The following is a 139,030-nucleotide window of genomic DNA, read 5'->3' as shown; positions in this document are numbered from 1 at the left end:
CAGTGAGCCTCACCCGTGAGCCAGCCAGGCTGGCGGTGAGAAGCCAAGTCCTCCAAGCCAGCCATGTGACATGGGCTGCCCAACAGCTGAGCCTGGCTCCAAGGACCCCAGGCCTGTGCCAGGCTGGATGAGTGACCAAGCAGCCTGTGCCCACCACACACTCAGAGCCCTGGTCACCCGCGTGGGGCATAGGGATGGACAGCTCTGGGAGGGCCATGGCTGCAGGGTTCAGACCCTGGGAGGTGCCTTCGGAAGAGGATTCGCTTGAGGAAAAGAATAAGGCAGAAGTGTGGTGGAGTGTGGAGTTGGCCACTGGCAGGGGGTGGGATGGCATTCTGACCCGGAAGAGAGGGAATGGAGGTGCCACGGGCGCCCCCCAGAGGCCAATGGTGGGACTGCACCTGCTCCCTGGGGCCAGCCCCAGTTGGGAGTGGAAGAGGAAGGTGACAAGGGGCGGGGTGGGGAGAGGCAACAACATCCCCCGGATCAGGACCAGAGAGGGCTGGGCGGCCCCCTGGACCTCCACCCTGCCCCCATCCACAACAAGAGGGGAGGGCTCCCCACAAATAAGGCAACTCCACAGAGGACGCCATTGTGGGGTCACCCGGAGACGGCACCCGCGGGGGAATGACACTGTTGGGGGGTGAGCTACTTTGAAGATAGAGTTACCACGGTTCTCATTCAGTTACCTCTTCTCTAAGGTGAAGAAGAGGAGGCGGGGGGGGCGGGGGGGTGTGGACGGTGATAAGCAGGTAGGCAGAGATGATCGATGAATGACAGGTAAGAAGAGAGGATAGGGGAGTAGGTGGGCAGCTAGAGAGGTGGACGAACGGGTACAGACAGCGATGTCTCTGTGTGTTCATTTGCAAACACGCCCACACGCGGTTCTGTGGGAACAGACAATCTGCAACACAACCTGAGTGGACACGTCTGGCTAGTCACCAACCAGCTCAAGGCAAAGAAACAGCTCAGGAGCTGGTGCCAAATGAAACCCGAGCGCCAGAGGCCGGATCTCAGAGGGAACCCTCCGAACTCCCCGGACGCCGCTGCGGGCGGGGACGTGGCACCCCCGGACGCAGCTCTTCCAGCCAAGCCAGCGTGGGAACACAGCCGCCCGGTCTACAGGCCAAGCGGCCATTACAATCTAGTCCCAAGCCTGACCCAGCAGCTCAGCTGACTGGCCTGTTCTTTTCGCAGGATGAAAGTCCACTGGGCAAGGTTCCCATCGGAGATTTAACTGGTCCTTCCGGACTGCGGGCTGGGACCTGGAGGACTCAGATGGCACTGGGCCCCCTGCCTGGGTCCTTGCACTCGGGCTGAAGCTGGCCACCTGACATGGATTCCCACGAGGGCACCTCCTCCTCCAGCTGGCGCAGGGCACTGAATGGGGAGCGGTGTCTCTCTTTTATCTGCCCCTCCCCTGCTGCCTCCGTGGTCCAGGCCTCAACTCGGACCACCTGGAGGCTGGGTCTTGAGTCTTGCTGCCCTTTAACTTCCAGCCAAGGATGAGGGGACAGTCTCCTGCTTCCTGGTCCTCAGTAATTAAGAGCTATTTTTGTAAGGCAGTTTGTGAAAAAGTTGGCGCTCCCCAAAACATTGGTCTGAGTACCCCAACTGGGGCTGCTGGCAGGACTGTCCCCAGTTCCACCCTCCAACCAACTACTGAAGGGTTGGGTCCAAAACCACCTGGTTCACTTCCTTCCCAGCACACCTCCCACCTCCCTGCCCCTTTCCCCTAATGAGACCTCTCTCTCATGTAGCCGGGGTCCAGCTGCTCCCTGTGGAATCAAAGTGGTCAGCCTGGCTCCAGACCGGAGTCTAGATGGGCCTGAGCTTCTTACCCTAATAAAAGCAAGGAATGCTCAGGGTTTACAGAGAACAGAGCCAGCCTGAAGTCTCCCATGGCCAAACTGGTACAACTTGAGTAATCAAGTAGTGACAGTAATGGATTGTAACCCAATGAATAAACAAGAAATCGCAGCCATGATGTAGGTCAATGACTAAATGAAAAGCTGATGAGAAACTACCCTAAACCACCACTCAACCACTTCCCCAAGACCCTCTGCAGGACACAGCCCAGGCAGGACACGGGGCCCTCATCACTTTGTGGTGCTCCTGGCCAAGAGGAGTCCTTGAGTGCAGACAAGGGTACCTTCAGAGGCCCACAGCAGGGGGTGCTGCCTCATGGCCTGAGATGTAACCGCTATCTGGTCTCAAATGTCAAAGACAGAGGAACTGGTCCAGATGGCAGGGGACTAAAGACAGGAGACCCACTCCAGGAGAGAAACAATTGGCCGAAAAGGGCCCCTGAACAGGCCTGTGGGTGAAGCGTCAGGAGGGGCCTGTGCTATTCTGACTTGATGGCTGTTTTGTGGTTAACAATATGTCATTGATGTAGGAAACACCCTAACATCTTTGGGGTGATGCACATCAAGGAAGGACACACTCTCAAACAGTTGGGGGAGGGGTGGGAAGCTCTCTGTACTTGCAACTTTCCTGTGAGTTTGAGATAGTTTCAAAATGAAAAGCAACTCAACCCTCATCACAGCCCCATTACTCCCGTTCTGCTGGTAAGTGAAGACTCAGAGTGGCTGCAGCCCAAGGTCCACACTTGGTTGGGCCAAGTCTCCTGAGAAGATCACCTCGTGGGGTCCTAAGAGGGACCAGGTTGGGGGAGAGATGGGAGGAGCCAGCGGTGGGCCTCCTCAGTGTGCATCCCTACACAGGGGTGATCCCTGCGGGTGAGCAGAGGGCTCTGCTGGACCAGGGCTCTGGCCAGCTGTGTCCTGTGGCGGCCACACCACAGGCTTACAGGTTAAGGGGCACCAGCAAGTGCTCTCCTGAGGCTGCGCCCATGAGCAGGTCACACCTGGAGAGGGATCCCCAACCCCAGGGTGGGAACATAAACTGGTGTGGCCATGTGACGGTCTGGCATTTCTTCACACTAAACATGGTCACCTCCTACCTCCTGGCCCAGCAACTCCACTCCTAGATACATAGCGAGACACGCAGCAAGGCCACGCAGAAACCTGTGTGCGAGCGCCCGCAGTGGCGTTATTCCCAGTAACCAGGGGCAGGGAAAGGACGAGGGGCAATCCCTGTGGCCAAATGAATAAACGCGTGGCCCATCTCCACAACGGAATGTCATCCAGCCACTGGGGAAGTGAGATCTGACATATACAACGTGGACGAACGCTGAAAACGTGCCGAGTGAAGGAAGCCAAACACAGAATACCACACTGTACAACCCCAATTATTTCAAAGTCCAATCGGGGAATCTGTAGACAGAAAGCTCAGTGGTCGCCAGGGACTGGGAGGGTGACAGCTACAGATGTCCTTTGGGGGTGAAAATGTCCTAAAATTGACTGTAGTGACTCTGAATACACTGAAAATCACTGCCCTGTCCACTGCGGGTGGGGGAACTGCATGGTATGTAACTGATTTCCCAAGAAGGCATTTTTAAAAGAACAGGAAATAAAATCAATGCCAACTTCTGAACACAAGCTTTCCTGGGGGACAGTGGTTGGTGGTCACATTCAACTTCCTCTCGGGGTTTCACCACTTTGCCCAATGAGAACGTTTCCTGACGGGGACAAGGGCCCATTGTCCATCAGCAGCCGCTGGCACTAACAGGGATGCCATTATGTCAGGATCACAGTGTTGTAAGTTCTCGGGGGGACAGTAACAAACCATGGTGATGATGCAGCAAGGTAGCACCGGCAATCAGATATACCCCCAGAAATCTCTATAGTATGGCTGGTTCTCTTACTTTTTTCTTTTTTTAATGTTTTTATTGATTTCTAGAGAGAGAGGGAGAGGGAGAAGGGAGGTAGAAACATCAATGATAGAGAAACAGAACAGCTGCCTCCTGCACGCCCCCTACTAGGGATCAAGCCTGCAACCTGGGCATGTGCCCTGCCCGGAAATCCTCTTGGTGCCAGGGTGGACACTCAACCCTGAGCAACTCCAGCTGCACTGTTCCTTTACTTTGACCAAAGGAATTTCAACAGAAACAACAAAATTGTGAGTCTCTTTGGGGAAAGGGAACTGTGAACTGATGACTGCCTCGGCTGCCTCTTCCTGTCCCCTAAACCTGTTCCCCTAGCCAGCCTCAGCGGGCCAGCAGCTAGAATGGAAGGGGATCCACATGGCCTTGGCTCCCCCTGGGTGGACGATGTGCTCATGCAGCAGGGCTTTGGAAATTGGGGTTCAGTTCAAGCCTTGGTGGGTCTTCCCCAAGGCGGTCCTCTTGCTGGGCTCACTCACATGCCTTGGCCCAGCAGTGGCCCAATTGGCCTGGATGCCAGTGGAACGCAGGATGAGTAACCCAGGAGAGTGCCCACTGCCACGTCTGCGGCCATGGCTGTAGCACTGCCCGAGGCCACCGGGAGCCACGCAGCACTATTTCACATCCTTATTTCCCCTCTAATTGGTATTCAGGAGCCAGGTTTGTCAAAGCACAAACCATCCCAGTAGGTTCCCCTCACGGTACTCTGGTCAGGATCCAGCAAACACAGCCGCTCAGACCTCCTGGATGGCCCTCTGGGACAATCTGAAGGCGCTGAAGGGAAGTATGGGGAACGGCTCTGGCCAGTGTGTCTGTTGGTTGAGTGTTGTCCCACGCACCCAGAGGTTATCAGCTAGATTCCGGGTCAGGGCACATGCCTGGGTTGTGGACTCAATCCCCAATAGAGGGTGTGCAGGAGGCAGGTGATGGATGGTTCTTTCTCATCGATGTTTCTCTCTCCCTCTACCTTCCCCTCTCTCAAATCAATAAAAAAAAAAAAAAAAAAAGAATGAAGGAAAGAAGGAAAAGGAGGAAAAGGAAGGAAGGGAGGGAGGGAGGAAGGGGAAAGAAGAAAGGAAGGAAAGAAGGAAGGAAGGAAGGAAGGAAGGAAGGAAGGAAGGAAGGAAGGAAGGAGTATGGGGAACAGGCAGGTCTGCCCACTGGCTGCCAGATCAGGTTCTACCTCCGAGTCACAGAGACAAAGGCGGGCAGAGGAACTGCTCTTCCTGCCTCAGGCACATCAACCCCAAGCACCAAACACAAGTCTGTAACGTGGAGAGTAACAGCGTGTCCAGAAACCCACTGCCAGCACTTGGCATCCTCTTGCAGATTTTGAGAAATGTATAAATCGTCTTACCCACAAACATGGGTATCTAGATATATAAAAGCCTAGGCGACCAAACAACCGAATGACGGGTTGGGTCGCTGTGATGCGCACTGACTACCAGGGGACAGACGCTCAACGCGGGAGCTGCCCCCTGGTGGTCAGTGCACTCCCACAGTGGGAGCGCCACTCAGCTGACCAACGGATGGCAGACACAGGGCTCACGGCTGGCTGCTGCAGCCCGGAGACCTCAGCAGTGCAGCAGCAAGCCTACTGAGCAATGGCGGTGGCAGGCCTAGCGGGGCCAAGATGAGCAGGAGCGCAGGCAGGAGTGGCAGGCGGCATTGGACTGCCGGTTTCGGCCCGATCCCCTGACCCCCCACAGGCTACGCCGAGGGACCCCACGGTTCACGAATCTGTGCACTGGGCCTCTAGTAAAACATAAACACTATTCAAGAGCCAGCCCCTGTCATTTCACCCCACCAGAAACCTTCCAGCGTGAGCACACAGGGCAGGACTCCCATTTCTAAGAATGTGTAGCATTTTATTTACAGCCGCCCGCTGCGTGGCTAGTCCCCTGCCCTGCCAGGGAGGGGTGTTTGCGGGTCCTGCCTGACCGGGGTCAGCACAGCAGCAGCGCTCCCTGGGGCATGGCTGAGTGAGAGCCAACCTCAGCCAGTGCTGACCTTTGGACCGTGACCTGAGTCTTGGGACCATGGCCCACCTGTCCTGTTCGTTCATTAAACACAGCGCAGACCGGGAGGAGTGGCGGAGACAGGGCTGTCCTGCCAGGGCTGGGCCTGGCCTCGTCATTTCTTGCTCTTCCGTGTCCACTTCTTTTTCACGTCTGGCTCCTGGCACCCAGGGACCTTTGCTCTGGCCCCTGCCTGAGGCTGCCGCCGCCTCTTGCGCGCTCCTCTCCTGCCATGGCCTCTGGGCTGTTCCGGGGGCGCAGTGGGGTCCACCCCTGGGCCGTGACGCCGCCTCTTTCTCTCTAATCTGGATCTCAGGTCTGCACGTGGGTCCTCCTGTTCATTTCTCCCTGAAACAGCAAGGCCACATAATGAGGTGCGTGAAGGCCTGGGCTACCTCACTTCAAGGCTGGCCAAAGGTGCCAGCCCAGGGCAGCAGAGGACACGAGAGCACCTGACACAGAAGCACCAACAGCCTCAGGAGCAGACACGCACCAGCAGCTGGGGCCCCGCACAAGTGCCGACATGCTGGCTCCTGATACCAGAGAGGCAGCCTCAGAAAGAGCAGTGAGCACAGGATCAAGGCAAAGACATGACAGAAGGGGCGGGCGGGCCCAGGCTCAGTGCACTGGGGCTGGAGGTGATGCTGGTGAGAAGGGACAGGCTCGGAGGCAGGGCCGGGAGCAGGGAACAGCCTGGTGCACCAGAGCCATGAGATGGCATTTGGGGGCCACTGGAGTAGGTTAGGTGCTGGAGTGGGCCCTGTGCCTGCCGCACGGCCCAGATGTGAAACATATGAACGGCGGGGCCCTGGGCAGAGCAGTGGTGAATCGAGAAACGCTTCAAAGGGCACAGCCCATGTCACTGCAGCAGGCAGCCCCATGCCTGGTGGTCTGCAGTGGGCACGGGGCCTGGGTGACAGTACAGAGTCGTCCTTAGTGAGGCTGTCGCATTCTCACCACAATTGTGTGGACAGCTGAGGAGGAGGGAGGAGGCAGGGGAAGGAAAGCCTCTAGAACAGGGGTGGGCAAACTTTTTGACTCGAGGGCCACAGTGGGTTCTTACACTGGACCGGAGGGCCGGAACAAAAGCATGGATGGAGTGTTTGTGTGAACTAATATAGATTCAAAGTAAACATCATTACATAAAAGGGTACGGTCTTTTTTTTTTTTTTAGTTTTATTCATTTCAAATGGGCCGGATCCGGCCCGCGGGCCGTAGTTTGCCCACAGCTCCTCTAGAATCAAGGAGAGCGGTGAGGCGAACTGGTCTCGGGCGGACACTGAGGCTGAGGAGTGGATGGGTCAGAACCCACAGATGCACACAGATCAAAGATGAAGAAGGACCAGGAAGCAGCAGCACAGACTGAAACTGCAGACAAGGAGAGCGGGGAAGATGGCAAGTGTCCCGGAAGCCAGACAAGCCGAGTCCTGGCTGCACCGGGGAGCCTGCTGCTGCAGGGCATCTGGTCCAGGGCACTCATGGTGCTGGGGCAGCCGGGGCAGGCAGGAGGCGTCACGCCTGGAGGCCTCACCCAGGAGACATGGCAGGTGTGTTCCCATTACAACAGGTGGGGAGGCCCCCCCACCGTCCGCGGGCATAGTCCTACCTGTCTCGTTCTGCGGCTGGGATTTGGGCAAACGCTTCTTGGCCTTCCTCCCCCTCCTCCCTTCTTGCAGTCCCCTGTAGGCTTCTTCTGGGACGTCCTCCTCTGGGAAGAGGCCTGAGGACCAAGGCAGAGGTCAGGGCTGAGGGCAGGCCTGTTCAGTCTGCTCCATATGGCCCAGCAAGCAGCCCCTCCCCAAGCTTGTGCCAGGAGGCCCTGCTCCACGCCCACCACAGCTCCGCCGGCCCGAAACCCTAGTTGGCACCATGGGAAAGAGCCCGTTCTTGGAGCACGTAGGATGCCAGGCCTACTTCTTTAAAACGCTTATGCCGGGAGGGGCTCGGGAGAGCTTCCTGGGCAATGATGTTCCACAGCGGGATGAAAGGCTCTGCACCAGTCAAAGCCCACAGGTGCACAGTCTCCATGCTTTCACTGGATGTAAATCTCACCTAAGAAACACTGGACTTTAATTCATAACGGGCATGAGGTATTTAACGGTGAGGGAGGGAGGGCTCAGTGGGCAGATTCGTGATAGGACAAGGACAGTGAAATGATGATGACAGAATCCAGGTGGTGGATATGCAGGCCTTTACGATAAAATCCTTTCAACTCTGCTATGTGTGTAAATATTTTTATAATGAAATGTTGGCGGGGAAAATGCTACATCTCCAATCATAAACCTTCCAGAGAACTGTCCGCAGAATAAACCATACCAGTTCCATCAGCCACACACCAGGATGTGGAGAGGTCTGCTGCAGACCAGCAGCCTTAGCATGCTGGGAACTTACTAGAAATGCAGGTTCCTGGGCCCCACGCTGCCCCAGGCCCAGCACTGACCTAAGACGAGCTGCAGAACCCCAGACCCCTCTGTGCAGACTATTCATGCTGCGAGGGTGAACCTACGAGCTCCCACGCTCTCCCGAGAGAAGGGGACAGATGCCTTCTCCCCGGGGCCGGTCTTGGTGCTCACCTTCAGCGAGGTCCTGCAGCCTGCAAGAACAAGAGACAGTCACTCCCCGTGGCTGTGGCTCCCGGAGGAGGAAGGAGGCGGGACAGAGAAGGCACCTCACAACCTCCAGCCTCCTGCCTCCTGTGCGGGCAGCATGGTGGCCCTCGGTGAGCCCCTCGCTACCTGCACTCTGAAGGGGAGTCCTGCCCCCTTGCCCGCTAGCTGAGGCTGCCCGAGAGGGAAGGGGCAACCCCAGGGCAGCGGGAAGAACAGAAACACTTACTTGCGGATCACTTTGTAGAGACGCTTCCTGTTCTGAGAAGGGGTGCTCTGGTGACTGGCCATTTCAAACAGCTTGTTAGCAACAGCCTCGTAGTCAAACTGTTTCACAAAGAGACACCATGGAGACAAAGGGTCGGTCACTGCCAGGTGCTGCCAGAATGTGAGCAAGTAGAGAGAAGCACCTGGCCCACAGGACACACCTGCTGTCCCCTCAGCAAAGGTGACTGTGTACAGCTCACTCCAGGACAGTGCCCCCCAAAAAAGAGGGGAGCCTCTCTATAAATTTAAATCCTCTGGTAGCCACATGAAAACAAGGAAAATTAATTTTGATAAATTTTATTTAAATCAAGGTATCTTAAATCTGACTAATTTCTCAAGTAATCAATACTGAAAAGTTGTAAGTATTCCACATTCCCAATGTGCCTGGAATCATAGGTCCTCACTGGCCCCAGCGCCCCAGGAGGCAGTGGGCAGTTCTGGGGCTGGGCAGCTGATGAACGGTGAAGCCTCTGAACCCCGTCTCCAGGTGCCCGGCCTCCAACCCCATTTTCAAGGACTTGTGCTCTGGTAGACGCAGGGCTCCCCAAGTCTCAGCCAACGGCTGCCCTCCCCGTCCCTGACGCCTCCCCCCCTCCAGCTCTGCCAGCTTCCAGAGTCGGCTATAAAGCCGAGGAGAGAGGCTGAGCTCAGCCCACGAGCCCAGGCCACCCACCTGAAGGACGGCGCCCGTGCTGTCCTCATCGTCCTCGCCCTGCTCCTCACCCAGGCCCGGGTGAGCCCCACAGGAGCCTAGGATGAAAGAGCTGCATCAACTCAAACTACTTGAACCAGCCCTCTCTGCCCAGAGTGCAAGGTGTAGGCTGTGGGAGCCCACAGCACGAGACGGGGGGACCCCGACAGCCTCACGCTGAGGGAAGTGGGGCCACTGCAGCCTGGAAATAAGGGAGACGCCCCAGAGGACGTGAAGGCCTGACCGGTCCTCGAGGAGGGAAATGAAGAGGGAATTATGAGTGGCGTCTTAGGTACATGTGGTGCCAGAGCTCTGGGCGCCAGGGAGAAGGGCAGCTGGTCCAGCCACGGGCGGGCCTGTGGAGACGATGCTTCAGTCATTTGGGGCTTTCACGTCACTGCCTACAGAGAACACTGCTGGACCACAGGTGGCCATGAGGGCAGGTGTGTGTGGCAGGTGAGGACAGCGAGGCGGCAAGCAGGCACAGGTGGGCAGGGGCAGGCCTGTCAGGAGACTCCTGGGTCTGCCTGGGCCAGGGCCACTCAGGTGCTTAGAGTGAGAGAGAAAGGGAGGGACAGGTGAGACGCAGGATGCCAGAGAACATGCTGGGGGCGGAGAGGGGGTTGCCGACTAACAAGAAAGCCAAAGGGGAGGGAGACGTTAACCCCTAATCTATGGTCAAATGACCTTCCACAAGGGCGCCAGGACCCGTCAGTGGGGAAGGACAGTCCCTTCAGGGAACAGTGCCAGAAAGTTGGCCATCACAAGCGAAAGAGAGAAGCCGGGTCTTCCCTAACACCACATACAAAAATTAGCTCTAATGACCCACGACCTGCATATAAACCTAAACTAAAAACTCCTAGAAAAAAACAGGACAAAAGCTTCACAGCATTAGATGTGGCACTGAGTTCTTGGATGTTACACAAAAGGCACAGGTAACAAGAGAAAATACAGGCAAAATGGACTTAATGAAAATGTTTAAATGTTGTGCATCAAAAGAGACTATCGATAGAGTAAAAACAACTCAGAATGGGAGAAGCTACCTCCAAATCACACATCTCGTAAGGGGCTAGTATCCTGAATATAACGAGGACTCCTAAAATTCAACGAAACAATCCAGTGAAGAGTGGACAAAGGACTTGAATAGACTCTTCTCCAAAGACATACAAATGGCCAACTAGCACATAAAAGGATGCTCAACATCACTCATCATTAGGGAAATGCAACTCAAACCACAACCAGATACACCTCACACCCATGAGGACGGCTATCAAAAAAAAACACACCAGAAAATGACAAGTGTTGGCGAGGATGTGGAGAAATGTGAACCCGTGTGCACTGTTGGTGGGAATGTAAAATGGTGCAGCAACTGTGGAAAAAGTACAGTGGTTTCTCAAAAAATTAAAAGTAGAATTAGCATATGATCCAGTGATCCCACTTTTGGGTATAAACCCAAAATAATTGAAAGCAGGGTCTGAAGGAAACACACTGTAGGCCCCACCCCAATCTGATGCTGGTGGGTGAATTCAGAGAAACGTGAATGGATAACGACAGAAAAGGGTACGGACACAGTGGGAAACAGCCATTTTGTACGGGAAGCTTTGGGAAATGTTGGTTACTGCAGTCTGCCTGAAGTCAGGACAAAACTGAACAAGCAAGATGAGTTTGTTCCTGGCCGGGGGCTCAGTTGGTTAGAGCATCGTCCCGATAAGGTTGAGGGTTTGATCCCCAGTCAGGACACATACAAGAATCAACCAATGAATGTATACAAAATGAAACAACAAATCCATGTTTCTCTCACTCCCTTTCGCCGCCCCCGACCCCCCCCCCCAAATCAATAATTTATTTTAAAAATAAAGAAAATAAAAAGACGAGTGTGGTGCTTTGGAAAGTGTGAAAGCTGCTAGTGACCTCTATTCTCCTCCATCAGAAGTAACTGAAATTAAAGAAGCTCTTGCAGAAAATCCAGGACTTGTCAACAAATCTTGTTATGAAGATGGTTGGGTGATCAAGATGACACTGAGTAAGCCTTCAGAACTAGAGAACGAATGAGTGAAGAAGCATATGAGAAATGGCTACATCTACTGAGGATGAAAATGGAAAGCCCGCTAAATGCTAACTAAAGTAGCATGAAACAACTTCAATTGGTATAGTTGTCTTAAGTTAATGGTAGACAGAAGATTTTTAATAGCAACTTTTAGTAATACCATGACAAAAGAAACTACAGCAATACTATTGGAAGAAAATACCCCTAACTTTCTAATGCTTGCAGATAAACACAATGTGCATCCTTTCCCAGCACCCTATGATTTTTAGACTAGGCTACAATTAAAATATCAAAAATAAACTTTAGTAACAAAACATTCAACTTCATTAGAAAAAAAAAGCTACACTGTACACCCATGTTCACACAACAGATAAAACCTGGAAGGAATCAGTGTCCATCTACAGATGACTGGATAAGCAACATGTGGTGCATGCACACAATGGAACACCATTCGGCCTTAAAAAGGACCAAATCCTGGCACAGGCTACTACATCCATGATCAACAGAGCTCCCTATCCTGGTGGAGTCGACATCAGTGGGAAAGATGGGCCGGGACAATGAACAGTGATTTATGTAACTAGAAGCGGGTTATGCCAGGAAGTGACAGCAAGGGAGGCAGGCGAGGGCTGGGAGGCTTCGCTTCAAGCAGGGTGGTGAGGGGAGGGCCCCTGGAGTGACAGAGGGTGGACACCGGTGGGAGAGAGAGGGCCGGGGAGTCAGGACGGCGCACAGTGAGCGAGGGCCAGGGGAGTGAGTGACATGGTGCCTGTTTTTCAAGGACACGTTGACCATCAGGCCAATAACAGACTTTGGGGGCAAAGGCAGAAACGAGGAGACCAGACAGGCCGAGGGCAGGTGGCACAGAGGGGACAGACATGTCATACTGAATGCACAGTAAGCCTCACCTTCAGGTGGCTTCTTGGACGCCACGCCCTGTTCCTGCCCATCATCCTCTGACATCTCCTCCTCCTCCTCCTCCTCCTCCTCCTCCTCCTCCTCCATTTCATTCATTAGGTCTTCAATGGCGAGCGGGGCCTGTTCCACAATCGTTTCAAAGATGCCTCGGTTGATGTTATGTAGAACCAGGGAGCTGAATGGGAGGCAGGCACGAAGGCAGGCGTTAGGCGGGACCCGCAAGGAAAAGACCTGCTGACTCCTGTGACCATCTCTCTAAACCGCCGGCCACCAGCCCCTCTGGTGAATTTGTCATGTGGACACAACGCGTACCCTCTTCCCCAAAGGGAACAGCAATCCCCAGACAGCACCCAGAAGAACTCAGTGCGAAAGAAGAGCCGGCAGGAGGGAGCCCCTGCCACTTACTCCTTAGTCTGGGCAGCGATTCTGCAGAAGGGCTCGATGAACCTGAGGTTCTGGTCTGCCGTCAGCTGCAGGGGAAGTGAAGCGGAAGCTGCCTCAGAGCCTCGTTCACCAACACCCAGCTCAGCTGCCCACCCTGCCCAGCCCCCGCCCCCTCACCTCGCTGGCGCCCACTTTGGCCAGCTCCTCCAGGAAGATCTCGATGAAGTGACTCTTCACCCCGTTGGGGGCCTGGCTATCGGGGAGCAGGATCTCCGTCGTCAGCAGCTCCAACAGCTGCTCAGTCTGTCTGAAGAAGGAAAGGGGCACGTACAGCAGCAGCCAGGCAGGCACCGGGCACGGCGTTCTCTCCCTCTGTCACGCAGACACCTGCCCTCCAGCACGCCAACCTGCAGCCCCACGCGGTCCTCCGGGACAAAGGCCCTGTCAATCACTGATTCGTGTGACCTTCGCAGCATCACAACGTGTGGCCTGACTGAACTCAGCTACAAAGTGCAAGATGTGTGAGCACTCACAGGCCCGCCCTGTCCCGAGTGCAGGGAGAGGCTTGGGGCGACAGGAGGCGAGCACCACCTGCTGTCTCGCACCCCTCCCCGGGAACTGCTCAGGAAGGCACACCAGGACACAGCAAATGCCAAGGAAGGAGATGGAGGCCACACAGACGGGGATGAGCTTGCTCCTAGGTGCTGCTTCACCAAGTACAGGGCCCGTAAGGTCACGACAGACCACTCCCTGGCACGTTGGTTTCAGTGACCAGAGGCCTGGGCTCCCAGGTCAGAGAGCTCGGAGACCCATCTTCAGGGTCTACAGGCGTCTGAAATCCGGGGCACCTGATGACACACAGATCTCTACACCTGAGCTGGAAATGGGCATTCTTTAAGGGGCTGCCCGGATGACCTGGTTGTGTGGCAACAGGAGGGATTCACCAGTTGGGGAAGGAAACGTGGGAAAAAGGGGTCGAAGCCAGAGCAGGTGCAGGAGCCCTCCTGCCAGGGCTGCTGATGATGCTAACGAACACTTACCCAAAACAAACTGGTCACAGACACTGTGTCAGGACAGGGAAGGGTAGAGGTCACACCAGCACTGGTCACCCAGGCAACGGGAGGCCAAGTGCTTCAGCGTGACCCCTGCACTGAACCACTAGTGACAGTGAGGACGAAACCACCTCCAATTGTTTGTTATTGGTAATAACAAACCAATAAGAAGTTAACTGAAGTCAACCGTCCCTCTAACACTGGATTCCGCTTCAGTCACTAGCTACTTCGGGGGAACCCACAGCCCAAGGTCCTGAAATGAGTGAGACCCCAGACCTCAAGGTCCTCATGGGGACTTAGGGATGACACCACTCAAAACCAAAGGACTCTTACCCCAACGTAAAGTCACCCACAAGGATGCTAACAAAAAAATATCAGCTAACTATAGTCCAACTCCTACTGACCTTTTTTTACATGAGGAATAAGTGGGCAGGGCCAAGGTTTTGCTAACTGCTTTCCAAAGGTAAAAAGTCCTAGCATAGCTGGGGCTGTAAGCTGAAGGCGCTGGTTCAGTAGCTATTCTAACATCTGGGGACTGGTTTTAGTATCCACCTACTTGAAATTAACTCCTTTAATGTACACTTTTTAATTATAAATCAATTCAAAATCCATTGTTTCTAAGCCCCTTTCCTCCTGTCTTCCCCCGCCCCTGCCCTAAAATCGTGCAGGATGTTTCTGGTGCATCCTCAGTAAAATAAAAAGCAGTCTGCAAATGTCATGTGTGAATACCACTTCCGTACCATGTGCACAAAACAATGCAGCAACTTAAAAAGTGTCTGTTGGAGTTAAAATCGTTTTAATGCCTTATAAATTCTGAGTTCCTTATACTGAACATGTATCACTCTCAAAATTAGAAAACAATTATAAAGAAACCAAATTTTACATTAATTTTAAAAGATTTTAAAGTGAACATTCAGAAACCCACTTTGCGTGGTGGCTCTGTCTGCCCCCCCACCCCCGAGGTTAGAAACCAGCTCCCCATCAGCTGGACGCACAGCTCCAGGCCAGGTGGCGGGAACCACCCTGCCTGGTCCCAGGAGGGGCTGGGAAGAGCTGAGCCCCAGCAGAGCCCAGGCCGCCCACTGCAGCAGAGCAGCTCTGCCCGTGCCTGCAGGAATGGAAGCCCCTTGCAGGTTAGAGGACACAGACTACCCCTCCACAGCGCTCCTGGCAAAGGGAGAAGTCTGGACAAATTAAGTATTTCCAGAACCCGTGCAATGGTCATTGACAAAAGAGCTAAACACAAACAGACAATATTTTTTATGTGAGAACTCAATTCTAATTCACAACTTACCATCAAGGTTGAAAACATTTACATGAACACACGCAAACTATAATTTTTAAAACACTTCACTGTAAGTGCCATCAGGTCACTCTCTAATGTGAAAGCTGACGTCTCCTTTACGGCAAATAATTAAAAGAACCCGTGAACCCAATCCCCCAGGGGCAGGAATCGGGACTGGCCCGCCAGCAGCAGACGCGGGACGTGCTGTGAGTACTGACCTTTCCTCCCATCCCCGCATTTTCAGGGCCGTCAAGGATTCCTTCAGGACCATCCGCATGAGCTGTGGCACACAAGGAGGCCGTTAGTGGTGGCGCAACCCAGACTTCCCGAGACAGCCCCTCTGCCCGTGGTCGTCTGCGAGTCCCAAACACACAGCAGGCCCCGGAGCTGTAGGCGGACAGAACACCAAGCCCGCAGAGCCCGGGGGAGGTGTTGCTGCCCAGGGCTGAGGTGCCCCAACTTCCCAAGCGCACCAGGTGTCAGGCTCCTAGAGGAGACCTGGGCAGCAACTGAGGCACCATGAACAACAGCGGAGGTGGAGGGGCCCCGCTGCAGGAGTGAGAACGGGAGTGAGGCGCAGGTGCCGAGGCGGCAGAGGCCCTGTGAACACTGGGTCCGACAACTGAGCACATCCCCCCCAGCAGAGCGAAGGGTTACTGCCTTTCTGATCTCCACGCAGGAAACGCTCCCCTTAAACCTCGTCATTTAATCGAGCCCCATGCCTGCCCCCAGCCCCGTTCCCCAGTGCACTGCTCACAGCATTTCTGGCCCAGTTTCCCTGCCTCCCGCATACTGACCCCACATCCCGCAGAGGGTCCAGTCGTGGTCAGAGGTGAGAGGACAGTATAGGGCACTCCCAGCACTAGGACGCCTGTCCCCAGGACAGTGGAGACCTGTCCTACCTCATTTCCAACCTGCAGTGCCATCAAAAGGGGGCTGTGCTGCTGGACATGGTCACCGGGGACCTGGGAAATGGGCCTCAACAAGCAACCGAGTCCATCCTAGCGAAGCGACTGCACCTCAGGCCCCGTGTGCTGATCACACAGAGCTCCTCCGCCTGATAAACCTGTATTTTGTAAAAGTGCAAAGCCTGGCCCCGCCCTGCTCCTCTGCCCGTTGCCTTCGTGTCCATCCTCTCCCTCCTCAGCTCTCTGCCGGGCCCACACTTCAGTGTCTGCCATGCGGCGTCCACAGGACCCTGAGCCCATCAGAGCTGATCTGAGTGACAGAATCACACGTGACCTGCTGCCCTGAGGGGACGCGTCCTCAGTGAGGCTCGGCCACTGCCCTGTACACTGTGCCCAGTGGGTCACCCGCTCTCAGACAGCAACACTGTCCCCTCATCTGGGGACTGTCCCAAGTCCCAGTGAACACCACTTAGTAACAACATAGTTCAACACGGGAGGGGGGTGGCGAGCTATTTCTAAAGGCAAATCAGTAACCTAAATTCACAGGAGGGGAAAGGGGATCCTGCACACAACTGTATCGCTGCCCCCGGCTGGAAGAAGCCAACTTCAGTGCTGGCACCCAGGCTCCCAAGGGCATCCCCTGAGGGCACGAGCCCCACAGCTCTGCTGGCATTCACGGCTCTGCCGGCATTCACAGCTTCCCCACAACCCTCCGGAGGGCAACTGTGACCCTCGTCCTCTGAACTGAAAGCCTGTACGGTGTTTCAAGGACTGAATTCTGTGCCTACTTGCGAACCTTCAGAGACTGGTCAAGTACTGCACAATCCTAGGCATGTGCACCCCGAACAAGACCTAGGCTCCTGAGCGACCACCAGGCTTATGGGTCAGTGGTCAGGGTGGCCGCACTGACCAGAAGCCTTTAGCTCTGCCCTGTTAGGGTGGGAGGCTCAAAGGCCAGACCACTCCATGCTGCTCCCCCGGCCACTCTGGCACCGCAGGGGACCTGGCCGAGCGGCGCGCGCTGCTTCCTCACCATGTAGAACTTATCCAGGCGCAGTCTGTCTATGCCCGTCCACTCGCGACTCATGGTCTGCCAGAAGGTCTGAAGGAACAGGTGCTCTGGGGAGGAAAACAGGCCACAGGAGAATCATGGAGAAACATGGAAGCCACTCTGGGAAGTAAAGTGACAGAATATGAAGACACCGTTGTGTGCAACCAGCCTCTGCCATTCTCAGTCTGAGTTTGCTGAGCTGTGAATCTGGCTTACAAATGGAGCTGTGAGGAACCTCAGAAAGAAAAGCAGAGCCGTAACTGGTTTGGCTCAGTGGATAGAGCGTCGGCCTGCGGAATGAAAGGTCCCGGATTCGATTCCAGTCAAGGGCATGTACCTGGGTTGCGGGCACATCCCCAGTAGGGGGTGTGCAGGAGGCAGCTGATCGATGTTTCTCTTTCATCGATGTTTCTGGCTTTCTATCCCTCTCCCTTCCTCTCTGTAAAAAATCAATAAAATATATTTTTTTAAAAAAACAACAAAAACAAAAGAAAAGCAGAGCTTACCCACAACTCTGAGCGGCAGCGACATTCTCCGAAGAACAGGTGCAAAGAGCACGCAAAGCCACCAGCAAGAAAGAAGGCTGCTCAGGCCACTTCCTCCCCAGGTCCTCGGCCTCCCTTTGGCTGGGCTGAGGCTCTGCCTGACCCTTTGCAGGACCTTGCCACGTGCCCACTAGCCACACTAACCAATCAAACGCAAAACCCTGCTGATAATGGCTACGCCAGAGTGCTAGGGGCTGGCCTGTACCCTTCAGACACCTGTGTTGAAGCTCTAACCCCATACCTAGAAACAGGACTTTATTTGAATACTAAAGGCCCAGTGCATAAAATTCGTGCAAGAGTAGGTCTTCCTTCCCCTGGCTGCTGGCACCGAATTCTCTTTGGCACCCAGGACCTGGGCTTCTCTCTGGCCGATGGCAGGCACCTGGGACCTGGGCTTCCCTGGCAGCCCTGGCTTGCTCGGGACATCTGGTCTAATTAGCACATTACATTTGTATTATTATAGATATGGTCTTTAAAGAGGTAGTTAAGACAAAATGAGGTCACTGTGTGGGACTTCATCCAATCAGACTGTCTCCTTACAACATGCGATCAGGACACAGACACGGAGGGGCAATCACGTGAGGACACAGGGAGAAGACAGCATCTTCATGCCGAAGAAAGAGGCCCCAGGAGAAACCAGCCCTGCCCACACCCTGACATCAGGACACAAAGGGCATCTCTTCTATCCCGTTAAGGCTTCCCCAACAGCAAAGAGCTGATCAGATGGCTCAGCACTGGACGGGCCTGCGTTCACTGACTCCTTCCTGTGTCACTAGGTGAACACTCTATACTTTGCCTTTTGCTGAGCAGACTCTTCTGCAGGTTCTGAGATGGTAAAAGTACAGAAGGTAGATATTCTCCTCCACTAATGACTCCAATGCAGTGAGACTCTGCCAAGTTGGGAAAGTAGTTTCTATGATTTCTGTGCACGCCCGGCCCCTCCCCTCCCCCCCCGCCCAGCATATTTTGATCCTTTGCCTATTTAAGTCTGAACGAAACCACCAGCAATGGTCCTAGTGCCTATGCCAGTGATGCTGCCCAGCCCTGGCCACCCTTAGGGCAGCAGAGAGAGGCACAATGCTGGTGCCTAGGTCCCTCCCTTAGAACCCTACTTAAGGACAGCAGGATCTGGTCATCAAGACTCTAAAGATGCCGAAACCGGTTTGGCTCAGTGGATAGAGCATCAGCCTGCGGACTGAGGGGTCCCGGGTTCGATTCCGGTCAAGGGCATGTACCTGGATTGCGGGCACATCCCCAGTGGGAGATGTGCAGGAGGCAGCTGATCGATGTTTCTCTTTCATCGATGTTTCTAACTCTCTATCTCTCTCCCTTCCTCTCTGTAAAAAATCAATAAAATATATTAAAAAAAAAAAAAAAGACTCTAAAGACCCCCAGTGACCCCATGGGCTAGCAGCAGTGTTGAGAACTGCTGATCGTGGTCAGAAGAGGAAAAGCTCACTGAGGAACTTCACAACCATCAGACCTGAGTCAGTCCAGCAGCTTGGTAGCACCACACCAGCTTGCAACTTTAATTTTAAAATGTAGGGTATTAGCCCTTTGGACTTTTGAGCTGAGTGTATTTTAGGTAAAAGTGTTAATACGTGTTGAAGCGTTTCACACATAAGCACGAGCAGACACCAGCTACCATGGGGACTTCTCTCTTGCTCTAGATCTTAGAACCCAGGCTTCTGTGTGTGGAAGCTACTGACACAGTGGTTCTGGCCTCCCCAAGGGGTAAGGATACTCACGTGCCTCTGTGGTTTGAAAAGCATGGACGAGCTGGGAGATGGTCCTTCCTAGTTCCTCCTGTGCAGGAAACAGTAAAAAAACTCCTTCAGCCCCTGAAGAAAGGCGGCCTCACAACAACAAGCAACACACTCAGCGGTCCACCCGGCATGAGACAGGCTTCACTGGCTGCTGCAGCCCAGTGTGCGTGAGGCCTGCAAGCTGCATCCCTGCTGCGAAGGGCTTCCCTCTACAGCTGGGGCCCGCAGAACCTTGCAACAGGGAGTCACTGCCCTCATGATCCGCTGAGCCCTGAGCACAGAGGTTGGCCATCGAAGGAGAGAATAAGAGAGGGCAGGCCAGAGCAGAGGGCCGCAGGACATGCAGCCACCTGACCAGCACAAAGCGGGAGCCAACCAGACCCCTGCAACTTACTCACTGCCTGCCTGTGTCACTGGCCAAGAAGCACTCCGTGCACTTGGTAAATGGGTAATTCCAGAGCCTTCCCTGAGACTCTAGTTTAGAGGCATGGAATACAGTGCAGGATTCTGCACTTTCAATACTGCCCCACCACCCAGGGGATCCTAAAGAAGAGTAAGCAGTTCATATTCTAATAGACACTGTTTTACAAAGGCTAGCATTTTAGGGCACTGACACTACTCTGTAAGACACCATCGTGATGAATACATGTCATTATACATTTGTCCAAACCACAGACCATACACCAGGGGTGAACCCTCAGGTGAATTATGGACTGAGGATAACGATGATGTGGCAAGTGTTAGTTCATCGATTATAACAAATGTACCATCTGGTGGGCGATGTTGGTAACAAAAGCAGCTGTGCAGGTGAGGGGGGGCGGGCAGGAGATAATGGGAAACTCCTGTACCTTCCTCTCAGGTTTTCTGTAAATTAAAACTGCTCTAAAAATAGTTTTCATTTTAAGGAAAGGCAAGTTAAAAAGGCTGCAGGAGAAATCTGTGTCTCAGAGAACTTAGACCCTTTCCCTTGATTTCCATCATTTAGGGCTGTTGGTGATCTCTCACAAACACCAGACAGATAACCCAGGCTTCACCCGGGCGCTGATGTGCACTGATGAGCACCTGTGTGGCTATGGTGCTCAACTCAACAAATATAAGACCCTCTCTGAACAAAGGCCCTCACCTTCCTGCTATTAATAAATCTATATATAGAAAAGCCTAAGTGACTCTTATGTGGGGATGATTGGCCGGTAGCTATGATGGGCACTAACCACCAGGGGGGGTGGTCAGTGCACTCCCAAAGCCAACTTCCCTGGGCTGGCCAACCGCCCCCTCCCCCCCACCCCCCCCCCCTCACCTCCCTGGCCTGATCTGGACTGGGAGAGAAGGTCCTGATCACCAGCCAGGCTGAGGGACCCCACTTGTGCAAAAATTCCTGCACTGGGCCTCTAGTAAATAAATAAATAAATAAATAAATAAATAAAGCCCAAAGAAAAAATAAAAAAAGCTGTAAACTTCGCCCAGAGTCAACCACACGCCCATCTGGCCTCCTACTGACACACTGCTGCTCCAGCTCCTTCTAGCGTCCCATAAGCTCACCTGGAGGAGCGGCTTGTCCTGCATCCACATGCAATAAAACAGTCCTTTCCACACCTTCAGCAGCTCGTCATGAGTGAAACCACCTGCATCAAAACAGCAACACTCAGACTACGTGGCCCCCAGCCTGTCAGTACCAGGAACAAAGGGGCCTTCCCTCTCCTCTCCAGACATCCTCCTAACCCAGAACCTACTGGGCCTGGGCCCGCAGGGACTCCCCCAGGCAACTGCCATTTCATCCTTTCAATAAAAACTGAGACTCCAAGTAGCAGCCACTGTACGATTTTGGAGATTCAAAACTGAGTGAGTCACTATCTCCTGAGTTGGATGGTGGCTGGCTATCTTAGGGGGATAATTCATCCAGCGTCACATCTGGGGTTTGTGCACTTTTCTGCATTAAACTTCAAATTTCAAAAGAAAAGGTTAATTCATCAGGCCAGTACACGACGTAGACACATAAAATCACTCAAAATATTGACTGAGTTCCTGTGTCTGGCACTGTGTTCAGTGAGCAGTGGTTCTCAGACCTGAGCACCAGTGTTAGAATCACTTGGGGGCTTGTAACACGGATCGCGGACCCTACGGCCAGTTTCTGATCCATCAAGGCTGGGATGAGACCAAGAAACTGCCTTTCCAACAAACATCCCGGTGATGCTGCAGTTGCCGATGGGGTGCCACACTTTGAGAACCACGATTACACAGACCAGTTAACAAGCATGTTCTCTGCTCTCGCAGAGCATACGCTACAGTGAAACTCAAATGACAACCCAACAATTACACAAGGACCATTACTGACGAGTGATAAATGGCGCGGGGAGGGGCAGTGTAAATACCCCCGTAGGCGCGCCGGACCACGTGGTTCGGAGGCCACCCAGCCAGGATGGTCCCCGTACCCACTCCCCCCCCGCCCCGCAACCCCCCTCTCCCGGTCCCGCCGGGCCACGCCGCGCCCAGACCCGGCAGTCCCAGTCCCCCAGGCGGCCCCGCAGGCCACGCGCCAACCTGCAGCCCGCTGAGTCCTGGCCACGATGTATTTCCGGAGCTTCCTCACCGCCCGGTCCCGGGTCACCTGCTCGTTCCCCGCCAGGCGCTGCGCCAGCTGGATCTCAGGGGAGAGCTGCACCCGCGAAACCATGGCGATCGCCTCTGAGACCCAGGTACCAGCAACCGCGCCACAGCGCTTCGCCGGGTCGCGCGGTGTGACGTCACACGACCGCGCCGGCCTGGCCCGGGCGCCCTCTCTGACGACCGGCGACTGGGAGGGCATCCACCCCGGCCGCACGCCATCGCCCCGTAGTGGCCGAACACCGCAATGACAGCACTAGACAGTTGTAATTAAAAGGTCACTAAACCTGTGCCCGCCTTTCAGGGGGGCGGTAGTTGAACCTGGTTGAGGACAGAAGGTTCTTTAGCAAAGAAAGCCAGCGAGCACAGACAGAAGGAATGGAAGGATTGGAGAAAACTCTGTGCGGCCCCCAGTGAATCTTTGATTCAGGGTGATAGTCATCAGGAAATGGCACAAAGCTAAAGAAAGGTGGTCCAAGCTATCAGTCCCCGCCGCAAATGGCCGGCCACTGTGGGCGGGGAGGAACGGGGGGAGCCTCCCACGCAGCAGTAGCACCTCTGGGCAGTCAAACCTGACCCTCATCCAGCCTTCAGGGCTGCACCCCAGCTGTCAGGACACAGGAAGGCTGAGCAGGGTGCACAGAAGACAGTCACCACCCTAGTCTGGGACAGTTCGCAAGACAACCGTCCTGATATCTTCACAGACTTAAAGTCATGGATGAAGGAAGGAATGAACGCCTGTATAAAGGAGGGGATGTACTCCTTCACATATTTGCACATACAAATCTTGATTGGATACTGGTTCAAAGAAAAAGCTCTATGTAATTTGTCAACTAGGAAAGTTTGCATATAGACTAGGTGTTTGATTATACTGCAGAATAATTATTTATTTTCTTAGGTGTGACAATGTAGTGCTTATGTTCATGCAGAATGGACTTAGCAGATTTTTTCTGTGAAGGGCCAAGTGTCAGGGAACCCCAAGCCTGTGGATCTACTAGGCTACGAGGATGGGACGGCTATGATATATTATGGCAAAGGGACAGTAAGCAAATTAGCACAGGAAAAGGTCATAGAGAGGGAGTCCAGGAGACACCGGGAGGAGGCTTCCAGAATCCTCTCCAGGTAGAGACACACAGGCCACACTTACCTCCCCAGCAAGGAGCTGTGACAACACGTGTACGATGTCGACTACCAGGAAGCAAAATGGAGAAGCACCCACTTCCTTTACATTAGTGAGTACAGGATAGTTAACACTTGCAGTAAGTAGAGATGGTATGTGGGCAGCAGCATAACTGGTGCCAATGTGGTTATGCCTCCAAGGGGTTTGGAAAAGAAATTCACCCTGACTTATCGAAGGTATCTGATCCTAGATGCATAAGAACAATGGGCAGGACTGCTTACGGGAAAGATTGGCCTTTCACTAAGGAAGCTATAGGCCTAGGACAGGGGTGGCAACCTTTTTGTGAGTGCGTGCCAAAACCAGCAAAATCTCTGACTCAAAATTCTTCTGCGTGCCAACCCTAATTTTTTAAGAACATGTTACGCCTACTTGATATCTCTTAAGCTGTACATATGTGAAGAACCTTGAAGAAATAATAAAATTCATTCGAGAGACAAAAACACAGTATATGATGATGAAAAATACATTTATTTTTATGTATACATGTACACTGATAGTTCGACAGAAAACTTTATGACTCTGTTTGATATTATCAGTGGGACTTTTACTGCTGCATCATTGATGACAGAGATTTTACATCAGGTTTATATTTTGTGACCTTCAGAGATATGCATGAGCTACTCCTTTCATCTGTCAGGCTACTCCTATTACGAGACTTAAAGAAATTCATCACTGAGAACAAAGATTCACAAGCGTATGTGGATGAAACCAAAACTCTGGTCAGATCTAGGAAGGCAGGGAGAGTTAAGGCAGAGGCATAGAAATTACTCTTCCCCTCTCTCGTCAATCCATGTCTATAGTCTTTAAGATAACTTGTTATGTAAAATTATTTATTTATCTAAGATGCACCTACACTAAATTTATCTGAAAAATAAAAAAGTCTATATTAAGAAAAATAATGTAAATGGAAGATTATAAGAGAGGGTTTCGCCTGCCAGCAAAAATTACTGGCGTGCCAGGGGTTGCCCACCCCTGCTATAGGCCTAGGATGTGATTACCTGCATGACCTGCCCAGCTATGAATTTATGGTCAAAGACCTTTGTGGTTACTTTTAGGCTCACCAAGGAGCGCCCAGAGCTTGTCAGGTCTGCTATATAGCCCCTTTTCACTCATTCAGTCATTCAATCATGACTGAATTGTAGGGGTCTCTCCTTCCCTTCCAGACTTGGCCTCCCACCCTTCCTTGAATTACAAACCAGGCTCTTCCCTGGCAGGTACCAGAAAAGCGGTCCTCTCCACTTACCTGCTCATGGGCCACTCCCATTAGGGTTCTGCACGGAGCCTACAAAAGGCAAGGCTGGGCCTGCTCCTGCAGTCACCACCCAGTGGTGGGAGAGGTCCAGCAGCCCCTGAGGTGCAGCCCTAGATGGGGGAGGGGTGCAGCTGGAATGCCACTCCCAACCCAACCTGAAACCTTGGGAGGCATCTCATCACTGGACTCCTTTGTGCCTCCTCTGCTCAAACACGTCAGTCCTTTACTATGTCCCTGGGTCACACACTGGTGCAAGGTGGGTGCAGGACCAGGTCTTGCAGATGAGAAGTGCAAAGCAGTCCCATGCACTGGGGAGTGAGGCCAGGCAGGCCTGGTCCTGGACTCCAAGATGCCCTGGCAGTCTCTGTCCCCAGCTCCTTCTGGAGCCCAATGGGCACACACTTCTCTCCCTACTGCTCTTGGGGACTCTCAGATTCAGTTCCCACTCATCTCTGGGTCTCTCCCACCTGGAACCTGCCCTGCAGGCGGTGTGGCAGCGGAGGTCCTGGATTCCAGAGCTATGGCCTGGGATGTGGGTTTGCAGCTTCACAGGGAGGAGGACAAGTCACAGGAAGATGGGAAGAGCAGATGTTTGGTAACCAGCTGTCTGCCCAGCCATGCAGGTGAGTCTCAGATTTAAAAAAAGGTATCTCTGATGTTTGCTCTCTTTCTGGACCAGGCTCCCCACCTATATGATTTAATATAATCATTTTATTTTTGTTCCCCCCTTTAGTTTAGAGAGAGGAGGGGAGAGGGAGAGCAAGAGAGAAACATCAACGTGAGAGAGAAACATTGATCAGTTGTCTCCAGTTTAGGGCCCCGGGGGATATGGAAGCCGAAGTTGAACCCAGGACCCTTGGTGCACAGGAGAAAGCTGCAAAGGACTGACCACCCCAGCCAGGGCCTCCCCTGCATGCCATGAGGGAGAGGTGGGAGTCCTCCCCACCCCGTGGCTGGGTCTGGATCGCCCTCCGCTCAACATAATCAACAAGCGGAAGTGGCACCTTTTGGAGGCGCGCAGAGCCGGATACCTCCCCCGCGTGTCTCTGGGGCCAATAAGACCAACACCAAACCGGGCACACGCACTGCAGCGCACGCCAGCGGTCCCCAGGCGGCGCCCTCTGGGGGACCAGGTTGTGCAAGACGCCCCGGACTCGCCCAGTTCCCCCCGCCCTACATCACTCCTATGCCCCACCCCACCCCACCCCGAACCGGCGTTGGTGTCCCGCCCCTCCCGCCGGACCGCCCTCCCCGCCCCCGCGTGATCCCGCCCCGCGTCACCTGACCTAGGACTTAGAACAGAGAACTGAGCTCGCAGTCAAAACCCCTCGCTCTGCCTTCGCTGCTAATCTCACTTGCAGGCCATTGCTCTGTACCCACTGCTCTTCCCTTCTGTGTCCGCTGCTCCCTGCTCGTGGTCCGCCATGAGCGCTAGACTGATTGGTGGGCCCTCCGAAACCCGGCCCGCCACGGCCGAGATCCAGGCCATCGCCGACAAGGTAGGCGGCTGGTCCCCCAGAGCCCTAGACGGGTCCCGCCCTGTCCGCACAGGGGCATTGCCCGCTGGGACGCGGACGGTATTGAGCTGGGACAGGGACCCTGGGCCTCGGCTTCTAGAGGGAAGGGCCTGGTGTGCTTGTCCTCGGGCGGTTCCGGTCAGTGAAGCTGGGACAGGGTCTGCAGGGGTCCTAACTTCTGCCCTGCCTTATTCCAGTGCTCCTTGTGCAAGTAAAACAAAAACGGAAACCAGGCTGGGATGCAGAGGCAGAGCCTGGTTCAGACCTGGGCAGCGCTTGACTTCTGTGCCTCAGTTTCCTCGTCTGTAAAGTGGGCATCACTGGGGGGCCTTCACCGAAGGTTCTGGGGAAGGTGGGATGGTGGGGCCACAGGAAGGCTCAGGTTCTGAGAAGACACAGAGTTCAACAAACCTGCTGCTTCCCTAACCCCGTGGTCAGCAAACTGCGGCTTGTGAGCCACATTCGGCTCTTTGGCCCCTTGAGTGTGGCTCTTACTAAGCCTTAGGAGAACCCTAATTAAATTATTAACAATGTACCTACCTATATAGTTTAAGGTTAAAACATTTGGCTCTCAAAAGAAATTTCAATCTTGATATTTGGCTCTGATGACTAATGAGTTCGCCCACCACTGCCCTAACCCCATAGAACCCCACCCCCAACTCCACCCCCTGTGCTCGGGTGGTTTAGAGTCTAAACTTTAGACCATCTGACCACAGTAAAGGATGGTGACTCAGTCCCATGAGACTTTGAAAATGAGGAATCTGTAGGGACTGGGTGGTGAGCCAGTTGGGCGAGGTTCCTCTCCCACGCGGCTCCGGAGCCCAGCCTCTCCTGAGGTTCCCGGGTCCCAGGCCTAAGGAATTCCTCACTTGCTGTGTGAACTGTGAATGGGCATCAGCTCAGGAGAGAGGAGTGGCTGTCTCGGGGCTCCCTGATGTGGTGCTGTCACTTGAAAGTGACAAGTAAGAGGGCGGTCACCATTGCCTCTGGGAGGCAGTTCTTCAGGGCGGGGCTTGCCTGTGGCTCCTAGAGGACAGGGCAGGGACACCCTCTTGCTGCTGCAGGTACTGATCCTCCCCCAGCTCTCCAGGCTGCAGGTGTGGAGAACAGAGGCCAGAGAGGGAGCCCTGGCCAGAGGATGTCAAAGTCCCCAATTCTGGCTCAGCTTCCTCAAGTAGTGCCCACCAGTCCCGACCTTGGCCTTCCCTGGCCCTCTGCAGTCTCCTGGCCCCTTGAGGGTGGTAACTGGCAACTTCCTCACCATCCCCAGGCCTTTCCTGCTCCCCTTGGCTCTAGTTCAGCCCGTCTTTCTCCCGGTCCACAGTACGATCAGTGAACTGTCACCACGGGCAGGGCCTGGAGGCTGCCACATGCCCAGTCCCATCGCCTGCATTTGGGTCTTCTCACCATTCCTGCTTTCCTGCCTCCACTCCTGAAACAGGCCAAGAGGGAGGTCATTCCTTCCCAGAATCTAGTGTGCGTTTGTGTGTGTCACTCATCCCCGTAGGCTTGTCCACCGTCTGCAGGGTCAGATCCCTGTGGACCAGACATGGCACCTTGCACGACAGGTGAGCACTGAGACACAGGTAGGCCTGCAGTGCGAACCCTGCCGGCCGCATGCAGAGGGCACAGGAGCGGCAGGAGGGACCTGCCTTCTCCCTTCCTGACCCTCCCTCCTGTCAGCTGCCGACTCCATTCTCCCTCCATTCTGATCCCTGGTTAGGGCCCCTCCCTGAAGGCGCGGGCAGGCCACAGGCCTCCTGCCGGCCACGGGTTTGACAGGCTTGGTCCTGATTGTGAGGAATAATCTGTAAAGGGGGGGCCTTAGGGGTCAGCTTGTAACATCTGACATGAGGCCGCAGCTCCCGTGTCAGTCGCTCTTGCAGGAAGGAGACACTGAGTTCCCCTCTCTCCTGCCCCTTAGGTGAAGTCCCAGCTGGAGGAGAAGGAAAACAAGAAGTACCCCACTTTCAAGGCCATGGAGTACAAGAGCCAGGTGGTCGCGGGGACTAACTACTTCATCAAGGTGGAGTGTCCGCTACTGGGGTGCTCATGCAGATGTGGGGAGATGGGGGACTTACAGGGGCCAGGACAGGGGTGCTAAGGGGGTTCCTGTAGCCCTGGCTGGTGTGACTCAACAGATAGAGCGTCAGCCTGCACACCAAAGGGCCTCGGGTTTGATTCCCGGTCAAGGGCGAGTACCTGGGTTGCAGTTTGGATCCCTGGCCTCAGTTGGGGCGCATGCAGAAGGCAATCAGTCGATGTATGTCTCCCTCTCTCTTTCTCTCTAAAAAATCAATATAAATGTTTTTAAAATAATAAAATAAAATGAGTGTGCATGCACTCCTGCAGGCCTCCATGGAGGAGAGGACTGAGCCATTCGGGCAACTAAGGGCTCTGAGGAGCGGATGTAGCGTGCCAGGGGTGCTGGCTGGGGTGATGGGCATCTGCTACGCCCGAAAGAGGAAGACGGGAATGTCACACCCTAGTGGCTGATGCCCTGAGGCAGTGGTTCTCGACCTTCTGGCCCTTTAAATACAGTTCCTCATGTTGTGCCCCAACCATAAAATTATATTCGTTGCTACCTCATAACTGTAATGTTGCTACTGTTATGAATCATAATGTAAATATCTGATATGCAGGATGGTCTAGGCAACCCCTGTGAAAGGGTCGTTTGACTGCCAAAGGGGTCGCGACCCACAGGTTGAGAACCACTGCCCTGAAGGGACTGGGCCTCCCGGCTCTCAGGGCCTTTCTCACACAGTCCACCAGGCACAGGGACTTGGGGTCAGAGGCAGCACCTGCCCCCCTCACTCGACTCTCTTTGCAGGTTCAAGTTGAAGATGATGACTTCGTGCACCTTCGCGTGTTTCAAAGTCTCCCTCATGAAAACAAGGCCCTGGCCTTGCACAATTATCAGACCAACAAGACAAAGCAGGACGAGCTGGCCTATTTCTAGTTCTGGGTTTTGAACTGAACCTTCGCCACGTGGTTCTCTGTCACGTGTTCCCGTGCCGGGTCATAAATGAATGCCGTCTCTATGCTGTGCCATTTTCGCTGGAGGGGCTGCTCTGCACCAATCTGGTGTCTCTGCCTCTGACTTTAACAGCGTGATTTTCCTCCCAATCAATGATCTTAACTAAATTGCTTTCCAAGAGGGCTGAAGTGATCTCTAAATAAATACATTTTTAAGGTTTTGCAAATTTCCTCCTTTGCTGTGCGTTTTCTTCTTCATATGAAACCATAACCACCATATAGACGTGTTTACAAAGGTCTTTCAAGGCCACATGCCGGGCTTGAGACCCTCCACCTGAGGAAGAGAGCCCAGCGGGGTTGCCCCAGGTCCCAGCAAGTGGGTGGTCGACCCAGGGCCCCAGGAGCCGCTCCAACAACAGCTCTGGACTCTGCATCCTGTCTCCAGGCCTCGGTTGCCCCCGTAAGTAAAAGGACTAAAGTAAACCCGGGTCTAGACCATGGGTTCCAGATGTGCTCAGTCACACTGTTTCCGTAGCAGCAATGACACGGCAGGGACCAAAGTGTTGCGCAAACCTGCTGCACAGCTGCTCAGAACCGGCGGCCTGGGAGGCCGTGCCGCTCATCCCCTGGGCTGCGGCACCTGCTCAAAGCCTGAGCCTCTGGAAGGGCCTGTTTCAACAGGGTCCTGCCCGTCAGTGCGGTCAGTGCCTGGTTGGTTTGCCCCATGTTTGTGTGAAATAGATTGAAAAGAGTGCCCCTGACATCATAGGAGTAATGACTATTTGGTGAAATTTCTATCTGTGTGGCCCAGGGTCAAGGTAGAATATGTGTTCCTGAGGGTTAATGTAGGTTTCACATTCCTGAACCCGACTCGGCCCCTCTGGGGCGTGTGGCATTTTGTCGGTGTCCTGAGGTCATAGGGAGCGTGGAGGGCGGGACCGTGAGCATGCGGAGCCTGGAGAGCGGCAGTGAGAAATCTCTGCACAGTGAGCTGTGTGCGTCCCCGTCCCTCCATGAACTGGAAGAATAAAACTTTCATAACACCCTCTTAGAGTCAAGCAACTTTGCACTGAATAGAAGACCGATCACAGTTCCCACCTGGGGACTTTCAGGGACCCGCAGAGGGAGACGGCATTGAGGGCTCTAAGCAGAGCTGACAGCCATGCCCTGCTCCGCCTGGTTAGTAATGAGTGATTGTTTAACGGGTGTGGGTTGTGCCCAGGGTGATGAGGCACCTGTGACAGGAAAGGGGAGACAGTTACACATGGCTGGGAGGTACAAATGCCCTGGGCTGTGCAATTGAAGTGACTTAGGTGTACTTCCTTCCTGTGAATTTCACCTCACTAAAAACTTAGCACAAGACAGTCAACCACAGCCAGTCAGGGGGACCCCTTGGCAGAGGATTTGGGGAACAAATGCTGGGCTTGCGCTCTTCCATCTGCCCAGCCTCTCATCTGCCCACCCTGGACTCTGGGTGCTGACCTGTGGGTTCGCTCTCACCATTCGTTCTCCAGCACTTGCTGCAGGGACCACCTCGGGGTCTCCTGGCAGCGACCTCTCTTCTACAGGATGCTTTTTGGGTCCTGGTACTTGGCCTGCCAGTGAGCCCTTCAGGCTAAGCTGGTAATGGCACCCCTCCCTCCGTGTCCCTGTGGGGGTGCTGACCACCCACCCCTTTTACTAAGCACTCAAGTCACTGGTCAGTGCCATCTGTTTCCCCAGCACCAAGAAGACAGCGACAAAGGGATCCGCCCACCCTTGAGAGTCACAGGCCCTAACTCTCCAGCTGTCCAGGCAGGGACAGCTAAGCAGCACAGGGCAGTCAGAGTGGGTTTGAGAGGCAGAGTCAGGTGCTTCCGACACAAAGCAGATTCTGCGGCCTCCCGCCCTCTCCTTGCCTTTCTCACAAAACCTGTTACTGGGAGATGACCTGAGGATTTATCTACAAAAATGTGGGAGGGTGTATAGTACCTGCTGGGCTAGGAGGACCAGAGCTGTCACCACCCTGGTGTGAAGGAATTAGAACCCAGAAGGGGCAGTGACACCTGATCAATGACCAGAGCTTGTCCTCACAATCCAGCAGGGATGGGCCAGGAAAGGGAACCCCACCCTTCTGATCCCAGGTAGGGTTTTGCAGGAACCCTGAGTGGGTAGGGAACCAGAGTGGCTAGGTGGGGAGGGGACTTGGGCCACGATGAGCAGGGCAGGGCACGGCAGGGCAGGGAAGGGCAGGCCCTTTCTTTAAGAGGGAGATATTTGTCCGGCCAGCATGGTTCAATGGTTGAGCATCGACCTATGAACCAGGAGGTCAGTTTGATTTTCAGTCAGTGCACATGCCCAGGTTGCAGGCTGCATCCCCAGTGGGGGGACGTGGAGGAGGCAGCCAATCGATGATTCTCATCATTGATGTATCTGTCTCACTAAAATCAATTATATATATATATATATATATATATATATATATATATCCTATTTAATAAAAGAGAAACATGGTAATTAGCATACGACTGCTACCCTTCTCATTGGCTAATCAGGGAGATATGCAAATTAACTGTCAGCCAATATGGCGGCCGGCAGCCAGGCAGCTTAAAGCGAACATGAGGCTTGCTTGCTTCAGTGACAGAGGACTCCAATGTTCCCCGCCTGCCGGTGCCAGCCTCTGAGCTGCAACTCTAAGCAACTATGTTACAAATATAGAAGCTAAACAAAACCCCAGAAACCTGCTTTTGTTGGCCAGGCTTCAGCCAGCAGGATCGCAACATTGTTTCAAATACAGAAGGTAAACAAAGGCCAGAAACCTGCTTTCAGCAGCAGAGGCCTAAGAGCTGGAGCCAAGCCTCAGTGATAAAGCTGGCCCAGAATAAAAAAAAAAGAAAAAAAGGACAGGTTGGGAGCTTCAGTCACCCGCCAGCCTGAAAACGACCCTCAGCCCCTCACCCAGACTGGCCAGGCACCCCCGTGCGGACCCCCACCCTGAAGGGTGTGAGACCAGCTGCAAACAGCCATCAGCCCCTCACCCAGGCTGGCCAGGCAACCCAGTGGGGACCCCCACCCTGATCCAGGACATCCTTCAGGGCAAACCAGCCGGCCCCAACCCGTGCACCAGGCCTCTATCCTATATAGTAAAAGGGTAATAATATGCCTCCCAGCACCGGGATCAGCGGAGCCGCGAGGCCTCCCGGCACCGGGATCAGTGTGACAGGGGGCAGCTCCCAAACCCCCAGATTGCCCTGCGGCTCTGTGTGTGACAGGGGGCGGGGGCCACAACCTCCCTATCTGTTCCTGATAGAGGAAGGCACCCTAACCTCCTGATCAGCCCTGCTCTGTGCCTAATGGGGGGAGCTCCCCAACCCCCTGATCACCCTGTGGCTCTGTGTGTGACAGGGTGCGGCACCCCAACCCCTCCCCCCCCCATGGGCCCTGCTCTGTGTGTGATGGGGTAGAGCCATTACCTCCCCATCGGCCCTGCCCTGAGTGTGACAGTGGCGGCGCCCCAACCCCCTGATCGGCCCTGATCTGTGTGTGACAGGGGGCGGTGCCCCAACTCCCCTATCGGCCCTACTCTGCGAGTGACAGGGGGGAGATCCCCAACCCCCTGATGGGCCCTGTTCTGTGAGTGACAGGGTGTAGCTCCCCAACCCCCTGATCGACCCTGCTCTGTGCATGACAGGGTACGGAGCCCCAACCCCCCTGATGGGCCCTGCTCTATGAGTGACAGGGAGGAGCTCCCCAACCCCCTGATTGGCCCTGCTCTGTGCGTGACAGGGGGTGGCGCCGCAACCTGCCCATTGACCCTGCCTTGAGTGTAACAGGAGGCGGTGCCCCAACCCCCCAATCGGCCCTACCCTGAGCGTGACTGAGGGTGGCATCGCAACCTCCTGATCCGCCCTGCTCTGTGCATGACAGGGGCGGCGCCCCAACTCCCCAATCGGCCCTGCTCTGAGCCCAACCAGGGGCTGCACCTAGGGATTGGGCCTGCCCTCTGCCACCCGGGAGCAGGCCTAAGCCAGCAGGTTGTTATCTCCCGAGGGGTCCCAGACTATGAGAGGGCACAGGCCGGACTGAGGGACCCCTCTTCCCCCTGAGTGCACAAATTTTTGTGCACCGGGCCTCTAGTATATATATATGTATGTAATGTATACTAGAGGCCCAATGCATGAAAATTCGTGTAAGAGTGGGCCTTCTTTGCCCTGGCTGCCGGCTCTGGCTTCCCTCTGGCACCCAGGACCTGGGCTTCCCTGGCAGCACTGGCTTCATCCGGACGTCTGGTCTAATTAGCATATTATGTTTTTATTATTATAGATTATTATTATAGATATGGTCTTTAAAGAGGTAGTTAAGATAAAATGAGGTCACTGTGTGGGACTTCATCCAATCAGACTGTCTCCTTACAACATGCGATCAGGACACAGACACGGAGGGGCAATCACCTAGGACACAGGGAGAAGACAGCATCTTCATGCTGAAGAAAGAGGCCTCCGGAGAAACCAGCCCTGCCCACACCCTGACATCAGGACACAAAGGGCATCTCTTATCTCCATTACAGGCTTCTCCAAAAGCAAAGAGCTGATCAGATGGTTCAGCAATGGACGGGCCTGCGTTCACTGACTCCTTCCTGTGTCACTAGGTGAACACTCTAACTTTGCCTTTTGCTGAGCAGACTCTTCTGCAGGTTCTGAGAAGGTAAAAGTACAGAAGGTAGATATTCTCCTCCACTAATGACTCCAATGCAGTGAGACTCTGCCAAGTTGAGAAAGTAGGTTCTGGGATTTCTGTGCACGCCCCCCCCCCCCCCCAGCATATTTTGATCCTTTGCCTATTTCAGTCTGAACTAAACCACTAGCAATGGTCCTAGTGCCTATGCCAGTGATGCTCCCCGGCCCTGGCCACCTTAGGGCAGCAGAGGGAGGCAAAATGCTGGTGCCTAGGCCCCGCCCTCAGAGCTCCACTTAGGACAGCAGGGTCTGGACATCAAGACTCTAAAGACCCCAGTGACCCCATGGGCAAGCAGCAGTGTTGAGAACTGCTGATCGTGCTCAGAAGAGAAAAAGCTCACTGAGGAACATCACAACCATCACACCTGATTCAGTCCAGCAGCTTGATAGCACCACACCAGCTTGCCGCTTTAATTTTAAAATGTAGGGTATTGCCCTAGCTGGTTTGGCTCAGTGGATAGAGCATCGGCCTGTGGAATGAAGGGTCCCGGGTTCGATTCCGGCAAGGGCACATGTCCGGGTTGCGGGCTCGATCACCAGTAGGGGGCGTGCTGGAGGCAGCTGATCAGTGATTCTCTCTCATCATTGATGTTTCTCTCTCTCTCTTTCCCTCTCCCTTCCTCTCTGAAATCAATAAAAATATATTTTAAATAAATAAATAAATAAATAAAAATGTAGGGTATTAGCCCTTTAGACTTTTGAGCTGAGTGTACTTTAGGTAAAAGAGTTAATACAAGTTGAAGTGTTTCACACATAAGCACCAGCAGACTGAAGGGTCCCAGGATCAATTCTGATAAAGGGCACATGCCTGGGTTGCAGGCTTGACCCCCCCCCCCAGTAGGGGGCGCGCAGGAGGCAGCTGATTAATGATTCTCTCTGATCATTAATGTTTCTATTTCTCTTCCTCTGTGGAATCAATAAAAATATTTTAAAAATAATAATAATAAAAAGAGGGAGCCAACCAGACCCCTGTAACTTACTCACTTCCTGCCCGTGTCACTGGCCAAGCAGCACTCCATGCACTTGGTAACTGGGTAATTCCAGAGCCTTCCCTGAGACTGTAGTTTAGAGGCATGGAATACAGTGCAGGATTCTGCACTTTCAGTACTGCCTCGCCACCCAGAGGATCCTGAAGAAGAGTAAGCAGTTCATATTCTAGTAAACACTGTTTTACAAAGGCTAGCATTTTAGGGCAATGACACTACTCTGTAAGACACCATCGTGATGAATACGTATCATTATACATTTGTCCAAACCACAGACCATACACCAGGGGTGAACCCTCAGGTGAATTATGGACTGAGGATAACGATGATGTGTCAAGTGTTAGTTCATCGATTATAACAAATGTACCATCTGGTGGGGGATGTTGGTAACAAAGGCAGCTGTGCATATGAGGGGGGTGGGGGGCAGGAGATAATGGGAAACTCCTGTACCTTCCTCTCAGTTTTTCTGTAAATTAAAACTTCTCCAAAAAATAGTTTTCTTTTTAAGGAAAGACAAGTTGAAAAGGCTGCAGGAGAAATCTGTGTCTCAGAGAACTTAGACCCTCTCCCTTGGTTTCCATCATTTAGGGCTGTTGGTGATCTCTCACAAACACCAGACAGAAAACCCAGGCTTCACCCGGGCGCTGATGTGCACTGATGAGCACCTGTGTGGCTATGGTGCTCAACTCAACAAATATAAGACCCTCTCTGAACAAAGGCCCTCACCTTCCTGCTATTAATAAATCTATATATAGAAAAGCCTAAGTGACTGTTATGTACAGACGACTGGCCGGTAGCTATGATGCGCACTGACCACCAGGGGGGCAGTAAGTGCCCTCCCAAAGCCAACTTCCCGTGGCTGGCCATCCTCCCACAGTCCCTCCCCGTGTCAGCCGGCCTGATTGGGACTGGGAGAGGTGGCCCTAATCGCTAGCCAGGCTGAGGCACCCCCTCACACCCGTGCACAAATTCGTGCACCTAGTAAATAAGTAAATAAGTACATAAGGCCTCTAGTAAATAAGTAAATAAATAAAGCCCAAAGAAAAATTTAAAAAAGTTGTAAACCTCGCCCAGAAGCAATCACACGCCCATCTGGCCTCCCACTGACACTGCTGCTCCAGTTTCCTCTTCCTTCCCGTAGGCTCACCTGGAGGAGCAGCTTGTCCTGCATCCACATGTCCTTTCCACACCTTCAGCAGCTCGTCATGAGTGAAACCACCTGCATCAAAACAGCAACACTCAGACTAAGTGGGCCCCAGCCTGTCAGTACCAGGAGCAAAGATACCTTCCCTCTCCTCTCAAGACATCCTTCTAACCCGGAACACACTGGACCGGGGCCCGCAGGGACTCCCCCAAGCAACTGCCATTTCATCCTTTCAATAAAATCTGAGCATCTCCAAGAATCAGGCACTGTACATTTTTGGAGATTCAAAACTGAGTGAGTCACTATCTCCTGAGTTGGATGGTGGCTGGCTATCTTAGGGGGATAATTCACCCAACGTCACACTTGGGGTTTGTGCACTTTTCTGCATTATACTTCAAATTTCAAAAAAAAAAAAAAGTTTAAGTCATCAGGCAAGTACAGGACGAAGCCACATAAAATCACTCAAAATATTTAGAGTTCCTGTGTCTTGCACTGTATTCAGTGAGCAGTGGTTCTCAGACCTGAGCTCCAGTGTTAGAATCACTTGGGGGCTTGTAACACACGGATCTCGGACCCTATGGCCAGTTTCTGATCCATCAAGGCTGGGAAGAGACCAAGAAACTGCCTTTCCAACAAACGTCCGGTGATGCTGCAGTTGCCGATGGGGTGCCACACTTTGAGAACCTCTGTTACACAGCCCAGTTAACAAGCATGTTCTCTGCTCTCGCGGAGCGTACGCTACAGTGAAACTCAGATGACAACGCAACAATTACACAAGGCGCATTACTGAAAATGACCAAAGCCGCGGGGAGGGGCCGTGGAAATGCCCCCGCAGGGGCGCCGGACCACGTGGTTCGGAGGCCACCCAGCCGGGACCGCCGCCTCTCCGCCCCTCTGTTCCGCCCGGCCGCGCTGCTCCACGACCCGGCAGGTCCAGTCCCCCAGGCGGCCCCGCAGGCCACGCGCCAACCTGCAGCCCGCTGAGTCCTGGCCACGATGTATTTCCGGAGCTTCCTCACCGCCCGGTCCCGGGTCACCTGCTCGTTCCCCGCCAGGCGCTGCGCCAGCTGGATCTCAGTGGGTGCTGCACCCGCGGAACCATGGCGATCGCCACTGAGAGACCCTGGTACCAGGGACAGCGCCGCTGCCCTTCACAGAGTCGCGCGGTGTGACGTCACACGACCGCGCCGGCCTGGCCCCGGCGAGCTCTCTGAGGACCGGCGCCTGGAGGACCTCTCCCCGGCCGCACGCCATCGCCCCGTAGTGGCCGGACACCGCAATCACAGCACTAGACAGTTGTATTTAAAAGGTCACTAATCCTGTGCCCGCCTTTTAGGGGGGCGGTAGTTTAACCTGGTTGAGGACAGAAGGTTCTTTAGCAAAGAAAGCCAGCGAGCACAGACAGAAGGAAATGGAAAGATTGGAGAAAACTCTGTGCCGCCCCCAGTGAATCTTTGATTCAGGGTGAAAGTCATCAGAAAATGGCACAAGGGCTAAAGAAAGGTGGTCCAAGCTATCAGTCCCCGCCGCAAATGGCCGGCCACTGTGGGCGGGAGGATGGGGGGTGGGGGAAGCCTTCCACGCAGCAGCCGCACCTGTGGGCAGTCAAACCTGACCCTCATCCAGCCTTCAGGGCTGCACCCCAGCTGTCAGGACATAGGGTGCACAAGAAGACAGTCACGACCCTAGTCTGGGACAGTTCGCAAGACAACCGTCCTGATATCTTCACAGAGTTAAAGTCATGGATGAAGGAAGGAATGAACGCCTGGATAAAGGAGGGGATGTACTCCTTTAATATTTGCACATACACATCTTGATTGAATACTGGTTCAAAGAAAAAGCTCTATGTCATTTGGGGGTCAATTGGGAAAGCTTGCATATGGACTCGATGTTGGATTATAGTGCAGAATAATTGTTTATTTTCTTAGATGTGACAATGTTGTGCTTATGTTCATGCAGAATGGACTCAGCAATTTTTTTCTGTAATGGGCCTTGTGTCAGGAACCCCAAGCCTGTTGATCTAGGAGGCTACCAGCTTGGAGGGCTATGATCTATTATGGCAAAGAAACAAAGCAAATCAGCACAGGAAAAGGTCATACAGAGGGAGTGCAGGAGACACTGGGAGGAGGCTTCCAGAATCCTCTCCAGGTGGAGTCACACAGGCCACACTTACCGCCCCAGCAAGGAGCTGTGACAACACATGTGAGAGGTCGACTACCAGGAAGCAAAATGGAGAAGCACCCACTTCCTTTACATTAGTGAGTACAGGATAGTTAACATTTACAGTAAGTAGAGATGGTATGTGGGCAGCAGCATATGTGGTGCCAATGTGGTTATGCCTCCAAGGGGTTTGGAAAAGAAATGGACCCGGACTTGTCAAAGGTATCTGATCCTAAAAGCATAAGAATAATGGGCAGGGCTGCATACGGGAAAGATTGGCCTTTCACTAAGGAAGCTATAGGCCTAGGACGGGGGTGGGCAACCATTTTGTGAGTGGGTGCCAAAACCGGCAAAATCTCTGACTCAAATTCTCCTGCGTGCCAACCCTAATTTTTTGAGGACATGTTACACCTATTTGATTTCTCTTAAGGTGTTCATATGTGAAGAACCTTAAGAAATAATAAAATTCATTTGAGTGATAAAAACACAGTATATGATGATGAAAAATACATTTATTTTTTAATGTATACAATGACACTGATAGTTCGACAGAAAACTTTATGACTCCATTTGATATTATCAGTGGGACTTTTGCTGCTGCATCATTGATGACAGAGATTTTACATCAGGTTTATATTTCGTGACCTTCAGAGATATGCACGAGCTACTACTTTCATCCGTCTGGCTACTCCTATTATGAGACTTAACACAATTCATCACTGATAACAAAGATTCACAAGCATATGTTGATGAAAACATGGAGAGTGATGCTGTTGCAAACTTTTTTAAACAGAAAAAATTTTCTGGAATCGCATTCCAAGTCCTCAGTAGTTCGTTTTCGCACTTCTCTCTGGTACTCCTGTCTCTAATCGCATTTTTCAATGTTTTCCAAGTCAACTCTAAGGTCAATAAATTTCTTCTTCCAAATTGAGCTACTCTGAAATTCAACCAATTGCATTTCAAAGTCAGCCATATCTATCCATGAAAACCTTTGTAAGTTTAGTTCCTCCAGTTCCATGCTATCCGGAAACCTCATGAATTTTGCTGTCTCTTCCAATTCTCTGAATTTCACAAATCTTGAGAAGAACTGCTCAATAGTTGACTCGATGATGTTTAAAAACAGCTTTTGGAGACTTTGACAGTCTGTTCTGTCATCTTTTGGGAGGTCTTTGATGTGTCTCTTGAGGTTTGGGAAATATCTAAATCTCTCACCATCCACATCCCTCTGAAAGACTTCCAGTTTCTTTTCAAAAGCCTTTTTGTAACCAAACATAACATCAACTGTCTTGCCAGTTCTTTGTAATTGAACATTTAAGTCATTCAAATGTTCACAAAAATTGTAAATGGGAGATTATAAGAGAGGGTTTTGTGTGCCAGCAAAAGTTACTGGTGTGCCATGTTTGGCACAGGTGCGCCATGTTTGGCACAGGTGCCAGGGGTTGCCCACCCCTGGCCTAAGATGTGATTACCGGTAAGACCTGCCCAGCTAGGAATTTATGAAGGAATCGCCTTTGTGGTTACTTTCAGGCTCACCAACCAGCGCCCAGAGCTTGTCCGGTGTGCAAATCATTCTGCTGATATTTTAGAACTGATATCAGCTTTTGCCAGGCAATTAAAAAATCCAAATGTGAAAATTTCACAATAAACTCCACCCCAACTAATTAATGGTGGTTAAAAATAATAGGTCCTAGCAAAACCTCTCATGTTACATGGTCACAACTCACAATTCTGTAAAAAAGTTCGCGTTATAAAGCTCTGATGTAAAAATCAAATCATCAAGCAGCAATATTTTAAGTGCAGCACAGGGTCTTTCCTATCATTATTCACAAGGCTTGAATCGCTTTACATTATAACAAAATTTAATAAAACGGATGACTTAGTAATTAAGTCAATTTTTAAAATCTGTTCTTCTACACAGTGACAGATTTCACTTTTTGGTCGTCTTTCTCCTCCTCCTTCTCCTTCTCCTTCTCTTTGCTCTTCTTTGATTTCTTTTTCTTGTGTTTGTGTTTCTGGCTTTTTTCCAATTCTGCCTCAGGGCCTGCATGTTCCTTATGCTTCTTATGTTTTTTATGTTTCTTGTGCTTTTTCTTTTCCTTCTTCTTCTTGCTGTCCTGACTTTCTGCCGAGCTGGCACGGTGACTGTGGCTTCGAGTTTGGCTTCCAGAAGGGCTGTGACTTCTACTTGGACTAACACTGGGACTGCTCTGCCTCTGGCTCCTGGTGACACCTATCTGGCTGACGGCGGCTGTGTCCGTGCTCTCTTTTACTTTCTCTGTGACTTTATCTTTCAGTTCCTTAGAAATTTTCCCCGAAGTATCTTCCTCTTTTATTACTGATGCATTGCTTTCACTGTCACTTTCATTATAATCTGGTTCAAAAGCAGCTCCATCAGTTTCTCTCATTAAGTCGGAGCAAAGTCGAGAGGAGTGACTTAACTGGGGTTTAGGCTTGGAAGCACTCTTATCAATTTGCCCAGCAACCTGCTCTTTTTCAGCCTGTGGGTCTGGTGGATTAAGTATATAAAGTAATTTATTGCCACTTGACTCTTTACTGTTCCTTGTTTCTAACATATGCTTCTCACGATCCCTACAAGGATTTTTATCTACGGATTTTGTCTCTTCACTTAAGCGTTTGGTATCAGAAGTGGCTTTATGATCATGCGGGTTTTTATCTCTTGAGGGGCTAGAATTACTTTTCTTGGAATCTCCTGTTCCTTTTCCAGGCAAATCTCTCTCCGCCCTGGGCGTAGTTTTCTGTCCAGATGCAGAATCTCTGCTCCGAGAAGGACAGTCTTCTCTTCCCGTTAATTCTTTCCGTTCATCTCTACGTTTGGAACTTGAATATTCTCTGCTGTCATAGTCCGTTTTTTGGTCTCTACTGGGAGTAAAGTCTCTCTTTGAGGAACCGCTAGTGGAATCATGCGTATCTGAAGTTCTAGTCTCTTTGGAAGATTGAGACAAACTTTTAAAATTACCTTGTTCATTGAGACGGTCCAAATTACTATCCTTCTCTGGCTGAGTGCTGCTCTTCCTCTTTCCAGGATTTTCCTTCTCCAACACTGAATGATCCATCTCTCTCTCTCTGGTTTTCCCTTTTTCACTAGATGTAGAGTTTTTTGAACCTTTGACCTCATGTTGTATGACTTCATGGCTCCCTTCCTTGGTGAGTTTTGGAAGTTTCTCTGCTGGCTCGCTCTCTTTTTCAGTATACTTGACTGTATTTGCTGGTTTAGTGCTAACATTTTTTATAACACTGGCTGGTTTTCCTACACTTGATACAGGCTGTGTGGCTTCAACATCTTCTTCCTCCGATTCAAAGTCATCTTTATCCCATTTGGACTGAGGGACCTGAATCATAATAATGACATCTTCAGCAGGAGCTGTATTATCATTATTATATTCTTCCATCGTTTTGATGACAGTTCGCTTCGTATCTGTTTTTTCTTCAGATTTTCTCGCAGGACTGCCTCCAGTTGAACGCGTACTGGTATAGTCCACAAGAGTAGAGCTGGATCCTCCAGTTCCAGTTACTTTTCGTCTGACCTTTCCTTTGACTTTTTCTTGTTTAACTTTGCTAGATGTTGACTCCAATTTTTCAGAGGTTTCTTTTGTATTAGATATATTTTCTGTACTTCCAGTTTTTTTACCAGTTTCTCTGTTGCGCTTAATTTTTTTGGCTGGGGCTGTTGATGGCGAAGTTTTGTCCTTTTCAGGGGTCCCGTCCATCTCTTCAGTATCAGGTTCCATTTTGCGTTTTGGCGATGGCCTCCCTATTTCAGTTACTTTGAGTTTAGAGACTTTCATTGAAGATGACTCCAAGCCGTTCTCTACACCTTTCTCTTCAGTCTTTCTTTTTCTTTTTTCTCCTTTGCTGTCAGGAGGCTCACTGTTCTCAGTAGGCTTCTTGGCCTTGTCTTCCTCACTAGTTAGTTTTTCTGATTTGACGTCTTTGGAAGAGTCTTCCTTCACTGTTTCCTCTCTGATAGGTGTTGCCTCTTGGTGTTCTTTTGCTGACTTAGAGTGAGCTTTTCTGGGGGTGCCGATGGCCTTCTCATCTCTTTGAGAGGAAGATGATGACTTAGCACTGTCAGTCTTTGGAGTCTCCTCTTTGGCATTTTTAAGTGGAGGTTCAGATGGAGATTTTTCACCCTCTCCCTCTGGTTTTTCTTGGGATCCCTTAGCAGGTTTGACGTTTTCCTTTTTGGACACAGAAGATCCATCATTTTTTCGTTTGGTCTTGTCTCCTTTTGCTTTGGGCTTATCTTTTGCTCTCCTGTATTTTTCAGACACTGATTTAAAAGGGATGGATTCTGCGTCCATTGGTTCATCTCTACTCGGAAGAACAGATAATGAGTCTGTTTTATTTTCCTCGCCACTTGTGGGTGCTCTTGATTTTCTAGAAGGTTCTAACAACTCTGGGTTTAGAACGCCGTCACTTTCTTCCCCCTTTCTCCACCTTCGATGTTTCTTGTGTTTGCTTCCTTTACCGTCTCCTGCAGCACTGCCGCTCTCCTTCTCTTTTGACTTTGTGCTATCCTTTTGATTGCGGCTGTCTCTTGTTGAAAGCTTTTCTGAATAGTTGCTACCACTTATGTTTCGACTTCTATGACTTTGTCCGCCCAAATAATCTTCTCTGCGGCCCCTTGTAAAGGGAGAATTCCTGATATTAAGTGGTAAAAACCTCTCTGGAGTAAAGTTCTCTCTATTTGCTGATGGTCGAGGCTGTGCTCCAGCAGCGTAACCTTTGTAGTATTTTTCATACCACTCTCTGTATTTTCTCTCCCATTCTCGGTATTGCTCTTTTTCCAATGGGTCTCTAAAGTCAACACCTCTCCCATAATAAGCTTTTCTGTCATATGGTGGTGGAACTTCTCTGTATCTATTAAAATATTCACGTTCTGTTTCCCCTTGTGATACAGTACATTTATTTGGAGACTGTCCCCTAAATGCTTGAGGGGACCTTGATTGTGAATGATATCGTCTATATAGTGGTGACCTTGACCTAGACCGATGATATGCATGAGATCTAGACATTGAGCGGTAATTTCGACTCTTGGCTCTGCCTCTTCTGGGGTATGGAGGTGATCGCGAACAGGAGCGAGAGTGCGAGCGGCTAAATGATCGAGAATAAGAACGTGACCGCGTTGAACCAGATCTTGATTTAGAGTAAGTACAAGAACTTCTGGAGTATGAGGAACCACTATAGGGAGATTTAGACTCTTCTCTTAGCCATCGCTGCACTCTATAGAATTCTTCCCTGGACAGTGGTGGTGCTTGTGTTGTTGGGATGGTATTTGGATGAGCAGTCTGCACTCCTGATGATACCCAAGGTGTTGATAAATTGGCTGGCGCTGGAGGGAACTCGGGGGGACGGACGCTATACCCAGCAGGTGTTGGCAGGCCAGGAGGAAACTGAGGAAAAAACTGTGGTGGAGGAGCACCTGGAGGGAGAGGCAGTGTATGTAGAGGAGGTGGGTACAGAGGAGGGGGTGGAACAGGCACAACAACGGGAGTTGCTGGTAGTGACGGGCCTGGAGTTCTCTGTGATCTTTCCCTGTGGTGTCGTCCACGGTTTATACTTCTGTAGCCACTCCTCTCTCCCTTCCTAATTTGCTGTGGCAGAGAAACCAGATAACCAGGCTTGTTGGAAAGCTCCCAACCTGGTTGACCACCACGTGGACGAGCAGCCTTTATTCTTACTGGACCAGTTGTAGGGATCAACTGTCCATGCAATAATGGCTGTCCAAGCAAAGATGGGGTTCCAAGCACAGGCACCTGGTAATGTTTCTCCTCCATAAGGGTAGTCATTGCTATTGAAGAGGTCCCCTTTGAATGTTCTGAGGCAAGGGCTGCAGCTGGCAATATTTTATGATCAGAATCCTGGAAAGGCCCATCTGATTTTTCTGAGTGGACTGATACGGAGACCTTTACAGTTACATCAGGTACAGGCTCTGGGGTAGATGAACTTTCAGACACAGCAGGGGCTAAGGAAGACTGATTAGAAGTCAATGAAGATATACAGGGAGCCGGGTGGCTTGATGAAGATGTCACTGGAATCATCAGAGGATCCTGTTGTCTTGATGTTGGAGATCTCGTCAGAGGTTGTAGATTCCGCTGAATGAGTGGTCTCGGAGGTGGTATTGGGGGTGCTTTTGGGGGCAACTTTTTCCGTAGTCTTTTTGTATATCCAGTTTCATTTTTGAAGTTATTAACAGCCTGTCGCAAGAATATATTGGCAATTAAAGCATCCGGAGAGACATCATTTTTATGACACGTTGGGCATGTATGGTCCTCTGATTCCAAGAGTGCTGTTCTTACACACTCATCACAGTAGCTGTTTCCACAGCAGGGAATGACAGCGGCATCGGTCATGATGTCTTTGCAGATGAGACACAGCAACTCATCTGGGGTAGGGTCATCCTCTTCAGAAGACAAAGAGGGCTCCTCTGGTAAGAAAGGTGGCTTTTCTTTCTTCCCAAGTGCATATGCTTCTGCATCTATAGTTGGTATTGCGTATGCTCCAGTGTTGGTGAGCTTTGCACCTTTCCTGTTAGGATCCTTCACTTCCATCATGAAACTTCTGGGGATTCCAGTGCTCTTTTTAATCCTAGGACCAGATTCTACGTTTTTATTCCCGTTTGTTGGGCAATTCTTAATAAAATGGCCAGCTTGACCACAGCGGAAACAGGTATAAGATGGAGATAGTGGACCTAGAGGCTTCTTCATGTAATTGATGGGGTCGTATTCATGGCCAGATTGCGACATCATTGCTTTAATTTTATCATCTTCAGAAGCATTGGCTTCAGCAAGATTGGCAGTCTTTGTGAGCCGGGCCAGAGAAATAGATGCAGAAGAGTCATCAATTACTTTTGAAGTTCCCATCACTAGTTCAGTTCGATGGATAAGGTTCATCTTGCTTGTAGATTTCACACCTCCAATAGGAATTCTTCTAACAATTACAGATGAATTCTTAGGAATCAGAGCACTATCATCAGTATATTCTTCCTCGGTCTGTGCGTTGGTGATCTGCAGGTCGCACTTGGCAGCTTTCAGCTTCTCTCTCCCCATAATCTGCTCCTTTAGGTCGCAGAGGGAGATGTGCAGCCCATCAAAGGTGACGGTGGCATAGTTGAGCTTGGAAGCGAATTTATAATGCACACAGGACATGGTGCCAAAGGACTCCTAAGGTTCGGCGAGGAGACGTGGACACGCTCAATATATGTCTATTTATCAACTTAAGAGCAGAATATGCGCATACACAGAACACTCCCAAGACACCTAAGGACGAAGGCCTCGGGTTAAACACCCGCTCCCCACAGCAGGGGCATGAGAACCGCAATCCAGACCCCGACCGCGGGATCACTTCACGCGCAGAAGGCGGCCGAGGGCGGGAGGGCCAGGGGCTCCGCGATCGGGCACCGCGTCACCCAGCCGGGTCCCCCTCGCTCCTGCTAAGGGCCGGCAGGCAGTGCAGTCAGTCGCGGGGAGCCCACACGTTACAAGTCCGAGTGACCCGGCGGGGTCAGGGCTCCGATGCGCGGCCGCTAGGCTCACAGCCCGCCAGCAGCCTCTTGCCTCCTCCCGGCTTGCGGACGACCAGACGACGCTCCCCGGAGGCCTCCGCTCTGGGCACGGCCTCACCACTGGGCCCCAGAAGGGCCTTGGTGACCTGGCGCCTCCGAGGCTCCCGGATGCCTCCCCACCCGAGTGCTCCGCGCTTCTCTCACCTTCCACTCTGGTCACCTCTAGGCCCAGGACAGCGAGAACACGCACGAAAACTGCCAGGCAACCACAAGGGCTTCCTTTCTGTTCTGTCCCGTGGGGCTCCGGAGATGCTGGGGTCCAGCCCCAGCAGGTCCAGGGGTTCCCAAAGGTGTGGATGGAGTCAGCGAAGAAGGAATGACACGGAGGCAGCGTTCAGATCATCAGCATAGCCAGGTTCTCCAGCTAGGTTCTGCCTCTAGTCTCCTGTTACATCTGTATTTATACCAGTTGATTTTAATCCTATCCATTCTATTCAAAGGTTAGGGCATTTGTTATCTCCATTCCAAGGTCACTACTCTATTGTTCTGTTAAGCTACAAGGAAGTAACAGAAGGAGATTATCCTGAGTAAAGATTATGTAGCTTAAGCACGATCGTTGTTCGTAGTTAAGGTGATTAACTACCCACCTGGCACTTAAGAGGTTTTACTGATTTATTCCCTTCCTTAGTCCTGTTCATTCCTAACTCCAGAGAAAAATCCCAACCTGGGGAAACAACCTTTATCGGGGAGGTGACCCTGGTAAAACACATAGCGATAAGAAGGGGAGCAAACATATTAAGAACAGTATGCCATATACGCCAGGTCCCTTGAAACATATGCTGTGCAGATGTTTCTTCCCTGCAGCGACTGTGTCAAGCAGCAAGGATGAACAGGCTTCCGGCACCAACTCACACTCATCTCTGGGTCTCTCCCACCTGGAACCTGCCCTGTAGGTGGTCTGGCAGTGGAGGACATAGCTTCCAGAGCTAAGGCCTGGGATGTGGGTTTGCAGCCTCAAAGGGGATGAGGACAATCACAGGAAGATAGAAAGAGCAGATGTTTGGTAACCAGTTGTCTGCCCTGCCATGCAGGTGAGTCTCAGATTTAAAAAAAAGTTATCTCTTGCCCTAGCCAGTTTGGCTCAGTGGATAGAGCATCAGCCTTCGGACTGAAGGGTCCCAGGTTCGATTCTGGCCAAGGGCACATACCTGGGTTGTGGGCTCAATCCCCAGTAGGGGGTGTGCAGGAGGCAGCCAATCAATGATTCTCTCTCATCATTGATGTTTTTATCTCTTTATCCCTCTCCCTTCCTCTCTAAAATCAATATAAAAAAAATGTATAAAAAATGTTATCTCCGATCTTTGCTCTCTTTCTGGACCAGGCTTCCTACCTAAATGATTTGATATAATCATTTTATTTTTTGTTCCCCCCTTTAATTTAGACTCAGCGGTGGCAAACTTTTTGACTGGAGGGCCACAATGGGTTCTTAAACTGGACTCAGAAGAAGGAGCTGCAGCAGTGTTTCCCGACGTTGCCATGTTAACACTGCTGCTGGTGAAGGAGCGGAGGGGAGAGCAAGAGAACCCTCCGCTCTTTCAGCTCCCCGGGCCGGATAGAACAGTCGAACAGGCTGGATCCGGCCCGCGGGCTGTAGTTTGCCCACGGCTGCTTAGAGAGAGGAGGGGAGAGGGAGAGCAAGAGAGAAACATAATGTGAGAGAGAAACATTGATCAGTTGTCTCCAGTTTAGGGCCCCAGGGGGATATGGAACCCAAAGTTGAACCCACCACCCTTTGGTGCACAGGAGAAAGCTGCAAAGGACTGAGCCACCCCGGCCAGGGCCTTCCTGAATGCCAGGAGGGGAGAGGTGGAAGTTCTCCCCACCCCGTGGCTGGGTCTTGATCGCCCTCCACTCAACAAAATCCACAAGCGAAAGTGGTACATTTTGGAGGCGCGCAGAGCTGGATACCTCCCCCGCGTGTCTCCGCGGCCAATAAGACCAAGACCAAACAGGGCACACGCACTGCAGCGCACGCCAATGGTCCCCAGGCGGCGCCCTCCAGGAGACCAGGCTGTGCAAGACTCCGGTACCTCGTCCAGCGCCCCCCCCCTTTCTTTGCCCCACCCACCCCACCCCACCCCTAAACAGCGTTGGCACACCTCCCACCGGACCACCCTCCTCCCCGCCCTGCATGGTTCCCTCCTCCCCCCCGAAACAACTGAGCCCAGGACTTAACCACAGAGGGAGGGCCCTGCTCGCAGTAAAAACCCTCTCTCTGAGCTGAGAACCAGATGGCGGCATAGGTTAACGCCGGAGATTGCTGCCTTGAACAACCAGATCAAAACACACCTAAAAGACGGAACGGACATCATCCAGAACCACAGGAAGGCTGGCTGAGTGGAAATTCTACAACTAGGAGGAAAGAGAATATCATACCAAGACTCAGAGGAGGCGCAGTGCTGAAGTGAAATACTCAGGTGTGGAGTGCGCGCGGAGCAGGCTGGCAGCGGAGGGCATGGTTGGTGCTTTCAATCGGGAGGGAGTCTCAGATTCTGAGCTCCAGAGCCGGGCGAGTCTCTAGGGACCCAGACTCAAATGGGAGAAGCGGGACTGTCTGGCTTCGGTCGGAACTCGAAGGCAGCTTTCTCTCTGAGGTTTGCAGCGGTTGCTGGGACTCTGTGAGGCAGAGCCCCTAGGGACGGAACTGAGAGCCGCCATAACTGCTCTCTCTGGCCCACCCTGTTGGTCCCCGAGCCCAAGCGACCCACCCGCCCCACCCAAGCCCTGCACAGAGCCATTTGCCGAATAGCCTCAGGCAAAGGCTAGATTAGCACCTCCCTAGAGGACAGAAGTGTTCCCACTGCAGACACAGCTGACTCTCACAGCCAGCTGGCCTGGAGGTCAAATCCCCCTAGTATTAACTACAACAATCAAGGCTGAACTACAGGAGGACTGCACACAAAGACCATTAGGGGGTGCACCAAGAAAGGATAAAAAAATGCGGAGACAAAGAAACAGGACAAAACTGTCAATGGAGGATATTCAGTTCAGAACCACACTTTTAAGGTCTCTCAAGAACTGTCTAGAAGCCGCTGATAAACTTAATGAGATCCTCAACAAATCTAATGAGACCCTCGATGTTATGATAAAGAACCAACTAGAAATTAAACATACACGGACTGAAATAACGAATATTATACAGACTCCCAACAGCAGACCAGAGGACCGCAAGAATCAAGGCAAAGATTTGAAATGCGAAGAAGCAAAAAACACCCAACCGGAAAAGCAAAATGAAAAAAGAATCCGAAAATACGAAGATAGTGTAAGGAGCCTCTGGGACAGCTTCAAACGTACCAACATCAGAATTATAGGGGTGCCAGAAGATGAGAGAGAGCAAGATATTGAAAACCTATTTGAAGAAATAATGACAGAAAACTTCCCCTACCTGGTGAAAGAAATAGACTTACAAGTCCAGGAAGCATGGAGAACCCCAAACAAAAGGAATCCAAAGAGGACTACACCAAGACACATCATAATTAAAATGCCAAGAGCAAAAGACAAAGAGAGACTCTTAAGAGCAGCAAGAGAAAGAAACTCAGTTACCTACAAGGGAATACCCATACGACTGTTAGCTGACTTCTCAACAGAAACTTTGCAGGCCAGAAGGGAAAGGCAAGAAATATTCAAAGTGATGAATACCAAGAACCTACAACCAAGATTACTTTATCCAGCAAAGCTATCATTCAGAACTGAAGGTCAGATAAAGAGCTTCACAGATAAGGAAAAGCTAAAGGACTTCATCACCACCAAACCAGGATTATATGAAATGCGGAAAGGTATCCTTTAAGAAGAGGAAGAAGAAGAAAAAGGTAAAGATACAAATTATGAACAACAAACATGCATCTATCAACAAGTGAATCTAAGAATCAAGTGAATAAATAATCTGGTGATCATAATAGAATCAGGGACATAGAAAGGGAAAGGACTGACTATTCTTGGGGGGGAAAGGGGTGTGGGAGATGCGGGAAGAGACTGGACAAAAATCGTGCACCTATGGATGAGGACAGTGGGTGGGGAATGAGGGCGGAGGGTGGGGCGGGAACTTGGAGGAGGGGAGTTATGGGGGGAAAAAAGAGGAACAAATGTAATAATCTGAACAATAAAGATTTAATTAAGAAAAAAAAAACCCTCTCTCTGCCTTCGCTGCTAATCTCACTCGCAGGCCATTGCTCTGTGTCCACTGCTCTTCCCTTCTGTGCCCGCTGCGCAGAGCCCACTTCTCCGCCATGAGCTCTTCCGAGGAGGATGTGGCTGGTGCGCCCTCCGAAATCCGGCCTGCCAAGGCCAGGATCCAGGCCATCGCCGACAAGGTAGGCGGCCAAGTCCTTCGGAGCCCGAGTCAGGTCCCGCCCTGTCCTCAGAGGGGCAGCGCCCGCCGGGACGCGGAGGGTATTGATGCTGGGACAGGGACCCTGGGCCTCGCCTTCTAGAGGGAAGGGCCTGGTGTGCTTGTCCTCGGGCGGTTCCAGTCAGTGAACCTGGGAAAGGGTCTGCAGGGGTCCTAACTTCTGCCCTGCCTTATTCTAGTGCTCCTTGGGCAAGTAAAACAAAAACGGAAACCAGGCTGGGATGCAGAAGCTGAGTCTGGTTCAGATCTGGGCAGTGCTTGATTTCTGTGCCTCAGTTTCCTCGTCTGTAAAGTGGGCATCACTGGGGTGCCTTCAACAAAGGTTCTGGGGAAGGTGGGATGGTGGGGTCACAGGAAGGCTCAGGTTCTGAGAAGACACAAAGTCCAACAAACCTGCTGCTTCCCTAACCCGATAGGAGCCCAGCCTCTCCTGAGGTTCCCGGGTCCCAGGCCTAAGAAATTCCTCACTTGCTGCGTGAACTGTGAATGCGCCATCAGCTCAGGAGAGAGAAGTGGCTGTCTCAGGGCTCCCTGATGTGGTGCTGGTCACTTGAAAGTGACAAGTAAGAGGGCGGTCACCATGGCCGCTGGGAGGCAGTTCTGAGGGCGGGGCTTGCCTGTGGCTCCTAGAGGACAGGGCAGGGACACCCTCTTGCTGCCTCGAGTACTGATCCTCCCCCCGCTCTCTGGGCTGCAGGTGTGGAGAACAGAGGCCAGAGGGGGAGCCCTGGCCAGAGGATGTCAAAGTCCCCAATTCTGGCTCAGCCTCCTCAGGTAGTGCCCACCAGTCCGACCTGGGCCTTCCCTGGCCCTCTGCAGTCTCCTGGCCCCTTGAGGGTGGTAACTGGCAACTTCCTCACCATCCCCAGGCCTTTCCTGCTCCCCTTGGCTCTAGTGCAGCCCGTCTTTCTCCCGGTCCACAGTACGATCAGTGAACTGTCACCACGGGCAGTGCCTGGAGGCTGCCACATGCCCAGTCCCATCGCCTGCATTTGGGTCTTCTCACCATTCCTGCTTTCCTGCCTCCACTCCTGAAACAGGCCAAGAGGGAGGCCATTCCTTCCCAGACTCCAGTGTGTGTTTGTGTGTGTCATTCATCCCCGTAGGCTTGTCCACCGTGTGCAGGGTCAGATCCCTGCGGACCAAACATGGCACCTTGCATGACAGGTGAGCACTGAGACACAGGTAGGCCTGCAGTGAGAACCCTGCCAGCCGCATGCCGAGGGCAGCAGAGGGGGAGGAGGGACCTGCCTTCTCCCTTCCTGACCCTCCCTCCTGTCAGCTGCTGACTCCATTCTCCCTCCATGCTTATCCCTGGTTAGGGCCCCTCCCTGAAGGCGCGGGCAGGCCACAGGCCTCGTGCCGGCCACGGGTCTGACAGGCTTGGTCCTGATTGCGAGGAATAATCTGTAAAGGGGGGGCCTTATGGGTCAGTGTGTAACATCTGACATGAGGCCGCAGCTCCCGTGCCGGTCACTCTTGCAGGAAGGAAGACACTGAGCTCCCCTCAGTGCCTGCCCCCTAGGTGAAGTCCCAGCTGGAGGAGAAGGAAAAGAAGAAGTACCCACTTTCAAGGCCACGGAGTTCAGGAGCCAGGTGGTCCAGGGGACTAACTACTTCATCAAGTTGGAGTGTCCGCTACAGGGGTACCTATGCAGATGTGGGGAGGTGGGGGGCTTACAGGGACCAGCACAGGGGTGCTTAAGGGGGTTCCTGTAGTCCTGGCTGATGTTGCTCAATGGATAGAGCGTCAGCCAGCACACCAAAGGGCCTCGGGTTTGATTCCTGGTCAAGGGCAGGTACCTGGGTTGCAGGTTGGATCTCTGGCCTCAGTTGGGGCGCATTCAGTCGATGTACCTCTCCCTCTCTCTTTCTCTCTAAAAAATCAATAAAAGTTTTAAAAATAATAAATGAGTGTGCATGCACTCCTGCAGGCCTCCATGGAGGAGAGGACTTAGCCTTGCAGGCAACTAAGGGCTCTGAGGAGCGGATGTAGCGTGCCAGGGGTGCTGGCTGGGGTGCTGGGCACCTGCTACTCCTGAAAGAGGAAGATGGGAATGTCACCACCCTAGTGGCTGATGCCCTGAAGCAGTGGTTCTCAACCTTCTGACCCTTTAATTACAGTTCCTCGTGTTGTGATCCAACCATAAAATTATTTTCGTTGCTACTTCATAACTGTAATGTTGCTACTGTTATGAATCATAATGTAAACATCTGATATGCAGGATGGTCTTAGGGCGACCCCTCTGAAAGGGTCGTTCGACCACCAAAGGGGTTGCGACCCACAGGTTGAGAACCGCTGCCCTGAAGGGACTGGGCCTCCAGGCTCTCAGGGCCTTTCTCACACAGTCCACCAGGCACAGGGACTTGGGCTCAGAGGCAGCACCTGCCCCCCTCACTCGACTCTCTTTGCAGGTTCAAGTTGCAGATGATGACTTCGTGCACCTTCGAGTGTTTGAAAGTCTCCCTCATGAAAACAAGGCCCTGGCCTTGCACAATTATCAGACCAACAAGACCAAGCAGGATGAGCTGGACTATTTCTAGTTCTGGATTTTGAACTGAACCTTCACCATGTGGTTTTCTGTCACGTGTTCGTGTGTTGGGGTCAGAAATGAACGCCGTCTCTATGCTGTGCCACGTTCGCTGGAGGGGCTGCTCTGCACCAATCTGGTGTCTCTGCTTCTGACTTTAACAGCGTGATTTTTCTCCCAATCAATGATCTTAACTAAATTGCTTTCCAAGAGGGCTTAGATGATCCCTAAATAAATACATTTTTAAGTTTCTGCAAATTTCCTCCTTTGCTGTGGGATTTGTTCTTCATCTGAAACCATAACCACCGTATAGACATGTTTACAAAGGTCTCTCACGGCCACACGCCGGGCCTGAGACCCCCCACCTGAGGAGGAGAGCCCCGCGGAGCTGCCCCAGGTCCCAGCCAGTGGGTGGTCGACCCAGGGCCCAAGGAGTCGCTCCAACTACAGCTCTGGACTCTGTGTCCTGTCTCCAGGCCTCGGGTGCCCCCGTAAGTAAAAGGATTCGAGTAAACCCGGTTCTAGACCATGCGTTCCAGGTGTGCTCAGTCACACTGTTTCCGTAGCAGCAATGACAGGGCAGGGACCAAAGTGTTGCGCAATCCTGCTGCACAGCTGCTCAGAACCGGCGGCCTGGGAGGCGATGCCACTCGTCCCCTGGGCTGCGGGCACCTGCTCAAAGCCTGAGCCTCTGGAAGGGCCTGTTTCAACAGGGTCCTGCCCGCCAGTGCGGTCAGTGCCTGGTTGGTTTGCCCCATGTTTGTGTGAAATAGCTTGAAAAGAGTGTCCTTGACATCATAGGAGTAATGACTGTTGGGTGCAATTTCTATCTGTGTGGCTCAGGGACAAGGTAGAATATGTGTTTCTGAGGGTTAATGTCGGTCTGACATTCCTGAACCCCACTCGGCTTCACTGGGGCGTGTGGCGTTTTTTCTGTGACCTGAGGTCATGAGGAGCGTGGAAGGGCCGGGCAGTGAGCATGAGGAGCCTGGAGAATGGCAGTGAGAAATCTCTGCACAGTGAGTTGTGTGCGTCCCCGTCCCTCCATGAGCCCCTCACCCGGGCTGCCCAGGCACCACAGTGGGGACCCCCACCCTGAAGGGGGTGTGACCAGCTACAAACACCCATCAGACCCTCACCCAAGCTGGCCAGGCACCCCAGTGGGACCCTTCCCTGTTCTGGGACACCCTTAAGGGCAAACCAGCCTCCGCTCCGCTCTCCCCCCCCCCCCCCCCGCGCCCCCATGCACCAGGTCTCTATCTTATATAATAAAAGGGTAATATGCAAACTGACCCTAACTGCAGAACGATTGGGAATGACTGGTAACTATGACACACACTGACCACCAGGGGGCAGACGCTCAATGCAGGAGATGCCTCCTGGTGGTCAGTGCGCTCCCACAGGGGGAGATCTGCGTAGCCACAAGCCAGGCTGATGGCTGCCAGTATTGCGGTGGTGGTGGGAGCCTCTCCCGACTCCTCAGCAGTGCTAAGGATGTCCGACTGCAGCTTAGGCCTGCTCCCCACTGGCAAGTGGACATCCCCGAGGGCTGCTGGGCTGCCAGAGGGATGTCTTACTGCCAGCTTGGCCCCGATCCCCCAGGGAGCATGCCTAAGCCATCAGGTGGACATCACCCGAGGGGTCCCAGCCTGAGAGAGGGCACAGGCTGGGCTGAGGGACCCCCCACCAAGTGCACGAATTTTTGTGCACTGGGCCTCTAGTCTATATATATAAAAGCCTAAGCAACCAAACAACCGAATGACCTTTTGCTGTGATGCGCACTACCAGGGGACAGATGGTCAATGCAGGAGCTGTCCCTGGTGGTCAGTGCACTCCCACAGTGGGAGCGCCACTCAGCTGACCAACGGATGGCAGACACAGGGCTCACGGCTGGCTGCTGCAGCCCGGAGACCTCAGCAGAGCAGCAGCAAGCCTACCAAGCAATGGTGGTGGCAGGCCTAGTGGGGCCAAGATGAGCAGGAGCGCAGGCAGGAGTGGCAGGCGGCATTGAACTGCCGGTTTCCACCCGATCCCCCGATCCACCACAGGCTACGCCGAGGGACCCCACGGTTCACGAATCTGTGCACTGGGCCTCAAGTAAAATATAAACACTATTCAAGAGCCAGCACCTGTCATTTCACCCCACCAGAAACCTTCCAGCGTGAGCACACAGGGCAGGACTCCCATTTCTAAGAATGTGTAGCATTTTATTTACAGCCACCCGCTGCGTGGCTAGTCCCCTGCCCTGACAGGGAGGGTTGTCTGCGGGTCCTGCCTGACCGGGGTCAGCACAGCAGCAGCGCTCTCTGGGGCATGGCTGAGTGAGAGCCAACCTCAGCTAGTGCTGAACTTCAGACCATGTCCGGAGTCTTGGGACCATGGCCCACCTGTCCTGTTCGCTCATTAAACACAGCACAGACCGGGAGGAGTGGCGGAGACAGGGCTGTCCTGCCAGGGCTGGGCCTGGCCACGTCATTTCTTGCTCTTCCGTGTCCACTTCTTTTTCACATCTGGCTCCTGGCACCCAGGCACCTTTGCTCTGGCCCCTGCCTGAGGCTGCCGCCGCCTCTTGCGCGCTCCTCTCCTGCCATGGCCTCTGGGCTGTTCCGGGGGCGCAGTGGGGTCCGCCCCTGGACCCTGACGCCGCCTCTTTCTCTCTAATCTGGAACTCAGGTCTGCACGTGGGTCCTCCTGTTCATTTCTCCCTGAAACAGCAAGGCCACATAATGAGGTGCGTGAAGGCCTGGGCTACCTCACTTCAAGGCTGACCGAAGGTGCCAGCCCAGGGCAGCAGAGGGCACGAGAGCACCTGGCACAGAAGCACCGACAGCCTCAGGAGCAGACACGCACCAGCAGCCGGGGCCCCGCACAAGTGCGGACATGCTGGCTCCTGATACCAGAGAGGCAGCCTCAGAAAGAGCAGTGAGCACAGGATCAAGGCAAAGACATGACAGAGGGGCGGGCGGGCCCAGGCTCAGTGCACTGGGGCTGGCGGTGACGCTGGTGAGAAGGGACAGGCTCGGAGGCAGGGCTGGGAGCAGGGAACAGCCTGGTGCACCAGAGCCATGAGATGGCATTTGGGGTCCACTGGAGTAGGTTAGGTGCTGGAGTGGGCCCTGTGCCTGCCGCAAGGCCCAGATGTGAAACATATGAACGGCAGGGCCCTGGGCAGAGCAGTGGTGAATCGAGAGACGCTTCAAAGGGCACAGCCCATGTCACTGCAGCAGGCAGCCCCATGCCTGCTGGTCTGCAGTGGGCGCGGGGTCTGGGTGACAGTAGGAGAGTCGTCCTTAGTGAGGCTGTCGCATTCTCACCACAATTGTGTGGACAGCTGAGGAGGAGGGAGGAGGCAGGGGAAGGAAAGCCTCTAGAACAGCGGTTCTCAACCTGTGGGTCGCGACCGCTTTGTCGGCCGAACGACCCTTTCACAGGGGTCGCCTAAGACCATCCTGCATATCAGATATTTACATTACGATTCATAACAGTAGCAACATTACAGTTATGAAGCAGCAACGAAAATAATTTTATGGTTGGGTCACAGCATGAGGAACTGTATTGAAAGGGCAAGAAGGTTGAAAACGCCTGTTTAGAATCAAGGAGAGCGGTGAGGCGAACTGGTCTCACGGAGACACAGAGGATGAGGAGTGGATGGGTCAGAACCCACAATGCACACAGATGCACACAGGTTGGCCATCGAAGGAGAGAATAAGAGAGGGCCGGCCAGAGCAGGGAGCTTCCTCACCGCCCGGGCCCGGGTCACCTGCTCCTTCCCCGCCAGGCGCTGCGCCAGCTGGATCTCAGGGGGGAGCTGCACCCGCGGAACCATGGCGATCGCCACTGAGAAATCCAGGTACCAGGGACAGCGCCGCTGAACTTCGCCTGGTCGCGCGGTGTGACGTCACACGGCCGCGCCGGCCTGGCCCGGGCGCAATCTCTGACCACCAGCGCCTGGGAGGACCTCTCCTCGGCCGCACGCCATCGCCCCGTAGTAGCCGGACACCGCAATGACAGCTCTAGACAGTTGTAATTAAAAGGTCACTAAACCTGTGCCCGCCTTTCAGGGGGGCGGTAGTTTAACCTGGTTGAGGACAGAAGGTTCTTTAGCAAAGAAAGCCAGCGAGCACAGACAGAAGGAAATGGAAGGATTGGAGAAAACTCTGTGCCGCCCCCAGTGAATCTTTGATTCAGGGCGAAAGTCATCAGAAAATGGCACAAGGGCATAAGAAAGGTGGTCCAAGCTATCAGTCCCCACCCCAAGAGACGGCCACTATGGGCGGGCGGGGGCGTGTGGCCTCCCACGCAGCAGCCGCACCTGTGGGCAGTCAAACCTGACCCTCATCCAGCCTTCAGGGCTGCACCCAGCTGTCAGGACACAGGAAGGCTGAGCAGGGTGCACAGAAGACAGTCACCACCCTAGTCTGGGACAGTTCGCAAGACAATCGTCCTGATATCTTCACAGAGTTAAAGTCATGGATGAAGGAAGGAAAGAAAGCCTATATAAAGGAGGGGATGTATCCCTGTACATATTTGCATATACAAATCTTGACTGGATCCTGGTTCAAAGAAAAAGCTCTATGTCATTTGGGGGTCAACTGGGAAAGCTTGCATATGGACTGGATGTTGGATTATAGTGCAGAATAATTGTTTTCTTAGGTGTGACAATGTAGTGCTTATGTTCATGCAGAATGGACTCAGCAGATTTTTTCCTGTGAAGGGCCACGTGTCAGAGAACCCCAAACCTGTTGATCTAGGAGGCTACCAGGATGGAGCGCTATGATCTATTATGGCAAAGAAACAAAGCAAATCAGCACAGGAAAAGGCCATACAGAGGGACTCCAGGAGACACCGGGAGGAGGCTTCCAGAATCCTCTCCAGGTGGAGTCACACAGGGCACACTTACCGCCCCAGCAAGGAGCTGTGACAACACCTGTGAGATGTCGACTAGCAGGAAGCAAAATGGAGAAGCACCCACTTCCTTCACATTAGTGACTACAGGATAGTTAACATTTACAGTAAGTAAAGATGGTATGTGGGCAGCAGCATATGTGGTGCCAATGTGGCTATGCCTCCAAGGGGTTTGGAAAAGAAATTCACCCTGACTTGTCAAAGGTATCTGATCCTAGATGCATAAGAACAATGAGCAGGGCTGCTTACGGGAAAGATTGGCCTTTCACTAAGGAAGCTATAGGCCAGGGGTGGGTACACTTTTTGTGAGAGCGTGCCAAAACCGGCAAAATCTCTGACTCAAAATTTTTCTGCGTGCCAACCCTAATTTTTTGAGAACATGTAACACCTACTTCATATCTCTTAAGGTGTATGTATATGAAGAACCTTGAAGAAATAATAAAATTCATTCGAGCGACAAAAACACAGTATATGATGATGAAAAATGCATTTATTTTTTAATGTATACATGTACACGATAGTCCGACAGAAGACTTTATGACTCCATTTGATATTATCAGTGGGACTTTTGCTGCTGCATCACTGATGACAGAGATTTTACATCAGGTTTATATTTCGTGACCTGCAGAGATATGCACGAGCTACTACTTTCATCCGTCAGGCTACTCCTATTATGAGACTTAACAAAATTCATCACTGAGAATAAAGATTCACAAGCATATCTGGATGAAACGAAAACACTGGTCAGATCTAGAAAGGCAGGGAGAGTTAAGGCAGAGACATAAAAATTACTCTTCCCCTCTCTCGGCAATCCATGTCTATGGTCTTTAAGATAACTTGTTATGTAAAATTATTTATTTATCTAAGATGCACCTACACTGAATTTATCTGAAAAATAAAAAAGTCTGTATTAAGGAAGAAATTGTAAATGGAAGATTTTAAGAGATGGTTTCACGTGCCAGCAAAAGTTACTTGCTGGGGTCCAACCCCAGCAGGTCCAGGGGTTCCCAAAGGTGTAGACAGAGTCGGCGAAGAAGGAATGACACGGAGACAGCATTCAGTTCATCAGCAGCCTAGCCAGGATCTCCAGCCAGGATCTCCAGTCAAGTTCTGGTCTGGATCTCCAGAGAGGTTCTGCTTAGGATCTCCAGCCAGGTTCTGTGTCCATGTTCTCTTGCTAGGTTCTCCAGGTTCTCCAGCCAGATTCTGTAGCCATGTTCCCTTGCTAGGTTCTCCAACCAGGTTCTGTCCAGGTTCACTCACCAGGTTCTAGTCAGGTTCTCTTGCCAATTTCTGTAGTCAGGCTCACTCCAGGATCTTTTGCCATGTTCTCTCGCTAGGTTCTGTCTCTAGGTTCTGAGGTCAGTTTCTGTCCAGGATCTTTTGCCATGTTCTCTCCAGTGAAGTTCTTCTGTCTCTAGAGAACGTTCTGTGTAGGTTCTGTGCCTAGGTTCTGTCTCCTTCTTTCTGTCTTCTTACATCTGTATTTATACCAGTTGATTCCAATCCTATCAATCTCTATTTCAAAGGTTAGGGCGTTTCTTATCTCCATTCCAGGGAGTAAAGATTATGTAGTTTAAGCATGATTGTTCGTAGTTAAAGTGATTAATTACCCACCTGGCACTTAGTTAAGAGGTTTTATTCCCTCCCTAACTTCAGGGGAAAATCCCTACCTGGGGAAACAACCTTTCTCAGAGACCTTGGTTAAAACACATAGTGCCAAGAAGGTGAGCAAACATATTAAGAACAGTATGCCATATATGCCAGGTCCCTTGAAACAGCAAGCATGGACCGGCTCCCGGCAGTTACTGGCGTGCCATGTTTGGCACGCGTGTCTGCGGTTGCCCACCTCTGCTATAGGTCTAGGATGTGATTACCTGCATGACCTGCCCAGCTAGGAATTTATTTATTTATTTATTTATTTATTTATTTATTTATTTATTTTATTGCTTAAAGTATTACAAAGAGTATTACATATGTCTCCTTTTTTTCCCCCCCGCCCTTGACAATCCCCTGGCCTCCCCTACCCCCCAGTGTCTTATGTCCATTGGTTATGCTTATATGCATCCATACAAGTCCTTTGGTTGATCTCTTACCCACCCCCCTCCTCCCCTCCCACCCTCCCCGGGCTTCCTGCTGTAGTTTGACAGTCTGTTCGAGGCAGCTCTGCCTCTGTATCTATTTTTGTTCATAAGTTTATAATGGTCTTTATTATCCAGAAATGAGTGACATCATGTGGTATTTTTCCTTCATTGACTGGCTTATTTCACTTAGCATAATGCTCTCCAGTTCCATCCATGACGTTGCAAATGGTAAGAGTTCCTTCTTTTTTATAGCAGCATAGTATTCCATCGTGTAGATGTACCAGAGTTTTCTAATCCATTCATCTACAGATGGGCACTTAGGCTGTTTCCAGATCTTAGCTATGGTGAATTGTGCTGCTATGAACATAGGGGTGCATATATCCTTTCTGATTGGTGTTTCTGGTTTCCTGGGATATATTCCTAGGAGTGGGATCACAGGGTCAAATGGGAGTTCCATTTGTAGTTTTTTGAGGAAACTCCATACTGTCTTCCATAGTGGCTGCACCAGTCTGCATTCCCACCAGCAGTGCACAAATGTTCCTTTTTCTCCACATCCTCTCCAGCACTTGTCGTTTGTTGATTTGTTGATGATAGCCAGTCTGACAGATGTGAGATGGTACCTCATTGTTGTTTTGATTTGCATCTCTCGGATGATTAGTGACTTTGAGCATGTTTTCATATGTCTCTTGGCTTTCTGAATGTCCTCTTTTGAAAGGTGTCTATTTAGATCCTTTGCCCATTTTTTGATTGGATTGTTTATCTTCCTTTTGTTAAGTTGTTTGAGTTCCCTATAAATTTTGGAGATTAGGCCCTTATCAGATATGACATTGGCAAATATGTTTTCCCACGCAATGGGTTTTTTTGTTGTTTTGTTGATGGTTTCTTTTGCTGTGCAGAAGCTTTTTATTTTGATGTAGTCCCATATGTTTGTTTTCTCTTTAGTTTCCAATGCCCTAGGAGCTGTATCGGTGAAGAAATTGCTTCGGCATATGTCTGAGATTTTGTTGCCTTTGGATTCTTCTAGTATTTGTATGGTTTCCTGTCGTATATTTAAGTCCTTTATCCATTTTGAGTTTATTTTTGTGTATGGTGTAAGTTGGTGGTCTAGTTTCATTTTCTTGCATATATCTGTTCAATTTTCCCAACACCATTTATTGAAGAGACTATCTTGGCTCCATTGTATGTTCTTGCCTCCTTTGTCAAATATTAATTGAGCGTATTGGTTGGGGCTGATTTCTGGGCTCTCTATTCTATTCCATTGATCTATATGTCTGTTCTTGTGCCAGTACCAGGCAGTTTTGAGAACAGTGGCTTTGTAATACAGCTTGATATCTGGTATTGAGATCCCACCTACTTTGTTCTTTCTCAGGATCGCTGCAGCTATTCGGGGTCGTTTTTTATTCCAGATGAATTTTTGGAGAGTACGTTCTAGGTCTGTGAAATATGCCATTGGTATTTTAATGGGAAGTGCATTGAATTTATAGATTGCTTCGGGAAGTATGGACATTTTAATGATGTTGATTCTACCAATCCAAGAACATGGTATGTTCTTCCATCTCTTTATGTCTTCCTCTATCTCTTTTTTCAACGTCCTGTAGTTTTCTGAGAAGAGGTCTTTTACCTCTTTAGTTAAGTTTATTCCTAGGTAGCTTAATTTTTTTGGTGCAATGGTAAATGGGATTGCTTTTTTAGTCTCTCTTTCTGCACATTCACTATTGGTGTATAGAAATGCCATAGATTTCTTGGCGTTAATTTTGTATCCTGCTACATTGCCGAATTCTTTTATTAAGTCTAATAGTTTATTGATGGAGTCTTTAGGGTTTTTTAAGTATAATATGTCATCTGCAAATAAGGACAGTTTTACTTCTTCTTTTCCAATTTGGATGCCTTTTATTTCTTCTTCTTGTCTAATTGCAATGGCTAATACTTCCAGTAGTATGTCGAACAGGAGTGGTGTCTTGTTTCTGTTCTTAGGGGAAATGGTGTTAGTTTTTGTCCATTGAGTATGATGTTGACTGTGGGTTTGTCATATATGGCTTTTATTATGTTGAGGTATGATCCTTCTATTCCCACCTTGCTGAGAGTTTTTATCAAAAATGGATGTTGAATTTTGTCAAACGCTTTTTCTGCATCAATTGATATGACCATGTAGTTTTTTCCTTTCAATTTGTTTATGTGATGTATCACGTTTATTGATTTGCGGATATTGTACCATCCTTGCATCCCTGGGATAAACCCTACTTGGTTGTGGAGTATGATCTTTCTGATGTACTGCTGGATCCGATTTGCTAAGATTTTGTTGAGGATTTTGGCATCTATGTTCATGAGGGATATTGGCCTGTAATTCTCTTTCATTGTGTTGTCTTTACCTGGTTTTGGTATTAGGGTGATGCTGGCTTCATAGAATGAGCTTGGAAGTGTTCCTTCCTCTTGGATTTTTTGTAGTAGTCTGAGGAGGATAGGTTTTACTGCTTCCTTGAATGTTTGGTAAAACTCCCCTGTGAAGCCGTCTGGTCCTGGGCTTTTGTTTGCTGGAAGCTTTTTGATGACTGCTTCAATTTCTTCCATAGTTATTGGCCTGTTGAGATTTTTAGATTCTTCCTGATCTAGTTTTGGAATGTTGTATTTTTCTAGGAATATGTCCATTTCCTCCAGGTTGTCTAGTTTGTTGGAGTAGAGTTGTCCATAGTATTTTTTAACAATCATTTGTATTTCTGTGGGATCTGTTGTTATTTCGCCTCTATCATTTCTGATTTTGTTGATTTGGGTCCTTTCTCTTTGCTTCTTGGTGAGCCTGGCTAGAGGCTTGTCAATCTTGTTTATCCTTTCAAAGAACCAGCTCTTGGTTTCATTGATTTTCTGTATTGTTTTTTTTGGTCTCTATGTCATTTATTTCTGCTCTAATCTTTATTATCTCCTTCCTTCTGCTCACTCTGGGGTTTTCTTGTTGCTCTCTTTCTAATTCTTTGAGCTGTAGATTTAGATGATTTACTACCATTTTTTCTTGTTTGTTGAGATAGGCCTGTAGAGCTATAAACTTCCCTCTCAGGACTGCTTTCATCGTATCCCAAAGGTTTTGGATTGTTGTGTTTTCATTGTCATTAGTTTCCAGGATGTTTTTAATTTCTTCTTTGATCTCATTGGTAACGCAATCAATATTTAATAACGTGCTATTCAGCTTCCAAGTGTTTGAGTATTTTGAGTTGTTTTTGTTGTAGTTTATTTCTAATATTATGGCCTTGTGGTCTGAGAAGATGCTTGGTATGATTTCAATCTTCTTAAATTTGGGGAGACTTTGTTTGTGACCCAATATGTGGTCTATTTTTGAAGATGTCCCATGAGCACTTGAGAAGAACATATATTTTGTGGCTTTGGGGTGAAGTGTTCTGAAGATGTCAATTAAGTCCATCTGATCTAGTGAATCATTTAGGATTGCTGTTTCTTTGCTGAGTTTTTGTCTCCAGATAGGAATTTATGATTGAATCACCTTTGCGGTTACTTTCAGGCTCACCAAGCAGCGCCCAGAACTTGTCAGGTCTGCTATGTATCCTCTTTTTCATTCACACATTCATTCATTCATTCAGTCAGTCAGTCAGTCAGTCAATAATGACTGAATTTTAGTGGTCTCTCCTTCCCTTCCACGCCTGGCTTCCCACCCTTCCTTGAATTACAAACCAGGCTCTTCCGTGGCAGGTACAGGAAAAGCTGGCCTCTCCCACTTACCTGCTCATGGGCCACTCCCATCGGGGTTCTGCACGGAGCCTACAGAAGGCAAGGCTGGGCCTGCTCCTGCAGTCAGCACCCAGTGGTGGGAGAGGCCCAGCATCCCCTGAGGTGCAGCCCTGGATGGGGGAGGGGTGCAGCTGGAATGCCACTCCTACCCCAACCTGAGGCCCTGGGAGGCATCTCATCACTGGACTCCTTTGTGCCTCCTCTGCTCACACACATCAGCCCTTCACTATGTCCCTGGGTCACACACTGGAGCAAGGTGGGTGCAGGACCAGGTCTTGCAGATGAGAAGTGCAAAGCAGTCCCATGCACTGGGGAGTGAGGCCAGTCAGGCCTGGTCCTGGACTCCAAGATGCCCTGGCAGTCTCTGTCCCCCAGCTCCTTCTGGAGTCCAGTGGGCACAGACTTCTCTCCCTACTGCTCTTGGGGACTCTCAGGTCCAGCTCCCACTCATCTCTGGGTCTCCACCACCTGGATCCTGCCCTGCAGGGGGTGTGGCAGCGGAGGTCATAGCTTCCAGAGCTAAGGCCTGGGATGTGGGTTTTCAGCTTCACAGGGAGGAGGACAAATCACAGGAAGATGGAAGAGCAGATGTTTGGTAACCTGCTGTCTGCCCTGCCATGCAGGTGAGTCTCAGATTTAAAAAAAGTTATCTCTGCTCTTTGCTCTCTTTCTGGATGAGGCTCCCTACCTACATGATTTTAATATAATCATTTTATTTTTTGTTCCCCCCTTTATTTTAGAGAGAGGAGGGGAGAGGGAGAGCAAGAGAGAAACATCAACGTGAGAGAGAAACATTGATCAGTTGTCTCCAGTTTAGGGCCCAGGGGGATATGGAACCTGAAGTTGAACCCAGGACCCTTTGGTGCACAGGAGAAAGCTGCAAAGGACTGGCCACCCCGGCCAGGGCCTTCCCTGAATGCCATGAGGGAGAGGTGGGAGTCCTCCCCACCCCATGGCTGGGTCTTGATCGCCCTCCTCTCGACATAATCCACAAGCGAAAGTGGCATCTTTTGGAGGCGCGCAGAGCCGGGTACCCCCCCCCCACCCCCCCCCAGCGTGTCTCCATGGCCAATAAGACCAACACGAAACAGGGCACATGCCTGCAGCGCAGGCCAGTGGTTCCCAGGCGGCGCCCTCTGCTGGTTCAAGGTTGTGCAAGACACAGGTCCCTCGCCCAGCTCTCCCCACCCTACCCCACTCCTATGCCCCACCCCACCCACCCCACCCCTAAATGGCGTTGCCCTCGCCCCCGACCTTCCCACTGGACAGCCCTCCTCCCCGCCCCCGCATGCTTCCGCCCCTAGTCACCTGAGCCCAGGACTTACGACAGAGGGCCATGCTCACAGTTAAAACCCTCGCTCTGCCTTCCCTGTTAATCTCACTCGCAGGCCATTGCTCTGTGCCCGCGGCTTTCCCTTCTGTGACTGCTGCTCCGTGCCCGCTGCTCCGCCATGAGCCTTACAATTAAGGGTGCGCCCTCTGAAACCCGGCCCGCCACAGCCAAGATCCAGGCCATCGCAGACAAGGTAGGCGGCCAGGTCCCCCTAAGCCCGGGTCGGGTCCCGCCCTGTCCGCAGAGGGGCAGCGCCCGCCGGGACGCGGAGGGTATTGAGCTGGGACAGGGACCCTGGGCCTCGGCGTCTAGAGGGAAGGGCCTGGTGTGCTTGTCCTCGGGGGTTCCAGTCAGTGAACGTGGGGCAGCGTCTGCAGGGGTCCTAACTTCCGCCCTGCCTTATTCCAGTGCTCCTTGTGCAAGTAAAACAAAAACAGACACCAGGCTGGGATGCAGAGGCACAGCCTGGTTCAGACCTGGGCAGCGCTTGACTCCTGTGCCTCAGTTTCCTCATCTGTAAAGTGGGCATCACTGGGGGGCCTTCACCGAAGGTTCTGGGGAAGGTGGGATGGTGGGGCCACAGGAAGGCTCAGGTTCTGAGAAGACACAGAGTCCAACAAACCTGCTGCTTCCCTAACCCCATGGTCGGCAAACTGCGACTCGCGAGCCACATTCGGCTCTTTGACCCCTTGAGTGTGGCCCTTCCTAAGCCTTAGGAGCACCCTAATTAAGTTAATAACAATGTACCTACCTATATGGTTTAAGTTTAAAAAAATTGGCTCTCAAAAGAAATTTCAATCTTTGTCCTGTTGATATTTGGCTCTGTTGACTAATGAGTACGCGACCACTGCCCTCACCCGAAAGAACCCCCCCAACCCACCCACCCATTTGCTCAGGTGGATTAGACCATCTGACCACAGTTAAGGACGGTGAGTCCGTCCCATGAGACTTTGAAAATGAGGAATCTGTAGGGACTGTGTGGTGAGCCAGTGGGGGAAGTTCCTCTCCCACACTGCTCCGGAGCCCAGCCTCTCCTGATGTTCCCGGGTTCCAGGCCTAAGGAACTCCTCACTTGCTGCGTGAACTGTGAATGTGCATCAGCTCAGCAGAGAGGAGTGGCTGTCTCGGGGCTCCCTGATGTGGTGCTGTCACTTGAAAGTGACAAGTAAGAGGGCGGTCACCATGGCCGCTGGGAGGCAGTTCTGAGGGTGGGGCTTGCCTGAGGCTACTAGAGGACAGGGCAGGGACACCCTCTTGCTGCCTCTGGTACTGATCCTTCCCCAGCTCTCGGCACTGCAGGTGTGGAGAACAGGCCAGAGGGGGAGCCCTGGCCAGAGGGCGTCAAAGCCCCAAATTCGGGCTCAGCCTCCTCAGGTAGTGCCCACCAGTCCCGACCTGGGCCTTCCCTGGCCTCTGCCGTCTCCTGGCCCCTTGGTGGTGGTAACTGGCAACTTCCTCACCATCCCCAGGCCTTTCCTGCTCCCCTTGGCTCTAGTTCAGCCCGTCTTTCTCCCGGTCCACAGTACGATCAGTGAACTGTCACACGGGCAGGGCCTGGAGGCTGCCACATGCCCAGTCCCATCGCCTGCATTTGGGTCTTCTCACCATTTCTGCTCTCCTGCCTCCACTCCTGAAACAGGCCAAGAGGGAGGCCATTTCTTCCCAGACTCCCGTGTGTGTTTGTGTGTGTCACTCATCCCCCTAGGCTTGTCCACCATCTGCAGGGTCAGATCCCTGCGGAACAGACATGGCACCTTGCACGACAGGTGAGCACTGAGACACAGGTAGGCCTGCAGTGAGAACCCTGCCGGCCCCATGCAGAGGGCAGCAGAGGGGCAGGAGGGACCTGCCTTCTCCCTTCCTGACGCTCCCTCCTGTCAGCTGCTGACTCCACTCTCCCTCCATTCTTATCCCTGGTTAGGGCCCCTCCCTGAAGGCGCGGGCAGGCCACAGGCCTCCTGCCGGCCACGGGTTTGACAGGCTTGGTCCTGATTGCGAGGAATAATCCGTAAAGGGTGGCCTTAGAGGTCAGCTTGTAACATCTGACATGAGGCCGCAGCTCCCGTATCCGTCGCTCTTGCAGGAAGGAGACACTGAGTTCCCCTCTCTCCTGCCCCCTAGGTGAAGTCCCAGCTGGAGGAGAAGGAAAACAAGAAGTACCCCACTTTCAAGGCCACGGAGTACAGGAGCCAGGTGGTCGCGGGGACTAACTACTTCATCAAGGTGGAGTGTCCGCTACAGGGGTGCTCATGCAGATGTGGGGAGATGGGGGACTTATAGGGGCTAAGACAGGAGTGCTTATTGGCGTTCCTGTAGCATTGGCTGGTGTGGCTCAACGGATAGAGCGTCAGCATACTCACCAAAGGGCCTTGGGTTTGATTCCCGGTCAATGGCGGGTACCTGGGTTGCAGGTTGGATTCTTGGCCTCAATTGGGGTGCACGCAGGAGGCAATCAATCAAAGTATCTCTCCCTCTCTCTTTCTCTCTAAAAAATCAATAAAGATATTTTTGAAATAATTAAAGGAGTGTGCATGCACTCCTGCAGGCCTCCATAGAGGAGAGGACTGAGCCTTCCGGGCCACTAAGGGCTCTGAGGAGGGAATGTAGCATGCCAGGGGTGCTGGCTGGGGTGCTGGGCATCTGCTATGCCCTAAGGAGGAAGATGGGAATGTCACCACCCTAGTGGTTGATGTCCTGAGGCAGTGGTTCTCAACCTTCTGGCCCTTTAAATACAGTTCCTCATGTGGTGACCCAACCATAAAATTATTTTCGTTCCTACTTCATAACTGTAATGTTGCTACTGTTATGAATCATAATGTAAACATCTGATATGCAGGATGGTCTTAGGGCGACCCCTCTGAAAGGGTCGTTCGACCACCAAAGGGGTCACGACCCACAGGTTGAGAACCGCTGCCCTGAAGGGACTGGGCCTCCAGGCTCTCAGGGCCTTTCTCACACAGTCCACCAGGCACAGGGACTTGGGGTCAGAGACAGCACCTGCCCCCCTCACTCGACTCTCTTTGCAGGTTCAAGTTGCAGATGATGACTTCGTGCACCTTCGAGTGTTTGAAGGTCTCACCCAGGAAAACGAGGCCCTGGCCCTGCACAATTATCAGACCAACAAGACAAAGCAGGACGAGCTGGACTATTTCTAGTTCTGGGTTTTGAACTGAACCTTCACCACGTGGTTCTCTGTCATGTGTTCGCGTGTTGGGGTCAGAAATGAACGCCGTCTCTATGCTGTGCCACTTTCGCTGGAGAGGCTGCTCTGCACCAATCTGGTGTCTCTGCTTCTGACTTTAACAGCGTGATTTTCCTCCCAATCAATGATCTTAACTAAATTGCTTTCCAAGAGGGCTTAGATGATCCCTAAATAAATACATTTTTAAGTTTTTGCAAATTTCTTCCTTTGCTGTGGGTTTTGTTCTTCATCTGAAACCATAACCACCGTATAGACGTGTTTACAAAGGTCTTTCCAGGCCACGCGCCGGGCCTGAGACCCCCCACCTGAGGGGCTGCCCCAGGTCCCAGCCAGTGGGTGGTCTACCCGGGGCCCCAGGCGTCGCTCCAACTACAGCTCTGGACTCTGCGTCCTGTCTCCAGGCCTCGGGTGCCCCCGTAAGTAAAAGTATTCGAGTAAACCCGGTTCTAGACCATGAGTTCCAGATGTGCTCAGTCACACTGTTTCAGTAGCAGCAATGACATGGCAGGGACCAAAGTGTTGAGCAATCCTGCTGCACAGCTGCTCAGAACCGGCGGCCTGGGAGGCTGTGCCGCTCATCCCCTGGGCTGTGAGCACCTGCTCAAAGCCTGAGCCTCTGGAAGGGCCTGTTTCAACAGGGTCCTGCCCGTCAGTGCGGTCAGTGCCTGTTTGGTTTGCCCCATGTTTGTGTGAAATAGCTTGAAAAGAGGGCCCCTGACATCATAGGAGTAATGACTGTTGGGTGAAATTTTTATCTGTGTGGCACAGGGACAAGGTAGAATATGTGTTCCTGAGGGTTAATGTCGGTCTGACATTCCTGAAGCCCACTCGGCTCCCCTGGGGCATGTGGCATTGTGTCTGTGTCCTGAGATCATGAGGAGCGTGGAAGGGCGGGGCGGTGAGCATGAGGAGCCTGGAGAATGGCAGTGAGAAATCTCTGCACAGTGAGCTGTGTGCGTCCCCGTCCCTCCATGAACTGGAAGAATAAAACTTTCATAACACCCTCTTCGTGTCAAGCAACTCTGCACTGAACAGAAGATGGAACGCAGTTCCCACCTGGAACTTTCAGGGACCGGCAGGCGGAGACGGCATGGAGACTGGAGACGGCTAAGCAGAGCTGACAGCCATGCCCTGCTTGCCTGGTTAGAAATGGGTGATTGCTTAACGGGTGTGGGTTGTGCCCAGGGTGATGAGGCATCTGTGACAGGAAAGGGGAGACAGTTACACAAGGCTGGGAGGTACAAATGTCCTGGGATGTGAAATTGAAGTGACTCAGGTGTACTTCCTTCCTGTGAATTTCACCTCACTAAAAACATGGCACAAGACAGTCAACCACAGCCAGTCAGGGGGACCCCTTGGCAGAGGATTTGGGGAACCAATGCTGGGCTTGCACTCTTCCATCTGCCCAGCCTCTCCTCTGCCCACCCTGGGCTCTGGGTGCTGACCTGTGGGTTCGCTCTCACCATTCGTTCCCCAAAACTTGCTGCAGGGACCACCTCGGGGTCTCCTGGCAGCGACCCCTCTTCTACAGCATGCTTTTTGGGTTCTGGTACTTGGCCTGCCAGTGAGCCCTTCAGGCTAAGCTGGTAATGGTACCCCTTCCCTCCATGTCCCCCTGGGGGTGCTGACCACCCCACCCCTTTTACTGAGCACTCAAGTCACTGGTCAGTGCCATCTATTTCCCCAGCACCAAGAAGACAGCGACAAAGGGACCCGCCCACCCTTGAGAGTCACAGGCCCTAATTCTCCAGCTGTCCAGGCAGGGACCGCTAAGCAGCACAGGGCGGTCAGAGTGGGTTTGAGAAGCAGAGTCAGGCGCTTCAGACACAAAGCAGATGCCGCGACCTCCCGCCCTCTCCTTGCCTTTCTCACAAAGCCTGCTACTGGTAGATGACCTGAGGAGTTATCTACAAATTGTGGGAGGGTGTATAGTACCTGCTGGGCTAGGAGCACCAGAGCTGTCACCACCCAGGTGTGAAGGAATTAGAACACAGAAGGGCAGTGACACCTGATTGATGACTAGAGCTTGTCCTTACAATCTAGCAGGGATGGGCCAGGAAAGAGAGCCCCACCCTCCTGATCCCAGGGCAGGTCTTGCAGGAACCCGGAGTGGGTATGGCACCAGAGTGGACTGGCAGGGAGGGTACTTGGTCCATGATAAGCAGAGCAGGGCAGGCCCTTTCTTTAAGAGGGAGATATTTGCCCGGCCAGCATGATTCAATGTTTGAGCATTGACCTATGAACCAGGAGGTCTGCTTGATTCTCGGACAGGGCACATGCCAAGATTGCTGGCTGTATCCCCAGTGGGGGTGTGTGTAGGAGGCAGAGAATCGATGATTCTCATCATTGATGTTTCTCTCTCTCTCTCCCTCTCTGAAATCAATAATATATATATATTTATTTATATTTATAGTATTCTAGAGGCCCAATGCATGAAAGTTCGTGTAAGTAGGCCTGCCTTCTCCTGGCTGCTGGCTTCGTCTTCCCTCTGTCACCCAGGACATGGGCTTCCCTCCGGCCGCCTGCAGGCACCTGGGACCTTGGCTTCCCTGGCAGCTCCAGCATCGTCCAGACCTCTGGTCTACTTAGCATATTACGTTTTTATTATTATAGACTAGAGGACCAGTGCACAAAAAATTGTGCACTTGGTGGGGTTCCTCAGCCCAGCCTATGCCCTCTTGCTGTCCGGCACCCCTCAGAGGATGTCCACCTGCTGGCTTAGGTCCACTCCCTGGGGGATCAGGCCCAAGCTGGCAGTCAGACATCCCTCTGGCAGACCAGCAGCCCTTGGGGGATGTACTCTTGCCAGTAGGGAGCAGGCCTATGCTGCAGTTGGACATCCTTAGTGTTGGTGAGGAGGCGGGAGAGGTTTCCACCACAGCTGTACTGGCACCCATCAGCCTGGCTTGTGACTGAGCAGAGCTCCCCCTGTGGGAGCACACAGACCACCAGGGGGCAGCTCCTGCACTGAGCATCTGCTCCCTGGTGGTCAGTGTGTGTCATAGTGACCAGTCATTCACAGTCATTCTGCTGTTAGGGTCAGTTTGCATATTACCCTTTCATTATATAGGATAGAGGTCTGGAGCATGGTGGGGGCTGGGGGGTTTGACCTGAAGGGTGTCCCGGATAAGGATGTGGGTCCCACTGGGCTGCCTGGCCAGCCTGAGTGAGGGGCTGATGGGTGTTTGCAGGCTGATCACTCCCCCTTCAGGGTGGGGGTCCCCACTGGGGTGCCTGGCTAGCATGGGTGAGGGGCTAATGGCTGTTTGCAGACTGGTCACACCCCCTTCATGGTGGGGGTCCCCACTGGGGTGCCTGGCCAGCCTGGGTTAGAGGCTGATGGCTGTTTGCAGGCTGATCAAGCCCCCCCACCCAGTGGGGACCATCACCCTATGGAGGTTTAGCTAGCCTGGGTGAGGGGCTGATGGCTGTTTTCAGGCTTGCCACACCCCCTTAGGGTGGGGAGTCTAACTAGGGTGCCTGGCCAGTCTGGGTGAGGGGCTTAGGACTGTTTTCAGGCTGGCCAAGTCCCGTGATGGAAGCTCCCAGCCTCTCCTTTCTTTCTTTCTTTCTTTTTTTTTGTTTTGTTCTGGGATTTATTTACCTTCTATAATTGAAACTTTGTAGCTTTGAGAAGAGCTCAGAGCTGGCTAGGGCAGCCGTGAGGGAAGCCTCCTGCTTTCTCTAGCTCCGTGGCCACGGCCAGCTGAAAGCAGGTATCTGGGGTTTATTGACCTTCTATAATTGAAACTTTGTTGCTTTGAGTTGAGCTCAGAGTGGCCGCCGCAGGGGGGAACCTTGGCTTCCTCCATCATTGGGGCAACCAAGCGTCCTGCTTGCTCCAGCTCCGTGGCTGCTGGTTGCCATTTTGGTTGGGTTAATTTGCATATAGTCGCTCTGATTTGATGGTGGGCATGGCTTAAGGTGTAGCAAAGGTATGGTCAATTAGCATATTTGTCTTTTATTTGTGTGAATTATTATTATAGATATGGTCTTTTTTTAAAAATACATTTTTATTCATTTTAGAGAGGAAGGGAGAGGGAGAGAGAGATAGAAATATCAATGATGAGAGAGAATCATTGATTGGCTGCCTCCCAAACGCCCCCCACTGGGGATTGAGCCCGCAACCCAGGCATGTGCTCTTGATTGGAATTGAACCTGGGACCCTTCAGTCTGCATGCCGATGCTCTATCCACTGAGCCAAACCAGCTAGGGCACATATAGGCCTTTTATTTATTTATTCATTTATTTATTTATTTATTTATTTATTTATTTTAATATATATTTTATTGATTTTTTTACAGAGAGGAAGGGAGAGAGATAGAGAGCCAGAAACATTGATGAGAGAGAAACATCGATCAGCTGCCTCCTGCACACCTCCTACTGGGGATGTGCCTGCAACCAAGGTACATGCCCTTGACCAAAACTAAACCTGGGACCTTTCAGTCCGCAGGCTGACTCTCTATCCACTGAGCCAAACCTGCCAGGGCACATATATAGGCCTTTTAAAGATGTTCATTTTTTTAAAATTAAATCTTTATTGTTCAGATTATTACGTTTGTTCCCTTTTTTCCCCCCATAGCTCTCCTCCACCCAGTTCCCACCCCTCCCTCTGCCCTTACCCCCCCGTCCTCATCCATAGGTGCACGAGTTTTGTCCACTCTCTTCCCGCATCTCCCACACACCTTTCCCCCACAAGAATAGTCAGTCCATTCCCTTTCTATGTCCCTGATTCTATTACAATCAACAGTTCATTCTGTTCATAAGATTATTTATTCACTTGATTCTTAGATTCACTTGTTGATAGATGTGTATTTGTTGTTCATAATTTGTATCTTTACCTTTTTCTTCTTCTTCCTCTTCTTAAAGGATACCTTTCCGCATTTCATGTAATACTGGTTTGGTGGTGATGAACTCCTTTAGCTTTTCCTTATCTGTGAAGCTCTTTATCTGACCGTCAATTCTGAATGATAGCTTTGCTGGATAAAGTAATCTTGGTTGTAGGTTCTTGGTATTCATCACTTTGAATATTTCTTGCCACTCCATTCTGGCCTGCAAAGTTTCTGTTGAGAAATCAGCTGACAGTTGTATGGTTACTCCCTTGTAGTTAACTGAGTTTCTTTCTCTTGCTGCTTTTAAGATTCTCTCTTTGTCTTTTGCTCTTGGCATTTTAATTATGATGTGTCTTGGTGTGGTCCTCTTTGGATTCCTTTTGTTTGGGGTTCTCTGCGCTTCCTGGAGTTGTAAGTCTATTTCTTTCACAAGGAAGGGGAAGTTTTCTGTCATTATTTCTTCAAATAGGTTTTCAATATCTTGGTCTCTCTCATCTTCTGGCACCCCTATAATTCTGATGTTGGTACGCTTGAAGCTGTCCCAGAGGCTCCTTACACTATCTTCGAATTTTCGGGTTCTTTTTTCATTTTACTTTTCCGGTTGGGTGTTTTTTGCTTCTTCGCATTTCAAATCTTTGCCTTGATTCTTGCACTCCTCTGGTGTGATGTTGGGAGTCTGTATAATATTCGTTATTTCAGTCCTTGTATACTTAATTTCTAGTTGGTTCTTTATCATAACATCGAGGGTCTCATTAGATTTCTTGTAGATCTCAATAAGTTTATCAGCGGCTCCTAGACAGTTCTTGAGAGACCTTAAAAGTGTGGTTCTGAACTCAATATCCTCGATTGACAATTTTGTCCTGTTTCTTTGTCTCCGCATTTTTTCTGCTTTCTTGGTGCACCCCCTAGTGGTCTTTGTGTGCAGTCTTGTTGTAGTTAAGCCTTGATTGTTGTAGTTAATACTGGGGGGATTTGACCTCCAGGCCAACTGGCTGTGAGAATCAGCTGTGTCTGCAGTGGGAAAACTTCTGTCCTCTGGGGAGGTGCTAATCTAGCCTTTGCCTGAGGCTATCCGGCAAATGGCTCTGTGCAGGGCTTGGGCGGGGCGGGTCGCATGGGATAAACAGGGCTGGTGGGGGAGCAGTTATGGCTGCTCTCAGTCCCGTCCCCAGAGGCTCTGCCTCTCAGAGTCCCAGCAACCGCTGCAAACCTCAGAGAGAAAGCTGCCCTCGCGTTACGACCGATGCCAGACAGTCCCGCTTCTCCCGTTTGAGTCTGGGTCCCTAGAGACTCGTCCAGAACTGGAGCTCAGGGCCTGAGCCTCCCTCCTGATTGAAAACGCCATCCGCGCCCTCCGCCAGCAGCCCACTCCTCGCACATCTCTGCACCTTTGTATTTTCTGCACTGCACCTCCTATGAGTCTCGGTATGCTGTTCTCTTACTTTCTAGTTGAAGAATTTCCCCATCAGCCAGCCTTCCTGTGGTTCTGGGCGATGTCTGTTCTGTGTTTTAGTTCTATTTTTGAAGTGGTTGTTCGAGGCAGCAAACTCCGGTGCTTACCTATGCCGCCATCTTGGTTTTTTTCTAGATATGGTCTTTATAGAGGTAGTTAAGATTCAATAAGGTCACTGTGTGGGACTTCATCCAATCAGACTGTGTCCTTATAAGATGGGATCAGGACACAGACACGGAGTGCTGGAGTCCAACCCCAGCAGGTCCAGGGGTCCCCAAAGGTGGACGGAGCTGGCGAAGAAGGGATAACACGGAGACAGCGTTCAGTTGATCAGCAGCCTAGCCAGGATCTCTAGCCAGGATCTCCAGCCAAGTTCTGGTCTGGATCTCCAGAGAGGTTCTGCTTAGGATCTCCAGCCAGGTTCTGTGTCCATGTTCTCTTGCTAGGTTCTCCAGCCGGGTTCTGTAGCCATGTTCCCTCACTAGGTTCCCCAGCCAGGTTCTGTCCAGGTTCTCCAGCCAGGTTCAGCCACCAGGTTCTAGTCAGGTTCTCTTGCCAATTTCTGTAGTCAGGTTCAGTCCAGGATCTTTTACCATGTTCTCTCCAGCGAAGTTCTTCTGTCTCTAGGTTCTGTGTAGGTTCTGTCTTCTAAGTTCTGTGTGTAGGTTCTGTCTCTCTTGGTTCTGTCTTCTTACATCTGTATTTATATCAGTTGATTCCAATCCTATCAATCTCTATTACAAAGGTTAGGGCGTTTCTTATCTCCATTCCAGGGAGTAAAGATTATGTAGCTTAAGCATGATTGTTCGTAGTTAAAGTGATTAATTCCCCACCTGGCACTTAGTTAAGAGGTTTTATTCCCTCCCTAACTTCAGGGGAAAATCCCTACCTGGGGAAACAACCTTTCTCAGAGACCTTGGTTAAAACACATAGTGCCAAGAAGGTGAGCAAACATATTAAGAACAGTATGCTATATATGCCAAGTCCCTTGAAACAGCAAGCATGGACCGGCTCCCGGCAACGGAGGGGCAATCACGTGAGGACGCAGGGAGAAGACAGCATCTACATGCCGAAGAAAGAGGCCTCAGGAGAAATCAGCCCTGCCTACACCTTGACATCAGGACACAAAGGGGCATCTCTTATCTCCAGTTACAGGCTTCTCCAACAGCAAAGAGCTGATCAGATGATTCAGCAATGGAAGGGCCTGGGTTCACTGACTCCTTCCTGTGTCACTAGGTGAACACTCTATACTTTGCCTTTTGTGGAGCACACTCTTCTGCAGGTCCTGAGAAGGTAAAAAGTACAGAAGGTAGATATTCTCCTCCACTAATGACTCCAATGCAGTTAGACTCTGCCAAGTTGAGAAAGTAGTTTCTGCGATTACTGTGCATGGCCCTCACCCCAGCAAATTTTGATCCTTTGCCTATTTAAGTCTGAACTAAACCACTAGCAATGGTCCTAGTGCTTATGCCAGAGATGCTCCCCGGCCCTGGCCACACTTAGGGCTGGAGAGGGAGGCAAATGCTGGTGCATAGGCCCCACCCACAGAGCTCCACTTAGGACAGCACGGTCTGGTCATCAAGACTCTAAAGAGACTAAACCAAGATGGAGACATAGGTAAACACTGGAAATTGCTGCCTTGCACACCACTTCAAAAATACAACTAAAAGACAAAACGGACATCATCCAGAACCACAGGAAGACTGGCTGAGTGGAAATTCTACAACTAGAAGGAAAGAGAAAAGCACACTGAGACTCAGAGGAGGTGCGGAAGTAAAGTGCAGAGGTACGGAGGCTCACATGGAAAGGGCTGGCAACAGAGTGCGCGGTTTCTTTTTCAGTCGGAAGGGAGTCTGAAGCTCCCGACTGCTCTGAACTCCAGTTCCAGTGAGTCTCTGGGGACCCAGACTCATAGGGGAGAAACTGGACTGTCTGGCATCAGTCGGAACTCCAGGGCGACTTTCTCTCAGAGATGCTAGCAGTGATTATCAGGACACTGAGACGTGGGGCCTCTTGGGTTAGGACTGAGGAGCAGCCATAGTTGTTTGCTCTGCCCTGTTGATCTCCTGAGACCCCTCCCTACCCAAGCTGTGTGCAGGGGCTTTTGCATATGACAGGCCTGGCCCATTGCAATCTGAAAATTACCTAACAAACTGCAGCTGGGTCAGAGAGACCCAGAACGTCCAAAAGAAGGCCCACGGCCCCACAGCAGCTTGCATTGCTTCACAGCTGGGCCTCATCTGGACACCTCCAAACACCAAACAAAGAAGAGGAATCTGCAGATCTCTCTGTAGCTCCTGCTTGGTATCCTCAGGCAGAGGCTAAATAAGCACCTCCTTAGAGATCCAAGAGCCAGTGTACCCAGTGTTCAGAGTGGGACCATCCAGATTACAACTCCTCAGATCCTTAAGGGACACACTCAGGGGGCAGACTCAGTGAGCACCAAAGCCCCACTGAAGCAAGTCTTGCCCCAGAAGGGTGTCTCCAGCACAGAAGTTCTCCCACTGCAAACACAGCTGATTCTCACAGACAATTGGCCTGGAGGTCAGTTCTTCTCAGTGATACCTACAACAATCAAGGCTTAACTACAACAAGACTGAGCACAAAGCCCACAAAGGGGTGCACCAAGAGTGTCCACCTCAGGTAATTGGAGAGGCTGAGCAACTTGGCCCTATAGGACATCTAGCACAGAAAGCCACTCTATCAACACAGGGAAGCATAAAAATTGTGGAGACAAAGAAACAGGCCACAAGTGACAGAAATGGAGGAAAGCAAACTACTGGATATAGAGTTCAAAACCACACTTATAAGTTTTTCAAGATTTTCTAGAAACCGCTGGTAAATTTAGTGAGACCCTCAAGAAATCTAGTGAGACCCTTGAGGTTATGAAAAAGGACCAACTATAAATTAAGCATACACTGACTGAAATAAAGAATATTATACAGAGTTCCAAAAGCAGATTAGAGGATCGCAAGAATCAAGTCAAAGATCTGAAATAGGAAGAAGCAAAAAACACCCAACCAGAAAAACAACAACAACAAAAAAGAATCTAAAAAGATGAAGATAGTGTAAGGAGCCTCTGGGACAACTTCAAGTGGACCCACATCTGAATTATGGGGGTGCTAGAAGAAGATAGAGAGCAAGATATTGAAAACCTATTTGAAGAATTAATGACAGAAAACTTCCCCTACCTGGTGAAAGAAATAGACTTACAAGTCCAGGAAGCACAGAGAACCCCAAACATAAGGAATCCAAAGAGGACCACACCAAGACACATCATAATTAAAACTCCAAGAGCAAAAGACAAAGAGAGAATCTTAAAAGCAGCAAGAGAAAAACAGTCAGTTACCTACAAGAGAGTACCCATATGACTGTCAGCTGATTTCTCAACAAAAACTATGAAGGCCAGAAGGGAGTGGCAAGAAATATTCAAAGTGATGAATACCAAGAATCTACAACCAAGATTACTTTACACAGCAATGCTATCATTCAGAATTGAAGGTTAAATAAAGAGCTTCACAGATAAGAAAAAGCTAAAGGAGTTCATCACCACCAAACCAGTATTATATGAAATGCTGAAAGGTATCCTTTTAGAAGAGGAAGAAGAAGAAAAAGGTAAATATACAAATTATGAACAACAAATACACATCTATCAACAAGTGAATCTAAAAATCAAGTGAATAAATAATCTGATGAACAGAATAAACTGGTGAATATAATAGAATCAGGGCATAGAAAAGGGAGTGGACTGACTATTCTTGGGGGGAAAAGGGGAATGGGGGTGCGTGAAGAGACTGGACTAATATCATGCACCTATGGATGAGGACAGTGAGGTGGCGGTAATGGTGGAGGGTGGTGGGAACCGGGTGGAGGGGAGCTATGGGGTGAAAAAAGAGGAACAACTGTAATAAACTAAACAATAAAGCTTTAATTTAAAAGAAGACTCTAAAGACCCCCAAGTGACCCCATGGGCTAGCAGCAGTGTTGAGAACTGCTGATCGTGGTCAGAAGAGAAAAAGCTCACTGAGGAACTTCACAACCATCAGATGAGAGTCAGTGCAGCAGCTTGACAACACCACACCATCTTGCCATTTTAATTTTCAAATGTAGGGTATTGCCCCATTGGATTTGGCTCAGTGGATAGAGCGTCGGCTTGCGGGCTGAAGAGTCCCCAGTTCGATTCTGATCAAGAGCACATGCCCGGGTTTGTCTTGATCTCCAGTAGGGGGCGAGCAGGAGGCAGCTGACTAGTGATTCTCTCTCATCATTGATGTTTCTCTCTCTTTCCCTCTCCCTTCCTCTCTGAAATCAATAAGAATATATTTTATATATATAAATAAAGAAACAAATAAATAAAATGTAGGGTATTAGCCCTTTGGACTTTTGAGCTGAGTGTATTTTAGGTAAATGAGTTAATACGAGTTGAAGTGTTTCACACAAGCACCAGCAGACACCAGCTACCATGGGGACTGCTCTTTTGCTCTAGATCTTAGAACCCAGGCTTCTGTGTGTGGAAGCTACTGGCTCAGTGGTTCTGGCCTTCCCAAGGGGTAAGGATACTCACGTGCCTGTGTGGTTTGAAAAGTATAGTTCCTCCCGAACAGGAAACATTAAAATAATCTCCATCAGCCCCTGTAGAAATGCGGCTTCACAACAACAAGCAACACACTCAGCGGTCCACCCGGCATGAGACAGGCTTCACTGGCTGCTGCAGCCCCGTGTGCGTGAGGCCTGCAAGCTGCATCCCTGCTGCGAAGGGCTTCCCTCTACAGCTGGGGCCCGCAGAACCTTGCAACAGGGAGTCACTGCCCTCATGATCCGGCTGAGCCCCGAGCACAGAGGTTGGCCATCGAAGGAGAGAATAAGAGAGGGCAGGCCAGAGCAGGGAGCTTCCTCACCGCCGGGCCCCGGGTCACCTGCTCCTTCCCCGCCAGGCGCTGTGCCAGCTGGATCTCAGGGGCGAGCTGCACCCTCGGAATCATGGCAATCGCCACTGAGAGCCCCAAGTACCAGGGACAGCGCCGCAGCGCTTCCGCTTGTTGCGCGGTGTGACGTCACACGACCACCCAGGCCCGGCCAGGGCGAGCTCTCTGACCAGGGGCGCCTCGGAGGACCTCTCCCCGGCCGCACGCCATCGCCCCGTAGTGGCCGGACACCGCAATGACAGCACAGGACAGTTGTAATTCAAAGGTCACTAAACCTGTGCCGCCTTTAGGGGGGCGATAGTTTAACCTGGTTGATGACAGAGGTTCTTTAGCAAAGAAAGCCAGCGAGCACAGATAGAAGGAATGGAAAGATGGAAGGATTGGAGATTCACTGCTGCCCCCAGTGAATCTTTGATTCAGGGCGAAAGTCATCAGAAAATGGCACAAGGGCTACAGAAAGGTGGTCCAAGCTATCAGTCCCCGCCCCAAATGGACGGCCACTCAGGGGGGAGGGGTTCTCCCATGCAGCATCCACACCTGTGGGCAGTCAAACCTGACCCTCATCCAGCCTTCAGGGCTGCACCACAGCTGTCAGGACACAGGAAGTCTGAGCAGGGTGCACAGGAAGACAATCAGGACCCTAGTCTGGGACAGTTCGCAAGACAACCTGTTGGGGGCCAGATGTAAGCTGGCAAGGTCCTTGCACCTGAAGGGGCTAGCAAGGCTGGGACCCTTACCCACACAGTTTTCCCAGACTTGTTTGGATGGCGATTATCAGTAGAACGAGAACAGCCTTTCATGGCTAACCAAGAAGTCTGTAACTATTTACTGAGATATGCTGTACTGAGAACTTGTCTTTCTGCTGTGTTCCTCCCTTAGAGATTAAGAGGAACAAAGAACACATTCCTCTTGACAGACCTCCGATTCAGTGTGTTGTGTATAAAGAGGATTGTGTGGCTAATAAACTCGCTTCAGTTCATCAAGAGAACTGGGGTCCTCCCGACCCCGCTTTCCTGTTTTCTTTCTTTTCTCAATTCCCACCTCCCTGCCTCAGCCCGGCTCAACCCTGTCAGGCTGGCCCTGACAACAACCATCCTGATAGCTTCACAGAGTTAAAGTCATGGAAGAAGGAAGGAATGAACGCCTGTATAAAGGAGGGGATATACTCCTTTACATATTTGCATATACAAATCTTGATTGGATCCCGATTCAAAGAAAAAGCTCAATGTCATTTGGGGGTCAATTGGGAGAGCTTGCATATGGACTGGATGTTGGATTATAGTGCAGAATAATTGTTTATTTTCTTAGGTGTGACAATGTAGTGCTTATGTTCATGCAGAATGGACTTAGCAGATATTTTCTGTAAAAGGCCACGTGTCAGGTACCCCAAGCCTGTGGTTCTACTAGGCTACGAGGATGGAAGGCTATGATCTATTATGGCAAAGGGACACTAAGCAAATCAGCACAGGAAAAGGTCATTCAGAGGGAGTCCAGGAGACACCGGGAGGAGGCTTCCAGAATCCTCTCCAGGTGGAGACACACAGGCCACACTTACCGCCCCAGCAAGGAGCTGGGACAACACGTGGAGGTCAACCACCAGGAGACAAAATGGAGAAAACCCACTTCCTTTACATTAGTGACTACAGGATAGTTAACATTTCCAGTAAGTAGAGATGGTATATGGGCATCAGCATTACTGGTGCCAATGTGGTTATGCCTCCAAGGGGTTTGGAAAAGAAATGGACCCGGACTTGTCAAAGGTATCTGATCCTAGATGCCTAAGAACAATGGGAAGGGCTGCTTACGGGAAAGATTGGCTTTTCACTTAGGAAGCTATAGGCGTAGGACAGGGGTAGGCAAACTTTCTGTGAGTGCATGCCAAAATCGGCATAATCTCTGACTCAAAATTCTCCTGCGTGCCAACCCTAATTTTTTGAGAACATGCTACACCTCCTTGGTATCTCTTAAGGTGTATGTATGTGAAGAACCTTGAAGAAATAATAAAATTCATTCGTGCAACACAAACACAGTATATGATGATGAAAAATACATTTATTTTTTAATGTATACATGTACACTGATAGTCCGACAGAAAACTTTATGACTCCATTTTATATTATCAGTGGGACTTCTGCTACTGCATCACTGATGACAGAGATTTTACATCAGGTTTATATTTCGTGACATTCAGAGGAATAAATGAGCTACTACTTTCATCCATCAGGCTACTCCTATTATGAGACTTAACCAAATTCATCACTGAGAATAAAGATTCACAAGCATATGTGGATGAAACCAAAACACTGGTCAAATCTAGGAAGGCAGGGAGAGTTAAGGCAGAAGCATAGAAATTACTCTTCCCCTCTCTCCTCAATCCATGTCTATGGTCTTTAAGATAACTTGTTATGTAAAATTATTTATTTATCTAAGATGCACCTACACTGAATTTATCTGAAAAATAAAAAAAAGTCCATATTAAGAAAAAAATTGTTAGTGGAAGATTATAAGAGAGGGTTTTGCATACCAGCAAGAGTTACTGGTGTGCCATGTTTGGCACACGTGCCTGGGGTTGCCCACTCCTGCTATAGGCCTAGGATGTGATTACCTGCATGACCTGCCCAGCTAGGTATTTATGATCAAATCACCTTTGCGGTTACTTTCAGGCTCATCAAGCAGTGCCCACAGCTTGTCAGGTCTGCTATTTAGCCCCTTTTTCACTCATTCAGTCATTCAGTTATGACTGGATTGTAGGGGTCTCTCCTTCCCCTCCACTCCTGGCCTCCAACCCTTCCTTGAATTACAAACCAGGCTCTTCCCTGGCAGGTACAGGAAAAGCTGGCCTCTCCCACTAACCTGCTCATGGGCCACTCCCATTGGGGTTCTGCAGGGAGCCTACAGAAGGCAAGGCTGGGCCTGCTCCTGCAGTCAGCACCCAGTGGTGGGAGAGGCCCAGAATCCCCTGAGATGCAGCCCTACATGGGGGAGAGGTGCAGCTGGAATGCCACTCCAACCCCAACCTGAAACCCTGGGAGGCAACTCATCATTGGACTCCTTTGTGCCTCCTCTGCTCACACACGTCAGCCCTTCACTATGTCCCTGGGTCACACACTGGTGCAAGGTGAGTGCTGGACCAGGTCTTGCAGATGAGAAGTGCAAAGCAGTCCAATGCACTGGGGAGTGAGGCCAGGCAGGCCTGGTCCTGGACTCCAAGATGCCCGGGCAGTCTCTGTTCCCCAGCTACTTCTGGAGCCCAGTGGGCACAGACTTCTCTCCCTCCTGCTCTTGGGGACTCTCAGGTCCAGCTCCCACTCATCTCTGGGTCTCTCCCACCTGGATCCTGCCCTGCAGGCCGTGTGGCAGCGGAGGTCATAGCTTCCAGAACTAAGGCCTGGGATGTGGGTTTGCAGCTTCACAGGGAGGAGGACAAATCACAGGAAGATGGAAGAGCAGATGTTTGGTAACCAGCTGTCTGCCCTGCCATGCAGGTGAGTCTCAGATTTAAAAAAAGTTATCTCTGATCTTTGCTCTCTTTCTGGACCAGGCTCCCTACCTACATCATTTTTATATAATTATTTGATTTTTGTTCCCCCCATTATTTTAGAGAGAGGAGGGGAGAGGGAGAGCAAGAGAGAAACATCAACGTGAGAGAGAAACATTGATCAGTTGTCTCCAGTTTAGGGACCAGGGGATATGGAACCCGAAGTTCCATATCCACCAGGATTCTTTGGTGCACAGGAGAAAGCTGCAAAGGACTGACCACCCCGGCCAGGGCCTTCCCTGAATGCCATGAGGGACAGGTGGGAGTCCTCCCCACCCCATGGCTGGGTCTTGATCGCCCTCCGCTCAACATAATCCACAAGCGAAAGTGGCACCTTTTGGAGGCGCGCAGAGCCGGATACCTCGCCCGCGTGTCTCCAGGCCAATAAGACCAACACCAAACAGGGCACATGCACTGCAGCGCACGCCAGTGGTCCCCAGGCTGAATCCTCCTGGCGACCTGATTGTGCAAGACGCCTGTCCCTTGCCCAGCTCCCCCCGCCCTACATCACTCCTATGCCCCACCCCACCCCACCCCTAACCGGCGCTGCCCCCAGCCCCTCCCACTTTGACAACCCTCCTCCCCGCCCCCGGGTGCTTCCGCCCCGCTCACCTGAGCCCTGGACTTATGACAGAAGGAGGGCCATGCTCACAGTTAAAACCCTCGCTCTGCCTTCGCTTCTAATCTCACTCACAGGCCATTGCTCTGTACCCACTGTCTTCCTTTCTGTGACCGCTGCTCCGTGCCCGCTGCTCCGCCATGAGCCTTACGATGAGGGGTGCGCCCTCTGAAACCCGGCCCGCCACAGCCGAGATCCAGGCCATCGCCGACAAGGTAGGCGGCCCGGTCGTCCGAGCCCGGGTCGGGTCCCGCCCTGTCCGCAGAGGGGCAGCGCCCGTCGGGACGCGGAGGGTATTGAGCTGGGACAGGGACCCCGGGCCTCGCCTTCTAGAGGGAAGGGCCTGGTGTGCTTGTCCTCGGGCGGTTCCGGTCAGTGAAGCTGGGGCAGGGTCTGCAGGGGTCCTAACTTCCGCCCTGCCTTATTCCAGTGCTCCTTGTGCGAGTAAAACAAAAACGGACACCAGGCTGGGATGCAGAGGCAGAGCCTGGTTCAGACCTGGGCAGCGCTTGACTCCTGTGCCTCAGTTTCCTCATCTGTAAAGTGGGCATCACTGGGGGTCCTTCACCGAAGGTTCTGGGGAAGGTGGAAGGTGGGGCCACAGGAAGGCTCAGGTTCTGAGAAAACCCAGAGTTCAACAAACCTGCTGCTTCCCTAACCCGGTGGTGGGCAAAGTGTGGCTCTAGACCGGCGTCTTGCACAAGTGTGGCTCTTCCTAAGCCTTAGGAGTACCCTATTTAAGTTAATAACAATGTACCTACCTATATAGTTTAAGTTTAAAAAATTTGGCTCTCAAAAGAAATTTCAATCTTTGTTGTTGATATTTGGCTCTGTCGACTAATGAGTATGCAATCACTGCCCTAACCTGATAGAACACCCGCAACCCACCCACCCATTTGCTCATCTGACCACAGTAAAGGACGGTGAGTCCGTCCCATGAGACTTTGAAAATGAGGAATCTGTAGGGACTGTGTGGTGAGCCAGTGGGGGAAGTTCCTCTCCCACACTGCTCCGGAGCCCAGCCTCTCCTGATGTTCCCGGGTTCCAGGCCTAAGGAACTCCTCACTTGCTGTGTGAACTGTGAATGCGCATCAGCTCAGGAGAGAGGAGTGGCTGTCTCGGGGCTCCCTGATGTGGTGCTGTCACTTGAAAGTGACAAGTAAGAGGGCGGTCACCATGGCCGCTGGGCGGCAGTTCTGAGGGCGGGGCTTGCCTGTGGCTCCTAGAGGACAGGGCAGGGACACCCTCTTGCTGCCTCAGGTACTGATCCTCCCCCAGCTCTCTGGGCTGCAGGTGTGGAGAACAGAGGCCAGAGGGGGAGCCCTGGCCAGAGGATGTCAAAGTCCCAAATTCTGGCTCATCTCCTCAGGTAGTGCCCACCAGTCCCGACCTTGGCATTCCCTGGCCCCCTGCAGTTGCCTTGCCCCTTGAGGGTGGTAACTGGCAACTTCCTCACCATCCCCAGGCCTTTCCTGCTCCCCTTGGCTCTAGTTCAGCCCAGCTTTCTCCCGGTCCACAGTACTATCAGTGAACTGTCACACGGGCAGGGCCTGGAGGCTGCCACATGCCCAGTCCCATCGCCTGCATTTGGGTCTTCTCACCATTCCTGCTTTCCTGCCTCCACTCCTGAAACAGGCCAAGAGGGAGGCCATTCCTTCCCAGACTCCCCTGTGTGTCACTCATCCCCATAGGCTTGTCCACTGTCTGCAGGGTCAGATCCCTGTGGACCAAACATGGCACCTTGCATGGCAGGTGAGCACTGAGACACAGGTAGGCCTGCAGTGAGAACCCTGCCGGCCACATGCAGAGGGAACAGGAGCCGCAGGAGGGACCTGCCTTCTCCCTTCCTGACCCTCCTTCCTGTCAGCTGCTGACTCCATTCTCCCTCCATTCTTATCCCTGGTTAGGGCCCCTCCCTGAAGGCGCGGGCAGGCCACAGGCCTCCTGCTGGCCACGGGTTTGACAGGCTTGGTCCTGATTGCGAGGAATAATCTGTAAAGGGTGGCCTTAGGGGTCAGCTTGTAACATCTGACATGAGGCCGCAGCTCCCGTGTCCGTTGCTCTTGCAGGAAGGAGACACTGAGTTCCCCTCTCTCCTGCCCCTTAGGTGAAGTCCCAGCTGGAGGAGAAGGAAAACAAGAAGTACCCCACTTTCAAGGCCACGGAGTACATGAGCCAGGTGGTCGCGGGGACTAACTACTTCATCAAGGTGGAGTGTCTGCTACAGGGGTGCTCATGCAGATGTGGGGAGATGGGGGACTTACAGGGGTGCTTAAGGAGGTTTCCGTAGCCCTGGCTGGTGTGGCTCAACGGATAGAGTGTCAGCCTACTCACCAAAGGACCTGGGGTTTGATTCCCAGTCAAGGGCGGGTACCTGGGTTGCAAGTTGGATTCCAGGCCTCAGTAGGGGAGCATGCACAAGGCAATCAGTCAAAGTATCTCTCCCTCTCTCTTTCTAAAAAATCAATAAAGATATTTTTGAAAATATAAATGAGTCTGCATGCGCTCCTGCAGGCCTCCATAGAGGAGAGGACTGAGCCTTCAGGGCAACTAAAGGCTCTGAGGAGGGAATGTAGTGTGCCAGGGGTGCTGGCTGGGGTGATGGGCATCTGCTACACCCGAAAGAGGAAGATGGAATGTCACCACCCTAGTTGCTGATGCCCTGAAGCAGTGGTTCTCCACGTTCTGGCCCTTAAATTCAGGTCCTCATGTTGTGACCCAACCATAAAATTATTTTCGTTCCTACTTCATAACTGTAATGTTGCTACTGTTATGAATCATAATGTAAATATATGATATACAGGATGGTCTTAGGCGACCCCTGTGAAAGGGTCATTCGACCACCAAAGGGATCGCGACCCACAGGTTGAGAACCGCTGCCCTGATGGGACTGGGCCTCCAGCTCTCAGAGCCTTTCTCACACAGTCCGCCAGGCACAGGGACTTGGGGTCAGAGGTAGCACCTGCCCCCCTCACTCGACTCTCTCTTTGCAGGTTCAAGTTGCAGATAATGATTTCGTGCACCTTCGAGTGTTTGAAAGTCTCCCTCAGGAAAAGAAGGCCTTGGCCTTGGACAGTTATCAGACCAACAAGACCAAGCATGATGAGCTGGACTATTTCTAGGTGTGGATTTTGAACTGAACCTTCGCAACAGGGTTCTCTGTCATGTGTTCGTGCCCCTGGTTCATAAATCAGCGCCTCTCTATGCTGTGCCACCTTCGCTGGAGGGGCTGCTCTGCACCAATCTGGTGTCTCTGCCCTTGACTTTAACAGCGTGACTTTCCTCCCAATCAATGATCTTAACTAAATTGCTTTCCAAGAGGGCTTAGATGATCCCTAAATAAATACATTTTAAATTTTTGCAAATTTCCTCCTTTGCTGTGGGTTTTTTTCTTTATCTGAAACCATAACCACCATATAGACGTGTTTACAAAGGTCTTTCACGGCCACGCGCCAGGCCTGAGACCCTACACCTGAGGAGGAGAGCCCAGCGGGGCTGCCCCAGTTCCCAGCCAGTTGGTGGTTGACCGGGGGCCCAAGGAGTTGCTCCAACTACAGCTCTGGACTCTTCGTCCTGTCTCCAGGGCTCGCAGAGGATGCGAGTAAACCCCATTCTAGACCATGAGTTCTAAATGTGCTCAGTCACCCTGTTTCCATAGCAGCAATGACATGGCAGGGACCAAAGTGTTGCTGAGACCAGCTGCACAGCTGCTCAGAACAGGCGGCCTGGGAGGCTGTGCCGCTCATCCCCTGGGCTGCGGGCACCTGCTCAAAGCCTGAGCCTCTGGAAGGGTCTTCCCATTTCAACAGGGTCCTGCCCGTCAGTGCGGTCAGTGCCTGGTTGGTTTGCCCTGTGTCTGTTTGAAACAGATTGAAAGAGGGCCCCTGACATCACAGGAGTAATGACTATTTGGTGAAATTTCTATCTGTGTGGCTCAGGGTCAAGGTAGAATATGTGTTCCTGAGGGTTAATGTCGGTCTGACATTCCTGAACCCCACTCGGCTCCCCTGGGGCGTGTGGCGTTTTGTCTGTGACCTGAGGTCATGAGGAGCGTGGAAGGGCGGGGCATTGAGCATGCGGAGCCTGGAGAGCAGCAGTGAGAAATCTCTGCACAGTGAGCTGTGTGCGTCCCCGTCCCTCCATGAACTGGAAGAATAAAACTTTCATAACACCCTCTTCATGTCAAGCAACTCTGCACTGAACAGAAGATGGAACACCATTCCCACCTGGGACTTTCAGGGACCGTCACGGGGAGACGGCATGAGAGTGCTAAGCAGAGCTGACAGCCATGCCCTGCTCCGACTGGTTAGAAATGGGCGATTGCTTAACGGGTGTGGGTTGTGCCCAGGGTGATGAGGCATCTGTGACAGGAAAGGGGAGACAGTTACACAAGGCTGGGAGGTACAAATGCCCTGGGATGTGCAATTGAAGTGACTCAGGTGTACTTCCTTCCTGTGAATTTCACCTCACTAAAAACATGGCACAAGACAGTCAACCACAGCCAGTCAGGGGGACCCCTTGGCAGAGGATTTGGGGAACCAATGCTGGGCTTGCACTCTTCCATCTGCCCAGCCTCTCCTCTGCCCACCCTGGGCTCTGGGTGCTGACCTGTGGGTTCGCCCTCACCATTCGTTCCCCAAAACTTGCTGCAGGGACCACCTCGGGGTCTCCTGGCAGTGACCTCTCTTCTACAGGATGCTTTTTGGGTTCTGGTACTTGGCCTGCCAGTGAGCCCTTCAGGCTAAGCTGGTAATGGCGCCCCTTTCCTCCACGTCCCCCTGGGGGTGCTGACCACCCCACCCCTTTTACTAAGCACTCAAGTCACTGGTCAGTGCCATCTATTTCCCCAGCACCAAGAAGACAGCGACAAAGGGACCCGCCCACCCTTGAGAGTCACAGGCCCTAACTCTCCAGCTGTCCAGGCAGGGACTGCTAAGCAGCACAGGGCGGTCAGCGTGGGTTTGAGAGGCAGAGTCAGGCGCTTCCGACACAAAGCAGATCCCGCAGCCTCCCCCCCTCTCCTTGCCTTTCTCACAAAGCCTGTTACTTGGGGATGACCAGAGGATTTATCTACAAAATGTGGGAGGGTGTATAGTACCTGCTGGGCTAGTAGGACCAGAGCTGTCACCACCCAGGTGTGAAGGAATTAGAACCCAGAAGGGGCAGTGACACCTGATGCATGACCAGAGCTTATCCTCACAATCTAGCAGGGATGGGCCAGGAAAGGGAGCCCCACCCTCCTGATCCCAGGGAGGGTCTTGCAGGAACACTGAGTGGGTAGTGCAACAGATTGGGTTGGCGGGGAGGGGACTTGGGCCACGATGAGCAGGGCAAGGCAGGCCCTTTCTTTAAGAGGGAGATATTTGCCCGGCCAGCATGGCTCAATGGTTGAGCATCGACCTATGAACCAGGTCAGTTTGATTCTCGGTCAGGGCACATGCCCAGGTTGGAGGTTGAATCCCCAGTGCGGGGGCGTGTAGGAGGCAGCCAATTGATGAGTGTCATCATTGACGCTTCTCTCTGTCTCTGAAATCAATAAATATATATATATATGTATGTATGCATATATATAAATTATATATAATATATATATAAATATGTATATATAAAATATATGTATATAATGTATACTAGAGGCCCAATGCATGAAAATTCGTGTAGAGTAGGCCTTCCTTCCCTCCGGCCACCGGCACAGGCTTCCCTCTGGCACCCAGGAGCAGGGCTTCCCTTGGGCCACCGCAGGCACCTGGGACCTGGGCTTCCCTGGCAGCACTGGCTTCGTCCATATGTCTGGTCTAATTAGCATATTAAGCTTTTGTTATTATAGATTATTATTATAGATATGGTCTTTAAAGAGGTAGTTAAGATACAACAAGGTCACTGTGTGGGACTTCATGCAATCAGACTGTGTCCTTATAAGATGCGATCAGGACACAGACACGGAGGGGCAATCACCTAGGACACAGGGAGAAGACAGCATCTTCATGCCGAAGAAAGAGGCCTCAGGAGAAACCAGCCCTGCCCACACCCTGACATCAGGACACAAAGGGCATCTCTTCTCTCCCGTTAAGGCTTCCCCAACAGCAAAGAGCTGATCAGATGGCTCAGCACTGGACGGGCCTGCGTTCACTGACTCCTTCCTGTGTCACTAGGTGAACACTCTAACTTTGCCTTTTGCTGAGCAGACTCTTCTTCAGGTTCTGAGAAGGCAAAAGTACAGAAGATAGATATTCTCCTCCACTAATGACTCCAACGCAGTGAGACTCTGCCAAGTTGAGAAAGGAGTTTCTGTGATTTCTGTGCAGCACCACCGCCCCAGCAAATTTTGATCCTTTGCCTATTTCAGTCTGAACTAAACCACTAGCAATGGTCCTAGTGCCTATGCCAGTGATGCTCCCTGGCCCTGGTCCCCCTTAGGGCAGCGGAGGGAGACACAATGCTGATGCCTAGGCCCCGCCCTCAGAACCCGACTTAGGACTGCAGCATCTGGACATCAAGACTCTAAACACCCCCAATTACCCCATGGGCAAGGGGCAGTGTTGAGAACTGCTGATCATGGTAAGAAGAGAAAAGGCTCACTGAGGAACTCAGAACCATCAGAGGAGAGTCAGTCCAGCAGCTTTATAACACCACACCTTCTTGCCACTTTCATTTTAAAATGTAGGGTATTGCCCTCGTGGGCAATTGGCTCAATGGATAGAGCGTCGGCCTGCGACTGAAAGGTCCCGGGTTTGATTCCGGTCAAGGGCACATGCTCAGGTTGTGGGCTTCATCCCCAATAGGGGGTGTGCTGGAGGCAGCTGATCAGTGATTCTCTCTCATCATTGATCTTTCTCTCTCTCTGTTTCCCTCTCCCTTCCTCTCTGAAATCAATAAAAAGATATCCCATCTAATAATAGACAAAGATGCAAATTGACCGTACCTTTGCTAATGCCCACCATCGGCTAATCAGAGCGATATGCAAATTAACCACCAACAAAGATGTGGCTAACTTGCATATACCCATTGGAAGTGAAGACTGAAGACACCGTAGAAGAGAGCCAAGCAACGGAGCTGAGGTAGCAGAGACGGGTGGGAGAGAAGTGGCAGAGAAGGGCAGGGGTAGACTGGCAGAGGCTGGCGGGGTAGGAGTGGCAGAGACTGGCGGGGTAGGAATGTCAGAGACGTGAGCCAAGCCCTATTCTTGCAGGAATCTTCCTGCAATGGGCTTCTAGTTTAAAATAAATAAATAAATAAATACAATGTAGGGTATTAGTCCTTTAGACTTTTGAGCTGAGTGTATTTTAGGTAAAAGAGTTAATACAAATTGAAGTGTTTCACAAATAAGTACCAATAGACACCAGCTACAATGGGGACTTCTCTCTTGGTCTAGATCAGGGGTCCTCAAACTACGGCCCGCAGGCCATATGCAAATACAAATATTGAATTTGTTCCCGTTTTGTTTTTCTACTTCTAAATAAGATATGTGCAGTGTGCATAGGAATTTGTTCATAGGTTTTTTTTAAACTATACTCCGCCCTCCAACAGTCTGAGGGACAGTGAACTGGCCCCCTGTTTAAAAGGTTTGATGACCCAGGCTTCTGTGTGTGGAAGCTACTGACTCAGTGGTTCAAACCTTCCCAAGGGGTGAGGATACTCACCTGCCTCTGTGGTTTGAAAAGCATGGACGAGCTGGGAGATGGTCCTTCCTAGTTCCTCCTGTGCAGGAAACAGTAAAAAAACTCCTTCAGACCCTAAAGAAATGCTGTTTCACAACAACAAGCAACACACTCAGCGGTCCACCCGGCATGAGACAGGCTTCACTGGCTGCTGCAGCCCCGTGTGCGTGAGGCCTGCAAGCTGCATCCCTGCTGCGAAGGGCTTCCCTCTACAGCTGGGGCCCGCAGAACCCTGCAACAGGGAGTCACTGCCCTCATGATCCGCTGAGCCCTGAGCACAGAGGTTGGCCATCGAAGGAGAGAATAAGAGAGGGCAGGCCAGAGCAGAGGGCTGCAGGACATGCAGCCACCTGACCAGCACAAAGAGGGAGCCAACCAGACCTAGCTGGTTTGGCTTAGTGTAGTGGATAGAGTGTTGGCCTGCAGAGTGAAGGGTCCCAGGTTGATTCTGATAAAGGGCACATGCCTGGGTTGCGGGCTTGAGCCCCCAGTAGGGAGCGTGCAGGAAGCAGCTGATCAATGATTCTCTCTGATCATTAATGTTTCTATCTCTCTTCTTCTCTGAAATCAATAAAAATATTAATAATAATAATAATAATAATAAAAAGAGGGAGCCAACCAGACCCCTGTAACTTACTCTCTGCCTGCCTGTGTCACTGGCCAAGCAGGACTCCGTGCACTTGGTAAATGGGTAATTCCAGAACCTTCCCTGAGGCTCTAGTTCAGATGCATGGAATACAGTGCAGGATTCTGCACTTTCAATACAGCCCCGCCACCCAGGGGATCCTAAAGAAGAGTAAGCAGTTCATATTCTAATAAACACTGTTTTACAAAGGCTAGCATTTTAGGGCAATGACACTACTCTGTAAGACACCATCGTGATGAATATGTATCATTATACATTTGTCCAAACCACAGACCATACACCAGGGGTGAACCCTCAGGTGAATTATGGACTGAGGATAACGATGATGTGTCAAGTGTTAGTTCATCGATTATAACAAATGTACCATCTGGTGGGTGATGTTGGTAACAAAGGCAGCTGTGCATGTGAGTGGGGGCGGCAGGAGATAAGGGTGTACTGGGCTGCATATCGGGACGTGCTGTTCTGTCTGTTCCTGGAACAGACAGATAGGAAGGTACTGACATCAGGTCAGGCCTTGAGATATGATCTCATGGTCCCTTCTCAATGTACTGTGCTCTCTGTTCCCAGATAACACAGATAGGAAGGTGATAATGCTATACTGTGTCGGGAACAAATTGCGTAAACAAGGCTTTTTAACTTTGTAGTTTTTGCCAATAAATAGGCTGTAATGCTTGCAGTCATGGCTGCAGTTCCGCCTTTGCTTCGGCGGGGTGCTGGGACTGCAGACAGCTGGCCAGCTTAATAAGGGTTCCTGAATTTAAATTCTGAGTCGGTGGTCTATCTCGCTGAGTCAGCCCATAACACTGGGACACTCCTGTACCTTCCTCTCAGTTTTTCTGTAAATTAAAACTGCTCTAAAAATAGTTTTGTTTTTAAGGAAAGACAAGTTTAAACGGCTGCAGCAAAAATTTGTGCCTCAGAGGACTTAGATGCTCTCCCTTGGTTTCCATCATTTAGGGCTGTTGGTGATCTCTCACAAACACCAGACAGATAACCCAGGCTTCACCCGGGCGCTGACTTGCACTGATGAGCAACTTGTGGGGCTATTGTGCTCAACTCAAATATAAGACCCTCTCTGAACAAAGGCCCTCACCTTCCTGCTATTAATAAATCTATATATATGAAAGCCTAAGTGACTGTTATGAGTGGAGGACTGGCCGATAGCTATGATGGGCACTGACCACCACGGGGGTGGTCAATGTGATCCCACAGCCACCTTCCCACAGCCAGCCAACCTCCTGCATTCCCTCCCCATGTTAGTCGGTCTGATCGGGACTGGGTGAGACGGCCCGATCCCCCGCCAGGCCAAGGGATCCCACCAGTGCACAAATTCCTGCAGCGGGCCTCTAATAAATAAATAAATAAATAAATAAATAAATAAATAAATAAAGCAGAAGGAAAAAGCTGTAAACTTCGCCCAGTCAACCACACGCCCATCTGGCCTCCCACTGATGCTGCTGCTCCAGCTTCCTCTTCCTTTGCTGGGGTCCAACCCCAGCACGTCCAGGGGTCCCCAAAGGTGTGGACAGAGTCGGCGAAGGGGGAATGACACGGAGACAGAGTTCAGTTGATCAGCAGCCTAGCCAGGATATCTAGCAAGGATCTCCAGCCAAGTTCTGTGTAGGATCTCCAGCCAGGTTCTGTAGCCATGTTCTAGTCAGGTTCTCTTGCCATGTTCTATCCAGGTTCTGTAGCCAGGTTCTGTCTCTAGGTTCTGTGTAGGTTCTGTGTCTAGGTTCTATGTCCTGTTGTCTTGTTACATCTGTATTTATACCAGTTGATTCCAATCCTATCAATCTCTATTCCAAAGGTTAGGGCGTTTCTTATCTCCATTCCAGGGAGTAAAGATTATGTAGCTTAAGCATGATTGTTTGTAGTTAAAGTGATTAATTCCCCACCTGGCAATTAGTTAAGGAGTTTTATTCCCTCCCTAACTTCAGGGGAAAATCCCTACCTGGGGAAACAACCTTTCTCAGAGAGGTGACCTTGGTTAAAACACATAGTGCCAAGAAGGTGAGCAAACATATTAAGAACAGTATGCCATATATTCCAGGTCCCTTGAAACAGCAAGGATGGACCGGCTCCCGGCAAATTCCCCCTTTTTTATTTTTTAAAAGCAGGCATTAAAAAGAAAAACCCCAAATGCTCTCTTGTATCCATTTTAAGAGTAGGATTGGCGTTTTCCGTTATTACCTGAGTCCTGATCTATCACCCCAGGGAGAGCTTGCCAATCCTGCACTTTCCCGGGGTGGAAAGGCTGCAGTGGGGTTAAGGATAAGGCTCCTTGGGCCTACCTCCTCCCATGCCTTTACATCTACCTTTCCTTCCTCAGAAAAGCATGGACATACTTGTGGAAAACGTTCTGTCTGACTTGGAGTAACCTTAATTCCTCTGCTAGCAAGCATATGTGTTAAAAGATCAATACAGAGTCTTTTTTCTTTAGACTCAGTATGGCACATCTTCTTAATCTAAAGATCGATACAGAGTCCTCTTTCTTTGGACTCAGTATGGCACATCTTCTCAATCTAAGAATCAATACAGAGTCTTCTTTCTTTGGACTCAGTATGGCACATCTTCTCAATAGAAGTTCTGTACTATCCACTTTCTTACCCTACTTATCCTCTATAGGGGGGTCTGCAGTACCCTGGTGGAGTCCTATCCGTCCCGAGTGTGGGGTTCTCAATGGGGGGGGGGGGCTTACCTAGGGGAATCCTGTTCCAGAGGTTCCCAAAGGTGTGGATGGAGTCGGCGAAGACTATTCACCCTCTTCCTACGGTGGAGTCCTATCCGTCCCGAGAGTGGGGCTTACCTAGGGGTCCCTGTTCGGGCGCCAGATGCTGGGGTCCAACCCCAGCAGGTCCAGGGGTCCCCAAAGGTGTGGACGGAGTCGGCGAAGACTATCCACCCCCTTCCTATGGTGGAGTCCTATCCATCCCGAGTGTGGGGCGGCTTACCTAAGGGGTCCCTGTTACCTAAGGGGACCCCAGCATCTGGCGCCCAACCCCAGCAGGTCCAGGAGTCCCCAAAGGTGTGGACGGAGTCGGTGAAGAAGGAATGACACAGAGACAGCGTTCAGTTGATCAGCAGCCTAGCCAGGATCTCCAGCCAGGATCTCCAGCCAAGTTCTGTTCAGGATCTCTAGCGAATTCTGGTGTTTATTGTCTTGTTACATCTATATTTATACTAGTTGATTTTAATCCTGTCAATTTCTATTACAAAGCTTAGGGCGTTTCTTAACTCCATTCCAGGGAGTAAAGATTATGTAGCTTAAGCATGATTGTTCGAAGTTAAAGTGATTAATTCCCCGCCTGGCACTTAGTTAAGGGGTTTTATTCCCTCCCTAACTTCAAGGGAAAATCCCTACCTGGGGAAACAACCTTTCTCAGAGAGGTGACCTTGGTTAAAACACATAGTGCCAAGAAGGTGAGCAAACTTATTAAGAACAGTATGCCATATATGCCAGGTCCCTTGAAACAGCAAGGATGGACCGGCTCCCGGCATTCCTTCCCATACGCTCACCTGGAGGAGCGGCCTGTCCTGCATCCACATGCAATAAAACAGTCCTTTCCACACCTTCAGCAGCTCGTCATGAGTGAAACCACCTGCATCAAAACAGCAACACTCAGACTAAGTGGACCCCAGCCTGTTAGTACCAGGAACAAAGGGACCTTCCCTCTCCCCTCAAGACACCCTTCTAACTCGGAACCCACTGGACCTGGGCCCTCAGGGACTCCCCCACGCAACTGCCATTTCATCCTTTCAATAAAAACTGAGAATCTCCAAGTAGCAGCCACTGTACGATTTTGGAGATTCAAAACTGAGTGAGTCACTATCTCCTGAGTTGGATGGTGGCTGGCTATCTTAGGGGGATAATTCACCCAGCGTCACACTTGGGGTTGGTGCACTTTTCTGCATTACACTCCAAATTTCAAAAGAAAAGGTTAAGTCATCGGGCCAGTACACGATGAAGACACATAAAATCACTCAAAATATTGACTGAGTTCCTGTGTCTGGCACTGTGTTCAGTGAGCAGTGGTTCTCAGACCTGAGCACCAGTGTCAGAATCACTTGGGGGCTTGTAACACACGGATCGCGGATGCTACGGCCAGTTTCTGATCCATCAAGGCTGGGAAGAGACCAAGAAACTGCCTTTCCAACAAACATCCCGGTGATTCTGCAGTTGCCGATGGGGTGCCACACTTTGAGAACCTCTGTTACACAGCCCAGTTAACAAGCATGTTCTCTGCTCTCGCGGGCGTACACTACAGTGAAACTCAAATGACAACCCAACAATTACACAAGGACCATTACTGACAAGTGACAAATGCCTCCGGGAGGGGCAGTGGAAATACCCCCGTAGGCGCGCCGGACCACGTGGTTCGGAGGCCACCCAGCCCGGATCGCCCCCGGACCGCACCTGGCAGGCCCAGTCCCCAAGGCGGCCCCGCAGGCCACGCGCCAACCTGCAGCCCACTGAGTCCTGACGACGATGTATTTCCGGAGCTTCCTCACCGCCTGGTCCCGGGTCACCTGCTCTCTCCCCGCCAGACTCTGCACCAGCTGGATCTGAGCGGGGAGCTGCACCCACGGAACCATGGCGATCGCCACTGAGAGACCCAGGTGCCAGGGACAGCCCCGCTGCTCTTGGCCTGGGCGCTGTCTCTGAGGTCCAGCACTAGAGAGGGCCACTCCACGGCCGCACGCCATCGCCCCGTAGTGGCCGGACACCGCAATGGCAGCTCTAGACAGTTGTAAATAAAAGGTCACTAAACCTGTGCCCGCCTTTTAGGGGGGCGGTAGTTTAACCTGGTTGATGACAGAAAGCCAGCGAGCACAGATAGAAGGAATGGAAGGATTGGAGAAAACTCTGTGCAGCCCCCAGTGAATCATTGATTCAGGGTGAAAGTCATCACAAAATGGCACAAGGGCTAAAGAAAGGTGGTCCAAGCTATCAGTCCCCAGCCCCAAATGACCGGACACTGTGGGCGTGGGGTGGGGGGTCTCTCACGCAGCAGCCGCACCTGTGGGCAGTCAAACCTGACCCTCATCCAGCCTTCAGGGTTGCACCCAGCTGTCAGGACACAGGAAGGCTGAGCAGGGTGCACAGGAAGACAATCACCACCCTAGTCTGGGACAGTTTGCAAGACAACCGTCCTGATATTTTCATAGAGTTAAAGTCATGGATGAAGGAAGGAATGAACGCCTAGATAAAGGAGGGGATGTACTCTTTTACATATTTGCATATACAAATCTTTTTTTAAAATTTTTTTTTATTGCTTACAGTAAAACAAAGGGTATTACATATGTGTCCCTTTTTTTCCCCCGCCCTTGACAATCCCCTGGCCTCCCCTACCCCCCAGTGTCTTATGTCCATTGGTTATGCTTATATGCATGCATACAAGTCCTTTGGTTGATCTCTTGCCCCCCTCCCTTATGCCCCCCATGCATATACAAATCTTGACTGGATCTGGGTTCAAAGAAAAAGCTCTATGTCATTTGGGGGTCAATTGGGAAAGCTTGCATATGGACTGGATGTTGGATTATAGTGCAGAATAATTGTTTATTTTCTTAGGTGTGACAATGTAGTGCTTATGTTCATGCAGAATGGACTCAGCAGATATTTTCTGTGTCAGGAACCCCAAGCCTGTGGATCTACTGGGCTACGAGGATGGAGGGCAATGATCTATTATGGCAAAGGGACACAAAGCAAATCAGCACAGGAAAAGGTCATACAGAGCGAGTCCAGGAGACACCGGGAGGAGGCTTCCAGAATCCTCTCCAGATAGAGACACACAGGCCACACTTACCTCCTTAGCAAGGAGCTGCGACAACACGGGTAAGAGGTCGACTAGCAGGAAGCAAAATGGAGAAGCACCCACTTCCTTTACATTAGTGATTACAGGATAGTTAACATTTCCAGTTAGTAGAGATGGTATGTGGGCAGCAGCATAACTGGTGCCAATGTGGCTATGCCTCCAAGGGGTTTGGAAAAGAAATGGACCCGGACTTGTCAAAGGCATCTGATCCTAGATGCATAAGAACAATGGGCAGGGCTGCTTTCGGGAAAGATTGTCCTTTCACTAAGGAAGCTATAGGCCACGGGGAACCTTTTTGTGAATACATGCCAAAACCGGCAAAATCTCTGACTCAAAAATTCTCCTGCGTGCCAACCCTAATTTTTTGAGAACATGATATGCCTACTTGATATCTCTTAAGGTGTACATATGTGAAGAAGCTTGAAGAAATAATAAAATGCATTCAAGTGACACAAAAACAGTATATGATGATGAAAAATACATTTATTTTTTAATGTATACATGTACACTGATACTCCAACAGAAAACTTTATGACTCCGTTTGATATTATCAGTGGGACTTTTTTTTTAAATATATTTTATTGATTTTTTACAGAGAGGAAGGTAGAGAGATAGAGAGTTAGAAACATCGATGAGAGAGAAACATCGATCAGCTGCCTCCCACACATCCCCCACTGGGGATATGCCCGCATCCCAGGTACATGCCCTTGACCGGAATCGAACCTGGGACCCCTCAGTCCGCAGGCCGACGTTCCATCCACCGAGCCTAACCGGCCTCGGCTATCAGTGGGACTTTTGCTGCTGCATCACTGATGACAGAGATTTTACATCAGGTTTATATTTCATGATCTTCAGAGATATGCACGAGCTACTACTTTCATCCATGAGGCTACTCCTATTACGAGACTTAACACAATTAATCACTGAGAACAAAGATTCACAAATATATGTGGATAAAAACATTTTTGAAACAGAAAAAATTTTCTGGAATCGCATTCCAAGTCCTCAATAGTTCATTTTCAACACTTCTCTCTGGTACTCCTCTCTCTAATCCCTTTCTTTCAATGTTTTCCAAGTCAATTCTAAGGTCAATAAATTTCTGCTTCCAAATTGAGCTACTCTGAAATCCAATCAATTGCATTTCAGTCAGCTATGTCTATCCATGAAAACATTTGTAAGTTTAGTTCCTCCAATTTCATGCTGTCTGGAAACTTCATGAATTTTGCTGTCTCTTCCATTTCTCCAAATTTCGCAAATCTTGAGAACTGCTCAACAGTTGACTCGATGATGTTTAAAAACAGCTTTTGAAGGCTTTGACAGAAGGTCTTTGGGAGGTCTTTGATGTGCCTCTTGACTTTTGGGAAATATCTAAATCTCTCACCATCCACATCCCTCTGAAAGACGTCCAGTTTCTTTTCAAAAAGCCTTTATGAAACCAAACGTAACATCAAGTGTCTTGCCAGTTACTTGTAATTGAACATTTAAGTCATTCATCTGTTCACAAAAATTGTAAATGGAAGATTATAAGAGAGGGTTTCGCGTGCCAGCAAATGTTACTGGCATGCCATGTTTGGCACGGGTGCCAGGGGTTGCCCACAGCTAGCCTAGGATGTGATTACCCCCAAGACCTGCCCAGCTAGGAATTTATGAAGGAATCACCTTTGTGGTCACTTTCAGGCTCACCAACCAGCGCCCAGAGCTTATCAGGTCTGCTATGTAGCCCCTTTTTCATTCACACATTCATTCATTCATTCATTCATTCATTCATTCATTCATTCAATTATGACTGAATTGTAGGGGTCTCTCCTTCCCTTCCACACCTGGCCTCCCAGCCTTCCTTGAATTACAAACCAGGCTCTTCCCTGGCAGGTACAGGAAAAGCTGGCCTCTCCCACTTACCTGCTCATGGGCCACTCCTAATGGGTTCCGCACGTAGCCTACAGAAGGCAAGGCTGGGCCTGCTCCTGCAGTCAGCACCCAGTGGTGGGAGAGGCCCAGCATCCCCTGAGGTGCAGCCCTGGATGGGGGAGGGGGTGCAGGTGGAATGCCACTCCCACCCCAACCTGAGGCCCTGGGAGGCATCTCATCACTGGACTCCTTTGTGCCTCCTCTGCTCACACACGTCAGCCCTTCACTATGTCCCTGGGTCACACGCTGGTGGAAGGTGGGTGCAGGACCAGGTCTTGCAGATGAGAAGTGCAAAGCATTCCCATGCACTGGGGAGTGAGGCCAGGCAGGCCTGGTCCTGGACTCCAAGATGCCCTGGCAGTGTCTGTCCCCCAGCTACTTCTGGAGCCCAGTGGGCACAGACTTCTCTCCCTACTGCTCTTGGGGACTCTCAGGTCCAGCTCCCAGTCATCTCTGGGTCTCTCCCACCTGGATCCTGCCCTGCAGGGGGTGAGGCAGCGGAGGTCATAGCTTCCAGAACTCAGGCCTGGGATGTGGGTTTGCAGCTTCACAGGGAGAAGGACAAATCACAGGAAGATGGGAAGAGCAGATGTTTGGTAACCAGGTGTCTGCCCTGCCATGCAGGTGAGTCTCAGATTTAAAAAAAGTTCTCTGATCTTTGCTCTCTTATTGGACCAGGCTCCCCACCTACATGATTTTAATATAATCATTTGATTTTTGTTTCCCCCTTTATTTTAGAGAGAGGAGGGGAGAGGGAGAGCAAGAGAGAAACAACGTGAGAGAGAAACATTGATCAGTTGTCTCCAGTTTAGGGCCCAGGCGGATATGAACCCAGGACCCTTTGGTGCACAGGAGAAAGCTGCAAAGGACTGACCACCCCGGCCAGGGCCTTCCCTGAATGCCAGGAGGGAGAGGTGGGAGTTCTCTCCACCCCATGGCTGGGTTTTGATCGCCCTCCGCTCAACATAATCAACACGCGAAAGTGGCACCTTTTGGAGGCGCGCAGAGCTGGATACCTCCCCAGTGTGTCTCCGGGGCCAATAAAACCAACACCAAATAGGGTACGTGCACTGCAGCTCATGCCAGTGGTACCCAGGTGGCGCCCTCCGCGAGGACCAGGTTGTGCAAGATGCGGGCCCTCACCCAGCTCCCCCCCCCCCGCCCTACCCCACTTTTTGCCCGCACCCCCTTACCCCATTCCACCCCCCCTACCCCACCCCACCCCTAACCGGCGTTGGCGCCCCGCCACTCCCAACAAACCGCCCTCCCCGCCCCCGAGTGGCTCCGCCCCGCATCACCTGAGCCCAGGACTTATGACAGAGGGAGGACCCTGCTTGCAGTTAAAACCCCTCGCTCTGCCTTCGCTGCTAATCTCACTCACAGGCCACTGCTCTGAGCCCGCTGCCCTTCCCTTCTGAGCCCACTGCTCTGTGCCTGCTGCCCTTCCCTTCTGAGCCCACTGCTCTGTGCCCGCTGCCCTTCCCTTCTGAGCCCACTGCTCTGTGCCCGCTGCCCTTCCCTTCTGAGCCCACTGCTCTGTGCCCGCTGCCCTTCCCTTCTGAGCCCACTGCTCTGTGCCCGCTGCCCTTCCCTTCTGAGCCCACTGCTCTGTGCCCGCTGCCCTTCCCTTCTGAGCCCACTGCTCTGAGCCCGCTGCCCTTCCCTTCTGAGCCCACTGCTCTGTGCCCGCTGCTCCGCCATGAGCGCTCCCGTGGTGCGGCTTGGTGGGACCTCGAAAACCCGGGTCGCCACAGCCGAGATCCAGGCCATCGCCGACAAGGTAGGCGGCCAGGTCCCCCTGAGCCTGAGTCCGGTGCCGCCCTGTCCGCACAGGGGCAGCGCCCTCCGGGACGCGGAGGGTATGGACGCTGGGACAGGGACCCTGGGCCTCGGCTTGGAGAGTGAAGGGCCTGGTGTGCTTGTCCTCGGGCGGTTCCGGTCAGTGAAGCTGGGACAGGGTCTGCAGGGGTCCTAACTTCCGCCCTGCCTTATTCCAGTGCTCCTTGTGCAAGTAAAACAAAAACGGAAACCAGGCTGGGATGCAGAGGCAGAGCCTGGTTCAGACCTGGGCAGCGCTTGACTCCTGTGCCTCAGTTTCCTCGTCTGTAAAGTGGGCATCACTGGGGGGCCTTCACCGAAGGTTCTAGGGAAGGTGGGAGGTTGGGGCCACAGGAAGGCTCACGTTCTGAGAAGACACAGAGTCCAACAAACCTGCAGCTTCCCAAACGCAGATAGAACCCCACCCCCATTCCAACCCCTGTACTCAGGTGGTTTAGACCAGTGGTGGGCAAACTGCGGCTCTTTGGCCCCTTGAGTGTGGCTCTTCCTAAGCCTGAGGAGTACTCTAATTAAGTTAATAATAATGTACCTACCTATATAGTTTAAGTTTAAAAAATTTGGCTCTCAAAGGAAATTTCAATCGTTGACCTCTTGATATTTGGCTCTGTTGACTAATGAGTACCCGACCACTGCCCTAATCCGATAGAACCCCCACATTCCACCCTCCCATTTGCTCAGGTGGTTTAGACCATCTGACCACAGTTAAGGACGGTGAGTCCGTCCCATGAGACTTTGAAAATGAGGAATCTGTAGGGACTGGGTGGTGAGCCAGTTGGGCGAGGTTCCTCTCCCACACAGCTCCGGAGCCCAGCCTCTCCTGAGGTTCCGGGTTCCCAGGCCTAAGGAATTCCTCACTTGCTGTGTGAACTGTGAATGGGCATCAGCTCAGGAGAGAGGAGTGGCTGTCTCCGGGCTCCCTGATGTGGTGCTGGTCACTTGAAAGTGACAATTAGGAGGGCGGTCACCATGGCCGCTGGGAGGCAGTTCTGAGGGCGGGGCTTGCCTGTGGCTCCTAGAGGACAGGGCAGGGACACCCTCTTGCTGCCTGAGGTACTGATCCTCCCCCAGCTCTATGGGCTGCAGGTGTGGAGAACAGAGGCCAGAGAGGGAGCCCCGGCCAGAGGATGTCAAAGTCCCCAATTCTGGCTCAGCCTCCTCAAGTAGGGCCCACCAGTCCGACCTGGGCCTTCCCTGGCCCTCTGCAGTCTCCTGGCCCCTTGAGGGTGGTAACTGGCAACTTCCTCACCATCCCCAGGCCTTTCCTGCTCCCCTTGGCTCTAGTTCAGCCCGTCTTTCTCCCGGTCCACAGTACGATCAGTGAACTGTCACCACGGGCAGTGCCTGGAGGCTGCCACATGCCCAGTCCCATCGCCTGCATTTGGGTCTTCTCACCATTCCTGCTTTCCTGCCTCCACTCCTGAAACAGGCCAAGAGGGAAGCCATTCCTTCCCAGACTCCCGTGTGCGTTTGTGTGTGTCACTCATCCCCGTAGGCTTGTCCACCGTCTGCAGGGTCAGATCCCTGCGGACCAGACATGGCACCTTGCACGACAGGTGAGCACTGAGACACAGGTAGGCCTGCAGTGAGAACCCTGCCGGCCGCATGCCGAGGGCAGAGGAGCAGCAGGAGGGGCCTGCCTTCTCCCTTCCTTACCCTCCCTCCCAACCTCAGCTGCTGACTCCATTCTCCCTCCATTCTTATCCCTGGTTAGGGCCCCTCCCTGAAGGTGCGGGCAGGCCACAGGCCTCCTGCCGGCCACGGGTTTGACAGGCTTAGTCCTGATTGTGAGGAATAATCCGTAAAGGGGGGGCTTAGAGGTCACCTTGTAACATTTGACATGAGGCCGCAGCTCCGGTGTCGGTCACTCTTGCAGGAAGGAGACACTGAGTTCCCCTCTCTCCTGCCCCCTAGGTGAAGTCCCAGCTGGAGGAGAAGGAAAACAAGAAGTACCCCACTTTCAAGGCCACGGAGTACAAGAGCCAGGTGGTCGCGGGGACTAACTACTTCATCAAGGTGGAGTGTCTGCTACAGGGGTGCTCATGCAGATGTGGGGAGATGGGGGACTTACAGGGGCCAGGAAAGGGGTGCTTAAAGGGGTTCCTGTAGCCTTGGCTGGTGTGGCTCAGTGGATAGAGCGTCAGCCTACTCACCAAAGGGCCTTGGGTTTGATTCCCGGTCAATGGCGGGTACCTGGGTTGCAGGTTGGATCCCTGGCCTCAGTTGTTGCGTATGCAGGAGGCAATCAGTCGATGTACCTCTCCCTCTCTCTTTCTCTCTAAAAAATCATTAAAATGTTTTTAAAATAATAAAATAAAAGGAGTGTGCATGCACTCCTGCAGGCCTCCATGGAGGAGAGGACTGAGCCTTGCAGGCAACTAAGGGCTCTGAGGAGCGGATGTAGCGTGCCAGGGGTGCTGGCTGGGTGATTGGCATCTGCTACTCCCGAAAGAGGAAGATGGGAATGTCACACCCTAGTGGCTGATGCCCTGAAGGGACTGGGCCTCCAGGCTCTCAGGGCCTTTCTCACACAGTCCGCCAGGCACAGGGACATGGTGTCAGAGGCAGCACCTGCCCCCCTCACTCGACTCTCTTTGCAGGTTCAAGTTGCAGATAATGACTTCGTGCACCTTCGAGTGTTTGAAAGTCTCCCTCATGAAAACAAGGCCTTGGCCTTGGACAGTTATCAGACCAACAAGACCAAGCAGGACGAGCTGGCCTATTTCTAGTTCTGGATTTTGAACTGAACCTTCACCACGTGGTTCTCTGTCACGTGTTCTCGTGTTGGAGTCAGAAATGTATGAGGTCTCGAATCTGTGCACTTTCGCTGGAGGGGCTGCTCTGCACCAATCTGGTGTTTCTGCTTCTGACTTTAACAGCGTGATTTTCCTCCCAATCAATGATCTTAACTAAATTGCTTTCCAAGAGGGCTTAGATGATCCCTAAATAAATACATTTTGAAGTTTTTGCAAATTTCTTCCTTTGCTGTGGGTTTTTTTCTTCATCTGAAACCATAACCACCACTAGACGTGTTTACAAAGGTCTTTTTTGGCCACGCCCTGGGCCTGAGGCCCTCCACCTGAGCAGGAGAGCCCAGCGGGGCTGCCCCAGGTCCGAGCAAGTGGGTGGTCGACCTAGGACCCCAGGAGTGGCTCCAACTACAGCTCTGGACTCCGCTGCGTGGACTCTGCGTCCTGTCTCCAGGCCTCGGTTGCCCCCTTAAGTAAAGGGATGTGAGTGAACCCGGTTCTAGACCATGAGTTCCAGATGTGCTCAGTCATAGTTTCCGTAGCAGCAATGACACGGCACGGACCAAAGTGTTGCACAATCCTGCTGCACAGCTGCTCAGAACCGGAGGCCTGGGAGGCGGTGCCGCTCATCCCTGAGCTTCAGCACCTGCTCAAAGCCTGAGCCTCTGGAAGGGCCCGTTTCAACAGGGTTCTGCCTGTCAGTGCGGTCAGTGCCTGGTTGGTTTGCCCCATGTTTGTGTGAAATAGATTAAAAAGAGGGCCCTGACATCATAGGAGTAATGACTGTTTGGTAAAATTTCTATCTGCGTGGCTCAGGGTCAAGGTAGAATATGTGTTCCTGAGGGTTAATGTCGGTCTGACATTCCTGAACCCCACTCAGCTCCCCTGGGGCCTGTGGCGTTTTGTCTGTGTCCTGAGGTCCTGAGGAACATGGAAGGGCGGGCGGTGAGCATGCGGAGCCTGGAGAGCAGCAGTGAGAAATCTCTGCACAGTGAGCTGTGTGCGTCCATGTCCCTCCATGAACTGGAAGAATAAAACATTCATAACACCCTCTTCATGTCAAGCAACTCTGCACTGAACAGAAGATGGAACACCATTCCCACCTGGGACTTTCAGGGACCGGCAGGGGGAGACGACATTGAGGGGGCTAAGCAGAGCTGACAGCCATGCCCTGCTCCGCCTGGTTAGAAATGGGTGATTGCTTATTGGGTGTGGGTTGTGCCCAGGGTGATGAGGCATCTGTGACAGGAAAGGGGAGACAGTTACACAAGGCTGGGAGGTACAAATGCCCTGGGATGTGCAATTGAAGTGACTCAGGTATACTTCCTTCCTGTGACTTTCACCTCACTGAAAACATAGCACAAGACCGTCAACCACAGCCAGTCTGGGGGACCCCTTGGCAGAGGATTTGGGGAACCAATGCTGGGTTTGCACTCTTCCATCTGCCCAGCCTCTCCGCTGCCCACCCTGGGCTCTGGGTGCTGACCTGTGGGTTCTTCCTTGCCATTCGTTCCCCAGCACTTGCTGCAGGGACTACCTCGGGGTCTCCTGGCAGTGACCTCTCTTCTACAGGATGCTTTTTGGGTCCTGGTACTTGGCCTGCCAGTGAGCCCTTCAGGCTCAGCTGGTAATGGCGTCCCTTCCCTCCACGTCCCCCTGGGGGTGCTGACCACCCCACCACTTTTACTAAGCACTCAAGTCACTGGTCAGTGCCATCTGTTTCCCCAGCACCAAGAAGACAGCGACAAAGGGACCCGCCCACCCTTGAGAGTCACAGGCCCTAACTCTCCAGCTGTCTAGGCAGGGACCACTAAGCAGCACAGGGCGGTCAGCGTGGGTTTGAGAGGCAGAGTCAGGCGCTTCCGACACAAAGCAGATGCCGCGACCTCCCGCCCTCTCCTTGGCTTTCTCACAAAGCCTGTTACTTGGGGATGACCTGGGGATTTATCTACAAAAATGTGTGAGGGTGTATAGTACCTGCTGGGCTAGTAGGACCAGAGCTGTCACCACCCAGGTGTGAAGGAATTAGAACCCAGAAGGGGCAGTGACACCTGATGGATGACTAGAGCTTGTCCTTACAATCTAGCAGGGATGGACCAGGAAAGAGAGCCCCACCCTCCTGATCCCATGGCAGGTCTTGCAGGAACCCGGAGTGGGTATTGCACCAGAGTGGGTTGGCGGGGAGGGGACTTGGGGCATGATGGGCAGGGCAAGGCAGGCCCTTTCTTTAAGAGGGAGATATTTGCCTGGCCAGCATGGTTCAATGGTTGAGCATTGACCTATGAACCAGGTCAGCTTGATTCTAGGACAGGGCACATGCCAAGATTGCAGGCTGTATCCCCAGTGAGGGTGTTTGTAGGAGGCAGACAATCGATGATTATCATCATTGATGTTTCTCTCTCTCTCTCCCTCTCTGAAATCAATATATATATATATATATATATATATATATATATATATATATATATAAAATATATGTATATAATGTATACTAGAGGCCCAATGCATGAAAATTCATGTAAGAGTAGGCTTTTCTTCCCCTGGCTGCCAGCACCGGCTTCCCTCTGGCACCCAGGACCTGGGTTTCCCTGGCAGCCCCAGCTTCGTCCAGACCTCTGGTCTACTTAGCATATTATGTTTTTATTATTATAGACTAGAGGACTGTTGCACAAAAAGTTGTGCACTTGGTGGTGTCCCTCAGCCCAGCCTTTGCCCTTTGCAGTCCGGGACCCCTTGGAGGATGTTCACCTGCTGGCTTTGGCCCGCTCCCTGGGGGAACGGTCCCAAGCTGGCAGTCAGACATCCCTCTGGCAGACCAGCAGTCCTTGGTGGATGTCCTCTTGCCAGCAGGGAGCAGGCCTAAGCTGCAGTTGGACATCCTTAGTGCTGCTGAGAAGGCGGGAAAGGTTCCCACCACCACTGTACTGGCAGCCGTCATCCTGGCTTGTGGCTGAGCAGAGTTCCCCCTGTGGGAGCATACAGACCTCCAGGGGGCAGCTCCTGCACTAAGCGTCTGCCCCCTGGTGGTCATTGTGTGTCATAGTGACCAGTCATTCACAGTCATTCTGCTGTTAGGGTCAGTTTGCATATTACCCTTTCATTATATAGGATAGAGGCCTGGCGCATGGTGGGGGCGGGGGGTTTGACCTGAAGGGTGTCCCGGATCAGGGTGGGGGTCCCGCTGGGGTGCCTGGCCAGCCTGAGTGAGGGGCTGATAGAAGTTTGTAGGCTGGTCATGCCCCCTTCAGGGTGGGGGTCCCCACTAGGGTGCCAGCCAGCCTGGATGAGGGGCTGATGGCTATTTGCAGCTGGTCACACCCCTTTCAGGGTGGGGTTCCCCACTGGGGTACCTGGCCAGCCTGGGTGAGGGGCTGATGGCTGTTTTCACGCTGGCCACACCCCCTTTAGGGTGGGGGGTCCCACTGGGGTTCCTGGCCAGTCTGGGAGAGGGGCTGAGGGCCGTTTTCAGGCAGGCCAAGCCCCGCAACGGAAGCTCGCAGCCTCTCCTTTTTTTCTTTTTTCTTTTTTTTTTACTCTAGGAGTTATTTACCTTCTATAATTTAAACTTTGTAGCTTTGAGAGGAGCTCAGAGCCGGCCAGGGCGGCCAGGAGGGAAGACTACTGCTCACTCAAGCTCCGTGGCCACGGCCAGCTGAAAGCAGGTATCTGGGGTTTATTGACCTTCTATAATTGAAACATTGTTGCTTTGAGTGGAGCTCAGAGCTGGCCGCCACAGAGGGGAAGCTTGGCTTCCTCCATCATTGTGGCAACCAAGCCTCCTGCTTGCTCCAGCTCCATGGATGCTGGCCGCCATCTTGATTGGGTTAATTTGCATATAGTCACTCTGCTTGGATGGTGGGTGTGGCTTAAGGTGTAGCAAAGGTACTATCAATTAGCATATTTGTATTTTATTAGTGTGGATTATTATTATAGATATGGTCTTTAAAGAGGTAGTTAAGACACAACAAGGTCACTGTGTGGGACTTCATCCAATCAGACTGTGTCCTTATAAGATGTGATCAGCACACAGACATGGAGGGGCAATCACGTGAGGACACAGGGAGGAGACAGCATCTTCATGCCGAAGAAAGAGGCCTCTGGAGAAACCAGCCCTCTCCACACCCTGACACCAGGACACAAAGGGCATCTCTTCTCTCCCGTTAAGGCTTCCCCAACAGCAAAGAGCTGATCAGATGGCTCAGCACTGGACGGGCCTGCGTTCACTGACTCCTTCCTGTGTCACTAGGTGAACACTCTATACTTTGCCTTTTGCAGAGCACACTCTTCTGCAGGTTCTGAGAAGGTAAAAGTACAGAAGGTAGATATTCTCCTCCACTAATGACTCCAATGCAGTGAGACTCTGCCAAGTTGAGAAAGTAGTTTCTGTGATTTCTGTGCATCCCCCCCACCCCCAGTAAATTTTGATCCTTTGCCTATTTAAGTCTGAAATAAACCACTAGCAATGGTCCTAGTGCCTATGCCAGTGATGCTCCTCGACGCTGGCTACCCTTAGAGCAACAGAGGGAGGCAAATGCTGGTGCCTAGGCCCCGCCCTCAGAGTCCAATTAAGGACAGGAGGGTCTGGACATCAAGACTCTAAAGAGCAGATTAAGATGCCCGAGCTGAGGGGAACCAAGATGGTGGCATAGGTTAACACTGGAGTTTGCTGCCTCGAACAACCACTTCAAAAATACAACTAAAAGACGGAACAGACATCACCCAGAATCACAGGAACGCTGGCTGAGTGGAAGTCCTACAACTAGGAGGAAACAGAAACGCATACCGAGACTCAGAGGAGGCACAGTGCTGAAGTCAAATACTAAGGTGCGGAGTGCATGCAGAGCAGACTGGTGGCTGAGGGCGCGGTTGGCGTTTTCAATCGGAAGGGCGTTGAAAACTCTGAGCTCCAGATCCGGGCGAGTCTTTAGGCACCCAGACTCAAACAGGAGAAGCGGGACTGTCTGGCTTCCGTCGGAACTCGAAGGCAGCTTTCTCTCCGAGGTTTGCAGCGGTTGCTGGGACTCAGAGAGGCAGAGCCCCTGGGGATGGGACTGAGAGCAGCCATAACTGCTCGCTACAGCCCACCCTGTTGATCCCGTGCGACCCGCCCCGCCCAAGCCCTGCACAGAGCCATTTGCCGAATAGCCTCAGGCAAAGGCTAGATGAGCACCTCCCTAGAGGACAGAAGTTCTCTCACTGCAGACACAGCTGATTCTCACAGCCAGTTGGCCTGGAGGTCAAATCACGCCAGTATTACCTACAACAATCTAGGCTTAACTACAACAACACTGCACATAGAGACCACTAGGAGTTGCACCAAGAAAGCATAAAAAATGCGGAGACAAAGAAACAGGAAGCAGATGTCAGAAATGGAAGATATAGAGCTCAAAACCACACTTTTAAGGTCTTTCAATAATTTTCTAAAAACTACCGATAAATGTAGTGAGATCCTCAAGAAATCTAATGAGACCCTCGATGTTGTGATAAAGAACCAACTAGAAATTAAGGATACACTGACTGAAATAAAGAATATTATACAGACACCCAACAGCAGACCAGAGGAGCGCAAGAATCAAGTCAAAGAATTGAAATGTGAAGAAGCAAAAAACACCCAACCGGAAAAGCAAAATGAAAAAAGAATCCGAAAATACGAAGATAGTGTAAGGAGCCTCTGGGACAGCTTCAGGCGTACCAACATCAGAATTATAGGGGTGCCAGAAGATGAGGGAGAGCAAGATATTGAAAACCTATTTGAAGAAATAATGACAGAAAACTTCCCCCACCTGGTGAAAGAAATAGACTTACAACTCCAGGAAGCACAGAGAACCCCAAACAAAAGGAATCCAAAGAGGACCACACCAAGACACATCATAATTGAAATGCCAAGAGCAAAAGACAAAGAGAGAATCTTAAAAGCAGCAAGAGAAAAATAGTTAGTTACCTACAAGGGAGTACCCATTTGACTGTAAGCTGATTTCTCAACAGAAACTATAAGGCCAGAAGGGAGTAGCAAGAAATATTCAAAGTGATGAATACCAAGAACCTACAACCAAGATTACTTTATCCAGCAAAGCTATCGTTCAGAATTGAAGGTCAAATAAAGAGCTTCACAGATAAGAAAAAGCTAAAGGAGTTCATCACCACCAAACCAGTATTATATGAAATGCTGAAAAGTATCCTTTTAGAAGACGAAGAAGAAGAAAAAGGTAAAGATACAAATTATGAACAACAAATACACATCTATCAACAAGTGAATCTAAAAATCAAGTGAATAAATAATCTGATGAATAGAATAAACTGGTGAATAGAATAGAATCAGGGCATAGAAAGAAAGTGGACTGACTATTCTCATGGGGGAAAGGGGTGTGGGGGTGCGGGAAGAGACTGGACAAAAATCGTACACATAGGATGAGGACAGTGAGGTGGCGGTAATGGTGGAAGGTGGTGGGAACCGGGTGGAGGGGAGCTAGGGGGGGAAAAAAGAGGAACAAGTGTAATAAAGTAAACAATAAAGATTTAATTTAAAAATGACTCTAAAGACCCCCAAGTGACCCCATGGGCTAGCGGCAGTGTTGAGAACTGCTGATCATGGTCAGAAGAGGAAAAGCTCACTGACAAACTTCACAACCATCAGATGAGAGTCAGTGCAGCAGCTTGGTAACACCACACCAGCTTGCCACTTTAATTTTAAAATGTAGGGTATTGCCCCATCGGGTTTGGCTCAGTGGATAGAGCATCGGCCTGTGGTTTGATTCTGGTCAAGAGCACATGCCAGGGTTTGGGCTTGATCCCCAGTAGGGGGCGTGCAGGAGGCAGCTGACCAGTGATTCTCTCTATCATTGATGTTTCTCTCTATTTCCCTCTCCTTTCCTGTCTGAAATCAATAAAAATATATTTTATATAAATAAATAAATAAAATGTAGGGTATTAGCCCTTTGGACTTTTGAGCTGAGTGTATTTTAGGTAAATGAGTTAATAGGAGTTGAAGTGTCTCACACAGAAGCACCAGCAGACACCAGCTACCATGGGGACTGCTCTCTTGCTCTAGATCTTAGAACCCAGGCTTCTGTGTGTGGAAGCTACTGACACAGTGGTTCTGGCCTCCCCAAGGGGTAAGGATACTCACGTGCCTCTGTGGTTTGAAAAGCATGGACGAGCTGGGAGATGGTCCTTCCTAGTTCCTCCTGTGCACGAAACAGAAAAAAAAACTCCTTCAGCCCCTGAAGAAATGAGGCCTCACAACAAGCAACACACTCAGCGGCCCACCCGGCATGAGACAGGCTTCACTGGCTGCTGCAGCCCCGTGTGCATGAGGCCTGCAAGCTGCATCCCTGCTGCGAAGGGCTTCCCTCTACAGCTGGGCCCGCAGAACCTTGCAACAGGGAGTCACTGCCCTCATGATCCGGCTGAGTCCTGAGCAACAGAGGCTGGCCATCGAAGGAGAGAATAAGAGAGGGCAGGCCAGAGCAGGGAGCTTCCTCACCGCCCGGGCCCGGGTCACCTGCTCCTACCCCGCCAGGCGCTGGGCCAGCTGGATCTCAGGGGGGAGCTGCACCCGCGGAACCATGGCGATCTCCACTGAGAGCCCCAGATACCAGGGACAGCTCCAGTGCGCTTCGCCTGGTCGCGCGGGGTGACGTCACAGGACCGCGCCGACCTGGCCAGGGCGCGCTCTCAGACCACAGGCGCCTGGGAGGACCTCTCCCCGGCCGCACGCCATCGCCCCGTAGTGGCCGGACACCGCAATGACAGCACAGGACAGTTGTAATTAAAAGGTCACTAAACGTGTGCCCGCCTTTAGGGGGGCGGTAGTTGAACCTGGTTGAGGACAGAAGTTCTTTAGCAAAGAAAGCCAGCGAGCACAGACAGAAGGAAATGGGAGAATTGGAGAAAACTCTGTGTAGCCCCCAGTGAGTCTTTGATTCAGGGCGAAAGTCATCAGAAAATGGCACAAGGGCTACAAAAAGGTGGTCCAAGCTATCAGTCCCCGCCCCAAGAGACGGCCACTATGGGCGGGCCGGGGCGTGGGGCCTTCCACGCAGCAGCTGCACCTGTGGACAGTCAAACCTGACCCTCATCCAGCCTTCAGGGCTGCACCCCAGCTGTCAGGACACAGGAAGGCTGAGCAGGGTGCACAAAATGACAATCACGACCCTAGTCTGAGACAGTTCACAAGACAATCGTCCTGATATCTTCACAGACTTAAAGTCATGGATGAAGGAAGGAATGAACGCCTGTATAAAGGAGGGGATATACTCCTTTACATATTTGCAAATACAAATCTTGATTGGATCCCGGTTCAAAGAAAAAGCTCTATGTCATTTGGGGGTCTATTGGGAAAGCTTGCATATGGACTGGATGTTGGATTATAGTGCAGAATAATTGTTTATTTTCTTAGGTGTGACAATGTAGTGTGTATGTTCATGCAAAATGGACTCAGCAGATATTTTCTGTAAAAGGCCACATGTCAGAGAACCCCAAGCCTGTTGATCTACTAGGCTACGAGGATGGAAGGCTATGATCTAATATAGCAAAGGGACACAAAGCAAATCAGCACAGGAAAAGGCCATACAGAGGGACTCCAGGAGACACCGGGAGGAGGCTTCCAGAATCCTCTCCAGGTAGAGACACACAGGCCACACTTACCTCCTTAGCAAGGAGCTGCGACAACACGGGTAAGAGGTCGACTACCGGGAAGCAAAATGGAGTAACACCCACTTCCTTTACATTAGTGAGTACAGGATAGTTAACATTTACAGTAAGTAGAGATGGTATGTGAGCAGCAGCATAAATGGTGCCAATGTGGTCATGCCTCCAAGGGGTTTGGAAAAGAAATTCACCCTGACTTGTCAAAGGTATCTGATCCTAGATGCATAAGAACAAGGGAAGGGCGGCTTACGGGAAAGACTGGTCTTTCACTAAGGAAGCTATACGCCAGGTGTGGGCAAACTTTTTGTGAGAGCATGCCAAAACCGGCAAAATCTCTGACTCAAAATGCTTCTGCGTGCCAGCCCTAATTTTTTGAGAACATGCTACACCTCCTTGGTATCTCTTAAGGTGTATGTATGTGAAGAACCTTGAAGAAATAATAAAATTCATTCGAGTGACTCAAACACAGTATATGATGATGAAAAATACATTTATTTTTGAATGTATACATGTACACTGATAGTCCGACAGAAGACTTTATGACTCCATTTGATATTATCAGTGGGACTTTTGCTACTGCATCACTGATGACAGAGATTTTACATCAGGTTTATATTTCATGACTTGCAGAGATATGCACGAGCTACTACTTTCATCCATCAGGCTACTCCTATTATGAGACTTAACCAAATTCATCACTGAGAACAAAGATTCACAAGCATATGTGGATGAAACGAAAACACTGGTCGGATCTAGGAAGGCAGGGAGAGTTAAGGCAGAGGCATGAAGTTACTCTTCCCCTCTCTCGGCAATCCATGTCTATGGTCTTTAAGATAACTTGTTATGTAAAATTATTTATTTATCTAAGATGCACCTACACTGAATTTATCTGAAAAATAAAAAAGTCCATATTAAGAAAAAAAATGTTAGTGGAAGATTTTAAGAGACGGTTTCGCATGCCAGCAAAAGTTACTGGCGTGCCATGTTTGGCACACGTGCCTGGGGTTGCCCACTCCTGCTATAGGCCTAGGATGTGATTACCTGCATGACCTGCCCAGCTAGGTATTTATGATCAAATCACCTTTGCGGTTACTTTCAGGTTCACCAAGCAGCGCCCAGAGCTTGTCAGGTCTGCTATGTAGCCCCTTCATCACTCATTCATTCATTCATTCATTCATTCAATTATGACTGAATTGTAGGGGTCTCTAGTTCCCCTCCACACATGGCCTCCCACCCTTCCTTGAATTACAAACTAGGCTCTTCCTTGGCAGGAACAGGAAAAGCTGGCCTCTCCCACTTACCTGCTCATGGGCCACTCCCATTGGGGTTCTGCAGGGAGCCTACAGAAGGCAAGGCTGGGCCTGCTCCTGCAGTCAGCATCCAGTGGAGGGAGAGGCCCAGCAGCCCCTGAGGTGCAGCCCTGGAGTGAGTAAGGGGGTGCAGCTGGAATGCCACTTCCACACCAACCTGAGGCCCTGGGAGGCATCTCATCACTGGACTCCTTTGTGCCTCCTCTGCTCACACACCTCAGCCCTTCACTCTGTCCCTGAGTCACACGCTGGTGCAAGGTGGGTGCTGGACCAGGTCTTGCAGATGAGAAGTGCAAAGCAGTCCCATGCGCTGGGGAGTGAGGCCAGGCAGGCCTGGTCATGGACTCCAAGATGCCCTGGCAGTCTCTGTCCCCCAGCTCCTTCTGGAGCCCAGTGGGCACACACTTCTCTCCCTCCTGCTCTTGGGGACTCTCAGGTCCAGCTCCCACTCATCTCTGGGTCTCTCCCACCTGGAACCTGCCCTGCAGGGGTGTGGCAGTGGAGGTCGTAGCTTCCAGAACTCAGGCCTGGGATGTGGGTGTGCAGCTTCACAGAGGAGGAGGACAAATCACAGGAAGATGGGAAGAGCAGATGTTTGGTAACCAGCTGTCTGCCCTGCCATGCAGGTGAGTCTCAGATTTAAAAAAGTTCTCTCTGATCTTTGCTCTCTTATTGGACCAGGCTCCCCACCTACATGATTTTAATATAATCATTTTATTTTTTGTTCCCCCCCTTTATTTTAGAGGGAGGCGGGGAGAGGGAGAGCAAGAGAGAAACATCAACGTGAGAGAGAAACATTGATCAGTTGTCTCCAGTTTAGGGCCCAGGGGGATATGGAACCCGAAGTTGAACCCAGGACCCTTGGTGCACAGGAGAAAGCTGCAAAGGACTGACCACCCCGGCCAGGGCCTCCCCTGCATGCCAGGAGGGAGAGGTGGGAGTCCTCCCCACCCCGTGGCTGGGTCTGGATCGCCCTCCGCTCAACAAAATCAACAAGCGAAAGTGGCACCTTATGGAGGTGCGCAGAGCCGGATACCTCCCCCGCGTGTCTCCAAGGCCAATAAGACCAACACCAAACAGGGCACACGCACTGCAGCGCAGGCCAGTGGTCCCCAGGCGGCGCCCTCTGGGGGACCAGGTTGTGCAAGACGCCATCCCTCACCCAGCTCCCCTCCCCCTCCCCCACTTGTTCCCCCACCCCACCCACCCCACTCCTAACCCGCATTGGCGCCTCGCCCCTCCCACCGGACCGCCCTTCCCTCCCCGCCCCCTCGTGGTTCCGCCCCAATTCACCTGGGCCCAAGACTTGCGACAGAGGGAGGGCCAAGCTCGCAGTTAAAACCCTCGCTCTGCCTTCGCTGCTAATCTCACTTGCAGGCCATTGCTCTGTGCCCGCTGCTCCGCCATGAGCGCCCCCATTCACATGCTTGGTGCGCCCTCCAAAGTCGAGCCCGCCACGGCCGAGATCCAGGCCATTGCCGACAAGGTAGGCATCCCGGGTCCTTCCGAGACCGGGTCGGGTCCGGCCCTGTCCGCACAGGGGCAGCGCCCGCCGGGACGCGGAGGGTATTGACGCTGGGACAGGGACCCTGGGCCTCGGCTTCTAGAGGGAAGGGCCTGGTGTGCTTGTCCTCGGGCGGTTCCGGTCAGTGAAGCTGGGGCAGGGTCTGCAGGGGTCCTAACTTCTGCCCTGCCTTATTCCAGTGCTCCTTGTGCAAGTAAAACAAAAACGGAAACCAGGCTGGGATGCAGAGGCAGAGCCTGGTTCAGACCCTGGGCAGCGCTTGACTCCTGTGCCTCAGTTTCCTCTTCTGTAAAGTGGGCATCACTGGGGGGCCTTCACCGAAGGTTCTGGGGAAGGTGGGAGGTTGGGGCCACAGGAAGGCTCAGGTTCTGAGAGGACACAAAGTCCAACAAACCTGCCCCTTCCCTAACCCAGTAGAATCCCACCCCCCCACTCCACCCCCTGTGCTCAGGTGGTTTAGACCGGTGGTGGGCAAACTGCGGCTTGCAAGCCACTTGCGGATCTTGGGCCCCTTGAGTGTGGCTCTTCCTAAGCTTTAGGAGAACCCTAATTAAGTGAATAACAATGTACCTACCTATATAGTTTAAGTTTAAAAAATTTGGCTCTCAAAAGAAATTTCAGTCGTTGTCCTGTTGATATTTGGCTCTGTGGACTAATGAGAGGGTCTAAACTTTAGACCATCTGACCACAGTAAAGGACGGTGAGTCCGTCCCATGAGACTTTGAAAATGAGGAATCTGTGGGGACTGGGTGGTGAGCCAGTTGGGCGAGGATCCTCTCCCACGCGGCTCCGGAGCCCAGCCTCTCCTGAGGTTCCCGGGTCCCAGGCCTAAGGAATTCCTCACTTGCTGCGTGAACTGTGAATGCGCATCAGCTCAGGAGAGAGGAGTGGCTGTCTCGGGGCTCCCTGATGTGGTGCTGTCACTTGAAAGTGACAAGTAAGAGGGCGGTCACCATGGCCCCTGGGAGGCAGTTCTGAGGGCCGGGCTTGCCTGTGGCTCCTAGAGGACAGGGCAGGGACACCCTCTTGCTGCCTCGAGTACTGATCCTCCCCCAGCTCTCGAGGCTGCAGGTGTGGAGAACAGAGGCCAGAGAGGGAGCCCTGGCCAGAGGATGTCAAAGTCCCCAATTCTGGCTCAGCCTCCTCAAGTAGGGCCCACCAGTCCGACCTGGGCCTTCCCTGGCCCTCTGCAGTCTCCTGGCCCCTTGAGGGTGGTAACTGGCAACTTCCTCACCATCCCCAGGCCTTTCCTGCTCCCCTTGGCTCTAGTTCAGCCCGTCTTTCTCCCGGTCCACAGTACTATCAGTGAACTGTCACCACGGGCAGTGCCTGGAGGCTGCCACATGCCCAGTCCCATCGCCTGCATTTGGGTCTTCTCACCATTCCTGCTTTCCTGCCTCCACTCCTGAAACAGGCCAAGAGGGAGGTGATTCCTTCCAGACTCCCGTGTGCGTTTGTGTGTGTCACTCATCCCCGTAGGCTTGTCCACCGTCTGCAGGGTCAGATCCCTGCGGACCAGACATGGCACCTTGCATGACAGGTGAGCACTGAGACACAGGTAGGCCTGCAGTGAGAACCCTGCCAGCCGCATGCCGAGGGCACAGGAGCGGCAGGAGGGACCTGCCTTCTCCCTTCCTGACCCTCCTTCCTGTCAGCTGCCGACTCCATTCTCCCTCCATTCTTATCCCTGGTTAGGGCCCCTCCCTGAAGGCGCGGGCAGGCCACAGGCCTCGTGCCGGCCACGGGTTTGACAGGCTTGGTCCTGATTGCGAGGAATAATCCGTAAAGGGGGGGCCTTATGGGTCCGTTTGTAACATCTGACATGAGGCCGCAGCTCCCGTGTCAGTCGCTCTTGCAGGAAGGAGACACTGAGTTCCCCTCTCTCCGCCCCCTAGGTGAAGTCCCAGCTGGAGGAGAAGGAAAACAAGAAGTACCCCACTTTCAAGGCCACGGAGTACAGGAGCCAGCTGGTTCATGGGACAAACTACTTCATCAAGGTGGAGTGTCCGCTACAGGGGTGCTCATGCAGATGTGGGGAGATGGGGGACTTACAGGGGCCAGGACAGGGGTGGGAAGGGGGTCTGTAGCCTGGCTGGTGTGTCTCAATGGATAGAGTGTCAGCCTGCACACCAAAGGACCTCGGGTTTGATTCCTGGTCAAGGGCAAGGTACCTGGGTTGCAGGTTGGATCCCTGGCCACAGTTGGGGCGCATGCAGGAGGCAATCAGTCGATGTACCTCTCCCTCTGTCTTTCTCTCTAAAAAATCATTAAAATGTTTTTAAAATAATAAAACAAAATGAGTGTGCATGCACTCCTGCAGGCCTCCATGGAGGAGAGGACTGAGCCTTGCAGGCAACTAAGGGCTCTGTGGAGGGAATGTAGCATGGCGGGGGTGCTGGCTGGGTGATTGGCATCTGCTACGCCCGAAAGAGGAAGATGGGAATGTCACCACCCTAGTGGCTGTTGCCCTGAAGCAGTGGTTCTCAACCTTCTGTCCCTTTAAATACAGTTCCTCGTGTTGTGATCCAACCATAAAATTATTTTCGTTGCTACCTCATAACTGTAATGTTGCTACTGTTATGAATCATAATGTAAACATCTGATATGCAGGATGGTCTTAGGCGACCCCTGTGAAAGGGTCATTCGACCCCCAAAGGCGTCGTGACCCACAGGTTGAGAACTGCTGCCCTGAAGGAACTTGGCCTCCAGGCTCTCAGGGCCTTTCTCACACAGTCCGCCAGGCACAGGGACTTGTGGTCAAAGGCAGCACCTGCCCCCCTCACTCGACTCTCTCTTTGCAGGTTCAAGTTGCAGATGATGACTTCGTGCACCTTCGAGTGTTTGAAAGTTTCCCTCAGGAAAACAAGGCCTTGGCCTTGCACAATTATCAGACCAACAAGACCAAGCAGGACGAGCTGGACTATTTCTAGTTCTGGATTTTGAACCAGGAGGTTCTCTGTCACGTGTTCGCGTGTCGGGGTCAGAAATGAACGCCGTCTCTATGCTGTGCCACTTTCGCTGGAAGGGCTGCTCTGCGCCAATCTGGTATCTCTGCTTCTGACTTTAACAGCGTGATTTTCCTCCCAACCAATGATCTTAACTAAATTGCTTTCCAAGAGGGCTGAAGTGATCTCTAAATAAATACATTTTTAAGGTTTTGCAAATTTCCTCCTTTGCTGTGGGATTTTTTCTTCATCTGAAACCATAACCACCACTAGTCCTGTTTACAAAGGTCTTTCACGCCATGCCCTGGGCCTGAGACCCTACACCTGAGGAGGAGAGCCCAGCGGGGTTGCCCCAGGTCCCAGCCAGTGGGTGGTTGACCCGGGGCCCCAGGAGCCGCTCCAACAACGGCTCTGGACCTGCGTCCTGTCTCCAGGCCTCGGGTGCCTCCGTAAGTAAAAGGATTTGAGTGAACCCGGGTCTAGACCATGAGTTCTAGGTGTGCTCAGTCACACTGTTTCCGTAGCAGCAATGACACGGCTGGGACCAAAGTATTGAGCAAACCTGCTGCACAGCTGCTCAGAACCGGCGGCCTGGGAGGCGGTGCTGCTCATCCCCTGGGCTGCGGCACCTGCTCAAAGCCTGAGCCTCCAGCCAAGGCCGGTTTGGCTCAGCGGATAGAGCGTCGGCCTGCGGACTGAAAGGTCCCGGGTTCGATTCCGGTCGGGGGCATGTGCCTGGGTTGCGGGCACTTCCCCAGTTGGGGATGTGCAGAAGGCAGCTGATCGATGTTTCTCTCTCATCGATGTTTCTGACTCTCTTTCTCTCTCCCTTCCTATCTGTAAAAAATCAATAAAATATATTTAAAAAAAAAAAAAAAAAAAAAAGCCTGAGCCTCTGGAAGGACCTGTTTCAACAGGGTCCTGCCCGTCAGTGCGGTCAGTGCCTGGTTGGTTTGCCCCATGTTTGTGTGAAATAGGTTGAAAAGAGTGCCCCTGACATCATAGGAGTAATGACTGTTTGGTGAAATTTCTATCTGAGTGGCTCAGAGTCAAGGTAGAATATGTGTTCCTGAGGGTTAATGTCGTATGACATTCCTGAACCCCACTCGGCTCCCCTAGGGCATGTGGCATTTTGTCTGTGACCAGAGGTCATGAGGAGCCTGGAGAGCAGCAGTGAGAAATCTCTACACAGTGAGCTGTGTGCGTCCCGACCCTCCATGAACTGGAAGAATAAAACGTTCATAACACCCTCTTCGTGTCAAGCAACTCTGCACTGAACAGAAGATGGAACACCATTCCCACCTGGGACTCTCAGGGACCGGCAGGGGAGACGGCATTGAGGGGGCTAAGCAGAGCTGACAGCCATGCCCTGCTCCGCCTGGTTAGAAATGGGTGATTGCTTAACGGGTGTGGGTTGTGCCCAGGGTGATGAGGCATCTGTGACAGGAAAGGGGAGACAGTTACACATGGCTGGGAGGTACAAATGCCCTGGGCTGTGCAATTGAAGTGACTCAGGTGTACTTCCTTCCTGTGAATTTCACCTCACTGAAAACATAGCACAAGACAGTCAACCAGAGCCAGTCTGGGGGACCCCTTTGGCAGAGGATTTGGGGAACAAATGCTGGGCTTGCGATCTTCCATCTGCCCAGCCTCTCCTCTGCCCACCCTGGACTCTGGGTGCTAACCTATGGGTTCGCCCTCACCATTCGTTCCCCAGCACATGCTGCAGGGACCGCCTCGGGGTCTCCTGGCAGCGACGTCTCTTCTACAGGATGCTTTTTGGTTCCTGGTACTTGGCCTGCCAGTGAGCCCTTCAGGCTAAGCTGGTAATGGCACCCCTCCCTCCGTGTCCACCCCACCCCTTTTACTAAGCACTCAAGTCACTGGTCAGTGCCATCTATTTCCTCAGCACCTAGAAGATAGCGACAAAGGGACACACCTGCCCTTGAGAGCCACAGGTCCTAATTCTCCAGCTGTCCAGGCAGGGACCGCTAAGCAGCACAGGGCGGTCAGCGTGGGTTTGAGAGCCAGAGTCAGGTGCTTCAGACACAAAGCAGATCCCGCGGCCTCCTGCCCTCTCCTTGCCTTTCTCACAAAGTCTGCTACTTGGGGATGACCTGATGATTTATCTAAAAAAATGTGGGAGGGTGTACAGTACCCGCTGGGCTAGGAGGACCAGAGCTGTCACCACCCAGGTGTGAAGGAATTGGAACCCAGAAGGGGCAGTGACACCTGCTCAATGACCAGAGCTTGTCCTCACAATCCAGCAGCGATGGGCCAGGAAAGGGAGCCCACCCTCCTGATCCCAGGGAGGGTCTTGCAGGAACTCTGAGTGGGTAGGGCACCAGATTGGGTTGGGGAGGGGACTTGGGCCACGATGAGCAGAGCAGGGCAGGGCAGGGCAGGGCAGGGCAGGGCAGGCCCTTTTTAAGAGGTAGATATATGCCCAGCCAGCATGATTCCATGTTTGAGCATTGACCTATGAACCAGGAGGTCAGTTTGATTCTCGGTCAGGGCACATGCCAGGTTGCAGGCTGCATCCCACGTGCGGGGGCGTGTAGTAGGCAGCCATTTGATGAGTCTCATCATTGATGTTTCTCTATCTCTCTCTCTCCTTCTCTGAAATCTATAAAAAAATATATATATTATGGATGCATATATATATATATACACATATATATGTAAAATATGTGTATATAATGTATACTAGAGGCCCAATGCATGAAAATTCGTGTAGAGTAGGCCTTCCTTCCCTCCGGCCACCGGCACAGGCTTCCCTCTGTCCCTCCGGCCATCGGCACAGGCTTCCCTCTGGCACCCAGGAGCAGGGCTTCCCTTGGGCCACCGCAGGCACCTGGGACCTGGGCTTCCCTGGCAGCACTGGCTTCGTCCATATGTCTGGTCTAATTAGCATATTAAGCTTTTATTATTATAGATTATTATTATAGATATGGTCTTTAAAGAGGTAGTTAAGATACAACAAGGTCACTGTGTGGGACTTCATGCAATCAGACTGTGTCCTTCCAAGATGCAATCAGGACACAGACACGGAGGGGCAATCACGTGAGGACGCAGGGAGAAGACAGCATCTTCATTCCAAAGAAAGAGGCCTCTGGAGAAACCAGCCCTGCCCACACCCTGACATCAGGACACAAAGGGCATCTCTTCTCTCCCGTTAAGGCTTCCCCAACAGCAAAGAGCTGATCAGCTGGCTCAGCACTGGACGGGCCTGCGTTCACTGACTCCTTCCTGTGTCACTAGGTGAACACTCCATACTTTGCCTTTTGCTGAGCAGACTCTTCTGCAGGTATAGAGAAGGCAAAAGTACAGAAGGTAGATATTCTCCTCCACTAATGACTCCAATGCAGTAAGACTCTGCCAAGTTGAGTAATTAGTTTCTGCGATTTCTGTGCAGCACCACCGCCCCAGCAAATTTTGATCCTTTGCCTATTTCAGTCTGAACTAAACCACTAGCAATGGTCCTAGTGCCTATGCCAGTGATGCTCCCCAGCCCTGGCCCCCCTTAGGGCAGCGGAGGGAGGCACAATGCTGGTGCCTAGGCCCTGCCCTCAGAACCCGACTTAGGACAGCAGCGTCTGGACATCAAGACTGTAAAAACCCCCAATGACCTCATGGGCAAGCGGCAGTGTTGAGAACTGCTGATCGTGGTCAGAATGAAAAAGCTCACTGACGAACTTCACAACTATCAGATGAGAGTCAGTCCAGCAGCTTTATAACACCACACCTACTTGCCACTTTAATTTTAAAATGTAGGATATTGCCCTAGTGGATTTGGCTCAATGGATAGAGCATCGGCCTTCGACTGAAAGGTCCCGGGTTCGATTCCAGTCAAGGGCACATGCTGAGGTTGTGGGCTTCATCCCCAATAGGGGGTGTGCTGGAGGCAGCTGATCAGTGATTCTCTCTCATCATTGATCTTTCTCTCTCTCTGTTTCCCTCTCCCTTCCTCTCTGAAATCAATAAAAAGATATCCTATCTAATAATAGACAAAGATGCAAATTGACCATATGTTTGCTATGACCACCATTGGCTAATCAGAGCGATATGCAAATTAACCACCAACAAATATGCGTCTAACTGGCATATATCCATTGGAAGCGAAGACTGAAGATACCGTAGAAGGAAGCCAAGCAACCGAGCTGAGGTAGCGGAGACGGGCAAGAGAGAAGCGGAGGAGAAGGGCGGGGTTAGACTGGCAGAGGGTGGCAGGGTAGGAGCAGCAGAGCAGGGCAGGGTAGGAATGTCAGAGACGTGAGCCAAGCCCTATTCTTGCAGGAATCTTCCTGCAATGAGCTTCTAGTTTTAAATAAATAAATAAATAAATAAATAAATAAATAAATAAAATGTAGGGTATTACCCCTTTAGGCTTTTGAGCTGAGTGTATTTTAGGTAAATGAGTTAATAGGAGTTGAAGTGTTTCACACATAAGCACCAATAGACACCAGCTACAATGGGGACTTCTCTCTTGGTCTAGATCAGGGGTCCTCAAACTACGGCCCATAGACCACAAGCAAATACAAATATTGTATTTGTTCCCATTTTGTATTTTTACTTCAAAATAAGATATGTGCAGTGTGCATAGAAATTTGTTCATAGGATTTTTTTTAAACTATAGTCCAGCCCTCCAATAGTCTGAGGGACACTGAACTGGCCCCCTGTTTAAAAGGTTTGATGAACCCTGCTCTAGATCTTAGAACCCAGGCTTCTGTGTGTGGAGGCTACTGACTCAGTGGTTCAAACCTTCCCAAGGGGTGAGGATACTAACGTGCCTCTGTGGTTTGAAAAGCATGGACGAGCTGGGAGATGGTCCTTCCTAGTTCCTCCTGTGCAGGAAACAGTAAAAAACTCCTTCAGACCCTGAAGAAAGGCGGCCTCACAACAACAAGCAACACACTCAGCGGACCACCTGTCATGAGACAGGCTTCACTGGCTGCTGCAGCCCAGTGTGCGTGAGGCCTGCAAGCTACATTCCTGCTGCGAAGGGCTTCCCTCTACAGCTGGGGCCCCCAGAACCTTGCAACAGGGAGTCACTGCCCTCATGATCCAGCTGAGTCCTGAGCAACAGAGGTTGGCCACCGAAGGAGAGAATAAGAGAAGGCAGGCCAGAGTAGAGCGCCGCAGGACATGCATCCACCTGACCAGCACAAAGAGGGAGCCAACCAGACCCAGCTGGTGTGGCTTAGTGGATAGGGCATTGGCCTGCACACTGAAGGGCCCCAGGTTCGATTCTGATAAAGGGCACATCCTGGGTTGTGGGCTTGTCCCCCCAGTAGGGAGCATGCAGGAGGCAGCTGATCAATGATTCTCTCTGATCATTAATGTTTCTATCTCTCTTCCTCTCTGAAATCAATAAAAATATTTTTAAAATAATAATTATTATTATTATAATAAAAAGAGGGAGCCAACCAGACCCCTGTAACTTACTCTCTGCCTGCCTGTGTCACTGGCCAAGCAGGACTCCGTGCACTTGCTAAATGGGTAATTCCAGAGCCTTCCCTGAGGCTCTAGTTCAGAGGCATGGAATACAGTGCAGGATTCTGCACTTCCAATACTGCCACCCCACGCAGGGTATCCTGAAGAAGAGTAAGCAGTTCATATTCTAATAAACACTGTTTTACAAAGGCTAGCATTTTAGGGCAATGACACTACTCTGTAAGACACCATCGTGATGAATACATGTCATTATACATTTGTCCAAACCACAGACCATACACCAGGGGTGAACCCTCAGGTGAATTATGGACTGAGGATAACGATGATGTGTCAAGTGTTAGTTCATCGATTATAACAAATGTACCATCTGGTGGGCGATGCTGATAACAAAGGCAGCTGGGCAGGTGAGGGGGGGCGGGCAGGAGATAATGGGAAACTCCTGTACCTTCCTCGCAGGTTTTCTGTAAATTACAACTGCTCTAAAAATAGTTTTCTTTTTATGGAAAGACAAGTTGAAAAGGCTGCAGGAGAAATCTGTGCCTCAGAGGACTTAGACCCTCTCCCTTGGTTTCCATCATTTAGGGCTGTTTGTGATCTCTCACAAACAGCAGACAGAAAACCCAGGCTTCACCTGGGCACTGACTTGCACTGATCAGCACCTGTGTGGCTATGGTGCTCAACTCAACAAATATAAGACCCTCTCTGAACAAAGGCCCTCACCTTCCTGCCATTAATAAATCTATATATAGAAAAGCCTAAGTGACCGTTATGAGCGGACAACTGGCCGGTAGCTATGATGCACACTGACTACCAGGGAGGTGGTCAATGTGCTCCCACAGCCAACTTGCCACAGCCAGCCAACCTTTCCCAGTCCATACCCGTGTCAGTCGGTCTGATCGGGACTGGGTGAGACGGCCGATCGCCCGCCAGGCCGAGGGATCCCACCCGATCACAAATTTGTGCACCTGGCCTCTGGCAAATAAATAAATAAATAAATAAATAAGTAAGTAAGTAAGTAAGTAAATAAATCAAAATAAAAAAGCTGTAAACTACTCCCAGAGTCAACCACACGCCCAGCTGGCCTCCCACTGATGCTGCTGCTCCAGCTTCCTCTTCCTTCCCGTACGCTCACCTGGAGGAGCGGCTTGTCCTGCATCCACATGCAATAAAACAGTCCTTTCCACACCTTCAGCAGCTCGTCATGAGTGAAACCACCTGCATCAAAACAGCAACACTCAGACTAAGCGGGCCCCAGCCTTTTAGTACCAGGAACAAAGGGACCTTCCCTCTCCTCTCAAGACATCCTTCTAACTCGGAACCCACTGGACCTGGGCCCGCAGGGACTCCCCCACGCAACTGCCATTTCATCCTTTCAATAAACACTGAGAATCTCCAAGTAGCAGCCACTGTACGATTTTGGAGATTCAAAACTGAGTGAGTCACTATGTCCTGAGTTGGATGGTGGCTGGCAATCTTAGGGGGATAATTCACCCAGCGTCACACTTGGGGTTGGTGCACTTTTCTGCATTACACTCCAAATTTCAAAAGAAAAGGTTAAGTCATCGGGCCAGTACACGATGAAGACACATAAAATCACTCAAAATATTGACTGAGTTCCTGTGTCTGGCACTGTGTTCAGTGAGCAGTGGTTCTCAGACCTGAGCACCAGTGTTAGAATCACTTGGGGGCTTGTAACACACGGATCGCGGATGCTACGGCCAGTTTCTGATCCATCAAGGCTGGGAAGAGACCAAGAAACTGCCTTTCCAACTAACGTCTCGGTGATGCTGCAGTTGCCGATGGGGTGCCACACTTTGAGAACCACGATTACACAGCCCAGTTAACAAGCATGTTCTCTGCTCTCGCGGGGCGTACGCTACAGTGAAACTCAAATGACAACGCAACAATTACACAAGGACCATTACTGACAAGTGACAGATGCCGCGGGGAGGGGCAGTGGAAATACCACCATAGGTGCGCCAGACCACGTGGTTCGGAGGCCACCCAGCCCGGATCGCCCCCGGACCGCACCTGGCAGGCCCAGTCCCCAAGGCGGCCCCGCAGGCCACGCGCCAACCTGCAGGCCACTGAGTCCTGACGACGATGTATTTCCGGAGCCTCCTGACCGCCTGGTCCCGGGTCACCTGCTCGTTCCCCACCAGACTCTGCACCAGCTGGATCTCAGCGGGGAGCTGCACCCACGGAACCATGGCGATCGCCACTGAGAGACCCAGGTGCCAGGGACAGCCCCGCTGCTCTTGGCCTGGGCGCTCTCTCTGAGGTCCAGCACTAGGGAGGGCCACTCCCCGGCCGCACGCCATCGCCCCGTAGTGGCCGGACACCGCAATGGCAGCTCTAGACAGTTGTAAATAAAAGGTCACTAAACCTGTGCCCGCCTTTTAGGGGGGCGGTAGTTTAACCTGGTTGATGACAGAAAGCCAGCGAGCACAGATGGAAGGAATGGAAGAATTGGAGAAAACTCTGTGCAGCCACCAGTGAATCATTGATTCAGGGTGAAAGTCATCAAAAAATGGCACAAGGGCATAAGAAAGGTGGTCCAAGCTATCAGTGCCCGCCCCAAATGGCCGGCCACTGTGGGCGCGGGGTGGGGAGTCTTCCACGCAGCAGCCGCACCTGTGGGCAGTCAAACCTGACCCTCATTCAGCCTTCAGGGTTGCACCCAGTTGTCAGGACACAGGAAGGCTGAGCAGGGTGCACAGGAAGACAATCACCACCCTAGTCTGGGACAGTTTGCAAGACAACTGTCCTGATATCTTCATAGAGTTAAAGTCATGGATGAAGGAAGGAATGAACGCCTGGATAAAGGAGGGGATATACTCCTTTAATATTTACATATACAAATCTTGATTGGATCCTGGTTCAAAGAAAAAGCTCTATGTCATTTGGGGGTCAATTGGGAAAGCTTGCATATGGACTGGATGTTGGATTATAGTGCAGAATAATTGTTTATTTTCTTAGGTGTGACATTGTAGTGCTTATGTTCATGCAGAATGGACTCAGCAGATTTTTTCTGTGTCAGGAACCCCAAGCCTGTGGATCTACTGGGCTACGAGGATGGAGGGCAATGATCTATTATGGCAAAGGGACACAAAGCAAATCAGCACAGGAAAAGGCCATACAGAGCGAGTCCAGGAGACACCGGGAGGAGGCTTCCAGAATCCTCTCCAGGTGGAGTCACACAGGCCACACTTACCGCCCAGCAAGGAGCTGCGACAACAAGTGTAAGAGGTCGACTAGCAGGAAGCAAAGTGGAGAAGCACCCACTTCCTTTACATTAGTGATTACAGGATAGTTAACATTTCCAGTTAGTAGAGATGGTATGTGGGCAGCAGCATAACTGATGCCAATGTGGCTATGCCTCCAAGGGGTTTGGAAAAGAAATGGACCCGGACTTGTCAAAGGTATCTGATCCTAGATGCATAAGAACAATGGGCAGGGCTGCTTACGGGAAAGATTGTCCTTTCACTAAGGAAGCTATAGGCCACGGGGAACCTTTTTGTGAGTGCATGCCAAAACCGGCAAAATCTCTGACTCAAAATTCTTCTGTGTGCCAACCCTAATTTTTTGAGAACATGATATGCCTACTTGATATCTCTTAAGGTGTACACATGTGAAGAAGCTTGAAGAAGTAATAAAATTCATTCAAGTGACACAAACACAGTATATGATGATGAAAAATACATTTATTTTTTAATGTATACATGTACACTGATACTCGGACAGAAAACTTTATAAGTCCGTTCGATATTATCAGTGGGACTTTTGCTGCTGCATCACTGATGACAGAGATTTTATATATTTCATGATCTTCAGAGATATGCACGAGCTACTACTTTCATCCATGAGGCTATTCCTATTACGAGACTTAACACAATTAATCACTGAGAACAAAGATTCACAAATATATGTGGATGAAAACATGGAGAGTTACGCTGTTGCCAAGTTTTTGAAACAGAAAAAATTTTCTGGAATCGCATTCCAAGTCCTCAATAGTTCATTTTCAACACTTCTCTCTGGTACTCCTGTCTCTAACCCCTTTCTTTCAATGTTTTCCAAGTCAATTCTAAGGTCAATAAATTTCTGCTTCCAAATTGAGCTACTCTGAAATCCAATCAATTGCATTTCAGTCAGCTATGTCTATCCATGAAAACATTTGTAAGTTTAGGTCCTCCAATTTCATGCTGTCTGGAAACCTCATGAATTTTGCTGTCTCTTCCATTTTTCCAAATTTCGCAAATCTTGAGAAGAACTGCTCAATAGTTGACTCGATGATGTTTAAAAACAGCTTTTGAAGGCTTTGACAGAAGGTCTTTAGGAGGTCTTTGATGTGCCTCTTGACTTTTGGGAAATATCTAAATCTCACACCATCCACAACCCTCTGAAAGACGTCCAGTTTCTTTTCAAAAGCCTTTATGAAACCAAACGTAACATCAAGTGTCTTGCCAGTTACTTGTAATTGAACATTTAAGTCATTCATCTGTTCACAAAAATTGTAAATGGAAGATTATAAGAGAGGGTTTCGTGTGCCAGCAAATGTTACTGGCATGCCATGTTTGGCATGGGTGCCAGGGGTTGCCCACAGCTAGCCTAGGATGTGATTACCCCCAAGACCTGCCCAGCTAGGAATTTATGAAGGAATCACCTTTGTGGTCACTTTCAGGCTCACCAACCAGCGCCCAGAGCTTATCAGGTCTGCTATGTAGCCCCTTTTTCATTCACACATTCATTCATTCATTCATTCATTCATTCAATTATGACTGAATTGTAGGGGTCTCTCCTTCCCTTCCACACCTGGCCTCCCAGCCTTCCTTGAATTACAAACCAGGCTCTTCCCTGGCAGGTACAGGAAAAGCTGGCCTCTCCCACTTACCTGTTCATGGGCCACTCCTAATGGGTTCCGCACGTAGCCTACAGAAGGCAAGGCTGGGCCTGCTCCTGCAGTCAGCACCCAGTGGTGGGAGAGGCCTAGCAGCCCCTGAGGTGCAGCCCTGGATGGGGGAGAGGTGCAGCTGGAATGCCACTTCCACCCCAACCTGAGGCCCTGGGAGGCATCTCATCATTGGACTCCCTTGTTCCTCCTCTGCTTACACACGTCAGCCCTTCACTATGTCCCTGGGTCACACGCTGGTGCAAGGTGGGTGCTGGACCACGTCTTGCAGATGAGAAGTGCAAAGCAGTCCCATGCACTGGGGAGTGAGGCCAGTCAGGCCTGGTCCTGGACTCCAAGATGCCCTGGCAGTCTCTGTCCCCCAGCTCCTTCTGGAGTCCAGTGGGCACAGACTTCTCTCCCTCCTGCTCTTGGGGACTCTCAGGTCCAGCTCCCACTCAACTCTGGGTCTCCACCACCTGGATCCTGCCCTGCAGGGGTGTGGCAGCGGAGGTCATAGCTTCCAGAGCTAAGGCCTGGGATGTGGATTTGCAGCTTCACAGGGAGGAGGACAAATCACAGGAAGATGGGAAGAGCAGATGTTTGGTAACCAGCTGTCTGCCCAGCCATGCAGGTGAGTCTCAGATTTTAAAAAGTTATCTCTGATCTTTGCTCTCTCTGGACCAGGCTCCCCACCTACATGATTTTAATATAATCATTTGATTTTTGTTCCCCCCTTTAGTTTAGAGAGAGGAGGGGAGAGGGAGAGCAACAGAGAAACATCAATGTGAGAGAGAAACATTGATCAGTTGTCTCCAGTTTAGGGCCCAGGGGGATATGGAACCCGAAGTTGAACCCAGGACCCTTTGGTGCACAGGAGAAAGCTGCAAAGGACTGACCACCCCGGCCAGGGCCTTCCTGAATGCCAGGAGGGAAAGGTGGGAGTCCTCCCCACCCCGTGGCTGGGTCTGGATCGCCCTCCGCTCAACAAAATCCACAAGCGGAAGTGGCACTTTTTGGAGGCGCGCAGAGCTGGATACCTCCCCGGCTTGTCTCCAAGGCCAATAAGACCAACACCAAACAGGGCACACGCACTGCAGCGCACGCCAGTGGTCCCCAGGCGGCGCCCTCCGGGGGGACCTGATTGTGCAAGATGCCAGTCCCTTGCCCAGCTCCCCCCGCCCTACATCACTCCTATGCCCCACCCCACCCCACCCCTAACCGGCGCTGCCCCCAGCCCCTCCCACTTTGACAACCCTCCTCCCCGCCCCCGGGTGCTTCCGCCCCGCGTCACCTGAGCCCAGGACTTATGACAGAAGGAGGGCCATGCTCACAGTTAAAACCCTCGCTCTGCCTTCGCTGTTAATCTCACTCACAGGCCACTGCTCTGTGCCCGCTGCTCTTCCCTTCTGTGCCTGGTGCTCTGTGCCCGCTGCTCCGCCATGAGCGCTCCCGTACCTACGCTTGGTGGGACCTCCGAGAGCCGGCCCGCCACCTCCAAGATCCAGGCCATCGCCGACAAGGTAGGCGGCCTGGTCCTCCCTAGCCCTGGTCGAGTCCCACCCTGTCCGCACAGGGGCAGCGCCCGCTGGGACGCGGAGGGTATTGAGCTGGGACAGGGACCCTGGGCCTCAGCGTCTAGAGGGAAGGGCCTGGTGTGCTTGTCCTCGGGCGGTTCCGGTCAGTGAAGCTGGGGCAGGGTATGCAGGGGTCCTAACTTCCGCCCTGCCTTATTCCAGTGCTCCTTGTGCAAGTAAAACAAAAACAGACACCAGGCTGGGATGCAGAGGCAGAGCCTGGTTCAGACCTGGGCAGCGCTTGACTCCTGTGCCTCATTTTCCTCGTCTGTAAAGTGGGCATCACTGGGGGGCCTTCACCGAAGGTTCTGGGGAAGGTGGGAGGGTGGGGCCACAGGAAGGCTCAGGTTCTGAGAAGACACAAAGTCCAACAGACCTGCGGCTTCCCTAACATCGTGGTCGGCAAACTGCGGCTGGAGAGGCGCATTCAGCCCTAGGGCCCCTTGAGTGTGGCTCTTCCTAAGCCTTAGGAGAACCCTAATTAAGTTAATAACAATGTACCTACCTATATAGTTTAAGTTTAAAAAATTTGGCTCTCAAAAGAAATTTCAATTGTTGTCCTGTTGATATTTGGCTCTGTCAACTAATGAGAGGGTCTAAACTTTAGACCATCTGACCACAGTAAAGGACGGTGAGTCCGTCCCATGAGACTTTGAAAATGATGAATTTGTAGGGACTTCGTGGTGAGCCAGGTTTGGCGAGGATCCTCTCCCACACAGCTCCGGAGCCCAGCCTCTCCCGAGGTTCCCGGGTCCCAGGCCTAAGGAATTCTTCACTTGCTCCGTGAACTGTGAATGGGCATCAGCTCAGGAGAGACGAGTGGCTGTCTCGGGGATCCCTGATGTGGTGCTGGTCACTTGAAAGTGACAAGTAAGAGGGCGGTCACCATGGCCGCTGGGAGGCAGTTCTGAGGGCAGGCTTGCCTGTGGCTCCTAGAGGACAGGGCAGGGACACCCTCTTGCTGCCTCGGGTTCTGACTCCGCCAGCTCTCTGGGCTGCAGGTGTGGAGAACAGAGGCCATAGGGGGAGCCCTGGCCAGAGGATGTCAAAGTCCCCAATTCTGGCTCAGCCTCCTCAAGTAGGGCCCACCAGTCCGACCTGGGCCTTCCCTGACCCTCTGCAGTCTCCTGGCCCCTTGAGGGTGGTAACTGGCAACTTCCTCACCATCCCCAGGCCTTTCCTGCTCCCCTTGGCTCTAGTACAGCCCAGCTTTCTCCCGGTCCACAGTACTATCAGTGAACTGTCACCACGGGCAGGGCCTGGAGGCTGCCACATGCCCAGTCCCATCGCCTGCATTTGGGTCTTCTCACCATTCCTGCCTCCACTCCTGAAACTGGCCAAGAGGGAGGCCATTCCTCCCCAGACTCCTGTGTGCGTTTGTGTGTGTCACTCATCCCCGTAGGCTTGTCCACAATCCGCAGGGTCAGATCCCTGCGGACCAGACATGGCACCTTGCACGACAGGTGAGCACTGAGACACAGGTAGGCCTGCAGTGAGAACCCTGCCAGCCGCATGCCGAGGGCACAGGAGGGGCAGGAGGGGCCTGCCTTCTCCCTTCCTGACCCTCCCTCCTGTCAGCTGCTGACTCCATTCTCCCTCCATTCTTATCCCTGGTTAGGGCCCCTCCCTGAAGGCGCGGGCAGGCCACAGGCCTCCTGCCGGCCACGGGTTTGACAGGCTTGGACCTGATTGCGAGGAATAATCCGTAAAGGGGGCCCTTAGGGGTCAGCTTGTAACATCTGACATGAGGCCGCAGCTCCCGTGTCAGTCGCTCTTGCAGGAAGGAGACACTGAGTTCCCCTCTCTCCTGCCCCCCAGGTGAAGTCCCAGCTGGAGGAGAAGGAAAACAAGAAGTACCCCACTTTCAAGGCCACGGAGTACATGAGCCAGGTGGTCGCGGGGACTAACTACTTCATCAAGGTGGAGTGTCCGCTACAGGGGTGCTCATGCAGATGTGGGGAAATGGGGGACTTACAGGGTCGGACAGGGGTGAGAAGGGGGTTCCTGTAGCCCTAGCTGGTGTGGCTGATTGGATAGAGCGTCAGCCTACACACCAAAGGGCCTCAGGATTGTTCCCGGTCAAGGGCAGGTACCTGGGTTGCAGGTTGGATTCCTGGGCACAGTTGGAGCGCATGCAGGAGGCAATCAGTCGATGTACCACTCCCTCTCTCTTTCTCTCTAAAAAATTAATAAAAATGTTTTTAAAATAATAAAATAAAAGGAGTGTGCATGCACTCCTGCAGGCCTCCATGGAGGAGAGGACTGAGCCTTGCAGGCAACTAAGGGCTCTGCGGAGGGAATGTAGCGTGCCAGGGGTGCTGGCTGGGGTGATGGGCACCTGCTACGCCCAAAAGAGGAAGATGGGAATGCCCTGAAGCAGGGGTTCTCAACCTTCTGGCCCTTTAAATACAGTTCTTCTTGTTGTGTCCCAACCATAAAATTATTTTCGTTGCTACTTCATAACTGTCATGTTGATACTGTTATGAATCGTAATGTAAATATCTGATATGCAGAATGGTCTTAGGGCGACCCCTCTGAAAGGGTCGTTCGACCACCAAAGGGGTCGCGACCCACAGGTTGAGAACCGCTACCCTGAAGGGACTGGGCCTCCAGGCTCTCAGGGCCTTTCTCACACAGTCCGTCAGGCACAGGGACTTGGGGTCAGAGGCAGCACCTGCCCCCCTCACTCGACTCTCTTTGCAGGTTCAAGTTGCAGATGATGACTTCGTGCACCTTCGAGTGTTTGAAAGTCTCCCTCATGAAAACAAGGCCTTGGCCTTGGATAGTTATCAGACCAACAAGACCAAGCAGGACGAGCTGGACTATTTCTAGTTCTGGATTTTGAACTGAACCTTCACCACGTGGTTCTCTGTCACGTGTTCCCGTGTTGGAGTCAGAAATGTACAACGTCTCTAATCTGTGCACTTTCGCTGGAGGGGCTGCTCTGCACCAATCTGGTGTTTCTGCTTCTGACTTTAACAGCGTGATTTTCCTCCCAATCAATGATCTTAACTAAATTGCTTTCCAAGAGGGCTTAGATGATCCCTAAATAAATACATTTTGAAGATTTTGCAAATTTCTTCCTTTGCTGTGGGTTTTGTTCTTCATCTGAAACCATAACCACCACTAGCCCTGTTTACAAAGGTCTTTCACGGCCACGCCCTGGGCCTGAGGCCCTCCACCTGAGCAGGAGAGCCCAGCGGGGCTGCCCCAGGTCCGAGCAAGTGGGTGGTCGACCTAGAACCCCAGGAGTCGCTCCAACTACAGCTCTGGACTCCGCTGCGTGGACTCTGCGTCCTGTCTCCAGGCCTCGGTTGCCCCCTTAAGTAAAAGGATGCGAGTAAACCCGGGTCTAGACCATGAGTTCCAGATGTGCTCAGTCATAGTTTCCGTAGCAGCAATGACACGGCACGGACCAAAGTGTTGCACAATCCTGCTGCACAGCTGCTCAGAACCGGCGGCCTGGGAGGCGGTGCCGCTCATCCCTGAGCTGTGGCACCTGCTCAAAGCCTGAGCCTCTGGAAGGGCCCGTTTCAACAGGGTCCTGCCCGTCAGTGCGGTCAGTGCCTGGTTGGTTTGCCCCGTGTTTGTGTGAAATAGATTAAAAAGAGTGCCCCTGACATCATAGGAGTAATGACTGTTGGGTGAAATTTCTATCTGTGTGGCTCAGGGTCAAGGTAGAATATGTGTTCCTGAAGGTTAATGTTGGTCTGACATTCCTGAAGCCCACTCGGCTCCCCTGGGGCATGTGGCGTTTTGTCTGTGACCTGAGGTCATGAGGAGCGTGGAAGGGCGGGGCGGTGAGCATGCGGAGCCTGGAGAGCAGCACTGAGAAATCTCTGCACAGTGAGCTGTGTGCGTCCCCGTCCCTCCATGAACTGGAAGAATAAAACTTTCATAACACCCTCTTCATGTCAAGCAACTGTGCACTGAACAGAAGACGGAACACCATTCCCACCTGGGACTTTCAGGGACCGGCAGGGGAAATGGCATTGAGGGGGCTAAGCAGAGCTGACAGCCACGCCCTGCTCCGCCTGGTTAGAAATGGGTGATTGCTTAACGGGTGTGGGTTGTGCCCAGGGTGATGAGGCATCTGTGACAGGAAAGGGGAGACAGTTACACATGGCTGGGAGGTACAAATGCCCTGGGCTGTGCAATTGAAGTGACTCAGGTGTACTTCCTTCCTGTGAATTTCACCTCACTAAAAACATAGCACAAGACAGTCAACCACAGCCAGTCTGGGGGACCCCTTGGCAGAGGATTTGGGGAACCAATGCTGGGCTTGAGCTCTTCCGTCTGCCCAGCCTCTCCTCTGCCCACCCTGGGCTCTGGGTGCTGACCTGTGGGTTCGCCCTCGCCATTCGTTCTCCAGCACTTGCTGCAGGGACCACCTCGGGGTCTCCTGGCAGCGACCTCTCTTCTACAGGATGCTTTTTGGGTCCTGGTACTTGGCCTGCCAGTGAGCCCTTCAGGCTAAGCTAGTAATGGCGCCCCTTCCCTCTTTGTCGTCCTGGGGTGCTGACCACCCCACTCCTTTTACTAAGCACTCAAGTCACTGGTCAGTGCCATCTATTTCCCCAGCACCAAGAAGACAGCGACAAAGGGACCCGCCCGCCCTTGAGAGTCACAGGCCCTAACTCTCCAGCTGTCCAGGCAGGGACCGCTAAGCAGCACAGGGCGGTCAGCGTGGGTTTGAGAGGCAGAGTCAGGCGCTTCCGACACAAAGCAGATGCCGCGACCTCCCGCCCTCTCCTTGCCTTTCTCACAAAGCCTGTTACTTGGGGATGACCAGAGGATTTATCTACAAAATGTGTGAGGGTGTATAGTACCTGCTGGGCTAGTAGGACCAGAGCTGTCACCACCCAGGTGTGAAGGAATTAGAACCCAGAAGGGGCAGTGACACCTGATCGATGACTAGAGCTTGTCCTTACAATCTAGCAGGGATGGGCCAGGAAAGAGAGCCCCACCCTCCTGATCCCATGGCAGGTCTTGCAGGAACCCGGAGTGGGTATGGCACCAGAGTGGGTTGGCGGGGAGGGGACTTGGGGCATGATGGGCAGGGCAAGGCAGGCCCTTTCTTTAAGAGGGAGATATTTGCCTGGCCAGCATGGTTCAATGGTTGAGCATTGACTTATGAACAAGGTCAGCTTGATTCTAGGACAGGGCACATGCCAAGACTGTAGGCTGTATCCCCAGTGAAGGTGTTTGTAGGAGGCAGACAATCGATGATTATCATCATTGATGTTTCTCTCTCTCTCTCTCCCTCTCTGAAATCAATATATATATATATATATATATATATATATATATATATATATATATATATATAAATATATGTATATAATGTATACTAGAGGCCCAATGCATGAAAATTCATGTAAGAGTAGGCTTTTCTTCCCCTGGCTGCCAGCACCGGCTTCCCTCTGGCACCCAGGACCTGGGTTTCCCTGGCAGCCCCAGCTTCGTCCAGACCTCTGGTCTACTTAGCATATTATGTTTTTATTATTATAGACTAGAGGATCGTCGCACAAAAAGTTGTGCACTTGGTGGTGTCCCTCAGCCCAGCCTTTGCCCTCTTACAGTCCGGGACCCCTCGGAGGATGTCCACCTGCTGGCTTAGGCCCGCTCCCTGGGGGATCGGTCCCAAGCTGGCAGTCAGACATCCCTCTGGCAGACCAGCAGTCCTCGGTGGATGTCTTCTTGCCAGCAGGGAGCAGGCCTAAGCTGCAGTTGGACATCCTTAGTGCTGCTGAGAAGGCGGGAAAGGTTCCCACCACCACTGTACTGGCAGCCATCATCCTGGCTTGTGGCTGAGCAGAGTTCCCCCTGTGGGAGCATACAGACCTCCAGGGGGCAGCTCCTGCACTAAGCGTCTGCCCCCTGGTGGTCATTGTGTGTCATAGTGACCAGTCATTCACAGTCATTCTGCTGTTAGGGTCAGTTTTCATATTACCCTTTCATTATATAGGATAGAGGCCTGGCACATGGTGGGGGCCGCGGGTTTGACCTGAAGGGTGTCCCAGATCAGGGTGGGGGTCCCGCTGGGGTGCCTGGCCAGCCTGAGTGAGGGGCTGATGGGAGTCTGCAGGCTGCTCATGCACCCTTCAGGGTGGGGGTCCCCACTAGGGTGCCAGCCAGCCTGGATGAGGGGCTGATGGCTATTTGCAGCTGGTCACACCCCTTTCAGGGTGGGGTTCCCCACTGGGGTGCCTGGCCAGCCTGGGTGAGGGGCTGATGGCTGTTTTCACGCTGGCCACACCCCCTTTAGGGTGGGGGGTCCCACTGGGGTTCCTGGCCAGTCTGGGAGAGGGGCTGAGGGCCATTTTCAGGCAGGCCAAGCCCTGCAATGGAAGCTCTCAGCCTCTCCTTTTTTTCTTTTTTCTTTTTTTTTTTACTCTGGGAGTTATTTACCTTCTATAATTGAAACTTTGTAGCTTTGAGAGGAGCTCAGAGCCGGCCAGGGCAGCCAGGAGGGAAGACTACTGCTCACTCAAGATCCGTGGCCATGGCCAGCTGAAAGCAGGTATCTGGGGTTTATTGACCTTCTATAATTGAAACGTTGTTGCTTTGAGTAGAGCTCAGAGCTGGCCGCCGCAGAGGGGAAGCTTGGCTTCCTCCATCATTGTGGCAACCAAGCCTCCTACTTCCTCCAGCTCCATGGATGCTGGCCGCCATCTTGATTGGGTTAATTTGCATATAGTCACTCTGCTTGGATGGTGGGTGTGGCTTAAGGTGTAGCAAAGGTACTATCAATTAGGATATTTGTATTTTATTAGTGTGGATTATTATTATAGATATGGTCTTTAAAGAGGTAGTTAAGACACAACAAGGTCACTGTGTGGGACTTCATCCAATCAGACTGTGTCCTTATAAGATGGGATCAGGACACAGACACGGAGGGGCAATCACGTGAGGACGCAGGGAGAAGACAGCATCTTCATGCCGAAGAAAGAGGCCTCCGGAGAAACCAGCCCTGCCCACACCCTGACACCAGGACACAAAGGGCATCTCTTCTCTCCCGTTACAGGCTTCCCCAACAGCAAAGAGCTGATCAGATGGCTCAGCACTGGACGGGCCTGCGTTCACTGACTCCTTCCTGTGTCACTAGGTGAACACTCTATACTTTGCCTTTTGCAGAGCACACTCTTCTGCAGGTTCTGAGAAGGTAAAAGTACAGAAGGTAGATATTCTCCTCCACTAATGACTCCAATGCAGTAAGACTCTGCCAAGTTGAGAAAGTAGTTTCTGTGATTTCTGTGCATGCCCCCCACCCCCAGTAAATTTTGATCCTTTGCCTATTTCAGTCTGAACTAAACCACTAGCAATGGTCCTAGTGCCTATGCCAGTGATGCTTCTCGGCGCTGGCTACCCTTAGAGCAACAGAGGGAGGCAAATGCTGGTGCCTAGGCCGCGCCCTCAGAGTCCATTTAAGGACAGGAGGGTCTGGACATCAAGACTCTAAAGAGCAGATTAAGATGCCCGAGCTGAGGGGAACCAAGATGGCGGCATAGGTTAACGCTGGAGTTTGCTGCCTCGAACGACTACTTCAAAAATACAACTAAAAGACGGAACGGACATCACCCAGAACCACAGGAACGCTGGCTGAGTGGAAGTCCTACAACTAGGAGGAAACAGAAACGCATACCGAGACTCAGAGGAGGCACAGGGCTGAAGTCAAATACTAAGGTGCAGAGTGCATGCAGAGCAGACTGGTGGCTGAGGGCATGGTTGGCGTTTTCAATCGGGAGGGAGTTGAAAACTCTGAGTTCCAGATCCGGGCGAGTCTTTAGGGACCCAGACTCAAACAGGAGAAGCGGGACTGTCTGACTTTGGTAGGAACTCGAAGGCAGCTTTCTCTCCGAGGTTTGAAGCGGGTGCTGGGACTCAGAGAGGCAGAGCCCCTGGGGATGGGACTGAGAGAAGCCATAACTGCTTGCTCCGGCCCACCCTGTTGATCCTGTGCGACCCGCCCCGCCCAAGCCCTGCACAGAGCCATTTGCCGGATAGCCTCAGGCAAAGGCTAGATTAGCACCTTCCTAGAGGACAGAAGTTCTCTCACTGCAGACACAGCTGATTCTCACAGCCAGTTGGCCTGGAGGTCAAATCCCCGCCAGTATTACCTACAACAATCTAGGCTTAACTACAACAACACTGCGCATAGAGACCACTAGGAGTTGCACCGAGAAAGCATAAAAAATGCGGAGACAAAGAAACAGAAAGCAGATGTCAGAAATGGAAGATATAGAGCTCAAAACCACACTTTTAAGGTCTTTCAATAATTTTCTAAAAACTACCGATAAATGTAGTGAGATCCTCAAGAAATCTAATGAGACCCTCGATGTTGTGATAAAGAACCAACCAGAAATTAAGCATACACTGACTGAAATAAAGAATATTATACAGAGTTCCAACAGCAGACCAGAGGAGCGCAAGAATCAAGTCAAAGAATTGAAATGTGAAGAAGCAAAAAACACCCAACCGGAAAAGCAAAATGAAAAAAGAATCCGAAAATACGAAGATAGTGTAAGGAGCCTCTGGGACAGCTTCAGGCGTACCAACATCAGAATTATAGGGGTGCCAGAAGATGAGAGAGAGCAAGATATTGAAAACCTATTTGAAGAAATAATTACAGAAAACTTCCCCTACCTGGTGAAAGAAATAGACTTACAAGTCCAGGAAGCACAGACCCCAAACAAAAGGAATCCAAAGAGGACCACACCAAGACACATCATAATTGAAATGCCAAGAGCAAAAGACAAAGAGAGAATCTTCAAAGCAGCAAGAGAAAGAAACTCAGTTACCTACAAGGGAATACCCATACGACTGTTAGCTGATTTCTCAACAGAAACTTTACAGGCCAGAAGGGAGTGGCAAGAAATATTCAAAGTGGAGTTTGTGTGTGGGGGTGAGGTTGGGGGTTAATGGGGGGGATGTGGACACATTTGTAATACCTTAACTAATAATAAAAAAAAGGGAAAAAAAGACACTGGGGGGTAGGGGAGGCCAGGGGATTGTCAAGGGCGGGGGGTGGGGGGGGGGGAAAGGAGCCATATGTAATACTCTTTGTAATACTTTAAGCAATAAAAAAAAAGAAAAAGAAAAAAGAAATAAAAAAAAATCAAGGAAAA

The 139,030-nt window shown here is 51.5% G+C and overlaps 8 protein-coding genes, 2 long non-coding RNA genes and 1 pseudogene across 15 annotated transcripts in view; 7 read left to right on the top strand and 4 right to left on the bottom strand.

Moving 5' to 3' along the window:
• Positions 1-5,565: 5,565 nt before the first annotated feature.
• Positions 5,566-22,048, bottom strand: RRP1 (ribosomal RNA processing 1). 2 transcript variants are annotated; one of them, XM_081088009.1, is made up of 13 exons: positions 21,861-22,036; positions 20,862-20,944; positions 19,305-19,362; positions 16,994-17,079; positions 15,271-15,332; positions 12,893-13,022; positions 12,737-12,801; positions 12,322-12,506; positions 9,352-9,428; positions 8,641-8,738; positions 8,379-8,398; positions 7,412-7,525; positions 5,566-6,153 (listed from the first exon to the last, which is right to left on the bottom strand). In XM_081088009.1, exons 1-13 carry the CDS (start codon positions 21,991-21,993, stop codon positions 5,921-5,923), a joined length of 1,344 nt encoding a protein of 447 aa, XP_080944135.1. In that variant the 5' UTR covers positions 21,994-22,036; the 3' UTR covers positions 5,566-5,920. The 2 variants fall into 2 exon arrangements, with proteins under 2 accessions (XP_080944135.1, XP_080944136.1); XM_081088010.1 differs by lacking the exon at positions 8,379-8,398 and having other exon boundaries at positions 7,412-7,562; positions 21,861-22,048.
• A 3,355-nt stretch (positions 22,049-25,403) lies between these two features.
• On the top strand, positions 25,404-29,079 carry LOC308516972 (cystatin-B-like). The gene is made up of 3 exons (XM_081088022.1): positions 25,404-25,854; positions 27,797-27,898; positions 28,703-29,079. Exons 1-3 carry the CDS (start codon positions 25,780-25,782, stop codon positions 28,829-28,831), a joined length of 306 nt encoding a protein of 101 aa, XP_080944148.1. The 5' UTR covers positions 25,404-25,779; the 3' UTR covers positions 28,832-29,079.
• A 10,684-nt stretch (positions 29,080-39,763) lies between these two features.
• Positions 39,764-45,022, bottom strand: LOC308517094 (E3 ubiquitin-protein ligase RBBP6-like; the record flags this gene model as incomplete). Its single annotated transcript, XM_081088155.1, has 1 exon — positions 39,764-45,022. One exon carries the CDS (start codon positions 45,020-45,022, stop codon positions 39,764-39,766), a length of 5,259 nt encoding a protein of 1,752 aa, XP_080944281.1.
• A 4,642-nt stretch (positions 45,023-49,664) lies between these two features.
• LOC308516973 (cystatin-B-like) lies at positions 49,665-52,330 on the top strand (annotated as a pseudogene). The gene is made up of 3 exons: positions 49,665-49,760; positions 51,324-51,412; positions 52,202-52,330. The product of its transcript is annotated as a cystatin-B-like (transcript).
• A 12,050-nt stretch (positions 52,331-64,380) lies between these two features.
• On the top strand, positions 64,381-67,768 carry LOC308516437 (cystatin-B-like). The gene is made up of 3 exons (XM_081087396.1): positions 64,381-64,564; positions 66,493-66,594; positions 67,398-67,768. Exons 1-3 carry the CDS (start codon positions 64,490-64,492, stop codon positions 67,524-67,526), a joined length of 306 nt encoding a protein of 101 aa, XP_080943522.1. The 5' UTR covers positions 64,381-64,489; the 3' UTR covers positions 67,527-67,768.
• A 15,312-nt stretch (positions 67,769-83,080) lies between these two features.
• On the top strand, positions 83,081-86,062 carry LOC308516975 (cystatin-B-like; the record flags this gene model as incomplete). The annotated part of the gene is made up of 3 exons (XM_081088024.1): positions 83,081-83,155; positions 85,048-85,149; positions 85,934-86,062. The coding sequence occupies 3 exons, from the start codon at positions 83,081-83,083 to the stop codon at positions 86,060-86,062; spliced, it is 306 nt and encodes a 101-aa protein (XP_080944150.1).
• An 11,463-nt stretch (positions 86,063-97,525) lies between these two features.
• LOC308516978 lies at positions 97,526-111,208 on the bottom strand. 3 transcript variants are annotated; one of them, XR_013995794.1, is made up of 3 exons: positions 111,066-111,208; positions 110,681-110,738; positions 97,526-98,554 (listed from the first exon to the last, which is right to left on the bottom strand). It is a non-coding gene; the product is annotated as an uncharacterized lncRNA (long non-coding RNA). The 3 variants fall into 3 exon arrangements; XR_013995795.1 differs by having other exon boundaries at positions 97,526-98,485; positions 111,066-111,184; XR_013995796.1 differs by lacking the exon at positions 111,066-111,208 and adding an exon at positions 110,821-110,981.
• LOC308516974 (cystatin-B-like) lies at positions 100,668-103,533 on the top strand (the record flags this gene model as incomplete). Its single annotated transcript, XM_081088023.1, has 3 exons — positions 100,668-100,748; positions 102,719-102,820; positions 103,405-103,533. The coding sequence occupies 3 exons, from the start codon at positions 100,668-100,670 to the stop codon at positions 103,531-103,533; spliced, it is 312 nt and encodes a 103-aa protein (XP_080944149.1).
• Positions 111,209-114,811: 3,603 nt separating the features above from the next.
• On the top strand, positions 114,812-118,205 carry LOC308516970 (cystatin-B-like). The gene is made up of 3 exons (XM_081088020.1): positions 114,812-114,999; positions 116,934-117,035; positions 117,840-118,205. The coding sequence occupies exons 1-3, from the start codon at positions 114,919-114,921 to the stop codon at positions 117,966-117,968; spliced, it is 312 nt and encodes a 103-aa protein (XP_080944146.1). The 5' UTR covers positions 114,812-114,918; the 3' UTR covers positions 117,969-118,205.
• An 8,917-nt stretch (positions 118,206-127,122) lies between these two features.
• Positions 127,123-139,030, bottom strand: part of LOC308516977 — a 15,998-nt gene continuing 4,090 nt past the window's right edge. For both annotated transcript variants that reach the window (XR_013995792.1, XR_013995793.1), the window contains exons 3-4: positions 128,329-128,446; positions 127,123-127,935 (exon numbers count right to left, since the gene is read on the bottom strand). This is a non-coding gene — a long non-coding RNA (uncharacterized lncRNA). The remainder of the gene's footprint in view (positions 127,936-128,328; positions 128,447-139,030) is intronic.
• Positions 129,637-132,976, top strand: LOC308516971 (cystatin-B-like). Its single transcript, XM_081088021.1, has 3 exons — positions 129,637-129,848; positions 131,721-131,822; positions 132,606-132,976. The coding sequence occupies exons 1-3, from the start codon at positions 129,768-129,770 to the stop codon at positions 132,732-132,734; spliced, it is 312 nt and encodes a 103-aa protein (XP_080944147.1). The 5' UTR covers positions 129,637-129,767; the 3' UTR covers positions 132,735-132,976.

Source organism: Myotis nattereri (assembly GCF_964212035.1).
Source record: "Myotis nattereri genome assembly, chromosome: 3".
NCBI classification, from domain to species: domain Eukaryota; kingdom Metazoa; phylum Chordata; class Mammalia; order Chiroptera; family Vespertilionidae; genus Myotis; species Myotis nattereri.
This window is presented reverse-complemented; position numbering and strand designations above follow the sequence as displayed.

Bases quoted from the DNA above. Each gene is read 5' to 3' on its own strand.
- LOC308516437 (XM_081087396.1), top strand. From the start codon at position 64,490: ATGAGCCTTACAATTAAGGGTGCGCCCTCTGAAACCCGGCCCGCCACA. The intron at 64,565-66,492 runs GTAGGCGGCCAG...CCTGCCCCCTAG, and splicing joins TCCAGGCCATCGCAGACAAG to GTGAAGTCCCAGCTGGAGGA. The intron at 66,595-67,397 runs GTGGAGTGTCCG...CTCTCTTTGCAG, and splicing joins GGACTAACTACTTCATCAAG to GTTCAAGTTGCAGATGATGA.
- LOC308516972 (XM_081088022.1), top strand. From the start codon at position 25,780: ATGAGCGCTAGACTGATTGGTGGGCCCTCCGAAACCCGGCCCGCCACG. The intron at 25,855-27,796 runs GTAGGCGGCTGG...CCTGCCCCTTAG, and splicing joins TCCAGGCCATCGCCGACAAG to GTGAAGTCCCAGCTGGAGGA. The intron at 27,899-28,702 runs GTGGAGTGTCCG...CTCTCTTTGCAG, and splicing joins GGACTAACTACTTCATCAAG to GTTCAAGTTGAAGATGATGA.
- LOC308516970 (XM_081088020.1), top strand. From the start codon at position 114,919: ATGAGCGCCCCCATTCACATGCTTGGTGCGCCCTCCAAAGTCGAGCCC. The intron at 115,000-116,933 runs GTAGGCATCCCG...TCCGCCCCCTAG, and splicing joins TCCAGGCCATTGCCGACAAG to GTGAAGTCCCAGCTGGAGGA. The intron at 117,036-117,839 runs GTGGAGTGTCCG...CTCTCTTTGCAG, and splicing joins GGACAAACTACTTCATCAAG to GTTCAAGTTGCAGATGATGA.
- LOC308516971 (XM_081088021.1), top strand. From the start codon at position 129,768: ATGAGCGCTCCCGTACCTACGCTTGGTGGGACCTCCGAGAGCCGGCCC. The intron at 129,849-131,720 runs GTAGGCGGCCTG...CCTGCCCCCCAG, and splicing joins TCCAGGCCATCGCCGACAAG to GTGAAGTCCCAGCTGGAGGA. The intron at 131,823-132,605 runs GTGGAGTGTCCG...CTCTCTTTGCAG, and splicing joins GGACTAACTACTTCATCAAG to GTTCAAGTTGCAGATGATGA.
- RRP1 (XM_081088009.1), bottom strand. From the start codon at position 21,993: ATGGTTTCGCGGGTGCAGCTCTCCCCTGAGATCCAGCTGGCGCAGCGC. The intron at 15,333-16,993 runs GTGAGGAAGCAG...TGTGTGCCACAG, and splicing joins GCCTGGATAAGTTCTACATG to CTCATGCGGATGGTCCTGAA. The intron at 9,429-12,321 runs GTGAGGCTTACT...CTTTCATCCTAG, and splicing joins GTCCAAGAAGCCACCTGAAG to GCTCCTGTGGGGCTCACCCG.